This window comes from Scomber scombrus, chromosome 24 (genome assembly GCF_963691925.1).
Source record: "Scomber scombrus chromosome 24, fScoSco1.1, whole genome shotgun sequence".
NCBI classification, from domain to species: Eukaryota; Metazoa; Chordata; class Actinopteri; order Scombriformes; family Scombridae; genus Scomber; species Scomber scombrus.
This window is the reverse complement of record NC_084993.1, coordinates 15,428,048-15,572,226: the sequence shown is the minus strand read 5'-3', so window position 1 is coordinate 15,572,226 and position 144,179 is coordinate 15,428,048. Positions and strand designations below refer to the sequence as shown.

General features: G+C 39.1%; 1 protein-coding gene across 1 annotated transcript; it reads right to left on the bottom strand.

The window, feature by feature from the left end:
* Positions 1-36,506: 36,506 nt before the first annotated feature.
* Positions 36,507-84,559, bottom strand: prkx (protein kinase X-linked). The gene is made up of 8 exons (XM_062414660.1): positions 83,928-84,559; positions 69,113-69,281; positions 62,776-63,039; positions 55,743-55,862; positions 48,759-48,854; positions 43,673-43,730; positions 39,274-39,351; positions 36,507-38,302 (listed from the first exon to the last, which is right to left on the bottom strand). Exons 1-8 carry the CDS (start codon positions 84,073-84,075, stop codon positions 38,177-38,179), a joined length of 1,059 nt encoding a protein of 352 aa, XP_062270644.1. The 5' UTR covers positions 84,076-84,559; the 3' UTR covers positions 36,507-38,176.
* Between the last annotated feature and the right edge of the window lie 59,620 nt (positions 84,560-144,179).

Here is a 144,179-nt window from a genome sequence, read left to right as displayed (position 1 = left end):
ATCTATCTATCTATCTATCTATCTATCTATCTATCTATCTATCTATCTATCTATCTATCTGTCTGTCTGTCTGTCTGTCTGTCTGTCTGTCTGTCTGTCTGTCTGTCTGTCTGTCTGTCTGTCTGTCTGTCTGTCTGTCTAGCTACACATTACAGTCAGTTAATTCAAAAGCAGAGTATCCACATACATTCACTCTAAGCCACTTATGGCTTGTACAATCTTAATACTGTCTGCTAATAGAATATAATTAAATATTTTTATACATTTCATTTAATTCTTATTGAAAGTGAAAAGAAAATATTATAGTTAGTAAAGTAAGAAAAAAATATAATTGTATTGTTAGTAAAGCATCAAAAATGATGAAATCCTATAAAATGCTTTAAGGAACTGGATGTTAACTGAATGACAAACAACAATCACTAACAGACAGCAACAAAAGGCAAATTTAATTATATAAAATTCTTGATGATTTGTATGTTCGTTATGTCCCACCAGCTGACACGTTGTCAATCAGAGCCCTGCAGAGCGGTATTGTATTGAGTGTTTCTGTCAAACTGCATCATAGGCACAGTGGGAGGACTGTAAGAAGAGTGAATGTGTCAGTGTGAATTACAGCTGGACTGGCTTTTGACAATACTGGAGATGGATTTCCACTATAAATAAATGTAATTAAAACTAATTCTGGCCCATTGTTTCCTATGTGCAGTGATTAAATTTAGCACCTTTTGTTAGAGTCATTACATGATTTGATTTTTTTATATAAAAAAAAAAAAATCAAAACACGATTAGTAACACTTATTTCTTAGTGTTTGGAGCAAGGGTTTCCTTACTTGAAGCCCGGTCTGTGATGAGAGGCTCATGGACCACAGGCATTTGCTTCAATTGCAAAAAGTAGTTACAGCCTGAGACCAGATCTATAAAAACCCAGAGAAAAACACAGCAGTTGGAAAATTATGTCAACGGTGAATTTATTTCAGCAGAGGAAGTGTGGTCGCTTTAATGGAAGAAAATGAACCAGAACAGAGGGTTTTTTTTATACTGCTCAAAGTGGATCCTTTAATTTTTACGATGGAACCACATTCTCTAGTAATTAGTCTGTAATTACTATAACAATTTTCAATTCAGACAGTTTTGAATATATAAGACCATTATCTTCACATTAGAATAAACACTGTAATCGATCAATGTGTTTAAAACATTGACTTCCTGACTCTGTTATTGCACTTAATAGCAGCTCCAAATTCCAAAACATTCTCCCAGTGTGATGGTAATGTTTTAAAGCTCAACAGTGACCTGAGAATATTTTTAATTTGGATGGCACCGTTAAATAATAAGGGACTATACCTTTTATTGAATTTCCTATTGCTCTTCAGGTCTGTAGGTCTAGATGAGGCCACACTTAATTGATTCTACTCTTACCTTATAGAGAGAACTCAGACTGTTGTTGCTGATAGTGCTCAGTCAAGCCATCTTACCATCAGAAATGGGTTGATCCATTGCTGTTTATAATATGAAACAAATCTCCCTAATCAATACTTTTTGCAGACGATACTGTGTTTTATACTCCAGGCTTCACCCCAGCCCAGGCCCTGACTCGTCTTCAGTCTGCCTTTGATTGTCAATTATCACTCCTTATTCACAGTTTGAATAGCAGTATACACCACGTACATGGTATTCTTCACCTTCACCAGTGACTATTTACTACTTTAATTGGCACCCATATTACTCTTGCAGATGCATACAGATACTCAGGAAATTGGCTTTACAGCAGACTATTATTCAAGATTCATATTCAACATTTCAATCAGAAATTAAAAATCCAACTAGACAGCTTGTGCAGAATCAAAGGATGCCACCTTCATGTCTGTTCTCAACTGTGGAGACTTTCTGTACTGTCATGCTGCCACATCAACACTTCAGCAGTATAGTGCATTATGATCATTAATGACACATATCATACTCATCTACCTACCTCACATCTCTTCTCTCATTTAAATCTAGTACCTACAGTACAGTTCACCATCCGGTACCTATTTAACCTTAGATAGCCCTCAGGTATGCATTCATGGTGGCAGTGCTGGTTTCAGGTATTATGCACCTTTTAAATGGCATGAAAATATGAAACTTCCCCTAAAACTCGAGTCTTACATTCCTCTTGGAGATTTTAAAGCTTTATTATGTGATGTTTTTCTAATGATTAATAGTGTGGTTGTGTTGTTTCTGTCTGCTGAGTGTGTTCTTGTCTTATAAATATTTCTCGTCCTCAGATGTTTCTTAGTAAAAGAGATCGCAACTTCAATGAGACTACCTGATCAAATAAAGATTAAATAAATTAAAAAATCAAATATAACTCTAGGAATGAATATCAGTGCAATCCTAATACAAGCCTCACAGAGCTGTAGACTATTATCATTTATTCAAGACAAAGCAATTACACATGTTACAATTGTATAAGAAAAGCTTTCAAATAGGCATAATTTCAACTTGACATATCAAGCCTATTTTGTCACCCTAGAGTCTGTCATGAGTCATGTTTTCAAATCATGCATATTCAGCTGTAGAAGTAAATTAATAGTTGATGATAGTTCTTATAATTTGCTGGGTTTCATGGTTAAAAAGCCCCATTTCTTCATGTAAATGGTCTAAAATGTTGTGGAATTTATACAATGACAGTACAATGAAATGTAATTGTGTGTACTTATCTCGCCTGATTACAACTCTTCACAAGTTTATATACTACTAAATTGTTTTACCAATAATGTTGTGTTAGCAAATGTTATTGGTAAAAAAATAACCAAGCGTTTTTCAAATGAATGAAGACATTTATGTATCACACTAAAGTCAAGGGAGAAGGTTGGGGTGGATGGCAGGCATACAAACCGCAGGACTCTGAAGTTCACATCCTGGATCCCATGTGTGGTTAGGTTAGGCAACAACAGCTCTTTGGTTAAAGTAAGTTAAATGTTTTGTGGTTGTCCTCATTCCTAAACAACCTAATGTGCCCAAACTCTTCCGGCCTTTGTAAGTAGTGTAACCTTAATCACTGTACACATTACATTTTTTGGTTACTTCAATTAAGAGTTTACAATGTTAATTTACATTATTGGCTAAATTGGCCTATATTTTTTTTAATTCAACAATGATATTTTTTACTTTAGTGGAATTAAGTGCATTATTTTGTAAGACTGTTGCATCATAAATTATAACATGTATTATCTTATTCATATATTTAACATTTAAATGTGTTAATAATGTTCTTTTGCCTAAGTAATAAGTCATTTTAACTCCTTCCTGCTGTTGTTTACAGGAGATACTTGATGCTCAGATAGAGTGAAAGATCTGCTGTGAATCCCAGTGAGTGAAGGGTTGAAGAAGTCTTCCATAAAGAGACTGTAGTCCACTTATTACCCACAGCCCAGTGTGACAGGAGAATGCTCCCACAAAAAAACCAACTGATTCATTGTTGGTTTAGCTGTGGAGATTTGTTGACAATCAGAAAAACAGAAAATCACCGCCCACATCCTTTAACAAGCATGATCTGATCAGCATTTTGCTAATAATGGTTGTAATTGAACATATATGTGGGATATGAGGTTGACAAGATCCTACAGTTTTGTGCATAAGTCTTCAAAAGCCTCCCATAATTCCAGTGTTACAGTCTGTGTAGCATGAAGATGGCCTGTGGATGAGTAGACCTACTGTATCCAGCCAGCTACCGTGACACACCTGAAAATAAACAGAGTTTAAGAGTAAGCCAGAGAGTATAAATGTGTCTGAATGTGTGCCTGTGTGAGAGAGAGAGACACACACTGAATGAAAACAGCAATAAAAGAGGTAAAGAGGAGGAATCAGCAAAAGTATTTCTGCTTTTACTCACACTATAAATCTCTTTCAATCAGACATATGGCTCTCGTATGTGCTCTGGGTGACTCTTTGCAATCTAATGACTATTTGCTTGGAAGAAAGACTGCGGTGCTCAGCCCTGAGAGTGCTTGGATACAGTTTGGACATTACGTAAACACCAAGGGAAGCCTAATGCTTGGAAAGTTAGAAGGTGAAATCCTCAACATCTGCAGATGCATCCTGAGCTGCAGCATTCGAGGCTGACGAGGCAGCAGAAGGTAAAGGGATTAGTGCTTCATCCTTCTTCCCTCCGTGCTGTTTTTCGGTGAGGGGGGGGGGCAGTGCAAGGTGAAGGAGGATGCCTCAAGATTTATTCACACACTCCCCGACATTTCAGCCTCTGTGAGCCAGGGAAGAAATGAAAGGTAAAAAGGTACAGATATAAGTGCTTCACTGAACTTTAAGTCATTATGGTTAAAAGGCAGCTTTACAGTCTGAGCAGATGAGAGGAAAAAGTAAGTCACTGCCGAATGGAAAATCCTCCCTGACCTCGTCACCCTTGGACATATTTTGGAATTTAACATGTGTCAGCTTCTACAGAACAACCCAGACTGATTCTCTCCCCCCGTGTCCTCCTTTGCCGAGGCGGTTATGACCTCATGTAAGAGCCTGAACCACAGCAGATGACAGCAGGGGAGGTTGACACATGTCGCTCAAGCTCAAAGTGTGATTTGTTTTTTCTACCAGACGAGATTCTTTAAACAGGAGAGATGAATCACTGAGATGATTTTTGGATGTTTGCCTGATCATTTCTCATTTTCCTTATCAACCAGATGTTTGATGCTATTGTGCTTGCATAAAACTGCTCACTTTGTTTCATTCTTATTTACTAGAGCTAGAAAATGTACATTTGGCCAAAGGGGAAATGGGCCTTTTTTTTTAAAAGGTTCAGTTCACCCAAAACAATAACATACAGCATTTTTGACCTGTGATAGTGTCTGTCCAGCTGTCATGAAGATTTTTCTAATAAAACCAGCCACATTGAGGTCTATGGATAATGTAGATTGATAACAGCCATTTAATTTCACTTCATTCATTTGGCCTTGTTTGATGCACTAAGGTTAATGTTTTAGCAATAATCAAAGAAACTGTGATTTCAATGCTGAGATCTTAAACCAGGGGTGTCAAACGTGTTTTAGTTCAAGGGCCACATACAGCCCAGTTTGATCTCAAGTGGGCTGGATTAGTAAAACCATTCTATATTATTATATATTATATCCTTACTATAATAAACCATCTATTTACTGTGAAAAATGAGCAGTCCAGGTCTTTTTTTCAGATCATTTTGCACAAAAGCTGCTTGACAACATTCAGAGAGCAGAGAGAATATTTTTTAGCTCATCTTTGGAGAAAAAACAGCTACTATCACAAAATATCATGTCCTGTTTTACCTAAGACATGAAAATATAACATAATAATGATTGAAATGTATTTTATTGAAACTGAAATTACTAAAACTGTATGGAAACATAACAATCTTGTTAAAACTATTAACTATTAATTTAGACAAAAATGTGTAGCAGCTAGACAAAAGTATAACATTTTAAAATCTATCTTTGTGTATTTTGGGACACTTTAGGAAAAGTCATCAAATTGCATGGTAAAAAACATTTTGGGCTGTTTTTACAGCTGTCACACTATGCAAAGTTATCCAACAGGCCAGATTGGACCCTTTGGCAGGCCAGTTCTGGCCCTCGGGCCGTGTGTTTGACACCCTTGTCTTAAACATTGCTAAAAATGGGCCCAAAGTAGCAAGAAAAACAACCAGTAAGTATCAAAACTGAATCAGAATGTGATATATAAACTGTAATGGATGTTTACAGCAGACAGCTTGGGTAATAATTTCATCATCCTCCCTCGTGTTCCCTTCCAAATAAGTTGAACTAACCTGAGAGGATGTTTACAGCCTGTTGGAGTGTCTGAGTGTTTCTGCTTGTTGCCCTGAGCTATTTTTATCAAGAGCTCAGCCAATAACTGAGTAAATGTGATCATATCTGATAGAATCCAAAGCCTGAGCATCAGAATTAAAATCACTCTATTAGTTGACTCAAAGCTGCAACAATCTCATCATTCTTCTGACCATTTTTTTGTTGGAATTTGTCTTTGGTCACATGCTGATATCTCACAAGCTCAGAAGCACATAGACCTGATATCATTTGCTTGACACTGCTAGTGGTATTGGGGGATGGTTCTTTTGTATGACCTGACCCATTTTAAGGTGTACTTCACTGAAAATCAATCATCTCAGTGTCAGGTACTCAACATATCAGCGTGCTATCTTGTCTTCAAAGCTCCAAAGCTCTGCTGGATGGAGTGAATTTCTTGAGAAAGCAAAGAATGTTTTTAACATCTTTTCCATGGACATTTTAACAATTCCTATTGGTTTTCTCTCTGCATTTTAACAAACCCTATTTTCAAACAAGAATTTCAATAGTGCATATTTGATCATTCATGCAAACCACGGCTAACTTTCAGTCACAAGTTATGTTTGCGTATTCTGTCATTCTACTCTCTAAGATCTGTGCTGAGCTCCTCTGTCCTCCTCTACCTCTCCATCTGTATGTATCTTACTAACTTGGCATCTTCCCTGTAGTTTTGTGCTTTCTGGTCTCACACATGTGGACCTTTGGCTGTGGGCTGACTGCTGTCAGGGTTGGGTTCCCATTAAACGGGTGTTTTTTTCTTGCTGCTGATGCTAAATGCTTGCTCATGGGGGGGTCTCTGTAAACTAAACGGTACAGTCTGAACCTGCTCTATATGAAAAGTGCCCTGAGATAATAATCTGTTGTTAAGAACATTAAGAGGATGTTATATGATTTTTCTGTTTTTTATGATAGTGGATGTTAAAAATGGTCCAAAACTTGACATTAACATATGTAATGCTTCCTGTAAGTCAAAAGTCAGGGCTTCAATCTGGTTGGGTTGCTAAGGTTGTTGCTAAGGTTTTTCCATACGATGTTTGTATTGTCCACTCTCATATTTTGGACCAAATTCTGTCCTGAACGTGTAAGGAAGGATTTAAGAATTGGACATTTTGAGTAAAGAAGGAGAAAACATAGTGAAATCCTGCTATTAGAATTTGTTTCATGGTTTGTGGACATGACCTCCCAAGTGGCTGGAAGTCGGCTCATCAGGAGGGAGGCCTTGAAGAGACAGGAGCTAAAACACCTGTTTTAAAGAGAGGCTGAACTGAGGGGCTGCATAAAGGGCCAGTATAAGATAAATCATTTTTTTTTTAACTCTAAATCATTCAAAGATATTCCAGGGGAGCCCCAGATTAAAAATATAGAGCTGGAAATGTACATCATAGTACAAAGTTGTGACAGGAAACAAACTGTGGTCTCCTGGCATCCATCACCACCACACACCTCATTATGCCTCACTACATGTAAAAGGACACACTACTTCCTGTACAGGCACTGGACATAAATCATAAAGCACAAGTGTCCAATACAAAGCAAACTCTTGGAGACACTGGGCTAATTTGAACATGTCTGTCATCAGGACTGTGAATCTAAGATAACTACAGCTGCTGTTTTTACCTCCAGACTTGGGGATTTTCTCAGTCATGTCAACACTGTCACAGTTTTCCCCTTTCTCCTTAACCAGTAATATTACTTTAGCCCCAAGAGGAGCTACAAAAACTCCAATCTGCAAATGAAATCATTCTTTAAAATTTCAAAATCTACCATGCCGTCATCCACAATGTTCCATTAAAATGTCTAAAAGAGAATAACCAGGACTTTACACACAAACAGACAATGCCTTTTCATTGAATAATTGTCTGAAGGTATCCGCCAATCGTAAATCTCATTTCCTGCACTGCCTCTTGCCCCGGCTAGAAATCGCTGAAGTTTCCATGCTCTGTGATGTAGCGGGCCAGACCCTCTCCACCAGAAAACACACTCGCACACATACACACAGAGGGAACAGGACTAACATCTGTTCTTCTGTTCTTCAGATGCACCTAAACAAACAACACACTGTCAGAAACACACAGGACCAAACACAAGCACTCACATCCCAACATAAGCAAATATCCACTGCATTAATATGTCATAATAACAGTAGGTGTTTATTTTCAATAAAGAACAAAGCTAATGTATGCATGCTTTAATCTCATGGGTGTTTTAAAGCCCTGTATATGTATGTATGTATGTGTATGTGTATGTGTATGTGTATGTGTATGTGTATGTGTATGTGTATGTGTATGTGTATGTATATTTATATGTATATGTATGTAATTAACGGCCCCTTCCAAAGTATTTTGGTGGTTTTTGATCACAGAAAGATTAAACATACTTAAGTGAGACTTGATGAGTATGTGCTGCTTTCCATTCACTTTATGGCTTTTCCAGACCATTTATTTTTCCCTTAGTTAGGTTTACATTCAGTTACCAACAATTTTCCTAATTAAACAACCAACACAAGTTGTACTAATATCATGTTCTTTCATTTAAGTAACCGTGGTGCTGGGGAACTCTGGAATGTATATTTACACAGAGGAAGGTTGTGGAGTTCGTCCTCTGTAGTTAAGAGAGCGTTGTACAGTACTGAATTAAGACAGACTTGACAAAACCTGAACCCAACTTTTAAATATCTAAACCTGGGCACTGGACTGAATCAAGCTTCTGCTACAACAAGGAGGGATTGTGTAGTCTGCAGTTAATAAGAGTTAATTAAGAGTACAGACTAGACCTGCTGTATGTGTAAAGTGCCTTGAGATTACTTTTGTTGATTTGGTGCTATATAAATAAAGATTGATTGATTGATAATGTTTATTTTGCTTACATTTTGTATTGTTAATATGTACTTTTAACATACATGAATGTGTATATTGATCCAAGTGTCATTTACATGAGTGACATCATCTGAGTCAGGATGAGTAACGGTTCATTGGAGTCAAGATCCTATCTACTGGTGATGTCATTTTCTCCTCTGTCCTCCTGTTGATACCAGTTAGCTCATTTTATCAGACTTTATCATCATCTATATTATATATTGATTATCTCAATTTAAACTACAATTGATCACATATTTCAGTAACAGTTACTGTTAACTGTTACATTTGGTAGAAACTTTGATCATGTGCAACAAATGATATGTTTTTTTTTTTTTGTTTCTTTTGAAGATGAGGGACATTTTTCAGAGGATGTTGCTGTGATTTAGAGCATTTTGGAATGTTTTTATTATTTTCTAATAATGGATCTAAATGTGATGAAATGTAAAAAAAAAAAAAAAGAAAAAAAAAAAAGTTAATATGTATTTGGTGGAGATTTGGATGTACAGTAAAAACATTCTTAACATTATCTATGATGGTATAATAAAAATAAAATAAATCATTGGATAATAAATCATTTGAAAAACACTATTAAAAAATCAGTTCTGAGCCAAACCCCACCCACCCCTAAATGTTAGTAAGTATGTCTTATAAGCCATCGAGTCTGCTGTAATAAATGTTAATATGGTGTTAATAAACTCTCCATATTTTCCATAAGTCTTTTCAGAAATGGCCCATGATGAGATGAATAAAAGCTAAATTAAAAAAAACAATGATCTTCTATGAATAGCCTCTAACTGATCTACAAAGTTTTATTCAATGATTTAGAGGTTGGGAGGATTGTGCAACACTGGGACATGTGTGATCTCTGACTGCATTCATGTCACAGCTCTAATAAACAGAAAGGATGCTTTACTGTGGCAGCATATGATCAGTAAATGTCGATCAGTAGCCCGGGGGAAGCTCCTGGCAGCTATTCGCATCCTCGTGTTTCTGCAGTCGTGTCTGCTCAGTAACAGGTTTCTAGGTCAGTCCCTCAATCCAAAGCGAGCCTTTTTCACCGTTTTGTATTCTGCTGGCCTGCAGCCTCACTTCAGAGAATAAACAGCCTCCCCCTGCCTGCTGTGCTGCAGCTGTGCTCAGACTCTACAGATGCCTCATGTCGGCTGGCTGGTGGGCAGGATAAGAAAAAAGGAAACGGTCTGCCTGCCATCATAAAGCAGCCGCTAACACGCAGCGTCACCTGAGACAGAGGAGCAGCAGGTCAGACTGGAGCCCTGGAACTGGCTGCCAGGTGTTGGGGAGCCCAGCTCGCTGTCATTAAACATACACACTAATTACAGGAATGAGAAAAGGGTTCAGACACATTAAACGAACACATATGTGTGCCAACAGGCATGTAAAAGGATGCTGACACATACATTATCACATGTGGACAAGGGTGAGACATTCTGAGGCTGTTACTCCCCATGGTTGTAGTTCTAGAAGGATTTTAGTGCTTTTCAGGATAATTCCATTAAACGTAAACATGCTCTGTTATTTTAAATAATGATGACTGATGGAATGATAACCGTTTCTAAGGTCAGATCTGCCATCATAACTCAGAAAAGATGATATGGAGGAATATGTAAAATACAAAAAAATGTGTAAAATAAATTTTACTTTTATTTTGTGAACTTTTCTCTGACTTCTAACAGTGGTAAAATTCATCCATGGGGCTGATAATAAACCATTAAAAATTGCATTGGAAATCACTGACTTGACTCTATTGAATGGATTAGCAATACGTTTGGCTAATGTTATGTCTCAGATGAATTGTAGCCTACTAACTTCTCATCTTGCACCATAGCATCAACATGTAAAGTTCTCCAGTATTTTGGACAAAACGTGACGGCATTCCAATCAGCCTTTGTTTAGTGCTCATTCACAAATGTTAGCATGCGGCTAAATATCAGCATGTTAGCATTAGCTGCTTTGCATTCACCCGTTTTTATGGGCATAAAAAACTGTGAAAATGCCAAAAATGTAAAAATATTCAACATATCACATAAAAAGTTTGAATGCTTGGCTGAGATGGAAAAAGTGGCATACTGGAACAGAAAAATGCAGCAAAGTCCAATAAATCATGACTTATATGAAGCATGGGACTTAAACATCAGTGTGTGGAGCGATGATGATTCTTTTGATACATTTCTAGAATCTCTGTGCTACATTGGGATGTAAACCTAACTAATATCACTGTAAGCATTTTATTGTATTCTTTAATAAATTTGATTTATATGATTCATTTAATCAGGGAAAATGCTCACTGATCAACAAACAAAGTCAGGGGTTTAAGGCTCGTTTTCATTGGTTGACCCTGCCAGATGTTAATAAAAAAGCACCATAAAAATGGAATGAAACAATAAATCTAAAAGGATGCAGTATGCATACGATTTTATTGTATTCTTTAACCAGTAAATCACTGTCATCTTCAAGTAAAACAAACAATAATTACAAGAAAGTAAAGGTGATAAAAAGATGGCTGATCAGGCTACAAGGTGGCAGCAGAGAAAAAAAAAAACATGTTAGCATGTTGATGTTAGCATTTAGCTCAAAGCATGGGTCTGACATGGGTATTTAGAAAATAGTTCCACCATGGTGAAATACTGTTTTAGAAGTTTAAAAAAGCTTGCTAAACTCAATGATGCAAAATAGAATGTACCAATAGCTTCTATACAAACACAGTGATATCAGCTGGAGTCTAACACACATGTAGTGTAGATGGTTCCTTATGGGGAGGGCTTTGCACACCCAGGGGACCAACGCATCAGCTGTAAATTATTCCTTTGTCTGGCGTTTTCAGTACACAAAGATGAGGAAAGCAGCTGGATCATGAGAAAGCTATGCAGAAGAATAACGGTCTGCATGTTAGAGTTTCATGAGAGTGTCAAGACTGTTTGGTGGCCACCTGTTTCTGAGCGTGCATTCTGTAATGTTTGGTTGTCTTATTGCCGAAAGATCTCATCACGGTTGTCTTGACGACTTGACAACAAGGATTCACGGTTTGTCCTTTTGACCTGGACGCATCGACGCTGGAGTCACGCATTGAGTCCGATCACAGAGATAAAGCAGACTCTAGAATGATACCCCTGCTTCTGATGGTCCCCATGGAGCTACAGTATCAGTATCACAGAGCATTGTTTCAAATCTAAAGCACGTCCGCTCATTCGGAAAATCTCCTCTCTCTGGAGCGTCTTCCCGTCAGCAGCGTCCGCTCCCCTGGGCATGAGCCAGCCGCTATGTTTCCTCAGCTGGGTACGGGGAATTGAGCCAAGCCCATTTGTCTCCATCAGTGGTGGGATCTGTCTCTAGAGAATAATGCTCAGTGATCCAGAACAGCTCAGAGTTTGCAAAAAAACACATGTTGCAGAGCTGCTGAAGAGTGCGCTGAAAGCCTGTGTTTAGATCAATTATAGCTTGAGGAAAGGATTGAAGCTGCACTGAAAGGCAGCACTTGTTGTGGGCATGAAGCAGCGCTGTTACACTGATATGTCAGTTTGCCAGTATTGCTTTTCAATAAACATTGGACATCAGCCAGTGAGACGTTATGAAGGCAGTGATGGTGGAGCTTTTCGGGATGCAGGGAAAACACAGACTGACTGATGGTACCAATTTACCAGTGCTGCCTAAATGATGTGAAATCACTGATCCAGATTGAAGGTTTGAGAGTCCTGGTTTTATCAGTGGAGTGATGTAATGTCTGGACTGCTCTTAATGTCAAATGTGTCAAGAAAACTAGTCATTCTAATCAAGGAATGTGCAGGAGTATTTCCCTCAGCTCAAAAAGCTGCTGACTCATCAGCAGCAACATCATTAGTCACAATTTTGTATGTGTATCTAAAGTCTGATATATCTCATTCCTCTGTGCTGTAGACAACCATTGTTGTCCAAAAACTATTAAAATCATGTCAGTGATCCACACTGCTGCACTGTCCCTTCACTATCATGAACACACACATGGTAGGTTTTTTTTTCATCCCACACACACTGTCCTGCTGCCAGATATACTCACTAGAACACCAAATGTGGATTCATCCTCTGCTGCAAATAGTCCCCCACAAATGTCCTGTTTCCTCAGCCGGTGAAATGTCTCAGTCATCATCATTAACTGTTGCCAATTTGTGTCATGAAACCAACAATTGCATAATAGAGGCACAGCAAGGGACACCATCTATAATCTTCTTCACTGATTACCATGGTGATGCATTTTTCAGCAGGACTCAGTGTCTCATCCCTGAAATGCATGTAGATCTCCCAGTGAGATCACACATCCTCCTGCCACAGAGATCGCTGATGGATTTAATGGATGTAGTGAATCAAACTATACCACACTGCGTGTTTCAGTTGTAATCTTTAAGATTTTCGCCCCCTGCTTTTGGCGTTGTCTGTGGTTACCAAGGTAACAGAAAGTGTGGTTAAATACTACAGCATTCTTTTAGCAGCTAGTTTGTCAGAAACAGAACAGAGGAACAGCTGGTGTATCTGTTTACAGAGCAGCCAAACACATCCTGTTGATTTTTAAGGTTCCCCCTGTTGACTTTTCTTGCAAACACACTTTCTGTTTAAATTCTCTTTCCAAATTTCATTGCGTGTATTGTTGAGTACTAACAAATGAGATCTGTGCATTTCTTTCCTCATTAAAAAAAAATCTACATTATTAACGTATGTTTACTAGTTCGTGTGCTAATGTGCTCGTGTGTTTTTGCACATGAACAAAACAAAACATCGGCCTGAGTGTAAAGCGTGGCTCTGTGGTGTTAATGGTCAGAAAGTCCACAGGGTATCTTTAATGAAGAAGTGAGTCAAAAACCACCATCTGATTCCATGGGAGTAGTTTTCCACACAGCAGCAGCTCCAGCTTTCAATGTGAAGCAACAGCAGTAGAAGAGGTTGTGAGAATTAGCACTGATTAGGACATAAACAGTATTACACTAGATTATATGCTGCAGCTTACTTCATGCTCAGATAGGCAGACAGTCTGAATTCAGCACAGACATGGTGGACTCCAACACAACCAGTCAAAACTTCTTCATAATTACTCAGTGTGATTACTCAATGTAAACATATTAAATGAAAAATGTCCACCATAAATAGAAAAAATGGTTTAATTTCATGAAAAGAAACAACTGTACTGCTGAGTTCTCATACAATGGAGATTCATCACTACATTTAGTGATTTGGTTCTTATTATAATTGTATTGATTAGTGAAGCTTTAAGATGTATTGTCTCTTAAAAAACATGAATATAGATATTATATAGATATTAATGTATATTTTGTGATTTTATAATATCATATGATTATATTTTCTCTATTAGTCAGACATTATTTCAAATTAATGCTTCAATAAAAGACACAAAAGTTTAAAGTCTGCAATCCAAAATTATGTTTGTTTTTTTAGTTTAATGTTATTATTTTATTTATCTATATATGTGCAATATATTTATATATTATCACCTTAAACTTGTACAATAACAATCTCAACTCAGGTATATTATCACCAATATCAATATTACTTATTGTAATGGTACAGATGTGTACATAAAGCTAATGTGTTACATCTATGTAAATAGATTTTGTCGATTTAATTCAAAACTAGAGAATGCCATCTTAAAACCAAATACACATTTCTCCCTTTTCATTTTTTTTCCTTTTTTTCTCAAAGAAGAAAAGAGGAAAAGTGATTTATAGCGCATGTTGCTGTAGCAGACAGAAGACACTACTTTTTGGAATTTGGAAACAGACATGGCTGCAACAATAAATCAAATCAAAGCTTCAAATGACACTTCAGGAATATACAGGTGATGTCACATGCATGATTTTACACTACATGGTTCTTTAGCTTCTAATGTAAGGTTGCCTGAGGGAGGGAGAGGTGTGCAGACCATGTGTTAGACAGATTCTATCTATGTTGTTACAGTGTGTACCAGCTGCTAATAGAGGTCAATAGAAGTCTGAGTTTGCTTGATGCTCATTTAATGCTTTAACAAGCAAGTTGGTAATATCTGTGTGTACCTTATCCTCTGTCGCTTTCTCTGCTAATGGATCAACAGGACTGAGGGAGCCACACCTGAGCAGTAAAACTACCAGGAACTGATGGAAACCATCTGTCCACATGGCATTTTGATGCATAACTATCATTCCCAGGTTCCCCATTCAACAAGGGTGTGAACGGCAGGACCTCATTAGTAAAAGATGGAGGCCTTTGGGGGGTACAGAAACACAAAAAATCAACTTTTAAAAGAAAACAGGAGGACTGCCAATGAGATCCCAAAGCGGGGAAAAAGAAAGGAAAAGGGATGCTGTTCGGAATGAAAAGCTGTGAAGCTAAAATCAACCTGACTCTCTTTGGAGACTGTACAGGGAGAGAGAAGAGAGAATGAAATCATACTTAACTGGTTACAGCTGCTGGGAAGGTTCAGAGATCCAGTTATTGTAGGGGGAAATAAAACTGCTGATCAAAAACAGGATGTATAGACTGTCTGCACACATACACACACACTGAAAGTACATCAAAAATCTTGACACGACCTGGAAATGAACAAACTGCTTCTGCTATAGGTTCATAAAAAGAGAGAGAAACACACTCCAGTAAAACTCACTCACATCACTAACTGCACAATCAAGGGATACATGCTCAGCTCAGGCCAACTGTGAGACTGTCACTGACAATCCATGTGATGATAGCAGCCTGTTTGTGTTATCATGCTCCCGCGGGTAATGAAATGATAGTTATAATCACGCTGGGCTGAGATTGCTTTGCTCAGTGGAAGCAATGCAATTGGCCAAAATGGGAAAATGTGGTATATGGCACTGAAGGTAAAGAATTGCTTCCAACATGATACATTTCAATGATTGTGATAGCAATGTGATCTGCAGTAACTTACTTTACTTTAAAGTTGCATTTAAAAAGATTTTCACATTCAAAATTGATATGTGTGATATGACAGGGGTCGCTTATTGGGATGAACCCACAATGAACTATCACTGACTCTGCAGTTCCCCTCAGCTCAACTGGGCTTTTTTAGCCGTGTTTTACCTCATTATTTTGTTTTTTGGCCCACAGGTTTTACTGTTTTGTTTGACTGCTTTCACCAACCTTTGGATAGCAGCTGTTTGCAGTGAAACAACTTGGATAAAGCCACTGTCTCTCTGTGCTCTATCTACCCAGCACCAAACTGCTGACAGACACAGTTAAAGACTAGTTGATGAGTATAATGGAACACTTAAGCAGCTAAAGAGGCAGATTTTTTTTCCTCAGGAGTTAATGAAGACCACAGCAGAGCTAAAGGAGAGTGAATGTTGGATTTACATTCATCAGATGGACACAAACATGACTCTAAATGATTAATATTGTAGCTGATAACTGAATGAACTTTCTTTTACTAACAACTGTCATTCCTGAAGAACAATAGCACTATAGAGAACTTTTCAACAGTCCTTATAATTAAACAACAAAATAAGTAGTTTCTTTTTATGTCTTCCAAAAGGACTCATATGAATGTTTTCTGATCTGATGTCCCTATCAGGAAGACACTGTTACAGATGTTGTTAGTTCACTCAGAAGAATCTAGGCCTGCCCTTTGGTCCAAAGGCCCATTATTCTGAAACCTCAATAGTTTGAAAAATGTTAAGTTGGACTGAAAGCCCATAGTCTGACAGCCCTTCATCCCAAAAACAAAAGTCCACTTCTGTGACAAGCAGCAAAGGTCCCTTGCTGGAGTTGAACCAGGAACGTTGCAGTTATGTGGCATGCATGGTAACCACTCAGCTACTAAAGGGTTCCACCTTTGCATGAATCCCAAAGACTTTTCATTTCAGCTGATATTAAACTTCAACAGCTCTTCTGTGAACTAAGTTAAATAAACTGCCTGTCCATGTGATTTCATTTATTTCATCAACTTGATGCAGGAGTTATCAGAACTACGTGACACAAGACACATAAAGTCTTCAACTATTTCCTACTGTCAGTAAACCTCTGTTAACATACAGTATGCAACACATTTGTATTTATCAAATTGGAATTCTACTAAGTAAAACATGATGCTAAATTAAGCAGAAGACCTCAGTAACATATAAAAAGTATGTTTTGTAATACATATTGTCAGTGTCTGATAACCATTATTTATATTGAGGCGTTCCTCCCTCATCTTTCCCCCTTGATATCTTAGTGTATTTTAATGTGCTTGTTAAATAATGATGTCATATGGTGTGATAATGCTTAAAGTCTGGTTAGGTTGAGCACAATAAACACTTGGTGAGGGGTAGAAAAAAATCATGGTTTGGGTTAAAGTGATTACTTGTATGTCAAGGGCCCAGAGAGCAGTAGGCTTTTATTTTTAGGATAATGGGCTGTTGGACTATGGACTTTCAGTCCAATGGGAAGTTTTTTGAATAACTGCGGTTTCAGAATAATAGGCCATTGGCATGACATCACAAAAGAATCCTTGAAGTTGCATGAATATGAATATGTAATACATCTGTCTATGCTAATGTTACCAAAGAGTGCATGTGCTCCTAAATGAAATAAATAATAAACAATTAGGAGCACACAGATACATTTAGAAGCACAGTGAAAAGTGTTCAAGTCATTACTATGTCTGACTGTCTTTAACCTACTGTCAGGTCTGGACTCAAATTTAAATAGACTGAGGGAAGCCTGATGCAAGATCTTTATTTTGAGAGAACACCATTTCTCTAGGGGGAGTATCAATGACAGAACAGGAAGTGAACTATCATGTATCTATTGGCATCGGACCACATTCAAGAAGTGAATGCATTTATCAGGACCAATCCTCATTGTGTGCTTTAAACTAGATTTGCAAAGATTAGGCCATTTATCAATTAGACAATCAACAGTAAGTGGATTGATTCAGCTACTGTGGCCCCACCACTAGCCTCTGAACACACTGGCGATGGTCAGATTGTTGTAGGTGACAATGAATAACCCTTTCTATGTATTAAGTTGAAACTGAGTATACCACCAAGTATATGGTACCCATCATTCTTTATTTCACACTGAATATAACTGAAACTTTGCTTTTGATTTACAACGTATCATTTAACCTTCACATACTGTTCAAATTCAGACATATTCACTGTATCCATTTAAAATTAGTCTGTCAAATTATTAATGAAAGCCTCATCAGTCACAGTGTCTAATTCTTTAGGAAGCTTTCAGAGAGCAGAGATACTTTATTCTTTAGTTGTTATGCTTTTTGTTTATGGATCATCATTTACAATCAAGTTGAATGAATTATATTAAATGTGAAGAATGCAACAGTAAGTTTTGAATATTTTAAATTAAATATGGATCAAACACTCAACAAAAATGTATATCAGCTGCATACAACATATTTTAATTGTGTATATTGTAGGTCATATAAGGAGAAGTTGTCAAATTTAAGGCTAAAAGAAAACAGTATTTAGGGTGTTTTTACTTCTCTCAAATGTTAAAATGGGTCAAATGCAATAAAACAAATGGAATGGTCAAAAATATTGGTAGCCTTGACTTAATATTTTTTTTAGCACAGCCTTTTGAGGCTATTTCTGTAACTCCAAATAAGGTTTCTATCCTTCTACACTAGTAGTTTGGCCAACTCTTCTCTAGTAAACTGCTCCAGTTCTCTCAGGTTTGATGGATGCTGTCTCCCAACTGCAAGTTTCAGCTCTTTCCACAGATATTCTATGTGATTCAGATAAGAAGGCCACTTAAGAACGGTCCAATGTTTTCTTTTAATCCACTTGACTGCATTTTGGTGTATATTTGGGGTCATTATCCAGCTCAAAGACCAATGACCTGAACTAATACACAGTTTTCTGACACTCGGCTGTATGTTTTGCTAGTCTTCTGATTTCATTGTGCCCTGCACAGATTGAAGGCACCTGGTGCCTGATGCAGCAAAGTAACCCCAAAACACCACTGAGCCATGTCCTTGTTTCATAATATACATGGTGTTCTTTTTCTTTGAAGGCTTCATCTTTTTCTTCTATAAATATAAGGTTGTGTGGTTTACCAAAGAACTCAAATTTTGTTTCATCTGTTCAAAGTGCATTCTCCCAGAAGGACTGTGGCATGTCAACATGTATTTTGACAAAGTCCAGTCTGGCTTTTGTGTCTCCCTCTTAGAAGTGGGGTCTTCCTGGGTCATCTACCATGGAGCCCATTTTCATTCGGACAGTGACAGATGGTTCGACTTGAAACTATTGTACCTTGAACTTGAAGATCAGCTTGGATCTGTATTGAAGTTTTTCTTTGGTTCTTTTTCGACTATTCATGCAATCCTTCTGTTCAATCTCAGGCTAATGCTCCTTCTGTGACCACGTCCAGAGATGTTGGCTACAGCTCTAAGGGCCCTAAACCTCTTAATTTTATTGGCAACAGTGGTCACAGGATCATCAAACTCTTTGGAGATGGTCTTGTAACCTTTATGTTGACCATACTTGGCTATTACCTTCTTCTAATGTCTTCAGACCACTCTCTAGTTTTCCTTCTGTTTTCCATGTTCAATGTGACGCACACAGTGACACAAAACAGAGGAGTGAGTCATTTATTTTCTCCTTTTAAACTGGCTGCATGAGTGATTATGAGATTGAAAACACCTGTGATATCAATTCAAAAACAATAGTCTGCTTCAAGTATCACTACCAATCAATTATTTCTTCTAAAGGGTACCAATCATTTTGTCCAGGCTATTTTAGAATAGCCTGGACAACACCACTCGGGCAAATGGTGCGTTATGCAAAGGTACCAATCATTTTGACCACATCTGTACTTCTACTATCTGACTATTAAATACTAGTTTTTGAACAATTAGCAGCAGGGGTGGAGTTTATGGTAGGTTGGAATCTCTACTTGAGTTTAAGTGAATTTAAATATTCGCCCTGTAATATACGGTTCATAATGCTAGATCAGATCTTTGGCCTTTTGTTCACTGTGGAAATTTTCATGGTTTCAAGTTATGTCAAACCTGAACTATGCAACAATTAAATCCATGTGATCATTCCTACAAAGTCGGGGTTGATGGTAAAGGTTTAAGACTTAAATATGCCTTTAATATCAGTTTCCAGAACAGTTTTAATAGAAGGTTTACCTGTCTGGATGACCTCCTCCAGCACCGGCCCTTGCTAATAGACTCCAGCCAAACGAAACCTACAGTGTGTTAAGCTGTAAAGACATTTAAAACTCCTCACTCTATGATCATTTCATGCTTTGCAAACTGAGAAAAGAAAGAGCCAAAAACAAGTCACATTTGGAACAGAAGTAAATGTGATTTCGAACTCTCCTCCTCCCCAGGTGAAACATTAAAGATTACAGAGAACACACAATTACATAACCGCGAGTGAAAAACAGGTAGTGCATCATTAAAAAATATGGGATGCTTGCAAGGAGGCAGATGGGACATCAGGCCTCTGAGTGCTGGGAGTTAAGCGGATGCATTTTTGAAACAGAAACACATGGACGCCTTCTGAGCAGTGAAGCAGAGAAGGCTGGGTTGAGCATATGGAGAGGGGATTGCAGGGACAGACGCCAGACAGACACATGGAGACAGAAAGGAACAGGAAGAGAAGAAACAACTCGGCAGCACCTGCGTCAGGTAGAAAATGACACACATACAGATGAATTACAATCAGGAAATATGCCAAATTCTTCAATAACATTAGACATTTCGTTGTGGATTGGGTCCAAACAAGACTGAATAACCTTTTTAACATTTAACTAAAATCCCTATCTAAGTGTTTTAGTACCCCAAAGCAACTGGTGGCAACCATTATTAAGGTGTATTACAGCCGCCTCCCATCTCAGAGTCTGAACCAGAATGATCTTCCCCCACAAACAAACACAGTGCTACCTTCTCCCTGAACTTTCAGGAGTTTTTAATATCACCTTTATATCTCTGTTCAGTATGAAGCTACAGCCAGCAGGTTGGCTTAGGTTAACCCAGCACATCATGTTATGACTTGTTTGTTCGATATGTACACAAACCTAATTGTAAGATTGACAATTCACAATTCGTCAGTAGTTTACGTGCCGTTCTTGGCTTCCAGGAAGTATACTCTGTGTGGCCAAGAAATATTCAGACAAGTGCGGGCTGACACTTTTCCATTTCAGTGTTTGTACAGAGTAGAGTAATGAGACATATTGTGTTAAGTGATGAGCTTTAGAGTTGATGGTAGGAGGATTTTGTTACCTTTGGACTAAGTCAGGCTAGCCATCTCTCCCTGTCTCCAGTTGCTATGCTACGCTAAGCTAACCAACTCTGGACTGTAGCCTCGTATTTAACCCACAGCTATGAGAATGGTATCATCTAACTCCGTTATTCCTCCTACATTACTTGAACCATACTGTAGTTGCCATGCGCAAATATTGAAGAAATTGAAAGTTTCAAAAACATTGGAATTATTTTAATTCTAAAAGCTTTTGCAGAATTGTAAAATATGACTAATATTATTTTCAAAGTAGCTAATGTAGACAAAAAAGCATCTGCCTTCCACAGTAACATTACTCTCTAGCAGCATAAAAGAAAAAGTACTGTATATAGCTGTCCCTTCTTCAGATTTAATCAGCACTGATACACCATCTCCACACATTTCAAAGACTAAACAGAAAGATGGAATGAGAGACACATAAGTCATTTATACACAAACAGCCATTGGCCATGCCTGCACATCATCAGTTCATATCAGTATGCACTGACACACACAAGATTCACCCACTGACACACACACAGACACACACACAGAGCAGTCATAACTGCGTGACGGCGAGCAAAACATCAGACTTCAGTGTATCTGAGGAGAATCAGAGTAACCAGATTTCCATGATAACAAGTTAGTAATGTATCTGGATGCTTTCAGTGAGTTATTCATAATTCACAGTGGGCTAGAGTGGGGGTTGGCAGGGGCATGAATTTCTTTCCTGGACCTTTCACGAAGTAAATATCACAACATACTCCCTGGCAGTGTAGTAGCTATTCTTTGTGACCTGCATACTGAATCAGGCCAGCTGATATGTTAGATAGCGTGCTGATGCACACTACCCCACTGTGCATCATCACGCTATCTAACATAACTACAGATGTGCAGTTTTGAATAGAAGACACATTAATCGTAAGGAATTAGGATGATTCATTGATTTGTGGTTGGCCAAGTGAGCTAGAGCTGGATGTGTTGTTGGCCAACAGGATGATAAATCTCTGAATCTCCCTCACTTGTCTTACAGCCATCAGCCTGTGTTTAATGTTTCCTTTTTCCGGTGCCAAGAAGATGTCTCCAATAGCGCTGAATCCCACAATGTGCTCAGCAGCGAAGTGTCCACCAAGCGCCAGGGCACCAGCGAAACACTTACTCTCTGAGTCAAAAGGTCAAGAGGCTAAGTGGGCTTAATGTGCAAACAAGCATGGCCGAACAGCTAAGTAGCGTCTGAGGGAGGAGGGAAAGCTAACATGAAAATCCATCAATGAGATGAAATGTTTTCTGGGGGCAGCAGAGCTGGGAAGAAATGGCAGGCACAAATTCAAAACATATGCGAGGTATTTGAGGGAAGCCTGGATGATCGAGCTCCTACTGGTGCCTTGAAAATGGGATTTCTCCAAAAGTCTGGTTTGATGTGAGCGAGAGAGAGAGTTGGGAAGAGAGAGAGAGAGACAGCAAGACTAGACTGTGTGTGAAACTGTGTCTGAGTGTAAGTTTCAGTCTCCAGAGGACTTAGGGACGGAGCAGAGAAGCGCTCAATCACATCCAGCTGTTGAGCTGTTGTGGTGATGGATGGGAAGCACCAGGTATGTGTCCGTTTACTGAGAAAGGAGTTCCAGTGTGACATGCACACTAAGAGACAACCAGCACACAAACACAAGCTGGCTTTCCCTTCTTTATAACAGTTTGCCAAAGTCTAAGCTGTCATATGAGAAATACTTCCTGGAAATGGAAAGATCCAAAATGTCAGTCCAAGTCTCTAAAAAAGTGTAGATGTCATGACAGATGTATCCAGTGATGCTGACCAAATAATGAGTCATGTTTGCCATGATTAGGTACCTGAGTGATCCATTTTATGGACATTTTATTTAAAGTATAGCTCCATCTAACAATATTTTATTATGAAAGGGTTTCTTTACCTCTAGTGGTATCCTGCTTAAAAGTATTAGAGGGAAAATAAATCTGAGACTGTTTCATCATACTAGGCTACTATGAGAGAACAAATATATATATATTTAGATTAGACCAGGTAGATTAGATTACAGTCTATATTCCAAAAAAATAAGTATTTTCCAAAGGTCCAAATTAAATTGCATTTTTTTGTAAGCTACAGCATATGTGCTCTGTAAATCACCTGAAAACAGAAGAAACCTCATTTATAACAAATACTTTTTAGTTGCATTATGGTTCCAACATGTTTTGCATTCATTTGATGGAATACCGTTAGCTTTCTATCTGTGAATATGGAGGCATTGCTTCCATACAACCTGCACATCTGAACAACAACCAACATTCCTTCTAAAGTCTCCTTATCTAACTTACAGACATGAACACACACACACACATCTTAACTCGTTGAACAAACAGGCTACTTAGCTAATTAGCGTGTAAATGTAACTGTAACTGATCACTATGATTCATTTACAGTAGATGCTAGTTTGGTCATTGTTCTTCAGTACCACAGCTAACATGACTTGAACAGTTGGTTTACTTGGTCTTGTTCTCTCTTGTTAGAACACAAGTTTGATGTTGTGAATTTATTAGGACTACTGGCTGAGTTTTAGCCATTCGAGCATCATGGATCTATGTATGGCAAAGCAATGTAGGTCGGTTGGTCAAACACCTTGCTCCAGACTCAAATATTTTAGCAACTATAAGATGGATTACCATGAAATGTTGTACAGACATTCGTGTTCCGCAAAGAATAAACCTGAATGACTTTACTGATCCCATGACATTTCCTCTAGCGCCAAATCTTTCACTTATCCTGTGAAATATCACATACTAGCTGGTGTTGCACAAATCTGACATTCTTGGTACTCAGGCTTTGAATCCAAATGACTTTGGTGACCCCCTTACTTGTCCTGTAGTGTCACCATGAAGTTGACCTTAATGGGTTTGGGTGACTCAATGCCTCAGCAACTATTTCATGGCTTTTCGAGTAATCAATACATTTACGTTATACATGTTATGTGAATAATAACAAGTTTGATGAGCCTCTGACTTTTCGTGCCATCATCAAGTCAAAATATTAATTTGTCCAAGACTTTTCTGTACTTCCTAATTAATGCTAACTAGCTAATGTTTGTAAGCCAAGATGCTAAGCTAAGACAGTGAACAATGGTTAACATTACGCAGCTAAATATCAGTATGTTAGCATTGTCATTGTGAACATGTTAATAAATTGACACGCATTTAGATCAAAGTATTGCAGTAACAAACACTGAGACACTTTGGTACCATGCAGTTTAACTAATGGTGACCTCAGGGCGTGAACGACCAACGCCAGGCAGGTACATTTAAGTGCCTCTAAAATGAAAGCAAACCAAACTTCTAACACCTAGTCCCCTGTAATTAAAGTTATATTAATCAAACACTCCCGCAGTGTTTCTCCCTTGCTTACAGCTACTTATCCAAACGTATGCACTATCTGAGCTGTAGAATGGATGTCTCTGATTATTGTTATTATCAACATTGATTTGGGCTTTTGTGGGTAATATAATGATATATCCCTGATGCCTGTAGGGAAATTATAAGCTATAACTGAGCAACAAATTGTAATAGAACAGAACACATTAAAGAAAAAAAAAAAAACTTAAAGGAAATGGATTTAATTTCTGTTTCCTAGAGGTTAAAACATTTTTCTGCCAGGTCGTAAATTCCAGACTGTACCTCAGTGGGACAGATATAAAGGAGAGCATATATCCAGAGAGCATATATCCCACCCCCTGAGTGGGGGTGGGATGGTGTGTCGAGGCGTCACCTCTTTCCCAGCAGGGGTGTGGTGCATTCACAACTTGTACTGATGACAGGAATCCCAGATGACCACTGCTAATGTGACCTGAGACAGTGCAGGCTTGTTATTAGCATGATACCATAGGGCATGTAAACAAGTGCACCCTGTTGTTTAGCCCGGGTGGGGCTTCACAGGGCAAATGACACTAAAAAGACCTTGCTTGGTTTATACACATCCTTTTGTACAAAATACATTTAAAAGTAAAAGTGAAGCTTATATGAGTCTTCATCAGTCTGAGTTAGTCATATCAAGTGATATCTGACACATTTACAGTATTTTTAGCATCAAATTCCCTCTTAGTGTTTCCCTGTTGAGCTGTGGTGGAAGTATAGTAATAAAAAGACTTTGCTACTAAAAACACTGTAATGTTGAAACATAGAAGACTTGATTTGACTCATTTGGACGACTGAAGCCCATCACTTACCTTGTAAGTGCATTATGAAGGAATCTTCTAATGGTCAGTATGACCAGCAGGGGTGATTATGGAAAGAAAATCATGTTTCAGTGTTCATTTAGGCACCAGATTGCTGTTTTAGGAAAGACTGAAAATTGTAAAATTATAATTTCCTCCAGTAAATTCTAGCCTAAAGTCCTGTTTGACATCATCAGCAACATTGTCACTACTGCACCTCCTGATGTGCCTGTTTTTCAAATAAGGATTGTGGCAACTTCCTCTCTTTCTTTTGTGGATAAGATTAGAGATGTCAGGTCTGACATCATCTCCTCCTCTACTCCCTTTTCTCTTTATCCAACTCGGCCGTCAATTTTGGACTGCTTCTCTCCTATTTCCCTGCAAGACCTCATTGATCTACAGGTAGTATGAAACCTTCCTCCAGCCCTGCAGATATTTTACCAAAACCCATGGTCAGAACTGTATTTGGGTTTATTAGTCCATGTCTGATCTCTATTAGAAATAACTTCCTGCCTATTTTAAACATGTAGTTGTTCAGCCTCTTCTGAAAAAAACAAAAAAACATGACTTATCTCTTCCCAAAAACTACAGGCCTAAATCTGAGTTGCCTTTCATCTCTAAGGTTTTAGAGGAAGTTGTTGACAAACCGCTCACTGCTGTCTTGACTGCACACAACATTTTAGACAAATTCCAATCTGGTTTCTGTCAGGAACCAGATTGTAATTCTACTGAAACAGCTATTCTCAGAGTTTCCAATGACGTAATCATGTTGTCTGATGTGGGTGAATGTTCTGTTTTGGTGCGGCTGGTTCGTAGTGCAGTTTTTGGTGCTATAGATCACAGCATCCTGATGGAAAGCTGTAAGAAGTGGGTGTTTCTGGAGGCGCCCTAGACTGCTATTATATCTTTCAGATCGGAGTTTTTCTGTGTCGCTTGGTCTAAAGGTGCTGGTTTTTCTGAGGAGTCCCCCAGAGTTCTGTCCTTGGTCCTATACTATTTACTCTGTATATAATTCACTTAGGTCGTATTTATTTAACAGTATTTCTTATCACTGTTATATTGATGATATTTAGCAGTATGTTTCTTGTTAAATAAGCTTTACCTTCTCTCCTTTAAAGAGCTCTAACTCATCAATGGTTAGTCTGGCTTTCAAGTTTTACTTTCCCCCAATGCTTGAAATGCGTATTCAGAGGCAGCTTAAGAAAAAATGAAACCTTCTTACACTTTTGTACACCAAGACCAAGTGCCTTTATTTCATTTTTACCACTGAATCAAATGAGCACCATTTATTACAGACCTGAAGAATTGGTGAAACCTAGCAAGCCCACAGAACTGTGTTTGTAATTCTGGTAAATTCAGATTTGTCAAGTTGAGCTTTTTGAATATTTTACTTTAACTTTTCTTACTTTTATATTTATAAAACAATTGTACATTCATGGCAGAGCAGGGATACTCTCAGGGTTCTTCTTCTTTAGTATTATAATTGGAGTTCATTCTTCCCATGCCTCAGACAAAACTGTCTGAGTGGCCAGTTGTAAAACTCATTAGAACAGACAAATTAGTAGTTGTGAGCTATGCAAAACCACATTATTCATCTTTCTTGGGCTGCGTTGCCTGTTTATAAGAAAAAAGAGCTTGTTGGCTGTATGTTCTTGGATGTTTGCCCAGTTTAAGATCCACACCGGTTCACAGAAAAGTTGGCATAACTTACTGTGTATCAAACCTGCCACAAAAGCAATATGTTAGAGGGTGCAAATATTCTGCAATTCCAATGAGGTCCCTGAAAGAAACGCAATCAATGTAAGTACAATATGTGATGTGATATATAAAGCATATCATATGAAAAGACTTCGCTTGTCACACCTCAAAAATTTGCAATAACCATAAGAATAAATTCCCGAAAAACAAGGTTTGAATATAAAATTCAGACATGACATGTGGTCCACAAGAATAAGACAAAGACAAACTGAGAGTGTCTTATTAAAAAGAAAACCTTTCAGATTGAGTTTACTGGCCCCATTAAGTGTGTGACCTCACTGGCCGGAGCGAGTCACTCAGCCAAAGGATCAGTTGCCTGTGGCATTGCTTCTATTTGTCTCTGGCCTGTGGCCTCGCTGCAAGAGCACTAATTATGTCTTCACTATCGCAGCTTTACACACAGGGTTCAGCACAAGTTCATTTTATTTGACAGGACCTCATCTTTAATGGAGATTGCTGTTGTAGAAAATCCAAATGGACATTAATTATTATGTTGTTGCTGTTTTAGGCTTTAGGTGATTCGGTTGGGAGGGTCATGTGCGAGAGAGTGGAACCTTAGCCAAAACACAGGCTTAGTAATATAAATGGCAGAAATGGGATATAATATTCATAGGTATGTTTTACTGACATGTACAATCACTTGAAAATAAGAATAGTTGTGCTTTCATTGCCTTAGAATGAGCCTTTATATCTACATAGGGAGCAGGTCCTCTTCCACAGAGCACACCATGTTGCACCGACATGTTTCTACAGTAGCCCAGAACGGACAAACCAAACACTGGATCTAGAGAGTTCTAGATCCACTGTGGATTCTCCTAGGGGAGGGGAGTGGGAGGGGTATTTAGATGGTTGCAATTTGCAACTTCACTTTTAGATGTCATTAAATCCTACACACTGCTCGTTTGCTGGGTTGGTTCACAATCTTTAAAAAAAAATACCCACATGCCTGTATGTTGTTGATTGAAGGAGTTTGTGCTTGCTGTAATTGTTCCTCCTGTTCATATTGACAACAAGTGGGGCAGTGGTGGCCTAAAGGTTAGAGAAGTGAGCTTGTGACTGGAGGGTTGCTCGTTCAGTCCCCTGGACAGGCAGGATCAATCTGGGTGTGGAATGTGAAGAAACAGTAATTGCCCCTCCCTCCACCTGCTCCAGTGGAGCTGCTCAGTGGCCGGCAGATCAGACTGTGGTTGTACTGGGCAGCTTCCAGGTGTGAATATGTGTGACTGTGGGAATGTGATTAGGGCTCTCCTTCACAAAGGTGATTGAACCAGGTATCAGTGGAGTAGGCTGCTCTAAAGCCGGACTGAAATGTATAAGTTTGTGCTGAATCAGATATTCTTCAATCTAATCAAACACTACCCTCTCTAGTAACTTAGATATGTTTGGCAGGACTGATACTGGCGTGTAGTTTCCTACATCTGACCTGCTGTTCTCCTTTAACAAGGAGTCTGGTCATTCTCACATGACTTGGAACTTTTCCCTGCTTTAATGACATTTACATTGTGAGCAACAACAGCCATCAGGAATCTGTCTGGAATAAGATCCAGGCCAGTTGTTGTTTTTATTTAGAGTGAGGATAGCATTTTCATTACTTTTTCTACTGAGACAGGACCCGTCTCAAAGGTGTCAGGGATAACATTTTTACTTTGGTTGAAAGTGTTCAGAAATCTCCCAGAGCCATTTGGTGGTTTAGAAAAAAGACCAATAGTAATGGTTGTAAAAAAAATGTATTGAAATATTCAGAAATATTCTGTTTCTTGTACTTTCCACAATTTTTGGGCTGATGCACATTCTCTGCAACAACATCCATGTAATACTGGGACTTGGCTTTCTGTATATTTAACTAGCTTGATTTCGGCATTTGTACATATCCGTTATAGTCAGTATATAGATTTTACTTTTTAAATATCACCAAATAGCGATCTCTCTGTTTAATGAGGTCAAACATTTCTGTTGTCATCCATTCATCCACTTCTCTGTTGACCTCTTTCATTGGTGCAACTATGTCCAACACAGCCAAAAACCCTACCTCTAAACAAATTTCATGACTTTTCAACATGATTACTTTCAGAAACAACAGCCCAATCTTATCCAGCAAGTTTATGCTCAAAAACCTCTGTTTGTGTACTCTGTTTAGTTAAGATGTACTACAGAGTGGTGCTTGAGACCAATGTCCAAAACACATTTTTTAACTGGACAGCTCTTGCTAGGAGGCAACAAAACATTTATTAATATCACCTAAAGTCACCTCTCCATCATCACATTACTATCAACACAAGCCATCTCTAAAAGTTCATAAAAGTCACTTTGCTTCAGTGGTTTGTAGCAGACACCTACTACAAGAGGTTTAGCCTCTGCACCCTCCACAAAACATACCCCCTACCAACTGTAATCCGGCACATCGATGGCACACATTTCCTTAGCACAACAACCGTTACATACCAGTTTCATATTAGACCTATTCCTGACAGCCAGTTCAGAGGTGGTTCCGCATTTGATGTGAACAAATTCATTGTGAAAAAATTTCGTTCAAGGGACTTCTTTCTTAAATGGTTGTTTCCCCAAACACATGGCTCAACCTGGCTTAAAAAAATGCATGGCTCAACAAAGGAGGGCCAACTCCTCAGGTCAAGTTTATCCACACCTAAAAGATAAGGGACACTCTTTTGAGGACAACAGTGTGCATATTTTGCATAGGGAGGACAGATGGTTTTAACCCTCCTGTCGTCCTCCCGGGTCAAATTGACCCTCATCTCTTTTGACTGTTCCTTCTTTCCTTACCTCTTTCTTTGCTCCCTCCTCCTTCCATACTTCCTTCCTAACGTCCTTTCTCTTTTCCTCCCTCCTTTCCTTCCTTCCTTCCTTCTTTCTGACCTCCATTCCTCCCTCCTGTCCTTCTCTCCTCCCTTTCTTCTTTCCTCACTTCCTTCCTTCCTCCCTTCCTTCCCTCCTTACTTCCTTCCTCTTTTCCTCCCTGCCTCCATCCTTACTCCTTTCCTTCCTTCCTTCCTTCCTTCTGTCCTTCCTTCTGTCCTTCCTTCTTTCCTTCCTTGACCTGAGGACAACAGGAGGGTTAAATAGTGGAGGTTATCTAGAGACGAAGTAGAGACACCGTCCCTCAACAGGGGAGGAGGTCTATGACACCACTTTTTACCCACCTACAATGCTGTTCTTTCATCTCTTCCCAGGAGACTTAACATTCATTCACATTTAGCCTCTTGTGACAACTCCAATGACAGTGAGTTACACCTGGCCTCAAGTGACTCCAACAACTCTTAACCACTGTCGGTACAACAGTCTGCAGCACTGACGAACCGAGTGGCATCAGTGACCTTGATAACAACCCCACAGAGGTTAGTCAGCCAGTAAGAACTGAAGAAACCCCTTGGGTGAGAGGCAAAATGTTTTCAGGTATCTTACAACCAAGACCAGTTGCCCTCGATTCAACCATCGTTGGATAACTATGACCTGGGTGACTGAGAATCTTCGCAGATAGTTTAAGATTGAATTGTGCTTTATTATCTTCCAAGCAGCCATCGTTTCTCTCCATTACTGAATGAAAATTAACTTGTAGAAACTTGAAACCAGTTTGAATGAGGTCATTTATCAGTAAATATCATGTCAGCTTTTGTTGATGTCCAGATTAGGTCATTGTTATGGTTGTAGCTTGACGTGTGGATACATTGGACAAAGATGCACTGCATTACAAAGTAACCTTTACAAAAACAATAGCAGACATGACCGACGTTCATTCTGATCGATTAGCATCTTATCTGATCTCATCATCTGATTTCATTTTTTTCTCAAAAAACATTTTCCAGAGATTAGCAATGACAGTATGACAAGTTTGCATGGATAAGATTTATGCTTTATTACCCTAATCACAATACAGGCTGCAGATTTGATATACTGGGATGCAGATTCTTATGCAGCTGATACTACATGCAGGGGCTTTTTCATACCTCGTGATTGTGAGCCTTTACCGTCACCGAGTTCTTCCGAGAAGTCTCGCCCTGCACTCCCACAGCTTCTGCCGTCACTCCGCCAAATTCACCTTGAAAGCACTTCATAAGGCATTCATTAGCTGACTATTAGAGCTGTGCGGCAATACAGTTCTGACTGTCATCACTTACAGCGAGACTAGCAGGGAATCCAGACAAAACATGACTCACTTTTCCACTGTAAACATAATAACCCTCCATGAAACTCAGTGTTCAGCACATTAACACCAGTTTCTCAGTTATAGAGAGGAAATTAAAGTTAAAAGAACTTAACATAATCCATGGTAAAATACTGAATTTAATTGCGATTAGATTAGATTAGACCACCACTGCCAGTCAAAGCTCTGTCGGAAAACACATAATAGCTAAGAAATGCCAGGTCAGCATTTCCTCATCAGGCGGTTAACCAAAGAAAAAACATGAACACCTCACTACTGTCACAAAGCCTCATTATCATCAAGCATGCTCAGTATCAGCCATCTGATAATTGAGATAAAGACTGAAAACACAAAGCATCAAAAGGACAATTCCACTCTCTAGTGACCCTGAATGGCAGTGAGAGGAACTGCAGCACTCTGGAGGTTGACTCGAGGTGGTAAAATGGTCGTAATGTCTCACAGGACACGAACAATTCATGATTACTCACAATTTACCCATCGACCACATGTGGTCAAAACAATTCTGTGGTAATTCATTCAGTCATGAAGCATCTCCTTAGTCATAGAGAAGAAAGACAGTGACCTCCTGGAGGCTTAGACAGTCTAGAACACTCCCTTACAAGCTTTAGGGAAATTAATTGCAACACAGTTCATGAGTCATTCCATACAAGTACTTAAGGATATGCAAAATTAAAGCTGCTAAAACCATATTTTCTTATATCAACAAATAATAAAATGTCTTCTTCTTGTAGTGACAAACCTATCAAAACCTCTGCAGTTCCCATCAGCTCTACAGATATTATGTCTTAATGTATAATTATTTTTAATACAGAAATGTCACCCTTCTGAAAAGTATGTTCATGTAGCCCAAGCCCAAGTTGCTTCGATAGTGGCCTTCAGCTCGTCTGCATCGTTGGGTCTTGTGTCTCTCATCTTCCTCTAGACAATACCCCATAGATTTTCTATGGGGTTCAGGTCAGGCGAGTTTGCTGGCCAATCAAGCATAGTAATTCCATGTTCATTACACAGGTATTGGTACTTTTGGCAGTGTGGGCAGGTGCCAAATCCTGCTGGAAAAAGAAATCAGCATCCTCATAAAGCTTGTCAGGAGAAGGAACCATGAAGTGCTTTAAAACTTCCTGGTTGACGGCTGCATACACTCTGGACTTGATAAAACACAGTGGACCAACACCAGCAGATGACATGGCTCCCCAAATCATCACTGACTGTGGAAACTTCACACTGCACTTTAATCAACCTGGATTCTGTGCATCTCCTCTCTTACTCCAGACTCTGGGACCTTGATTTCCAAATGAAATGTCAAATTTACTTTCATCTGAAAAGAGGACTTTGTACCACTGGGCAACAGACCAGTTCTTTTTCTTCTTAGCCCAGGTAAGGCGCTTCTGACGTTGTCTCTGGTTCAGGACTGGCTTGACACGAGTGCAACAGTTGTAGCCCATGTCCTGGATATGTCTGTATGTGGTGGGTCTTAATGCACTGAGTCCATCCTCATTCCACTCCTTATGAAGTTCCCCCAAATGTTTGAATGGCTTTAGCTTGACAATCCTCTCAGGACTGCGGTTCTCTCTGTTGCTTGTGCACCTTTTCCTACCACACTTTTTCCTTCCAATCAACTTTTTCTATGAATATGTTTGGATACAGCACTGTGAACATCCAGCTTCTTTAGCAATGACTTTTTGAGGCTTATTCTCCTTGTGGAGGGTGTCAATGACAGTCTTCCCTATGATTGTGAAGTCCACTGAACCAGACTGAGAGACCATCTAAAGGCTCAGGAAACCTTTGCAGGTGTTTTGAGCTAATAAGCTGATTTGAATGTGACACTGTGAATCTACATTATTTAACTTTTTCACAATATTCTAATTTATTGAGATGCACCTGTATGTTTGGACGGTGATGAGAGGGATATTCAGTTGGTTCAATATGCAACCTCACTGCTAAATGCCACTAAAATTGGTGGAGCTTAAAACAGCTCTAAAAGTAGAGTGAATAGTAGACTTATGTTGTTCTGCCAATCCAAAAAAGTTCATTAGTGGTGTTTTATGTAATCTATTTTGTCATGTGTGGTCATTCAAGATGACCACAGGCCTTTTTCAAGTCAGTTTCAATATGAGACCTAGACATGATGACGTGTCACTGCTGATTTATTAATAACATGGATGCCATAAATAGCCACAGCCATGCATAACAACAGCTGTTCTGGCCGTGTACTGATGGGTGTAAAGACTGGTAGAGCAGGCAGTGTATTGATGATGTCTGGTTCAGGATGTCTTCATCCATTTATGGATAATTGTGGTAGTGGAGATAAGGCTGGTACAGATGCACCTAGTTACACAGGGACTGAGATTTATAAAACACAACTACACATACACACAGCTTTATAAATTTGAGCTGTATACATCTGGCACCTGGTGTGTGAGAAAATGATTTGAAGTCAAAGGTTGAATTGGAGCAGTACTGAGTGACTGATAATATTCACTAGAACAGATGTAGAATAAAACTGGTCACATAACGCAGTTCTCTCTCGCTTTGTGTGTTTTATTCCCCTTTTCAGTGTGATTTTGAACTTGTCATTTATTGGCTACTAGTGTGCCACTGCCTTCCTTAATGTTAATCACAGCTCTAATATGACTGGCAAAACACAAAGAACACCAGTACAGCTTTCTACTGAACAAATGCTCTATGAAGTAAATATGATTAATAACCACACATATGATGTCCTCTATGACTACTTTAAGCTCACACCATCAGAAATGCATTTTAGATTGCCTGGATGTAAAACAAGAGGGAAGTCAGACTTGTGAACAGCCACAGAAGAAGAAAATTTCAGTTTATATTTTGTATAGACTGATGAAATACTATTTTTTTTATATAAAGTGCCATTGTGATAAAAATATAGTGTGTTTAACTCTAATATTATCATACAATTGTATTTTTATTTGTGCAAATGAACTGTTCATGTGTAGTTCAGATTTGCTAGATATGTGCAGTGAAATGAATTTTGTATTATTAAGTATTATGATCTTGATGTAGTTAAAGTATTACTCATATTATACTAGTATTATATCATTAGATTATTAATAGTGAAGCATCAGTGTTAGAGCAGCATGTTACTGTTGTAGCTGCTGGAGGTGGAGCTAGTTTACACTACTTTATATACAGTTAGCTAGTTTAGTCCAGTGGTTCCCAACCTAGGGGTGGGGCCCCCTCCAAAGGGTCAGCAGATAAATGTGAGGGGTGCTGAGATGATTAATGGGAGAGGAAAGAAGAACAAACTAAGTTCTGATACACAAATGTGTTTTCAGTTTTTGGACTTTTTCTCTAATCTTTGATTTTTGCTGAAATATTGGATCATTTGAAGATTTATTGAAATGAAACCATGTGAGAAGTTTAGAGGGAAAAATCACTATTTGGTGGAGCTGTTAACAACTCATAGACATCTGAAATGTGAGCCTGACTACACACTGCTTTTTGTAAGACGTCAAAAGACAAAAAGGTTGGGAACCACTGGTTTCATCTTTAACAATGTGTTGTATTTTAAAAGCTTGTTATATTATCCATTGTGTCAAATCTTCATCTGAAAAGTAACTAAAGCTGTCAAATAAATGCAGTGGAGTAGAAAGTACAATATTTCCCTCTGAGATGTAGAAAGTAGCATCACATGGAAATACTCAAATAAAGTACAAGTACCTCAAAAGTGCACTTAAGTACAGAACTTGAGTAAATGTACTTTCCACCACTGTGTGCAGTCTGTACATAACAGCAACATTTTATCTGAAAAAGCAGGATGTATTTTTTTCCTCTTGGTGATTATATTGCTGTTGTTCTCTGTTGCCGTGGGCAGAGAGAATCTGTTCATTTTACCATGAAACCCTGAACTATAAAAGCTTTAAACATCTACGAAATGAAGAGTTCATTCGTCTAAATGTCATATTTCCATTTTGTAAATATAAAAGCTTTGCATGACTGCAAGCCGGCGTCTGACCTTCACAGTGTCTCTCTGCAGCAGCTGCTGAGTGACTGCAGGACGGAGACTGAGCGTGAGTGAGGAGACGTGAAAGGACCAGACAGGACAAGAGAAGAAGAGAAAAAAAGAGCATGTTTCCTTCTTGTTACTTCCAAACATTTCCAAAGACACTTTAGTCTTCATACAAACATGTGCCATAGCTTTAAGTTCCATAAATAAAGGTATAAAGGGATATTAAAAGGCATTGTAATGTACTGGATAGAAAATGACGTACGATTGCTCCAAAACAAACATTTTTAAAGGCAAAGGTTGAGCTATAAAACATATCGCTGGGACAGACATAATGGGGGGGGGGGGGGGCGGGGGGGGGGCTGGGGTCGGACATTACAGACGATACATGCATTGAAGGAGCACCATATCGAGAGCAAACCGGGTTCCTCTACTCAGCAGAAAAAAAAGCTTTAAATACAACATGGTGTTCCATCACAGAGTAGTCATGACTCTTTTCTACTTTATAAAAGCTACGTCTACACAGAGCTGCTACTGAATGTTGTGATACATACTAATGTCATGTACATGCCCATACTGTATATTATACTGTGTGACATACTGATGTGGATAATAACTGTGAAATTCAACTGCAGTGACCTTTTTTTTTTTTTTAAACTCATAAAATGGACTTGTACGTACTTGACAGTAGAATAAATATGTTTGAACTGAAGCTGTCAGACGTTGGTGTCATAGCTCAGATACATGTGATTTTAGATATGTTAGTAATAGTGGATATAAGTACAAGAACTTATAGTACAGAAATGACAAAGATATGTTAAAGGTCATTTAGAAAACTTGTTTACTGCTGCCCACACCACACACTACTGCACTGGATATTTACTGTCATGTGGTATATAGTTTAAGGGCTGTATTGACAAAGTATCATATTATACCACTAAGTTCCCCTAATGGCACCAGAATGACACCCATGAGATGGGAGTGTGGTAGCAGCAGCTGATGAAAATGAGTGAATGAGTAAAGGCATGGAGTGATGAGGAGATGCTGAAGATTTAGTCTTTAAAAAAAAATGGATTTCTGGGTTGTTGAGAGAAAACAAGTGTTTACTCCTGTACAGTCAAACAATACAGAGGTAACAGAAATACAAGCTGTGCATTATAACTACTGTATATTCAGGCTGAAAACGATGTTGGAGTATAAAACTGTGGGCTGAGCTTTGTTCAGACTGATGTCAGCACTGTGTTGGTGATGTGAGGAGGTTAATAACTCATCTTTCATATGTCAACACGTAAAAGATCCAACTGGTTAAATGCAGGCCCTGTTTACCAAGCTGTAGAACCATGTGGAGTTTTTATATAGAGACTTTTTGGTAAAAGTTTTAGCCTAGACCGGTGAGGAACCATATTTGGTAACTTCATTGACTTTGATTTGCAACATAATGAAACATTTTGAACAAAGTCACAAAAGCAAAAAAGTCATGTAATACCCCCAAATAACTCTAATTCCAGCTTCTTAAATAAGAATATTTTCTGGTTTGTTTAGTCCTCTGTGACAGTAAAGTGAATTAATGGAGAAATGAAAGGATAATGGAAATACTGGTTAGTTGCAGAACTAGAATAGTTGAACCCTGTATTAAACACTTTGAGTAATCTATCACTCACACTGCATTTCATCACCTGACATCCACACAGCAGATGTTCCAGCTGCTGATCTGATTCATTCGTCTCATTCAGGTCCAACACAGGCCACCAAAGAGCTACACCTGTAACCATGATACAGAAACATCTTTATATCCTTTTACTTCCATTTACAGTCAGTGTGCTGGCCTGTCTGAACACATCTGTTTTAACTCTGAAGGTATAACATAAATCATAAAATAACCACATTTAACCTTATTTCATCTCTAACCATCAAATCAAATCACTCACATTCACTTCCACCTACTTGTTCTTTTAACACAGTGCTGCTTTCAGTCTGAACACTTGATGATGAGATTCTTTTAGCTTGGTAGAAGCTCAGTGATGAAGGCTGAGGCACAAAAATGGCAGCAAATATTGAGTTTAAAGGCCAATATTGTGTGGAGATATCAGTTAATTGATATATTTACATATTATGGATTATGTGATGAAAGAATAGTGAGCGGGGTCCCAACACCTTTCACCACACAGGACAACAACGATGGTGATGATGATGATGATGATGATGATGATGATGAGTGAAGTGAGCTGGGTGTCATGGGAAACTCAGCTGTTCATTAGCAGACCAGATGGGACTGTATGATAATAACAAAGTACTTTGGCTGTGAATAAACCTGCTGAGGCAGGAAATGACAGAGCTGGAAGAAGAAAAAACTGTACAGCAGGAGACACGACGGCACATTCAGCAGCGTGGTCTCTACCTCACACGCACTGACAGTCCCATGATTCCACTTCCATTAGCACAGAGCGAGCGGCACGCTGACGGCTGAGAAAAAAAGCACAATTTCAAATGAACTTTGTATAATTTGCGACATCATGCCCATCAAACTGTGATGTAAGGCACCTTTTTACAAGTGCTACTGGTCACAAATGCTCAAATAAAGTGGCTGACTCACTCTCACTGTACATACAAGTCTAAATACCCCACACTCATGACAACTGACAGTTACAGCACCAGTCAGGATAAAGTCTACAGTCACATTTAAATATGACCACATGAACATTTAAAAAAGAGATAAAATATAAAACATGATATAAAAAAAAGACCTGATTAATTCTCTTTTTCAAACCTAGAAAGTAACAGTCTTTTGGTTTTAAAGGAACCACTTTTTTTTTTTTTGCATATGAGCAGGCTCAGAGAAAAAGCAGGGATGAAAATAAAAAAACAAAACAGCTAAACTTTAGTCAGATAAATAAAAAATATAAAAAGCAAATCATCTTTGTGGTTATGACACATGTCACAGCATCAATCATTTGGAGTTTGTCTTTGAAGAGGGGGGGGGGGGGGGGGGGCTGTTTTTAGAACTAAAATGTTAGATCCCTGCTTTGATAAATAGCTGTTTCCTTTATGATGGGTACCTGGAACAGTAGTGTCACTTTATTATATGTCTGTCAAATCTCAGGATATTAATGTTAATAAATAAGCCAGGCTGAGTGATCAGAAGTTCTTGAAGATCTCCAAGTCCTTCTGAGGCACGGGAGGATCTTTCTTCCAGTCGTCCTCTGGGTAAACATCAAAGTTGGAGGTGTCGCCCTCATGAGAGACTTTAGGAAGTATAGGTGGCTGTGGACACAAGGAACACAGTGTACAAGTTGAAATGCAGGTCGATGGTTAAGATAGAAATATCAATTGAAAGCAATATTTGTTAGAGATGACGCTCAGTCTGGATTTAACACATAAGCACAATACGCATCTTTGTAGATTATTTCTGTATTACAGGAATATTTATAACTTTTATCCCAAGTGCAAATCATATGTTAAAGACTCCCAAGTGATCAATAAGCACACAGGAACTGATATGCACTTATATTTTATACTTTTATGTATTTTAGGAATGATTTTATGGAGTTTATGGATCTTATGTAATTTCTGTCTGCTGTATGTCTGTTATTGGAGAGCCAAAGACAATGTTGTGCTTTCTCCAGTCTTAAGAAATAATATTCTCTGTTTCTCAGTTTGGAAACAAGGAGGGTCTAATACTGCAAGGAACTTGGAAAAAATAAATAAAAATTGACCTCCGACACAGAAAAGTATAACAGGACTGTCATTCAAATCTCAATTCCATGTGAGAAACTCAGGTAAGATTCATCTAAGCACAGTTCACAGCAACATGACCACACACACACACAAGCACACGCACACACACACACACACAGCTGAGGTAGAGGTAGACTGTGTGTTCCAGGCATTAGAACAGCAGTCACTGGGCATCAGGTATTTGAAACAGTTTGTTGTGTTTGCTTCCCTGCTGGGAGAGACTGACACATGCAGTAGAGACACAAGTGAGGGAGAGCAAGTGTTAATATGTGATGCTGCTGATTATCAGTAAGAGTGAACACAGTATACATGAGGTGGCCATCAAGTACACAAAGATTCAAGATAGAAAGCACCAAACTCCAGGTTTGTCAGTTAGTTCAAAGAATGTTATTAGATATTGAAAATGGAGTTTCAATCGTCAGCTACATGACATGTGACATTTAACATGAAGTGAAGACAGTGAAAGAAGTATTTGAGATCAAATATTGTTCCTTCACCTTCAGTTTCCTCACAGGAACTGCATCCCAGTCGATGGTCTTAAACCATCGGTGCTTTTTCACATCGTCTGCTCCATTCTGAAAACACAAAGCATGACTGTATACACATGTACTGTACTGTACACACACTCTCACTGAGCAGTCTCCTTTCAATGGAATCATCACACATCCTCTGAATAAAATAATATTGCTGTCATTTTTATTTCTGGCCTGTAACATCCATCAAGCTACATAACAAACTATACACAACGTCTGGTCAGTGTTCATTGTTAAAATAAAGATGAACTGTGATGACAGCAGAATGTGTTGTTTTGTTCTGTTAGACCTCACAGTGGAGACTCATGTCCCAAAATGGTTCAAAAATGTTTTCAGCTTTCAGTTTTTCCACAATAACAACAAACATGTGGGTAGCTTTTAAACTAAATGTCATCTTCTAGCATCTTCACTTTAAAACTTACCACAAAAATAACAATAAAAACTTAAATTTCAGGAAACTTTAACAAAAAAAGGGGAAAGAATGTGTATTGTACGGAGTCTAGGGTGTGCCAAAATCAGTCAACATGTTTAAAGACTTTTAAAAACAACTATATTTTGGTTCATATTAAATGATATCATTATAATATTAAAACACATTAAATGATGGATCAAAGTTCAAAAATAAAAATGACAAAATAAGAAAGTTTCCTTATCCGGTGTCTAAACGATGAATTGAACACATAAATCACTTCCAACCCACAGAGAAGCAGCAGGGCTCTTATTGGCCGGACCGATCATAAGCGCCTTCCAACAAATAACAGTTGGCCAATCAGAGCTCCTGCTGCTGCTCTGTGGGTTGAAATGTATTTGAATGTATTTGAATTGATGTGAGGAATCAGATAGTGTGTGTGCTTAGGAAAGGTGAACAGTCAGTTCCAGCTGTGTGCACATATCAGCCTGAAGTCTAATCAACACAAACACTGGCAGGAGAAGAAGAAGAGAGCATACTTATAAGTTATAATACTTAAGATTTGTATAAATTGCAAAATGTATGATGTAATGATATTTATTGTATTCTTGTATGCAACAGCCATTCAATAGATTTACATTCATTAATTACCTATAATTAATTCATTAATTGGCAGTTTTTATTGTTAATGATTTCTATAATAGTTTTTAATGATCACTGACTGACTTATTTATTAAATCAAAGCAATTTTACAACAGATAAATGTGTTTACAATTACTTTCAGCAATTTTTATATGGAATTAAAAAACAGTGTCGCTTAATTGTAAAAAATTCAAGTTCCAAAGAAAAATTCTGAGAATGTTTAAAAATATTTTTTACAGTTAAATCTTTAAAACTTTTTTTTCAAAATGAAATCCAACCTGACTCATACACTGCTTACACGTAAGCTGAAATTAAAGTGATCTTGAAATGTTTAAAGTTAAATATGACACAGAAATGGAATAACAAAAGAGAAACTTTCATTGTAACCACTGCTATCTCTTATCAATTTAGTGAAAGAAATCATCAAACTGAATTTATTAAAGCATCATTTACATGCAATTATCAATGGTTTATAGTGGCTTATTTAAACTTATGAATGTACTGCATCAAGTGGTTTTTAAAAAAACACTGTTCTACTCTATCATTATTCTGATGGCACTCTACAGACTCAGTACATCAGAACAGAACGTGTGTGTCATTGTTGTGTTAATGAATGATGGAACTGCTCTGCAGAGGAATATTGGCAGCCACAAATCAATATCATCTTGTCTGGGATTGTGTGGAGTTAATCACTGGGCTTAGAGAAGTATTTGTTTTGTTGAGAGCAGCTCTCAGTCTCCCACTCTTTTCACTAATGTTAATTGAAAAGCTCCAGGCTTCCAGTTTGAATGGGAATCTACACGGCTCCCATTGATGAGTGGTGAAGTGGCAGGCTCCCAGTAAAATGTAGACACTATTTTCCACTCTGTAATTCTTCCAACAGATTTTTATTCCTACTAGAGAACTAGAAATACCGCCTTGCAACAGCACGCCTCTGCCAACCAGTCAAGTTGCAGTTTAAATCCATATCTGTCCAGACTCATATAATATTTGTAGTGAAGACTTTGAAGGAATTTAAGTGTATTTTCCTTGTATGTGTTCTCATGCTGGGCCAATACAGCTGATTCTGATGGCAATGCTTCAGATATGGATGTTACTGCAAAGAAGCTACAAGTTGTAAAACACAGATGCTTCACACATCTTCAACCTAATGATGGCCACAAAGTGTTTTTTACAGAACGTTATGATGTGACAGTGAAGCTGACCTTTTGGATATAAAATGTCAACACTTCATCATTTTAATCCTTTTAGACCAGATTTGTGTGAAACTTTGTCACAATTACCGTATGAATTCTTGAGATATGGCCAAAAACATGTTTTGTGAGGTCAGGGTGACCTTTGACCTTTTTGTCCACCAAATTCTAATAAGTTCATCGTTTAGTCCAAGTGGACATAAGTGCCAAATTAGAAGAAATTCCCTCAAGGTGTCATTGTGTTAATGACAATGGGATGGATGGATGGACAACCTGAAGACATAATGTCTCCTGTCACAGCTGTCACTGCTGTGGAGGCATGAAAATGTCTTTCAGTGAAATGAGTCTTATTGCTTTTTTGCTATAATGTTGAGGTTGTGCAGTGTTGCTGCTGGGAAGATTTAACAAAAACTAAATGAAGAAGATTTATGTTTGTTTGAACCTCTGTGTTATAATCAGGAGCAAACTCAATATGATGTCAAGGACATTCCTTTACTCCAGATAAACAACTCAAATCACTTTATTGAGGAGCCTGTTGGAGCTGAAACAGTCAGTGTTAAATTGGGATTAAACTGGCTTCAGTTATAAGTGTTAAATTGTTTATGGCACGCAGGTGTTCCAGTGGTTAGAGCGCATGCCACATACGCAGCCGACCCCGGTTTGAATCCCTGCCGGAGGTCCTTTGCTGCATGTCACTTTATTTAATTATAACATTGAATTATTTTGAGTCATTCATATTTACATTGATAAAAAGTTCCCTGTCATTACTCTGAACAGGAAAGGAGAGGTTTGTAAGGACAGAACCAGATTTTTGGTTTAAATAATTATTTTACCAATTTTAGACTATTTTGACAAAATAATCAAAAACACAAGGTCCACTTACTATGTTCCATGGTCTGTGAATGGAGTTAGCTGAGTAGTCATTAGGACTTTTACTTTTAAAAGAACTGCCATTCATATGTGGGGGAAAACTGAAATGTAATGAATTTTAAATTGAGTGTAAAAGCAATAAACTAGGTTCTCTGCACTGATGCAAAATGCAGTAAACTAGTGATCTGTGACACCATGTAGTCTGGGTAAGGCAGATTTTTGGATTCCAAACCATAGAAAATGTTGGAAACAGGTCATTCTGCTTCTTAACTTTGTAAAATGTGACTGCCACAACAACAGATCTGAAATCAGCCGTCAGCTCATCACTCATAAGAGGAAAAAGAGGGGAACAATATTAACTCCACATGAGTTCAGGATAAAGGATGTTTTATTCCTCATTCTTCTAATATCAATTTCCTGAAAAAGTGACAGCCTAGTTGCCATGGAGATGATTCAGTTGCCATCACTTGACTTCCCTGTGGAATTTCTGCATGGTTATGGTAGAAAGCTCCAGAAAAGGTGAGAGGACAGTGAGCTAAGATAAACTTCACGTTAACCTAAAAGTTAGAGCTGTAGTAAATCCTCCCTTCTAATGTCTTTTGTTGGTTATCTGATTCATTAAGGCTCATTTTGGAGGCTGAAGATTCATAATAGTTTTATAATAAATAATAAACTGGCAACTTCATGTATATTTCAAAGTATTGAAAGTTTGCTCGTTCAAATGATTCTCGGCCCTCCTAACAGTCAAGATATAGACAATAGAAATCCAGGGGTCAGTTTTGAGGTTACTAGCACAACATTTTGATTATGGGTTCAAATATTTCCAAATCTTTCTGTTATTTGCTCTCAAATCCTTTGAGTGGTTGAATCATGAATTTGTTTCATTCTTACTTAATGACTGAGTCAAGAATGACCTTCCATAATGTTATGTTGCTGAGAGAAATAAGACTGTTGCAATACACTGGGGAATTGCAATATTTAGAAATACAAGTCAGACCTATTACAAATAGAGGTGGCCTCAGATAGATATCCATCCTGCTGGAAGAGAAACGCCTTCAAACTCCATACCAGCTCTGCAATTTCTCCTCATTTGTTACTAATTGGAAACATGTGGAGCTTCAGTCATACTGTGGGCCCTTTCTTGTCCTGTCCTGCTTCTCACACTGCTGACTGCAAACCACCCAGTGAACGTATGAAATATAGAGAGCCGCCATGTGGTTCAGGGAGACGGGAAGTCGTATCAGCTCACCTTCATGTTGCCTAGCCGCCTGGCTCGGTCAATGACCAGAAACTTCTTGATGAGGTCTCTGGGGGGGAAAGGAAACAGTGAGTGAATCCGGTGTTGTACAGTATGTATCTGAGAAGCAGTCTCTCTCTTTCTCACAAGACAAAAATTGCCAGAAGGTCCTTTCAGCGCTGTCAAAATGACAAATGCATCCTCGCCAAAGGAAGCCTGACAGCCCGTAAAAGGTGACGAGGGCTGGCTAAGTGAGTTGTGTCCTTTTGACAATCTTTTAATTGAAGAAAGTAAGAACTTTTTTTTTTTGCAGACGGGAACTTTCCGAAACTATAAACTTGTGCATGTAATGTAGACATCGGTGCGGAAGGAAGGGGGGGGGGATGATTCACCGGGATCTTAAAACGGCAGAGTGTACGCCTTTCTGATGAAATGCGATAGCTGCTGACGAACGGAGAGCTTTCCATAAAGGTGTTGTATCTCACATCCGACGAGCTGCTGACAGCCTCATAAATACAGCGGCTGGATGTTGACAAGTCAGCTATTTCTCATTTTTTGTCTAAATCCTTCCTATGCTTAAAGACAGGCCTTTGGAGTGATATGTCACCGGGAAATATTTTAATCAGCTCTGGGGGAAATTGTTTGTATTTATGCCTTTTTATGGATTTCTTGGAGGAGAGTTCATCTGGAAAAAAATGGAAAGAGAAAGTAGGGAGGAAAACCAAAACACATAAAGGACTACTCTGTATATTTTCCCTTTACGTTTGTTTAAACATGTTTACTTTTCTCTTTAAAGCTCCACTAATTACTATTCATATATCAACAATACAGAAACAGAAGCATCCTCTCCACTTGGCAGGATTTAAAGAAAAATGCAAATAAGTAAAACTCATGCAACACATTCAACTTGACTTCACTTACAGTATATGGAATAAAACAAAACATCAAAAAACACAAGCTCATAGAAAAAAAGCAGATGGTAATCATGTATTCAGAATGTTCCAACTGGAACTACCTGCAAGTTTCTCCTGGAAGTTTCTGTTTAGTTCTTCTTGACTTGGTTGTGTTTCTGCACTGAGCTGCTTTAGTGTTCACATTTCACTTGTCTCTGAATTTGTTCATTTATTTTTTTCTAAATGCAACATAGGTGCTGTCAGAGTCATGACAATGTGTTCATGTCCCTGTGTTTAGGTGTATATGTATGATTCTAAAGGTCTCAAAGTGTGTTTCCAGGTATGTGTAAAAAGGAAGTATACAGCAGGGTTTTTATAGTTTTTCAGTTTTTATTTGTATTTAGTTTTTCAGTTTGTTCTTTTCAGTTTAGTTTTAGTTAGTTTAACAAGTGATGAAGTTAGGAATTGACTAGTTTGAGTTTAGTTTTAGTTTTTCAGGTATTAGAAGGAAACTCTGATTCGTAGAAGTTGAAAAGGATGAAATAATGTCTGACAAACCACAAAGTAAGGTTTGTTGTGTTTGTGGTGCAGCTGTCTGACTGTGAGCTTATGTTAGCTGTCTCCTGCTTCTCTGTGAGAGCTTTGAAGGTGGACTCAAACATTAGTGGGATTTTTCCCTTTTAGCTGTATCCCACAAATGTTCCCATCACTCTTCAACACCAAACTTTTACTTTGATCTACTGCAGGGTCGGAGTCTAAATATTCCCATAGTGGGCTGTGACGTTTTCTGCCTGGAACTTCTTCTTCTTCTTTCTAGGAAATCATAAATTGCACGTCAAGCATCTTCTTCTGTGTGTTATGCGGCAGCCGGCATTTGCTATACTGCCACCTACTGGAAGCAGCCCGTTATATCAAGAAGTCAAACTGGACAGGATTAGGGTTAGGGGTTACGCAGAAAAAATGGAGGGAGAAAAAGGAAACGAAAACTAAGCTGATTTACCTGCAGTTTGGTTTTAGTTCGTTTTTCATTGTTCATTGTAGTTTTTATTTAGTTTTAGTTTTTTTAAACTAATATTTTTATTTTCATTTCAGTTAACTAAATTATTTTTTCACTGCTAGTTTTAGTTTTAGTTTTTTCAACTATAATAACCCTGGTTTAGCTCTGCTAACACCTTCTTCAACTCTAGGGGATAATATGTGGTATCTTTATCTTGTTCTACTGCCCCCAAGTGGACAAACAAATCAATACATGCAGCCTTAACTGTTATGTTGACCCTTTTCATTGTAATATCATTTTGTGCTTCTGAATGTTGAAGAACTTGAATTATGGCCTGATTACTGCTGATGGATTGTGTGTTTGGTCAGTTATTGTACTGTGTTATTTATCATGGCTGAGCTGCTTCCATACTGTTATACACATGTACAGCTGTTAGCCCTGCAGCAGCTCCACACAGCAGCAGCAGCTGGGGGTTTGGTGTGTTTTTGCCTCATGAGGACTGTGGCACCTCTGTGGAGGGGAGGAGATGACTGTTATTTTTCTCAGACGCTATTGGGAACCAAATGCATCACAAGGATTACACAACAAGCCTCCCCCACCATAGATGGAAAGCAGAGGAGGACATGGAGACGCAGTGCAGGGGTGTTATAGATCAGGTCAACACAATGTCAACATGTCCATAACAACTCCTTACTAGCAGCTCATTTTATGGCTTGTGCATTACAGCACTTTTAGGTGCAGGGTCACTCTGGGACACATCTCCAACATGTCTGATTGTCTATGCTGGCTAGCAGCTTGCTACAGGGGGGACACGCCACACTCTGCTCTCAGCCCTCTGCGAGGCCTTTCACTTCTTGATGGATGGGAGTGCGTGACGTGACGGAACTGCTGTGTAAGAGTGATATAAATCTGGTGCGAAATATTAAAATCCCTCTGTCTGCTGGCCCCAAGATAGAAAGCTCTGGGTTCACTGAATTATCAGGGGAAGCAGTGTGTGTCTGGCCTCTCCAGGGCCACCTGTGTCAGGACTGATTGAGTGAGTGAGTGAGTGTGTTCTCTCTCTCTCCTCTCTCTCTCTCTCTCTCTCTCTCTCTCTCCTCTCTCTCTCTCTCTCTCTCTCTCTCTCTCTCTCCTCTCTCTCTCTCTCTCTCTCATCTCTCTCTCCTCTCTCTCTCTCTCCTCTCTCTCTCTCTCTCTCTCTCTCTCCTCTCTCCTCTCTCTCTCTCATCTCTCTCTCTCCTCTCTCTCTCTCTCTCTCTCTCTCTCTCCTCTCTCCCTCTCCCCTCTCTAACTAACACACACACACCACACACACACACACACACACACACACACACACACACACACACACACACACACACACACACACACACACACACACACACACACACACACACACACACACACACAGAGTGTACTGAGTCTGTAATCTTGCACATTCCTGCACCCTCCAGCTGGTCTAATGGGCGGTGTGAGCGGTGGGGGGGCAAGTCCAAATCAGCTGGGTGTGTCATTAGTGACTTCAGGTCCACCTGAAGCCCCTCTTTAGCTCCAGGGAGCTCATTGACCCTGTGTTAAAGGGACGCTGCAGCACTTAAGCGAACACATCCACGGCCAATACAGCTACTACAATCATGTTGAGTATTACACTTAACAGGTCCTGCAGACCAGCTTCTGCTTTTAAATGAACACCAGCGGGGGTAAAGATTGGAATCATGGTAACAGGGCTGTAGCTTCTTCTTTTATTTTGAGCCTTTAGCAAGCTTGTGGAGAGTTTACATTCTTAAATGAACTTTTATAATAAATAAATAAATGACTCACTACTTCCTCATCAGGATGTAATTCCTGACAGTGTGGTGAAGACTTTGAAACAGAATTTATTCAGAGTTGTGTTGAAATGATGAATCATCATCGTCAGATGGTCAGATAGGTTGTAAACAAAGGTTAGTCACATAAGCATGAATCACTGGTAGATACTGTACCATGGATGCATTCAGAGACCATCACACTTCTTTTGACTTTAAAAAGCAGCTGAATGTCAGAGAGGTGCAGAGGTGTGTTCAGCTGGTTCAGAGTAGATCCAACATTCCTGCAGTTTCTCTATCATTAGGAATACAGCAGCTTTAATCTGTTGTTATTTGTATTTTAACAAAAGATTTAATGTTAATGCACTTTCTCTGTTCTTATTTTTGGTATTTATCAGGAGTTCAATAAATATAATAAATAAATGTGGAACTGAATTCTCATGATTTCTCATGGCCCAACAGCAGAAGACATTTCCTATTATTTCATTACAGATATATTAGATTTCACATGTTCATTATTCCTGGAGATTTAGTGACACAAATAAAAGGATAAGGATTCTTCTGAAAAGACTGTACAGTATAATATACAGTCAATCCATATCTCTGATTGGCTGTTCCTTCTCTGAGCATACATGCGATCAATAATGTGATCAGTTGAGAGCTTCACTTTAACGATTTTTACACTTGGCTATAAGTAGAAGTTGGTTCAGCATTGTTAGGCTGTGAGAACATGAACACTAGACTTCTTATCATTTCATGATGCTTTTCTAATGATTGTGTATGTGGAAGTGTTTGTGGGGCTACTATGCCAAGTTCACCTCACAGCCCGGTGCTGCTCTGTTCCTGGGGGGAAGGTTGCTGTATTTGTGTGCAGTGAGAAGTTATTAGCAACATTTCAGGTATTCACTTTCACATTAACCTCCAAATAAAAATTGCTTTCTGGATAAACTGTTGCTCTGGATAAACAGTTTTCCCCTCTAAGGAGAAAGTAGAGACTTCTGGTAGAAACTTCTAGCAGCAGTTTACCTAACATCTAATCATGCTGACAACATTTTTCTATTAACGACTTGTGACTTCTGTAAGCTGATTAACCCTGCACAACTACTTTCATCTGAGCTTTACTGTCACCATTTGTGTTTGAAGGACATTTTTACTCCGGCAATGAAAGATGATGTTCCCATCCTCACCTCACATGTCAAGCTCTGATTGGCTCTTATTGCTCTCCACCGTTACTAAGCCAGAAGATTTTGATCAAAACTGAAACTACAGAAATAAAAACTTAAGTAGTAAAAAATGAACACAAGTGTGGCTAAAGATGGGAGTGCTGGTAAATGCAGGGACACGCAGACTGAATGTACAGCTAACACACACACACAGATTCCTGGTGTGTTAGCAGAGCTTACTTGACATGGAAATCCAGATGGCGTGGGAATTCCAGTTTTCCAGCCAGGATCTTCTGGTAGATTCCAAACGGATTGTCATCAAAGAAAGGTGGGTACCTGTGGAGAGAGAGATACACGTCATGCCCCTCCGATGTGGCGCATCACATGGTGCAAACTCAACTTGGCGCTTTGCAAAAAACAGCATGATGCAAGGAGCAGGTAACACAGGTAAGAGCTTCCACCTGGATCAATGTGAACAAAGTGAGTGAGTTAACATGTGCAGAGGTTACGCTTCAGAGCGGGGGGCTGTGATAACTTTGTGCTTTAGATGTAGACAGAGACGTCTTTGTTCAGAGCTATTTCACTATTGTGTGAGTATGTAAGTGTGTGTTTGTGTGTGTGTGTGTGTGTGTGTGTGTGTTCGTATTTCTACCACCCACAGGCCTTCTGCCGCTACACTTCACTGAATGCTTACCCTGCTCTCCTGTTCTTCCCTCTGCTCGAGCCTGGACAAGTCATTACCCACAAATTACATAATGGGGCTGGCCCCTAAACGCATTACGCATGGAGCAGACAGGCGCATAATCGCACCAGTTTGTCACATGCCGCTTGCCTTTTTCAGAGAAAAGCTCCGGAGTCAGGAGACAGCAGCGTGGAGGCGTCTGGGAGCTGGCTGTGCACCGCAGACTCCACTCATGTGTTTTTTTTTTCCAAAACTGGTGCTGTCATAGCCGGGGAATCTGGGTCACTGTAGCAAAGAGGAGGGGAGGACGACATGATAGGACTGTTTTCTGACTTAAAGTGAAGGTTCAGCACAAGACAAAGCAATATGTGACAAATACATTAGACTAACACGGAAGAAGGATGCTTTGAGGTGGAAAATTGGAAAGATGAATCAAAACATTGCATTACACTCTGTTAGGGTGTGGAGGGCATATATACAGATATAAAAAATTAAAGTTCCCTCAACTCCGAAAAATTTGTTTTACTTCTTGTTCCTACAGTTGATGTTTGAGTTTCTCTGTGCAGAATGATGAATGTGCAGAGTTGGTTTTAACCTTTTATCTGCTAGTACTAGAACGTTTCTCTCAGCTCACTGAAAATTTGATTTTTAAGGGGAGGGTCTATGAGCAGGATTTGTGACATCACAACTAGTCTGGGGCCAATCCTGGTCCAAAGTTCAATTAAACAAGTGTGATGTAGAAACTTGAAGCCTCCAGTGCAAAAACACTGAGAATGAACTTTACAGCGGGCATGTCCAAACTATTCCTTAAAGGGTCGTGTGCCAACCAATCAACAACACACGATTTGACCAATCAACGGTCTGCACACTGAGATCAGTTGGCACAGATCAGCTGAGTCTGGTGTGCTCCTGCTTGGCTGGAATGAAAACCTGCAGCAACATGAACCTTTATAGAATAGTTTGGGAACCTCTGCTTTACAGTGAAGTAGGAAACATTTTGTGTCCAGTAGTGAAATACATTTGCATATTCAATGATTCTGGAATTTTTTAATTAGGGAGGAGTAGATGCCATTTCAGGAATTTCAACACAGTAATTATACTATTTTTTTGTGGAAGACACATTATTGTTCCAAACAAAGCATTTTTATATGTCTTAATATAAGCCTAGAGAGGATCCTTAAATGACCATAAAAATTAGATTTGTGGATAATTTATGAGTTCATGAAGATATTATTTATCACAGCTTTTAATCCTTTTTATTTGATTCATAGTTGTTATACTGCTTAATAATGTTTTATTGTTTGCAAAGAAAGGAGTGGGGCCAGCCAATCAGTGAAGTGGATTATGAATAATACTTACTAATAATAATACTTAATACAGCACTTTTCAGTAGAGGGGAATGTGGAGCACTGGAAAGCAAATGTCTTTTGGTGAAAGTGAACTCTTATTGACATGCAGCAGTCAAACCAATTCATCATAAAAAAAGGAGAACACCATCGATTAGTGTTTCAGGCCTTCTTAATACTGATGGATGAACACTGGAGTTGAGTGACACAGCAGTCTGCACACTTTTCATCCATAAAAAAAAGTCTTCACCTCAGTCACTTGTTTTTTTATTGACTTTGCATGCAATGACATCACCTTCAGTTCCAGCCAGCTGAAGGCTCTTTGGAAACGGTGTGTGTGTGTGTCATGGAAGAGTTTTCACTTCGACTGAGCTCCAGGACTGTGACACAGGCAGCTGGCTTACTCATGTGTTAGAGATATGTTGTAACTTTGATCTGTTTTTCTGACGGGCCGAAGTGAAAGACGATCACATTACCCATCCAATGATGTTTTACGATGATGTTGTCCACTGCAACATCATCGTAAAACATCATCATTCATGGTACCCCAAGGATGATTGGTCACTGCCTGAAGTTTCTTCCTGTTAAAAGGGAGTTTTTGTGCTTGCTCATGTGGGAATGTTGGGTCTCTTTAAAATTAAAACTGAAGAGCTCGGTTTAGAACCTGCTCTATGTGTAAAGTGCCTTGAGATAACTTTGTTGTGATTTGGCGCTGTACAAATAAAGATTGATTGATTGACTGCCTCACTGTAGTGCCACCATCGGTCCAAAATCTCCGGTTATAGTATAAGAAATATTAAATCTACTATTTTCTGCATCTAAAATGTTAGGCTCTGTGTCCCCAGAGGCACAACTAAAAGGGAGTACATCTGATTTCTGAGACTTTTAATAATAGTTGGACTTTTTGGGAAATCTTAAATTGAGTCTCTACTGGAAGCCGAGCATTTTATTTATGGACTTTTTTTGACCTGACTTACAGGTGTAGCCCCACTGTTGCAAAATAAGTGGTATGTTTTTCATGCGTTATTTTTTCCCCACCTGAATTCTGTGAAGACCCGCCCTACACTGCCTCTGATTGGCCGATGTTCAAGCATGCCTGAACATAACCAACCTCACCAATGAATACAAAGTCAGCCTATCAGAGGCAGAGTAGGGGTGAGTCTTCGCAGAATGTGGGTGGGAAAAATAAGCTGTTTTTGTTCCTTCCAGTGCTTTAACATCATTAAATGTAATGACCAGTTCAGCCACTAGAGATCGCTAGAGGGTCTTCCCTTTATTCTTTATTTCTGTCTTTGGTGTGATTTATGACAAAAGCTGCTACACATGATTGGTGAAAGAGTCCCCGCAGCACACTGGCTGTCCTAATTCAAAACTGCTCAAACTCAATGACACTTTGACTTTTTGGGTGACAGGCTGCTGTAATAGGACAGCCTTTCTCCTCCAGGATCTCCATCTCTAATCAGCGGACTGACGCTCCACTGAACTGAAGTGGACAAGGACTGGCCGGGTGAGCCAAGGAGAGGTGAGGAGACGGGGGGGGGGAGGGGAAGGGGAAGGGGTCTGTTTCATTTTTTATGCAGTCAATCCAGAAAATTGAGTCTGGGAGTAGACATGCGTTGATTAAAATTCCAAAGTGGGATTCATCTTTGCATTAAAATACTCTTTTTGATGCAACTTATTTCAATAATTAACATGAAAGTGAGCCTGAGTCAAACTCTCAGGCCACAGGGAGTTGGGTGATGCTGGAAATAACCTCAACTTTCCAGCATGTGGCCTATTTCCAAACTGAAGCAGATCTTTATGTGGAGGAATAAAACATATATACAGGAGGCAGATTTTCAGTGTGAGAGGAGTCAAACAAATACACACAGCAGCATCTGTAGAGCTCCATACACACACACTAGATGATTGGTTTCTATTAGGAGCAGAAATTTCACCCTGAAGGCAGGATTACAGACGGGAGAACCTATTCTTTTTCTTCTATACTCTCTCCTGACTTTCTCCCTCAGAGGCTGTGACCCTTCGCTGAATGTTTTTTCAACTTGTGCTTCACCCCAGAGGAGGATGATCCACCACGACTAACTTTTCAGAAGCAGCCTCTACATTCTTGGATCAGGACTTCTGACGGGCAGCTGCACAATACAGTATGATGAAGAGAGCTCTTTGTCTTTGAGGGGACGTCTTACAGTAGCGCCCCTCCCTGGACACGTCTGGTGATGTGCTGAGGGCAGCACACTGTCAAGCCTCTGCAACACTTCAAAGCCTGCCCTGATGAATGCTGGGAGAAGGTCACATTCATTCCACAGGTTTAAAAGCACATAGGTTTCATAGCGGGGCCTAAAAAAAGATGGATGGTAGGGGTGAAGGCAGGGCCGCTCTGCATATTCATGAGTTCATTTAAGAAGGTTCGACCATCATCTTAAACATCATAGATAGCTGATGTTCATGATGGTCAAAACAATCCCTTCATACTGCTTCAATATGCTGATGTTAAGCACATATTATGTTTAACCATGTTCACTGTCTCAGTTCATCAAAACTGAGAGGATCACTGCAGTTATTAGGATTCATCCTCTGGGGACCTGAGATGTTGGTAGAAAGTTTCAAAGTAATCCATCCTATATTTATTATCATTTATAACTCATAATCCTAAATGTGCTTATTTGAGTTTAGAATTTGGCTGCTTAAATGCCTTTTCTCATAATATTTGCAGTGACATTTGTGACTTTATTGTGTGTATGAAAGTAGGCGCATGGATTAGCTGACTTGGTGATTTGATCCCCCAGCTTAAGGAAAGAAAAAAGAAGAATTCCTGCTGTTCTTCTATTTACCACCATTGTCTTATCACTGACTAAATCAGCTGCTGGCTTCCACAGACCTGTCCGGCCTCTCAGTAGTCTTCATTTTGGCACTTTGTCTGCTCCAAAGCAATGAACCAACAAACTGGCATTACCATCCACAGAGCTACATAATATAACTAAACATTCTGTGCTTTTCAGTGTTGTAAACACTACAGCAGGCATGTCCAGACTATTGTTTCAACCAATCAAGAGAACATGATTCGACCAATCAACTGTCTGAACACTGAGATCAGTGCATTAAATGAGTGAAGCCTGGTGTGCTCCTGCTTGGTTGGAATGAAAACCTGCAGCCACATGAACCCTTTATGGAATAGTTTTGACACATCTGCACTGGAGGGAACAGATGTTTTATGTCATTTGGAAACCGGAGAATGTAAATTATAAATAAACCTTCCGCATACACAAGTATTCTAGGGTCAGCTAGAGAGAAAGCAGTGTCATGACAACAACAAATTGGAGGTATCGAGCACCGATACAAAGCCCTAGTGGCCCTACAGCTCTAATAAACTGTTTCAGAGCCCTCTATAGATAAAGGATCAAATAACAAATTGGAGGTTGGAGGTACCTCCAATTTGTCGTTGTGTCTGAGCATGTGAGTACCACATCTTCCAAGCAGACTCCAGAAAGTAGCATAACCAGAGCTACTCTCAGGAGTATTTGTGGCCTTTAAGGCTGGGTATCATTTAAAAAATGATGATACCAGTACCAATCCTAGTACCCTTAAAGTGATACTGATACCAGCTGAGTACTTCATTAGATACCCATTACACATTTAGGTCTCTGTCTTTTATCCGGTGTAACAGGCGTGTAGTGTAGACACACTTTAGAGCGTTTAGGTGGCATCTGCTGAACTGCTAAGCTCGCTAATTCAAATTCACCACAACTTCACCACCACAGACAGGTTGTAGCTGCTGTGGCAGTGGGCCAATCATATGTCACATTAATTGGCTGTGAGCAAGTCCATACAAATAGACATATTTTCTAACTCTAGGTGTAAAAAGGATCGATTGCAGGTATCGTTTGACGAGAGACGTTTCGACACTACTTATTTCGGTTGATAACTTAAAAGGTATGGAGTACTGATACCCAGCCCTAGTGGCCCTACAGCTCATAAACAATCAGAGCCTTCTATAGATAAATAAACAACATTTTAGAAAACTGTATTGAAACGTGCATTTTTATCCTTAATTTATGTATGAAAAGAGTCAAATGTATAAAAGAAAGCTACTGAATAGCAGACAATATCCAGGCAGAGGCATGTTATTAAGATGGTTTAATTAATGAACTGCTGGATTATAGCATAATACCTGGTGTGGCCCTGAAACAAAGTTTCAATCAATTTTAAAGTCAATCTCAATCTTCTGAGCTGCTCTCTCAGAATGTTAACGAGGCGGGGACATTGTTATTCACAGAGGACGAGCGGGAACATTAGAATGAACCCGAGTGCTTTCTAAAGGGGATCAACGTCATTGTTCTTCATCTACAACAATGATTCCCATTCACAGATTAATTTGTCGCAGCTCTGCAATATCCAATAAGCACACAATGAATAGATTCCCCACACTGAGACAATAACAGCAGTGGAATTAATTGAATAATTCCTCTGGTCCATGTACACAGGCTCCATCGTTCTGTTCTGTTTTTCTCTCTCAGGAACTACTATTTCTTGCAGGGCTGTTCTGTTGGATTGCATCATTATTATATAGGTGTTCACGTTATTGTGTCCACTCCAGCAGCTGTGTGTGTGTGTGTGCGCCTGATTGTTTTGGAAGATGATCACCGAGTTTATTCCGGTCACGTGGAGAAGTGCTCAAAACGTTTGCTGTCAGTGCTTTGCAGAGGGATTTTTTTCACCTGCGTGTGTGTGTGTATGCGTGTGTGTGTATGTGTGTCTGTGTGTGAATGTGTGTGTGTGTGTGTGTGTGTGTGTGTGTGTCTGTGTGTGAATGTGCGTGTGTGTGTGTTTGTATGGCTAGAAGATGAGAAATTCTTTCTGCAGACATTTCTCTGATCTCTCAGACAGGACTAACATCTCAGAGATGTTGTGCACAGCAGTAGATCCCACACACACACACACACACATACACACACACACACACACACACACAACATGTTTTTCTTTAGATAAATTGTTTCTTTGTATGTATCGACAAACAGTATGAACTCTAACTGCTCTTTAATAAAAGCAGGGTGTGTTTAGTACTGCTTTACCTCAGTTGCTCTGGTGGAGGAGAGTGCCCCCCGGTGTTTAAAATGGGTGGAGTACATATATATATATATATATAGAGAGAGAGAGAGAGAGAGAGAGAGAGAGAGTACACACTGCAGAGCTTACCCAGCCAGCATCTCAAAGACCAGGATGCCCAGAGCCCACCAGTCCACTGCTCGACCATGACCTTTGCTTTGGATGACTTCAGGAGCCAGGTACTCAGGAGTGCCGCACAGAGTCCAGGTCCTGCTCAGACAGAGAGGGAAAGACCACATCAAAACCTTCATCACACTATGAATATGTAAAGATCAAAGCACGTCTCGTCTCTATTGAATCATTTCAAAGTTATTTATGACTTCTTTCAGGCTCACTACAATTCACCTTCATCTGCTGCTGTTTTTTATAATAAATTACGTGTGATGTTATCTAAGTCGTAATATTAGTAAAACTAAAAAGTTACATGCTGTAACGAACAGTTATTTTCTTTATCAATAAACCTGCAGATTATTTTCAAGTTTTGATTAATTGTTCGGTGAAAAACATATGCATTAATGCATGATTTCTAGGTAATTTCTAGTCTTTTTTTTGTCCAACCAACAGTCCCAATCCAAATTGGAGCTTTGGAGACCAAAGTAAATGGTAAATGGTAAATGGACTGTACTTATATAGCACTTTTCTAGTCGTTATGATCACTCAAAGCACTTTTTACTAACCATTCATACACATTCATACACAGTTGGCGCAGCCAGCGGGAGCAATTTGGGGTTAAGTATCTTGCCCAAGGACACATGGACATGTGGACTGGAGGAGCTGGAAATCAAACCGCCAATCTTCCAATTGGTGGACGACAGCTCTACCGCTCACAGCCTCCCGCCCCCAAAGTGTCACAAATTTAACATCAAATTCTCACAGTAACCCTATATCTACAAACAAACCAATCAGAATACAACATGACGTAGAATACATTGACTTGTACAACATTTTGTAAGCACCATTTTTTTAGTACAGTTTGGGGGGAAACGTACGCACATGCACACACATAGACACACACACACAGCAAAAAAAGGGAGGTGAAACAAACATAAAGCCTGTAGGACTTTGGCAGAGCTCGTACGATGTGTCCTCCAGCTGCTGTCACAACAGGACACAGTTTAGCATTCTGAAAACATCAGAGCTGTGCAGATCTACTTTTGACTATTAACATGCTAGCGCTACACTTCACCATGCATCCATCACACAATCTGACAGTCTCCAGCTGATATCCTACAGTCTGACACAGACTTAGACCAAGCTTTTATGAGTGCAGTCTCACACAGTGTGACATGCGATAAACCAGAGCGATACACCTGCTCTACCACTGGAATTTAAACTGAAACACACACATGCAGCCAGCAGGAAGTGGAGATTCTGTGTGTACTTGCTGGACTGCAGTTACACGTAAAATGCTCTATTTTTCAACCTGTTCAACCTGTTTCCAATACTATCAGGTTTCAACAAGTAAGACTGAATTTTCATTATTGATTCATTTGTCCATTATTTTCTGTGTGAAATGTCAGAAAGCTGCACAATTCCCTATTTCCCAGAGCCTGAGGTCTTCAAATTGCTTGTTTTGTCCAACTAATAGCCCGATCCCTAAAAAAATTCAGTCTATTATAATTTAATACAAGGAAAAGCAGCAAATCCTCACATTCGAGGTAACTATATAAATATTCCACTAGTGAGTCAGACAGTGTGTGGGAGTTTAGTGCTTTCTGACTCACAGGTAACATATTCAGTTATGCAGAGAGTTTTTAATCAGTTTTGAGGTCACATTCGTGGAGTTGAAATAACAGAATGCTGAACGATTAATCAATTGAATTCATTTTGTATTAACTTATTTTTAATTGCTTCAATTATTTTAACCTCTTTTTATTGGATTTTGACCTATTTTTACAGCGTCTGGTGTCTGCAGTTGCAGTCTTTTTTTTTTTTATATATATGCAGCTGTAGCAGCACTTGTGCCCAAGACAAATTTCCTGTCAAGGACAATAAAGTTTATCTTATCTTATCTTACTTCTAAAAACTACACGTCTCCTCCTGCCTATGTGCAATCATAATTACCCTTCACAGTGTCAGTTACTGTTGTACTGCATGGTGAGCAGTCACTACAGTGTGACAGGTGATAAGTGATAGCCTCTGCTGCTCTGTGTACATCTCAACATTCTCCACTGTGTCAAAAAAAAAAGGGAGACTCCGGTTTCACAGGGAAGACAGCACCCGTAGGTAAAGTGATCCTGCTGTGCCATCTGACCTCACTGTGTCATGTGTTATGGTACTCTGATGATATGGGACCTCTTTGTGGATACAGGGGTAATGGATCAGAAGCCTCGGTGTTGTCTGTGCAACCACAGGATGGAAGCATAAAGAGAGAGAGTCCAGATACAAGTATTAGACAATGAGTGAACGATGTGTGGAGACCATGAACAATAACAGTAAGTCTAAAGCAGATTATTCGACTCTTTCTTTCTCTCTCCCTCTCTCTCTCTCTCTCCGTGCCTGGCAGAGCAGCTGATTGACACTCTGAGCATGTGTAACAAACATGCAGTGTTCTCTCTGAAAGCCACTTGTCCTCTCATGAAGAGCACTTGGCTTGGCGCCAGGCTTTCATCGTCTGTCACTGATATCACCTAGGTAATGACCTCTTTCGTCCAGTTGCCATGGCGACAGTAATTTGTATGGAAATGATGGTGGGTCTGGTGGAGGCTGATGAGGAGGGCTGCTGATGTTGAGGGGGAATAAGAGCGGAGGCATGGACGCAGTGGAAATAAGACACATGTGTTGTTGCTCTTCAGGGCGTCGTGTGTCATCACATTAGGGCTCCGTGCGTAAATGTGTTGGTGAGGGTATCTGCCAGCAGGGGGTGCTGTGGCAGCATGGGGGGAGGGCCGGGCACTGGTGATGACGCTCCATCACGGCGGACGTGGAAAGTAAGAGAGCTAGTGGCAATGAAGCAGTTGTCTTCTTATCCCAGGCAATTCTGCTGCCCTCCATTTATATAAGTGGGTCACTTGCACATCAGAGAGGTATCTGCTCTCCATCTGTTTTACTCTCCCAGTCTGGGGGAAAATGTAATCTTACTCCATTATGTTTACATGTCAGCGGGGGTCAACACAGCGCTCGCTGAAACGCTCGGGAGAAACACTGCAGTGCAGATATAAAGCCGTCTCTTCTCCTCTACAGTGCATCTTTTCAATTCTGCTAAGGTCGCCGGGAGGCCTCGCTCGCTGTGTATCTAATTCAGTCTAAATGACATCAGTTGGGGGAAGTTTGTCCTTTAGTGGCACCGCCATGGGTTTCTTGGAGTTTGGAGGATTTCCCTTAAACTCCCAGAGGAAGATATGAGCTTTTCATGGATATTAAACACACACACAGGACCTGAGCAGAACGACTTCTCCTCCTTCAGCAGAGCAATGTCATCGACCATAGAGAAAGTTAATCATGTCATGAAGTAATGGGCCAAACTAATGAAATACCACAGGGAGATTTCAGTACTGTTTCAAAGCTCTGGCTCTGCAGACGTTGACTGACCAGGTTAAAAGTCAGAAGTGCTTCCACCTGTTCTGACTATATCCCTGCTTACTGTCTCACCTCCAAACAACCTGGACAATTAAAAATACTAATTCTGCAATTACAGGATTATGGCTGCCTCTCTTACACGTGTAAGAATCATGGTTATAGTTCCTTGTTGATGTCTGGTTCTTGGTCTGTGTGACCAAATGTTGGGTGACAGTTTGGAGGACGTCAGGTGGTTGTCCTGTGTTTGCTGTAGCTCTGAATGTGATTTTGAAGCTTTCTTTCTTTACCAACCTGTCTAACAGCTGGTTGCTCTTATAGAGGGGAAATAATTCACAATCATGTTGTATTGACTAGAATTGTGATCATATGGTGATGAAATGATCATAGCATGTTACAATTTTACAGAACTGTTGACCAAATACATTTGAGCGAATTAGATGTTAGTTCCTGACATTTGACATACCTGACACATAATACTGGACTGCAGTTAACTGTATTTAGCATTCATTTGTTGATCATTTTATATGCTTTGATGTGATAATCAAATCATTTGTAGAGGTTAAATTATTCCATATTTCACAAGAAATAGGGTGACAGAAAATGTATTTATCAAAATACTACTGATGCTGGGTCATTGATTTCAAATCAGATGGTCCAGTCGTAGTTGTTCAACTGAAATATAAAATGTTTTCTTTAATTATTCGATCAGACTATTCCTGTAGATGAAATAAATGGTTTGAGTCTTTAAAGGAAGAGTTAAGAATTCTTCAAGTCTGTCATAAAGAAGTCAGGAGACTAAATGAGTACTTGTCCCCAAACTACTACATAGTAACCTGTAGTTGTTTCTTCCAGGTCTAACGAGGAGTTTCAGACTTCACACTGTAGCAGCTCAGGATGAATCTGAGTACAGTCTGCCAGACACAGCTGGTGAGGAAATATACAGTACAAGCACAGACATCAAGTACAGTGCAGACTGAATGCTGCTTTGTTATTCACTTTCTGCTGACAATCAATCAATCAAGTATCAAACACCAGCAGATAAGAGCAGCATATACCCAACTGTCATTCATCAGCAGCCACACACACTGCTGGAGGAATACCAAGAGACCACAATACCAGCAAAACCGAACAACGCTTGGTTTTATAAACAAACGTGTGTTTCATTATATTAATGTGCTGCTGATTTTACATTCTCATGTCTGAATAAATGCAACCACTAGGGATGCACAAGCCAGTGCATTCTTAGTGCCAGTCCCAAGCCCAGATAAATGAGGAGGGCAATGTCAAGAAGGACATCTGGGAGACAGAGAGAGAAGGATGAGGTGAATCAGGAGGGGCGTGAGGGCAGCTATGAAGAGTGGAAAGGCGGTTGGTCCAGATGACATACCCGTAGAGGCATGGAGATGTTTAGGAGCAGAGTTCTTAACTAGATTGTTTAACACAATATTGAAAAGTGAGAGGATGCCTGACGAGTGGAGAAGAAGTGTACTGGTACAGATTTTCGAGAATAAGGTGATGTGCAGAGCTGTAGTAACTCCAGAGGTATAAAGCTGATCAGACATAGCATGAAAATGATGGGAACGAGTCGTGGAAGCTCGGTTAAGAGAAGAGGTGCAGATGTGATATTTGCTTTGAGACTGTTGATGAAGTATAGAGACAATCTGAAGGAGTCACACTGTGTCTTAGTGGATCTACAGAAAGCATATGACAGGGTGCTGAGAGAGGAGTTGTGGTATAGTATGAGGAGGTTAGTACTGGTATAGTGTGATGGCAGTGTGACAGTAGTGACTATGTACTTGGAGTGACAGATGGGTTCAAAGTGGAGGTGGGATTACATCACAGATCAGCTCTGAGTCCTTTCTTGTTTGCAGTGGTGATGGACAGGTTGACAGATGAGATCAGGTGAGAGTCTCTGGGGACTATGATGTTCACTAGTGACATTGTGATCTATAGTGAGAGTAGGGAGCAGGTTGAGCAGAGCCTGGAGGGGTGGAGATATGCACTGGAGAGAAGAGGAGTAAAAATAGGAGCAAGACGGAATAGATGTGTATGATTGGGAGGAAGGACAGTAGAATGGTGAGGATGGATGGAGTAGAAGTGGCGACGATGAATGTGTTTAAATTTACATTGGAGTGGGTGATGTGGACAGAAGAGTACAAGCAAGAGTGAAAGGGAAGGTTTACAAAAGGGTGGTGAGACCAGCTATTGTGTTTGGTTTGAAGGTGGTGACACTGATGAAAAGACAGAAGGTGGAACAGTTGAAGATTCTAAGATTTGTGTTGGGAGTGATGAGGATGGACAGGATTAGAAATGAGAATATTAGAGGGACAGCTCAGGTTGGACGGTTTGGAGACAAAGTGAGAGAGGTGAGATTGAGAGATGCTGGTATATATGGGAGAAGGATAATGAAGATGGAGCTGCCAGGTAAGAGGAAAAGAGGAAGGCCAAAGAGGAGGTTTATGGATATGGACATGCAGGTTGTTGGTGGGAGAGAGGAAGATGCAGAGGACAGGAAGAGATGGAAATGGATCTGCTGTATTGACCCCTGACAGAAACAGCTGAATAAATAAGAAGTCAAAGGGATGAAACAACTACTTTTACTTAAATACTTTAAACTATATTTTGCTGCTAATACTGTACTGTGGTGTCCTTTTACTTAAGTGGAATTTTTCATGCAGGACTTTTGCTTGGAATGGAATATTATTACTCAACATTGTAACTGATACTTTCTTCAATACACCTTAACTACCATCATGATAAATGTATGTATGTTTTTGGACTTTTTCTCTAATCTTTGAGTAACAATGTGTTTTATTTTAAAAGCTTGTTATATTATCCATTGTGTCTAATCTTCATCTAAAAAAGTAAGATAAACAAAGAGTGTGTCCTGGTCATAGTTAAGCTTTAAATTCTTATCTCAGCACAGAGCTCTTCTCCTGCCTGGCTGCTGACAGCTGTGTCAGCTGGAGAGTCAGAAACAGTGGAGGAGGTTGTACCAGTGTCTGACTCAAAACTAGTTTGACTGACTTTACTAACATTTAGCAGCAGTGCAGAGAGCAGCAGCTATGCCCTCGGTTTCCATCATGGTTCGATGTGCAGTAAGGTCATTTTAAGACAAGACTGGGTTTGTTCGAGTTTACAGTGTGTCATGTTGTTATCCTGCATTGCTCTGTGTGTGTACAGTGATACTGCTAAAAAGAGTGCAGCGATACCACTTCTTCTTCTTGATCGATGATTATTATCATAGTAACCAGTCAAACCAATTACAATCCAAAACTCAAAGATAGTCAATGTAAAAAGATAAAATACAGAGAAAAATACATATTTGAAAGAATGTTCTGTCAATCAACTGATCAATTATTTAACAACTATTTAAGCTCTGGTCAGTCTACAAACTATTAAAATGTAGATTTTAAACAATTTATTGGCTGCTACAAAGTCTAGAATAATAAAATATTGGTTTTGACAGAACTTAAAATTTAATTTCTCTTAGACTTTGACTTCTATATCTCTTACTGTATTTATACTCCATTCACTTTCCATTAGATTGGTTTTGGTATTAATGAATTACTAAATCAACCCGCAGTTGTGTTTGTCAAAATACCTGTCAGAGAGCTTTTTAGCGAAGCCGAAGTCGGTCAGGCGGATGTGTCCTTCACTGTCCAGCAGGATGTTCTCTGGCTTCAGGTCACGGTAGACGATTTCTTTGGAGTGGAGGTACTCGATGGCACAAACGATCTCAGAGGTATAGAAGAGGCCGGTGTTGTTGCTGAAGCGGCCGCGGCTGCGCAGGTAGCTGAACAGCTCACCACCGGGCACGTAGTCCATCAGCATGTAGAGGAAGCGTTCGTCATGGTGGGTCCAAAACCTGAACAGCAACAAAGGGTCAAACAATATCCAGATCATTCCCTCTTTAAGTCTTTTAAAAATTGCTGAATGCTCATAGTAACTCGCACCGCATCAGTTTCCTTCAGTCCACAAAGATAAAAGTGTTAATCTACTGTGTGACGATGTGAGGAAATCAGATAAAATGAGACGCTGTATCAGTCTCGGTCTTTTATCCCCCAGTGTGGTTTGGAGCTGTGTGCAACAACTCTTTCAGCTAGAAGGGCACTTCAGAGGAATAAAAACAAGAGAGCACTGTCACTGATGAAGATGGAAGAGGCTCCAGTGTTTTCCATAAGTGCTGGCTGCTGGCCACCAAGACCATTACTGATTCTTTCCTGCACCGCTATTTTCTCTCCACACTTCCATGGGACTTTTTCTAGTTTTTTTTTAATTTATAGTTAGCTCAAAGTCTACAGTACATAAAAGTGTATGTACATGTAAAGCAAAGCTGTAACTACATGTATCTTACTCTTTCTTTATTAATAGGATAATCAATTGAACTGAAAATCACCAGGTGACTTGTTTTGTTAGACAGTTTCTCCTGTTCATATTGACCATTAGAAGATCCCTTCATAATGTACTTACAATGGAAGTGATGGAGGACTAATTCCACAGTCCTCCTTCTGTGTAAAAATGCATTTAAAAGTTGATCTTGAATATTGAAGCTGATATGAAGCTTCAGTCATCCAAATGAGTCAAATCAAGTCTTCTATGTTTCAACATTAGTTTTTTTAGTGCCAAAGTCTTTTTGTTACTATACTTCCACCTTGCCCTATAATAATTATATATGATGATACTAATAATAATAATAATAAAATGACAGAAAATAAACAGCTGGGAAGCTAAATATCCAGAAGCTAATGGCGAGGTCACCACCACAATAATGCCTGTTTATAAATTCTTTATTTAGAGTTTCCTGCAGCTTTGACTGTCCGGGAAATCTGTCTGTTAGATGAAAGCAAGAACAGCAACGTAAAAGTGAAATAAAATCCAAACTTCGGAAAAACCTTATTTCAAAAGCTACAAACACTACAAAAGCCTCACAGTGAGACTTTTTATTTGTTTAATTGAACATCTCAGCCTCCACTTGGGCCTTACCTAAAAAAAGCCTCAAATGTGTATGACCTTCTCGCAGTGTGGAGGCCTCCTTTGTGCTGAAGCCTTTACTTAATAAGTAGCATGTTGTTTAAAAGCTGTTGAACAATGCAGTGCTGTTTGGGCCCAGATTACTTGACCTGAGTCAGTCACCATACCTGTTCTTTTTTCTTTCTTTGTCACTTTCGCGATTGTTTACATTACACCTGATGCTACAACATGGCAGAAATATGACGTAATCAGCTCTGAGATAACGGATCTCCTGAACCAGAACCCAAACACATCTACAGCAATCACACAAACCCTGCAATCATTCTGCCCACTTTTAAGCTGTATGTGGATTGTAACACTGGCCATGTCTGATCATAACCTGGTACACCTATGACCCCTACACAAACCTGCTTCTGACAGGCTGCATTACATCATATATCAATTTCTGTGTGGATATTGTGATCCCTACTAAGACTATATGCTGTTTCCCCAACAACAAACCGTGGGTGACCAAGGATGTTGAGACCACACTAAACTAGAAGAAGAGAGTGTTTGGGAGTGGTGTTAGGGAGGAGCTGAGACTGGTACAGAGCTTAAAATCAAGCTTGCAGAGGGAAAATGACTGCTACTAGAATAGGCTGGATAGGAAGGTCCACCAAGGAAGTGTGGAATGGGATGAGGACTATCACAATGACACAGTGATGGAGGGGGATGTGAACAGGGCCAACAACCTGAACCTGTTTTTTAATAGCTTTGACACCTAAGCCCACCTTTCTCCTCCACAGGGACGGTGCTTTTCCACACCTGGCTCTCCGTCCTCCAAGCACTCCTCCATGTCCCCTTCACTCCTCCCACCTCCCTAACTGTGGATGCAGCTGCTGTAACCAAGTAAATTCCTGTGAAGGATCAATAAAGTGTGTGTCTGTGTGTGTGTCTGTCTGTCTGTCTGTCTGTCTGTCTGTCTGTCTGTCTGTCTGTCTGTCTGTCTGTCTGTCTGTCTGTCTGTCTGTCTGTCTGTCTGTCTGTCTGTCTGTCTGTCTGTCTGTCTGTCTGTCTGTCTGTCTGTCTGTCCGTCTGTGCATTTCCAGCCTTTGTCACCCTATCAACTACAGGCCAGTGGCTCTGACGTCACAGGTCATGAAGTCATGAGAAAGACTAATCTTCAACCAGCTGTGCATGCTGGGGGAACAACAGTTGGACTCACCACAATTTGCTTATCAGCCCTCCATCATTATGGAGGACGTAGTCACTGTGCGGGTTATTTTGTTGTCTTCTCCAGTGCTTTTAACACCATCCGACCATCATTTTTAGGGAATAATTGATATGCAGGTGGATGTATCATTGAAGGCCTGGATAACCAACTACCTCACAGGCCAACCAGTATGTCTGGCTGCAGTACTGGAGCACCACAGGGGACTGTCTTATCACCCTCTATACCTCTGACTTAAAGGTACAGATTAAAGTTGTGTCCACCAGACTCAGGTGGATGTGTCTGAGAGGAGGATGCTGCATAAACTTTTCGACATCAGGGACAATCCCACTCAAGTCCTGCATGCCTCCCTAGAGGGACATCAGAGGAGACTCATTTCCCCCTCAGTGCAGGACTGAACAGTACAGTACTGGAAATCCTTTCTGCTGGAGGTCATTGGACTATAACTAACTTTCAGTAAGGACAATAATGTAACATTTCATCATGTAACATTCTTCAGGGTTAAACTGAATATGTGCAATAAGTCATCTACTATCTACACTGAGTGCAGTACAGTATCTGTAGAGGCAGCAGTATCTTCACCTCATCTGTTTTTGCTCCTGCTATCAGTACTTTGGCCATCGTTCAACCACTTTATCTTCTCAATATTAATATAAAATGTCACTTTCAACCCATCACTGACAACTACATTTTTCTATTGTTTTACATTATTCTGTAATGTTATACATTGTTAGCCTGGGTATACCCATGCTCTCATACAAGCGATATTCTACTTCGCTCAGAAAGTTAGCATGGCCACCAAGACAAAATCTTCGCCTGAGATAGGGAACCAATCACAGAACGGGGAGGCGGGCTCAAGACGATGGCGACCATAGAGCGACTCTGTTTACATCCAGCATGGCGGCCACAGAGGTGCAGCAACCGTTCAAAGCAGCTGTAGATTGTGTGCTAAATAAACTGGAAGGCAAGTTCACTTTGAAAATAGAACAAAAACTTGCGCCACATGATTTTTCCTTCATAAAAAGGATGTGTTCCCGCTGATCCCTACCAGGCGGGGAGTTCCGTTTCAAGATGGCGCTGCCCAGATCCGCAACTATTGGCTTCCGAGCAGCAGTCCACCAACCACTGGGTGACGTCACGGATGTTGCGTCCATTTCTTATATACAGTCTATGCTCCCTACAGGCTCTGAATACGTCATCGTCTATCATTGATATGATTGGCTGTAAGTTTGTCCAGTAGCGTACAGAAGGAGTTGATCGACATTTGTTGATCCCGCCTCAAATACAAGGAAATGAGCGGCTCCTCACCAGACCCTACCTCAATCTCACATGAGATTGAGATGCGGTCTGGTGTTAGCCAGGCTAATACATGGTCACATCCATGTTTATAGCTAGAGTATTTAGATTTGATTGAGAAATGTCTTCATCTATCCTGTGTTTCCTTTGGGGTTAATGAACTTCTTTCTTCTCTCTTCTTCTTATTCTTTTTTTTCCATTGTCATGACCTAGACTATAATTTTAATCAGGCAGCACAAAACTATTTGAATCACAAATACTATGTTTTGTGTGAGTGGAAAGTGGAAATGTAAGATATATTCACTGCTACTTTTTTTTTTGCTATAATGAAAATGTGTTTTGACATCGACACTACAACAACATAAAAAAGGAAAAATTGTTATTCGTGAAAGGCAACCAGAGGAAATTTGCCCAGGGAGACATAAAACAGCTTCCCACTTATGTAAAGAATGTACTTGGGAGGTAGAGATGTGGTGTTTTATTACACCAAATAAAGCTCAGTGTGACTCCACTTCACATCCTGAATTGAGCAGAATATAATTATAGTAGATTTCTAACAGTGGGGACATTTAATGTGTCATGTTAATTCAATTAGAATTGACTAGAATTGTCTGGTGAGACTATGGACAAAAAGGATTTACTGACATTACATATACAAAAACAAAACAAACAAAAAGGTACTTGACAGAAATAGTTCAACACATCGCGATAATGTACGATGGATATCAGTCTCATGCCTGTGTTAGGTTAGGGTAGCCTATCTTAGGTTAGGGTAGCCTATCTTAGGTTAGGGTATCCTATCTTAGCATACAGATTGAAAGCAGGGGGAAACGGTTAACCTGGCTCTGCCCAAAGTTATAAAATACACTTACCAACACCTCAAAAGATCACTACAATGGCTTTATTACACTTTTCTTTATGTATGGCTGCTTCTGCTTGTACTACTCCTCTCTGCATTATTACTCTAACTCTCCATGTGTTGTAGTGTCCACCAGTTTTTAGCACCACTAACAGAGCTCTGCTAATTCATTTAGGAAGGCGTTTCACTTCTTATAGATTCGTCATAATAGAGATATCCTGTTGTTTAGTCATTTGAAAGCTTTTAATATGAAGCAGTGAAACAGGAAATGTTGGGTTTGCATCATATGGAGCCAGATTAGCTGTTCCCCCTGCTTCTAGTCCTTATGTTTATCTAACACTGAATCCAATATGTTGAACTGTTTATTTAAAATTAATTAAAAGGTAAATGCAAAAATACACTAAACTATGGAGAAATGTTATTTCACTGTTTAAAAGCAAAATGGGTCAATCAGTATAACTATTTAGGTTTAAATTCCGGTAATGAAATAAAATTATACAGTTACACTATATGAATTTAGTTACATATATGTACATATAGCCATATTTTTCATTTTTAAGTAGTGCACCATTACAACCATCATGAAATCAGTAAATAGCATCTTGAAGGGAACATTTGCAGATGTTAAAAATGCTCAAAGTTCAAAAGCTTGAGGTGAACATATGGATAATGCTCAGACAGACATAGCCCAGGTTTCAGCATTTTCTGCTTTTTACTGTTGTTTGTGCTGTCGGCTCTCAAATTCCAGATCTGATCAAGCTCCAATATGTACGGATGTATTTGAGAAGTTCACATTTCAAGTGTGAGGAAAAAGTACAGAAATCCTGCTATTATAGGTTCAGTTTTCAGAAGCTGGCCAATCAGAACACAGTGGGCTCATCAGGAGCTAAAACAGCCTGTTTCAGACAGAGGCTGAACTGAGGGGCTGCATATAAGCTAAATTAAGCTAATTTTTTTTTAAATGTGAATCATGCAAAGATATTTCAGTAGTGTGTGTAAATGTGCATAATATGTTTCCTTTAAAGTATCACATGATAATTGAGTCATTGTGATGAAATGCATCATTTCATCTCAGCTGCTACATCAGTGGAAGATGAGACTGTTTTGAATTTAAGTACAAAGGAGAATGTGTGCATCTGGTTACAACAATTCTTTTTTTTCTTAAAAAAAAAAAAAAGATTTTTACTGGCATAGACACCTTTATTTGACAGTAGAGAAACAGGAAAATTACGGGATAGAGAGGGGGTTGTGACATGCAGAAAAGGTCCGCCAGCCGGGAGTCGAACCGGGGTCCGCTGCGTATATGGCATGCGCTCTTAACCAGTCGACTAACCTGCGCGCCAGAACATATATTTCTCATGATATTTACCCGTAGTGAGAGACCGACTCAAACTCATGAATATTAATTACTTTAAGATTCAATGTTAAAGCCATCAGAATCAGTCAGTAGTATAGATCTGTATTTCTAATTGGAATCAATGTCTCAAAATGCACAAGCAGACAGTGACCTTTGAACTTCTTATTAGAAGTGTTCACCAGTGGTCCCTGACCCCTGCCCCCCCAATCTCTGTGTATGTGAGTAATGGTGGAGAGTGGACTCACAGTCGGATGAGGAATGGGTGGTTGACCTCTGTCAGCACCTCCTTCTCATTGTGGACGTGCTGTTCCTGCTTGAGTCGGATCACGTCGGGGATCTTCATCTGCTTCAGGGCGTAGAAGGCCCTGCTCTTCTTGTCCTTGACCAGGAAGACTCGGCCGAAAGTCCCTGTGCCTGAGGCAGGAGGGCAAAGGGGGAGGTGGGGGGACGGAGGGGAGGAGAGGATTAACCACCGTGACAGGAATCCGCAGCACACAGGGGAACTAGACCATGACAAATGACTGCTTATCCAACATTTAGCATGTATTGATTATGTGTGGGTGCTGGAACGTTCTGTACTGAGGCTCAGACATGTCATTTATAATTAATGCAGGCTAAAAGTGCTCTTAAAATACACTCATTGACAACTGATCAAAAAACAGGTGATGCACAAATAAATCAATATGCATAAATGGCTAGAACTTATGAAATAATCATTTGTTAACTTTACTTTTTGCTTATAAATCAATTATGAAAAGCATTAAAGTTATTTTATGTCAATCAATGAATTGCTTCAGCACTGCATACATCACTCAGACAGTGATGTATTATCTCCAACTCACTGTATATTTATACTATGTGTATACTATGTGTATACTATGTGTATATGCAGCTAAAGGAGAATGTTGGCTACAAATGAAACTGTTTTTTGAATGTTTATTTATTTTTTTAATAATCCATATTGTTTGTAATATTATATGTAGGGGTTGATCGGCAAACCTCAATACTGTCTTGGAACCATCCAACATGTGTATATTTTGAATATTGATTTTTTTTTTTTTTTTTAAATGTATCTGCCGATTATTTTTTTAATTAATCACGTTGTCTATAAAGTATCAGAAAACTGTGAAACATGCCTATTACAATCTCTTACAGCTCAATTTACTGTTAATGATAAGTCAGAGTGGGAATCACAGATGAAGTCACCATACGATACTATCACCATATTCTTCACACGATAATGATATATCACAATAAAGCCAATTCTGCGATTCAACTGTATCTGAGTTGCTGCTATATGTAGCAGAACACAGCACCATCAATCTGACGTGTAGTTATGTGGTTTCTAATCTTTTTGGCTGTTGATACCTTGAAACAAAGCAATGTATTGATTCTTCAGCACAGCTTATGGTCTATTATCCATAAATATGGACAGGTCCCCCCACATGCAGTGACACTCCCTTCTTGAATGGTTTAGGTATTTCCCCCAAATCATCTTGTGACCCTTCAGATTTATCCTGGTACTGCTAAAAAAGAGGCTGATCCCTGTTAAAGAGGATTAGAGGTTTTAAGAAGTGAGCACAGCTTTAATTTACACATAGACACGAAGCAAAGTAGGAGCTTTTACACCGTTTAAGAGTGAAGTTTAAGAACAGGAACCAATCAGTGATCAGTATTGGATTTGCTGTTTCTAATGGTATTAAACTGGTGATACAGGAGGTGACTATATCTGTGGAGGGAGGAGAGTTATTGCGCGTCTGTTGGGGCAAGACGGTTTAGGGAGGATTTAAACAGCTTCTATTTAGCTTCAACTGTAACAAACAGTTACAGCAGAACCACACCTGCTGAATTACACACACGCACACACACACACACACACACACACACACACACACACACACACACACACACACACACACACACACACACACACACACACACACACACACACACACACACGTAAAGGGTTTAACCACATGGTGCAGTCGGGTGTGTATTTATTTCTTAGCAGAGAAAGGACAGTAGGCCAGATTTGGTCCAGCAGGACTCGCAGTGACTGATGGCAGCTGAGTCATGATGTACAGTATCTGCCTGTAGGTGGCTTCTTCCTCACAGGCTGTTTCTGCTGCAGTAGTAAAACAACAGTTATATGAGCCTGTGCTGAAAGAGCCTGTGAGCAGAGTTATCGTCTTCTCTCACCAGCTGGAAGTTCTGTTGAGTGCTGCAGTGTTCGCAGGGTGTCCCACTCATTTCTCAGTGCCGAGCTCTCTCTGCTGCGTTGTGCTGTTACCCTCTGGGTGATGGTATATGAAGTATATACAAAAAGTTGCCCAAACACTTGTTTTCTATGAGGATGAACTAGTAGATGACACAGATTTAGGCGTGCTGTATACTCTCTGGGTGCTGCACATCCATCTTCTGCTTGCACAGCTGTCCAAAAAAATATTATGTTCCAATTTTGATCCTTGATATAAAAATACAAGATTCAGTATCTACAATCCAGGGAGTACATGTAATACAAATGTTGCTTTTTCTCGAGATGCCAACAGTGTGTGGTGTTATCAGGCTTCATAAATTGCCTTCAGCTTGGGTCCTCTTGAGAAGGTCAAGAAGGGTCAAGCTCAGCCTTATGGAACACCATGTTCAGTGCATCTCCCCCTTGAGCACACACTGCTGTAAATAGGCCAAATAAAGCTTCAAGTTAGCTCACGTCCAAGTTCATTTGATTTGGACGAGGTAACATCTGTCAGTGTAGCAACAGCACAGCAAGTGGCAGTAACCCATAGTGTTTCTGTGCCATAGTTTGTCCACCAGAGGGCACTGCTGTGTGTCTATACTAGGGTTAGGTATCATTAAAAAAATTACGATACCAATACCAATCAACGTACCCTTAAAGTGATACTTATACCAACTGAGTACTTCATTTGATACCCATCATGTGAATAGAAGCATAAAATGCCACCAGACAGGATGTAGCTGCTGTGGCAGTGGGCCAATCACATGTCGCATTAAATCAAAGAACCCTTGTGTTGATTGGCTGTGAGCAAGTCCATACAGTCAGTCATATTTTCTAGCTCTGTGTGCGAACAGGATTGATTGCAGGTATACTAGTTGGTTTGGATTTATTTTGGTCGATACCTTAAAGCTATCGAGTACTAATACCCAGCCCTAGTCAATACATACCCTCGCTGTGCTGTGTGCGTTTTGCGGCCGATCTACTAAGAATAACTGCGTAGATGAAAACAGGTGCAACAGGGTGGAGACAGCAGTATTTAAATGAGGGTTTTGTATCTTAATGGAAAGTTTGGACGAGCAGAAAGCTGCAAGCACAAAATGAAATGTGATCAGGTTTTAGTGGAAGAGGTTAACAAATATATTGAGTTATAACAAAAACAAATAGTACCAGAAAAACCGACATATGGGAGAGTATTAGTGACGAAGTCAATGCTCTCAGTAAGACCAAAAATCCGTCCTGTGTACTCTGTCATTGTGCCTCCGTCTCCTCCTCCCTGTATTTTGCACACTGGGGTTGAAACGCCTCATATTACGTATTCATTATGGCAAACGTACTAAATGGACAGTGCGTACTATCTTGCACAGCTAAAAAGACGCAAACCTCAGCGCGCTGCGTTAGTAGATCAGCTTGCACATTTGTTGCAGGTGATGTCAAGTAAGCTTTTTTATAGCAAACTATTTTTTAAACACGCAAAAGTAAATCAGGCCCATAGTGTACTATACAGAAGTGTACTAAGTATGTGATATGAGACACATACCTGCTTACTATTCTTTAATGACTTTAATAAAAACACTCAAATATCAAAATCAACATAGGCCTCAACTATCCATTATCAGTCCATTTGTGATGGAGTGAAGACAGGCTGTAACTTCCAGTAAACTGTAACCCTCCAGGCAACAGATGAAAGTTTACTTTCAGTTTCTGTCTTTGCAGAGTAGTTGTTGATTTGGTGAATAACTCTCTTTGTGTTCATGTCAGTGGTACTCAACAAGATCACCATCTTTAATCTGATATGATCTAAACATAATAACACTATCGCCGCTGCCAAGTCTGACACATCTATATTTTTGTCTGTTGCTAGGGGAAACCACAAACTATCAAAGAAACATGATGGATAACTTTTATGAGTTATTTTGACTTGAAAGATATTTAAAGCCTTGTAGACTATCTGTGCTGGTATTCAGAGCAGGATGGTGAGGCAGCAGCAGGGGGCAGTGATGGTGGCAAAAGCAGGTTGAGGACACACTTTCTGTGGCCTCATGTCGTCCTGATATCTGCTGCTTCTCTCCTCCAGAGCAGCAGTGTGAAGACAATAAGTGCGTGAAGACAATCTGTGATATAACAGCTGCTGTGAGTCAGACATGGAGCTGCTCTTACTTCCTAACGACATGCTGGCTGTCTCCTCCCTCTGCTTTACCTACAATGAACCTTTGTCTCAGGCCTATTGGTGTTGCTACGACAACACAGAAACAGCAATACACCGTTGCCGTCAGGTAAAAAACAAATATCCTGATAGTGTCAGACTTTCCAGGCATTATGAGAGCATCTTTTCCAACAGTATCACTAACACTGAGATCATTTAGAGGTCTTCATTGAGGGTTTTATAAAGAAACATCAGGGTCAGAGCTGTTTTAAGGTGAGGTGGATTTATCACAACACAACACAATGTTTTTGTTCACATTCACAGTCGAATTGGACATAATAACACTGCCTTTCTCTTCTTTTTCACTGCTGTTGAGTATGTGGCTGTCTTGTTTGGATAAACTTTATTGGAACTGCCAAAGGGCAAAATCTCCCTCCACAATTCTGTTCACTGCATGGCATTAACAGTATTAATCTAACCAGCCTCATTTTAGTCATATATATTTAATAAAATCATTCCTTCAAACTGTACAGGAATGTGCACCTGCAGTTTAAATCAATGCACTTAACTAAACATGTCCAGTGAACACAAAATGACTCAAGTGTTGGATAAATGCAGCTGAGGATGTGTGCAGAGAATGATGATTGGTCGGTAATACGAGCACTTTGTCTTCACTCAACATGATAAAAGCACATTTTTTACCTAATGTTCTGTTTCCCAAAGGATGCTCAGGCCTCAGCACAAAAGGGATCTTTATTGTCATTGCAAGTGTACAATGAAACTCCATTTGGGCAGTCCAACTGCAGCATAAAAATATAAAATATATACACATAACACTAGTACACTAGTGCAAACGCATGAACCCAAACACATCTCACCCATACCACTGACCACATACACATTCATACCCATAAAAACTTTAAAATATACATAAATACAGGGCGATGAGACACACTGGGTAGTGGGTATGCATTAGAGCCCAACTGATGCTGGATTTTCGGGGCTGAGGCCGATACCAATATTAGAAAATAGATGAATGGATGGAAATATTGGCCAATAATATTAAATACACAGAAAATATACATGAACACACGTTTTGCAATGATCCCTCGAATCAAACACTTGTGACTAGATATGTAATGGAGACATGATATTTTACAGTTTAACAATAAATGACATCAGACACTGAAACACTAAACTTCACACAAGGTATAAATAACTATAACTATAACTATAACTATATCAGCCCATAATATCAGCTGGCCAATATATCAGTCAGGCTGTAATATGCATTGCTAAAAAGCTGCTGTAATTCTCCTTGCAGTATTAATATGTCACTTTACTATGTTGTTATATCTTTTTCAGGTGACAAAACAACCATTTAAATTCTCAATATGAGCTTTATTCAAATAACCTTTATTTGGAATTTTGCTCAAACTTTTTGGAAGCTGTGAGACAAGCCAGTCAGCATAAAGCACGTCAACAGCATTTTTGTAATTACGCTCACTGCCAGAAGGGGGACACAACAGTTCCACACTGCAGATTTACAGTAGACTAATCGAACATGTCTGATGTTAAATGAAGGCTGCTGCAGGAAACAGTTTGGTGCTTATTACATACACCTATATTCCTACTGATGTATGGAATAGAAACCAATCATTGTAATTTCAAGCTGTTGAATTTAACAAATGGGGGAAACAGACACAAACATGCTTTCAGGATGTGTTCACATGGAAAGTGACAGAAGTAGTGTGTGTAGTGTTAGAACAAAAAAAATAAGTAGCTTGAAAGAAAAGTTGCAGCTGCTGAGGTTCAATCTTCTGCTGCTCATGTGGTGAATCACAGTGTAAAGTGGCTGTGATCAGCCTCCCTCACTATCCTGCATTTGAAAATTGGGTTTCAGATGCCGTCAGACCATCCGACGAGCACTTTGTCTGAAGCATAATGAGGACGCTTTTTGTTTCGACCAAAGTGTTGCAGAACTGTTCCCTCTAATCAGCTTCAAATACAAAATAATGCATGAAAATCACCTGAATCCTGCAGCCCCACAACAACAAAAACACGGGGGGGGGGCGAGCAGGGGGAGCTGTCAGTTATCTGTCCCGCTGTCTCTCTGCGTGACAATCTGCTGAACCCGTGTAACATTTCACCCCACTCCACTCTACCAGGCCTGCATTGTTTAAGTGTCTGAACACACACATGACGGAGGGAGACAAACACGACCGAGGTCTTCTCTCCACACACTCAGCAGGGTTATAAATCATACTGCTGCTTCTTTGGTATTTCCTCAGCTGGGGTTGTTATCAGGAAGCGAGCAGGGACAAAGGCGGCTGATAATGAGACTGAATGGAGAAATGGACGCCTGATTCCAGAGAGTAATGCACTGTAATTGATATTTACCCCTCTGAAAACTAGGTCACTCCTTATTCGTCTTCCACCTGCTCTGCACCTCCTGAAATTCCTGTTCTGGCTGGATGCGGCTTTTATGAGTAACGCATTCACACCGGCAACATTAACAATAGTCAAGTAGAGAACAGGAATGTTGCCCTTAGATTCACGTCCTCCGACAGGACGAAGGCCCAGCTATTCCAGCGACGTTCCCGGGGTCATATAGGCCCAGCGGCATGTGACGGCAGCAAATAAATCTAATGGCACAAGAGAGTCGCCTCATGATTTCAATGACAATTAAACAACAGTGGGCAGATAAAGAGCTTTAGCTGATTTGTTTTAGGCAGCAAATCCCTCTCATCAGACAAAATGGCTCGGCAAATTGGATTTTTATGCGGGCGCTCATAAGCTTCGGAGCTTCCTCCCAACAGCACACGATGGGTGCCGCACACCTCCCTTACACATATTAAGCTCAGGCTTTTGTTGGCTGCATGTGGCTTAATGCATATTATTGAGCTGGATGTCTTGTGTAAAGTATGCGACATGATATCATAAATCAGAAAGCATGTTAAATCTGCCTGTGAAATGAAACTATTACTATTAATGAAGAAAAAAAAAAAAAAAAAAGGTCAGAGGGATGCAGTGTCATCACTCTGTCTGTTCCACCACCATCTGGCCTTTTATGATCAGACTGCAGCACTGTTACACTGTCAACTGTACAACAGCAATGCTATTGGTGGACAAGGAGACTCAAGAGATGATTGGTGGTTCTATATTTGTCCCCAAACAACAACATGTATTTATTGTTTTAGTTACAAGCTGACTGAAAGATGCTCATGTTCCTGCTCTGACACATTTATTACTCATGTTTTTGTTCATCATGTAGAATGTTTCCATTAAAGGACATCTCACACATAAAGCATGACAGCTGACACTGAATAATAATGAATTATACTAGATCATTTTTTTGAGATGATTTTATATTTATAAGCAGCAGTTTTATATAGAATCAATGGTCTTCACTCCATGTTTCAAATCTAAAGGGGCATTTCCTTTTTCCCCGTGGACTATGGAAAGCTTGGTCCATCTGTTAAACCTGTCTGAACATCTATAGCTATTTGAAGTCATTAATGTATTATGTTTCTATGTTTATCTGAATGTAATTGTCTCTCTGTGTAAAGCACCTGTTGTTTTCAAATGTATAAAATCTATAAAATTGACGTTGTGTTTTCGTGTGTGTGTTTGTGTGTGTGTGGTGTGTGTGTGTGTGTGTGTGTGTGTGTGTGTCTTGGGCTTTAGGAAACATAACTGTATAAGTGCAGTAATCTTTGGTGCAATGTTGTACACAATGTAGTAGATATCACAATGAACAATACTACTGTGATCAATAGCATTAACAATAGTATGAATAATAATACAGATAATACTGAGTCATAATATTAAAATGACATCAGTCAGATAGGCTGGTGTAACATGCTGCTCTGTTACCACCCTGTTTAAACACAACTTAAGATTCAATCTGTGCAAGACAAACATTTCACAAGTGAAGCTCAATGACTCTGCTAGTGGAAAGGGCAACACCCCCCCACCCACACACACACACACACAAACACAGAGGGAACAGTCATCTACTGACTGCTGTGTCAAGCATCCCAAATCCCCCCAGGACAGCTACCATTCAAATCCAGCTGAGAGTCAGAAACAGACCTGCACACACACACACATGCACACACACAGAGAAGCTGAGTTTCATCCAATAAGTGCTGATGCAGGTGTAATGATACAGTTAACACATATAGACTCAGCCTTTTGAATCCGCTCAATTGAAGATCGATTGCCATGAAATGTTGACCAGTCATTAACTCTTTAATATCATCAGGATCAGGCTGTCTAGTTTCACAAGCATGCTGAGTTTAGATGGTAACAGATTGTTTATGGATGTTCCTCCATCTTTGTCTCATTCTGCATCACAGCACAGTTACTGTCATTATTTCGGTTTATTTTATCAGATGATGTCATGATGATATTTCATTCTCTACGATGTCTGACAACAGAAACTGAAAAAAAAATCTGCTATATTCAAACAGAGTATGTGATAATAAAGAGCAGCACAGAACACAGCTACATATTTTCCTTTGTACTGATTATTAGATCCAAATGTTGATTTGTCCAGTAATTTAGTTTATGACACATAAAATCCATGACACTCCCTTCAGACTCAGCTGTACTTTATCTTTTGAGCTAATTAACAAAAGCAAAAACCTCACTAAGATGCTAAACATTACACCAGCTTATCATGCATGTTTAGGGCCCTATGATTTCTGCGATCACGGAATCGCGGACAGAATCGCGGAATTGGACGATTAAAACGGAATTTATTTTTCTCTGTGCAACTTGGAAATAGGAGAAGCCGTGTCAGATACCTCTACTCTGCTTCTCTAGCAGAGCCTCACAGAGCTTCACAGAGTCTCACAGAGATTCACAGTCTCACAGAGCTTCACAGAGCCTCAGAGAGCTTCACAGAGCTTCACAGAGTCTCACAGAGCTTCACAGAGCCTCAGAAAGCTTCACAGAGCTTCACAGAGCGTCACAGAGTCTCACAGAGTCTCACAGAGCATCACAGAGTGTCACAGAGCGTCACAGAGTCTCACAGAGCTTCACAGAGCCTCACAGAGCTTCACAGATTCTCACAGAGCTTCACGGAGCCTCACACAGCTATGCAGAGCCTCACACAGCTTTAGAGCCTCACAGTCTCACAGAGCTTCACAGATTCTCACAGAGCTTCACAGAGCCTCACGCAGCTTCACAGAGCTTCACAGAGCCTCACACAGCTTCAGAGCTTCACAGAGCCTCACAGAGCTTCACAGAGCCTCACGGAGCCTCACACACCTTCACAGAGCTTCACAGAGCCTCACAGAGCTTCACATAGTCTCACACAGCTTCACAGAGCGTCACAGAGCCTCACGGAGCCTCACGGAGCCTCACACATCTTCACAGAGCTTCACAGAGCCTCACACAGCTTCACAGAGCGTCACAGAGTTTCACAGTGCTTCACAGAGTAACTACCAAATAAAGAATGAACAGATGAACAGAAGGATAAGGTTGCAGATGATGATTCTTTGTTTTGTTTTGTACAGACATAAAAGCTTGCTGAGTCATTTCTTGTGTAATCCTGTGATGTAGGTGTGACTCAAACTTTTAGCAGAGCTCCTCCCTACAGGGCAGGTTTCTGCCTGAACATGGATTCAACTTGACTAACCTTGAGAGGAAAACTCTCCTCATTCACTGACCAGTGTACACTCCTCTGACTGCAGGCAGCTTTTTTAACAGTCTCTTCCGGTGAATTTGCTAATAACAAACGTATCCAGCCCTGAGGTTCAGGTTATTCATGCTGACTGCACTCCTGCTGCAATCACTTCAAAACTGAGTGCTCATTATGACAACAGCACGAAACTGAATGTATACAAAACTGAGCACCGTGGGTTATTATGTGGTTCCTGATGAATGAGTAACTCCCAATGCTATGGTTGAACTTTCCAAACTGAACTTCAGTGCTGCAAAAAACATGAAAACTTGAACTTGTAGAGCCCTTCAGACATTAAACACTAACCATTCATATATGGATATGTGCTGAATTCAAAATGTCAACTAACAAGCTGAATTTAGTTTTTCCATAAAAAGTGTCCTCCAGCACCCTAACCCTAAAATGATTCTCAACAGTCTTACATTACTTATCAAAAGCAGATCACATAGACTAGTTTAGATGTGTGTGAGTTGGTTATAGAGATAGTTCAGAGTTACAGTAGTTTGGGGGGAATTTGAGTCTTTTTAACACTTTCTCAGAGTCTGAAACCAATAAATGTGAGCATTTATGGATTTGTTGTAGGCTGAAGTTTGTCAAACAGAAATATTATAGTTTATGGGATCAAATAACATCATCATGGTTCCACGGGCATCCTGGCACCCAAAACAACTGAGCAAGTAAAGTAAGGGAGGGTAAGGAGGAGGCCTTCTTCCATGTCTGGGTGACACATGCAGTGACAATGTCATGAGTCTATAAAACATTGTGAGTGTCTCATGTCTGTGATTTCAGCATACGAATACAAGAGTTGATCAAAAGATTAGATTAGGTAATCTAACGCGCGCGCGCGTGTGCGTGCGTGCGTGCGTGCGTGCGTGCGTGCGTGCGTGCGTGCGTGCGTGCGTGCGTGCGTGTGTGTGTGTGTGTGTGTGTGTGTGTGTGTTTATATCTTTGGGACTTTTGCTTTTTAGATTTCAGTGGAACAACCAGAGACAGCACTACATGTACTAAATGATTAAATGAAGAATCAAGTAGGTCAGCTGGAACAGTGTGCCTCATGATAAAGCACTTCTGACATGACAGGAGCTCTTATCTTGATAACAATACATTTAAAAAATGTTATTTGATACATCAGTGAAGTGTGCCGTCTTATTAAAGTCTGTGTAAAGTAAAAATAAATATGTGTTCTGAGTGTGACATACCACAGAAAATTATGTTGTTAACCACCCTGCCAAATTTGAATGATTAAAAAAATCGCCAAATATATGAAATTAGGCTTCAAAGTTGTGTAAAAATCAGCCTCTGTCTCTGCTCCCAAACGCTGTGGGCGTGTCCGCTGAATTTGCTAAAACCCCGCCCCCCTACCAAGTGTCACCTGTCAATCAAAATCACCACCGCTGCCTGAAACATGGATGCTCTGTCTGAGAGCTTTCTGCTGCTAACTCAGCTAACTGGCGAATTGTAGACTGTAGTAGTAATAGTGTTAGATGTAGTAACAATAACTGGCCACTAGGCAGGTTAACCACTGAGGAGAGTGGCCTCTCGGTCTTATATAGTAGGGGAGGGACCAAGGTCATGTGGGTATGCCACTACGTCATGGAGTAGCCGTTTTTTGCAGGCTCAGAAAATCAGGAAAAATTACAGGGTGAGAAACAGTTTAATGCTCCATCTCCACAATTCACTACTGCATATTTATCAGCCTTAGTTATCACATGTTTTCTGGAAGCATTTTCCAACATGTATAATGTGTTTAGAAGTAAATCAACGAATTGACTTTAAACAGACTTCAAAGTTTCAAGTCAAACTACCTGCAGTCACATGTTAGTTGTCAAATATTAAAATTGATGATTGATTCACTTTTAAAGAAAATAATCTCCAAATGCTGTTTTCAGTTTCTTAAATATGAATATTTGCTGTTATTTTAAGTCTTCAGTTGCAGTAAGCTGAATATCTTTGTGTGCTGTTGGACAAAATAAGACGAGGACGTCACTTTGGACAGCACTGCTACACATTTATTACTGTTTCCTGATATTTTATGGATAGGACTGGGTCAGTTTCTGATATTGCTGGTCTGGTGAATAAGCTTAAACCAGTTTGCCTTTATGTGATGTCTAGGTGTCTCACATGGATGCTCTGACTCTAACATTGCCGGCTGCTGCTGAAACTGGACTGACCCGGGCTAATAGTCTGACAGCAGCTTGTTAGGTCTGTCACAATAATGATCTACTTATCGTAAAATAACGGAAATATTTACATCATCATGTCTATATATGGACTTATCGTATGATACATGGACACCTTGATCTCAATATTGCCACACTTTGCATAATGATGCTATTGTATTATCATTATACCAGCAGTATAAAATGATCTTCAGATGACAAAAATATAGTTTATCGCGATTATTTCTGAGACAATATATCGTCCAATAATATTAGTTGTCATGACAGGTCTACAGCTTGTGTTTAGAAACAGCCTGCAGGTACAAAAGGATAAAACAGATCATTTGACCAGCCTACACGGTAGCTAGCAGCAAGTAGGGATGGGAATTGATAAGATTTTGTTGATATACATGCCATTACCGAGACTGCCTATTGATCAGATTCCTAATTGATTACCTTATCAATTTCTGATCAATTCTTTATGTGGAAAAAGTTGAGGTGAGACAGACAGTTATTTTCTTCAGCTCACAGTTGGTTTAAGTTGTTAAATGTTGCAGTGTGTGTTGATCAGCTGCTCTCGTTTGTTACTGCTGGAGTTAGCCGCGCCGCTCTGCTAACGTTAGCATGCTTACGGCCTAAAAAGTTCACAGTAAACTTCACGTTCATCTCACGAAAGGTAATTATTTTGTCATTTAATCAAAACAGGCTTGCACCTGCTGCTGTTTTTAAAGATGAACTACAAGATAGCTAAAGATAACTTAAGCGTGTCGCGCTGTAAACAGTCTGGAGGCTGCACTATCCTCACAGATGAGGTCCGCCTTTTCCATCCAGTCAACACACTGGGGCATGAATGAGAGGAACCAATAAGCTCAGAGGCATATGATCCTGATGGCTCGAACGGGTTGTAGATTCCCCTCCCTAGCAGCAAGTTAGCATGGCTAGCATTGTTAGCATAGCATAGCCGTGCTGTGCGTAGCAGCAGTGCTTCCAGAAAGACACGGCATACTCTGCCTCTGATTGGCTAGCAGTTATTGCCTTCATTGATTGGGTTAGTTAAGGTTAAGGTAAGACTATCACTCAGCTGTTCTGTCTGTGGCGCCAACACGCTCTCATTCATCAACTCTCATTATGTTCACATGCAACACCTAGTGGTGAAATTCAGTATTACAGTTCCAATCAGATTTGAGTTGATCATTTTTGACATCAGTCCAACTCCATTTATGCTTCTATTTATGGTACATTGGTTGCACCCAATATACTGCCAAACCAACCATGTGAGTTGTTCTGTCAAAACCACTAGTTCAGTCGACTGCTGAAGCCTCACATTAGCTCCAGGTGAACTTTGCAATACAGTTTTGATGACATTGAATACATTTTTGTGATCAACAGAGGCATTTAGACCTGCAATCATATTAGTTGATTAATCAATCCATCGCCAGAAAATGTATCTGCAACTATTCTCATAACCAAATAATCACCTTAGTTATTTTATTAAGAAAATACGACAATCGTTTCAGCTTCTCAGATGTCAGGATGTATTGCTTTCCTTTGTCATACATGACAGTAAACTGAATATCTTTGGATTTTGGACAGTTGGTCAACCTAAACGACAACATAACCTTTGATTCTGTGAGATTTGAACATACTTTTTTTTTTTATTATACAGAGAAGACGACTAATCTAGAGTGTCAACATTCATATGAACACTAGAGTGCTGTTCTAAGACTGACTTGAAAGACTGTGAACCTAGTCAGCACAATAATCAATTATTCATACAGTCTAATAATAGAGCTCTATGTGACCATAATCTGATACTCGATGCCACAAACACATTTCAGTTGTTATTTAAAAAGCATTTAGGTTACCCCGCCCTGTCATGTATGATCCTGTACTACGTTAACTATATTATTACATGAATGCTCTATTTCACGCTTCAATCTCTCACGTAGTTCGGAGACCATGTTGTGACAAAGTGAGACCAGTGGTAGAAGAATAACTCAGTACCTATACATAGTACCAATACAAGTACCAATACAGCAATGTAAAAGTACTCCATTACAAGTAACAGTCCTGCATGAAAAATCGTACTATAGTGAACGTACATAAGTAATATGAGTGATGTAGTATGCAGTATTACAGTAAAAGTAGTGGTTTGGTCCCTCTGACTGATATATTATTGTATATGACATCGTTAATAGTGAAGCATCAGTGTTAGAGCAGCATGTTACTGTTGTAGCTGCTGGAGGTGGAGCTAGTTTACACTACTTGATATACAGTTAGCTAGTTTAGTCCAGTGGTTCCCAAGCTAGGGGTGGGGCCCCTCCAAAGGGTCAGCAAATAAATGTGAGGGGTGGTGAGATGATTAATGGGAGAGGAAAGAAACAAAATGTGTTTTCAGTTTTTGGACTTTTTCTCTAATCTTTTTTCTTTGCTGAAATATTGGATCATTTGAACATTTATTGAAATGAAACCATGTGAGAAGTTTAGAGGGAAAAATCACTATTTGGTGGAGCTGTTAACAACTCATAGACATCTGAAATGTGAGCCCGACTACACACTGCTTTTTGTAAGACGTCAAAAGACAAAAAAAGGTTGGAAACCACTGGTTTCATCTTTAACAATGTGTTGTATTTTAAAAGCTTGTTATATTATCCATTGTGTCAAATCTTCATCTATAAGTAACTAAAGATGTCAAATAAAAGTAGCATCACGTGGAAATACTCAAATAAAGTACAAGTACCTCAAAATGTTACTTAAGTACAGAACTTGAGGAAATGCAGTGAGTTACTTTCCATCAGTCCAGCACTGAGTGAGGTGTAGTTGAACTCACCCACTGTAGCGATGGTCTCCAGCTCATCAAGGCAATATATCCGGTTATTTGGTGATGCTTCTCCAGCTGAACTGCCGGCGTTGCTTTTACTGTCTTTCAGGGAGTTGGTCTCATTGTTGACTCCAACCTTTGCTTTGGAGGACGCCATTGTGTAATTTAGAGACTACTTTACTGTTTGGGTTTAGAAATATCCAGTGGGACGCAAACACAACTCCTATCATACATTTCTAGACGCACAGAGTTGCTGTCAGTCCATCCTCTTTGTCTGGCTTTGTTTTCAGATACAGTAACAGCTTCCACGCTGGGGAAACTAACCGGTAAAAGTAGATAATGTTTATATGAACTAATAGATAATAGAAAAGTGAACCACTGATATGAAAGAGACAAAGCAGACCGTGACAGGTGCACTGTGGTGCTAGCGACTTCGGGTTAGCAGCTAGCGTTAACGTCCATAGGGATGCACCAAAACACTGCCGGTATGAACGGGAAGCGGCATCAGAGAAGCTCCGGGATGAACGGCTGTTAGCCCGGGACACGGGAGAGTTTTAAAGCTTCGCTAAGTCGACGAATCTCGTTGCTTTTCTGCCTCAAACTTACTGAGTTTCCCCATTATTTACTCAGCTCCAGCAGTAGACCTCACCCAGCAGCTCTCCCTCTGTCCACATCAACCAGGAAGCGATACAGCACCAGCGTCCAAGTCATTTCCGCTATGCACTTTCAAAATAGAAACGCTAACCTCACGTGACGTCTTTTAATCAGTAAAATAAAGTGCATGAGCGGCTTTGATGCTGTTGGTCAGGATAAATATGTTCTACACTATGACATTATTAGAACTGAACTCTAAAAAGTTACTCCACTCATAATTTTTAAAACAATTCCAACGTGTTGTGTTTAAAGCGGCACAGCTTCCGGTGCTTTCTACTTGACTGTGAGCACCTTGACACAGCTGGGAGACAGGCTGCAGTGTTGACATGAGGCAGCCAATGAAAATGCAGCTCTCCCGGCCGGGACATTAACCAGTAATGTGTTGGGAGGGGCGTGGTCATGTACACAGGTATGTTGCCCTCAAACAAGGCAGAAAACAAATCAAAGAATAGTCCACAGTCAGTAAACAACTGAATTTAAAGATTAAATAAAAAATGTGGTAAATGTGCTGAAATTTTCAAAATCAATAAAGAGCAATTTAATAGGAAAAAACAAACTTGACCACTAATGTGCCAAACTTAGTTGAGCCAGCCATGAAATGTGTGTCATGAAATATGTTATAAAATCAGCTATACAAGATTAACTTTAAACACAGTTGCAGTTCTAGGACAGGACAATGTGTCCCAGCACCCTGGACATCCTAAAGTGCATCTTATTTGATATATTTCTTTTTTTCAAATTGTGGGCACATGTTCCCCATTTATTATTGAATTTCCTCAAATGTGTGAAACAGTAGTTATAATATCTGTTAATTGTCAGCCAGTGTTTGGTCAAACATGATATAGAAGCCTAACTGACATCTACCATTAGGAAGAAAGGTGAGGTTACTTTACTTAATATGAAACCATTCACCTCCATGACAGAAGGAAGACATCAGGTAATGTGAATCAGATACACCTTCTCTCTCTGTCTCTTTTGTCACTGGTTTCTTTTCTGATGGTTAAATGTTTCTCTTCCAGTGTTGTGTGTATTTATCGTCCTACAAGAATGCAGTAAACAGATTATATAATGTGCTGTAGGTTTTCTGCCTGGACACTGAAGCTGTTGTTACAGTGTGTTGTCTAATGAGCTCAGTCACGGGGACAGATCCAATGACACACTGTCCTACTTTGCACATTATTTCTATAAAAGCAGTAATCTTATTTTCTGAGCCATTTCTGCTAAAAATGAGAGCTTAGTTTAGGAGTTAATTAAACTGCCCCCCTCTAAAACGACAGCTGGCCACTGTGGTTTAAAATGGAGCAGTACCACCACTGCTTAGACAGTGGTCCCTGTGATTTTGGTGACTTTTTAACCATTTGACACATCAAGTCAAAAATCCATCATGCTTCCCCAGAGAGGGACTCCTCCCTGTTTTAGAAGCTTAAGGGATAAGGCTGCTGATATATCCCATAAAAATACCCAAAACCAACAATATGTTAGTCTGACTTTCTTCTCTGTTTGCTATCAGCTCTAAGCCCTATTGTAATTTTTTTTCTCACAAATATATAGTTCTTTAATTTTTTTTAAAGACTCCTAAACAGCTGGTCACTCTAGTTTTTATCAGATGTTACTCAAACTGGAAGAAATAGTGCATTTGTTGGGGACTATTTTCAGCAGCGGATAAATACACATTTTAACATAGTATTTCTGGCAGCAAGATGGCGTGTGTGTGTGTGTGTGTGTGTGTGTGTGTGAGAGAGAGAGTGTGAGATTAGTTTTCCCATTTTATCTTGTTGTCAGATTTTATATGGTTTTATGCTTTTTACAGAGAGTCCATTCATTTAAACTATAATCTTTTACATGTGTTTTTTTAGTACGTCCTGTTTATTTCTGTTAGACATCAGAAGTGTGGATGGAAATTTGCCTTTTGGCTACACACTGATATTAATTAATGTGTGTTGTTCCTGATAAATAAATGAATAAAGTTCAGTAAAGTGTTCATGGTAATAAAGGAAAATGTCACCTAGTGCAACAGTGTAGCTCATTAATGACTTTATGAACCCTTTGGACAACAATGGAGCTCTACAGCACAGGGGAAATACTGTATATATCAGGCTTTAGATACACATACAATTCTTGTTAGCAGATTAAGAAAAACATAGCATATTAGCAGACTTATTATTATTGGCCTTTGCTTTAGCGCCACCCACAGGCCAAAATATCAACATTGCAACCAACCATTTCTTATTTGGTGTAATATTAGATTCAATTCCAAACTCAGTCAATGCAGCCCAGGTGTGACAGTGCCTTGAAAAGATGAAAGGTCATTTGAAATGGTGCCTCATTTCTAAATAGCATTTCAAACACTGAGGAAAGTACTGCATACAGAAACTGGTATATCTGGTTGTCTTTCACTTCATGAACTCAGTGTCTCTTTAAAGTAGCCCTCGGCTTTTTAAAGCTATATTTGGGTTGGAGGTTAAAGTTGTCAGGGCCCAAAAGAGGAAACTCAAGATATGCGTGCTGCCAACACACAGACTTAAAATACTCCATACTGAGTCAGCAGCTGCCCTCAGTCCACTTCACTTCCAGCAGCCTGGACGCTGTCACTTCTTGGGAGTGAGGTGTAGCAGCTCTGCTCGCTTTGAAGTCTTGTCTGTGCTACGGGCTATTTTCTATTTCACACTGACATAATTCTCCTTCAGTCTGGTATTAGCCTCCTTAGAATGAATATATCTGGGTAATTCACCACATAAAAAAGTATGAATGTTTAACAGGAGCGCATTCATTTTTATCAAACCTAATTGCTATTTTCCTGATTTGCACATTCAGTTATTTCATAGTTTGAAAGTTATCTGAGCGCATTTGCATTGCAAAGCAGAGCGCCTACTATTAGTATTCATGCAGCGGCCTGGTTTTTTTTTTTTTTTTTTCAGACTGTCTGCAGCATGAATGGAATAAAGATGCGTTTGATTTAGACAGAGGTGGCCTAACATTTGCACTCGTGTCCTCAAGCTGTGAAACTATTTGGCACTGCGCTATGATACGGCCGGAGCTGCTCTGAAGCTGTCTGTCAAGTGTAGAGAAAAGGAGAGAAGCTTTTAGGAGGATTTCAGCGGGATAGATAAGGTTCTCTGGAGGGTTTCTGATTTACCTGATGCGACTGAATGAGGTATCTTGATGAGTTAGACTTTATGTAATTATTTTAACAAAGAATGTGTTCACTGATATCAGCTAATGAGCTGCTATCATGGTCTAGGTTTATTAAAATGAATTAGTTTATCAGGAGCAAAGAAGGAATTTCAACTCTTAATTCTGGTACGACACTTTTTAACTTTTTAAAATATTAAATACCAACTTTATTTTTTAAATTGGCTTGAGGAAAAGACCAAAAGTAACCCACACACTACTGTATGTGTTAGAATTTAGATGATGAGCTCTTGACTAAAATATTCTCAGCCCATGTTCCATCTGGTCTTTTCCTCCTCTGAGACTCTGAATCTACACCCCTGAGAAATACTTCATCATTTGCAATGGTCACTTTGCCATAAAAAATGATCAGCTTCTGAAAAGAAGGCATACAAAACAGCACAGATGGGATTTGCACAAGACACGAAGATGGTTGTAGTGGGAAAAAAGAGCTGCACTGAAACTATTACAAATACAGATCTATATATATACATGGAACTAAAAAACAACTCTCACTTTTTGTGATATAATCTGTTACAAGTTATAGTTCGTATCAAGTGGAACTGAACTACAGCCAAAATAAATGTGAAATCAAGACCACCACTTTATACCATGTGGAATGATGTTTCTAATGTGATGAAGATGTGAAATGTGTTTCACAGGTAGCCTTAATGACAACTGTTGATTGTTCACATGTGATGTCTTACATTTCACGTCAAATATTTGAGAATCCAAAAGTGAATTTATTTGAAGTATCCAATATATATATATATACAGTATATATATGAAATGTTCAAATATACTGTTGCACTCTTATATTCATATATCTATATATTTATTTATCTGTAATATATAAACATGTTTCTTTTCATGTATGCTGCTGGGATGGGAATGCTAAACAAAGTTTTATTGTATCTTATATGCGATGACAATAAATTATCTATCTATAAAATGGTGTTTGACATGTGATGAACATGTGATAGACATGTGATGAACATGTGATGGACACGTGATAGACATGTGATCAACATGTGATGGACATGTGATCAACATGTGATCAACATGTGATCAACATGTGAAATGTGGGATACAACTGCTGAATATCTGAAAAAAAAACATTGCTTATATCATGATTTTTTTCATATTATGTGAAACACATGTGCCTTTATGTAACTTGTGAAGCACTACTTCACATGATACTGTATGCATAAACAAATAAATGTTAACATGTAACCATGGTTACGGTCCCAAACAAATATGGTGAGAGCTGTAGCCTCAAAATGCCAAGAAGGCCTAAATTTAAAAAAGTGAGACTGAAATATCTAGTTTTTGTTGACCAAAATAATGAAAAGAACAAAATACAATCAAAATGTGGAGCCAGAATGAACACACCAGGCTGTGATACAAGAGGAAATCTTGACCTGGCTGTAACGTGAGTGAAAAAGTCACAGTTTCACCAAGTTCATCAGAAATGATCCTCTGATGAACAAGAACACAGTGGTAATACTTCACTGTAGTCCCTCAGTAATGACTGTGTGCTTAGATACAGTGTCTATGCCTGAAGCATGAGCAGCAGTACATTTAAATGTGACTTTGATGTGTTCTTAACGTAAGTCATGTAATGCATGAGTTTGACGCCTCTCTGCGGGTGAGGCTGCTCAGACCATTATTGGTCTCATAAACGTCTCTTCCATCTGCTGAAGTCAGTCATAGTATAATACAGCTATCCGACTGTGTAATTTGCCTTTGCACAATATGCCCCCCCCCCCCCCCCCCCCTTCACATTCTCCATCCCATTTCATGTCTATCCCTCCTTCTCTTCAAGTTTTTCCTCCTTTTAATGTTGCCTCCTGGCTGGTGTTTCAGCTGCAGTGTTATCAGAATGATGATGGTGTTGGGGGTGTACAAAGGGGGGGGGGGGTGATTGGGGGGGTTGCTGATATTATAATGGTCTGTCTTCTCAGAAATCTGCCCAGTGGCCCTAATTCCTGTCAGCTCTTTTCAAAGATGTATTCTCTTTGTCCCTGCCCTAACATAACCTTTACTGTATTCATGGAGGACTCAAAGAGGAATCATACATCTTTTCTAGAGTGATGGGTATGACTGTGTGTCGCTTACAAAAAGGCACATCTGAAATTTGATTTTTTTTTTTTTTACATGAAAAATGTTTTCACCTGTGACTTCTTTACATGTTATTTGCAAAAGACCTTAAAATACAACTGATCAAAATGTGAAATGACATGAATAATTTCAACTTTTTTTAAAATTCATGTGATCATTTTAAAAAATTCATTACAAATCATTTGTGGCGTTTATCAAAACTACATTGGTTGTCTTACTGGGAATTACTCATGCACCTTTATTTTAGATTTGAACTTATTTCTGTCTTTCTTGTGAGGAATTGTAGTATCTCTTAAGGAAATGGGTAAAAAAAAAAACTTTGGAATTCTGGATCTTTTCGTAGGAAGGTATGCATCCTTATGGCTGGACAAGCTACCAACAGGAATGCCTTCAGTTGCCAACAGACAAGAAAAGGATGCAGGGCTTATTCACTTTCCATCTTCCCTGCACTCACAGTGTTGTTCATTGCATAACAACATAAACACAGGGCAATGCAAATAGATTAGAAAGTGACATTTAAGGTTACATATCTTCATACATAAGGATAGTGTATCCAGTAATCAGTAATTAAGTTTATCAAAACATTGGCATGATAAATGATCCTCACATATAGAATCAGTCAGTGTTGAGCCTGGTTGCTGGTTGGAAGCAGTTCACATTGACTTTAACATTCAGTCATTTCAGCTTAGTTTAGGCCTGTGCTTAAACTGGAATAAAAAGAGGTGCATGTACTTTAAACCAGCAACCTGCACATGAATCATGTGAAGGAATTTCTAATTTGAGAGTTTAATTTCCAGGATAGAAGATTTTATTAAAATTACAATTGCTTCAAATATGAGCATTTTGCACAGCCTAATATTGATCATTTAAAACATCACATTTGATTATAAATAAAGATTTATGATTATACCAATTGCAGGTTTTAAGCCTTAGCTTGGCGTTCTAACAATTCCCCTTCTGAATCCACATTTTAAAAAATCCACAGGGCTACTTGATACATTTTACTAATCTCCTTTCCCAAAATTATTAAAGATTCAAACAGTAAGAAATGAAAAGGAGAGAGGACAAAAAACCGTTAGGCTCCACTCTCCATATACTCCTCCTCCCCTAATCCTCCCTAAAGATACACAGTTACTAGAGAGAGAGCTATCGAGCTATCCACATATATTTTAAGTACAAAGAATCAATTAACCCTTTACATATATGCAAATATGAATTACAAATACATCAACTTGTAAATATTCCTTTTAAATTTGTTGGTGAAATGTAAAAGTCACTGATGTGTATAAATGATCAAAAGTTGTATCTCTGGGCTCTGCTGGGTTCTGTACAGGTGACTTTATCAAGCAGATGAAATAAAACCTGCTGTAGGTAAAAATAGACAAAACCAATGACAAATATAACAATGACTTTAAAGAACACATTTACACCTCAAAGAGCAGCTGCAACTTTCTTTCACTTTTTTGCAGCTGGTTAGAACAGGAAATGGGTCTATCTGGCTCAACAGTTCCACCTACATTCACTAGAGAGGGGTGCTACTGAACAAGGAGCAAGGCTTTTAAAATATAAAACATATCAAATGTTTGTCTGTTTTCCTCTCCTGTTGGGCGTTTAAGTATTCCACTGACTTGAGCAGTGTCACTGATCTGTACTATCAGGCTCCAGTGAATTCATTACATTAATAACTGCTTTTCGCTATAATTTTAATTTGATTATTTAATAATGACTGTATTTGGATCATCGCTAAGCACTAATGCTGAATTAGTTTTGATGAATGCTCGCTCACTCTTGTGCTTTCAGTAGATAATCACTGACTCATTTTGCATCCTTGCATGTCTTTACCGAGGAAGCACAAGACTAGTAATTCAACATGAAGTACTGGAGTGCTTCATTATTGTTCACTGATGCCTATTCATGTATGTAGACTGTAAGAGAGAATTACATCTTAATGTGTAACACCAGCAGTGCACCTACACATGCTGTACTGTAGAGGGTTTCTCCCAGAAATGAACCTGATCCTAGCTGGTCCCCTTGTTTTCTTATGTGTTTGAATAAGATTGTTTCCAGATGGTAATATCCCTACCCATGGTCACATGAGGACAAGTGAGATCACAATACATCCATTCATATACTCTTACAAATACAGTCATGTAACCTATTTTATAGGGTTACCAAATAACACCTATTGGCCTTTTTTAAAATTATTGCTTTCTAGAATAACAGCACCTGGCTACTATGGTATCATTACAGTAAAAGAAAGATTGTGGATAAGGCAATAAAGTATGGTTAAAGTATGGTTAGAATTAACAACTATACCATTGTTTAAAAGCAAATAAAAGTTCTGTTCCTCATCAAACACATATTTGGTGTCTAAACGATGTGTAGGACATATCGCCTTCTTCATAAAACATCAGTATCATTTATATGATGTTAAATCATGGTTCTTGATGTTTCAGTGCTGAAAGTTGACTCTGGTTATGAGGAGCAACATCGTCCAAGATGAACTTAATTGGCGAAGTTACAAAACCACAGAAAGGTTATCTAAAGATACTCTTGAGGTAATATCTCATAGTCTAATCTACAGTCACATTAATTATTGCTGTAAAGTGAGAGCCAATGCAGCTCAGAGAGGTGTGAGGAGACTGTAAATCATACTGAACAAGGCAAGAATAGTGTTAAGGTTTGAAAAAGGAACTACACATTATAATAGGATGGATAAGAGTAGTGGAACATGTAGAACAATATTCTATTGCAATCATTTCAATTCAATTCAAAAGATTAAAAAGCCTACCTAAAAAGTATGTGATAAACATCAAGTTAACATGAGAATAAGAAATAAACTTCATTATGTTATACTAAAAATAAAAACTGAAATGGGAACTGTTATGTTTGTATTTAGACCTCGAACTGCTTGAAGATTAACCAATGAGCTAAAATTGATCCAAATATTGAGAAATGAATCAAACTAAAAAAAACAAAATGATGATGACTAAAATGACTTAAATAAGAACAGAAAATGGATTTTTCTCTATGAGAATAATTCATTCATATAGTAATGTAAGTTATTTTCTGTAATTACTGCCATCCATTAAGCAGTTAATATAGCTGTTCATTAATATAGCTGTTTCTCTTTTTTTCTTTGTTTTCTTCAAATGTACATGCAAGACTCTATATAGACAATCTTTCCTCTCTTGCCCTAATTGGTCATTGCTGTTAGTTGGGTAACCTATTCAATATTTTACAATTAGGTAAGCTGAGCCGACAATGGGCTTTGACTGAAACCTACACTTTTTGTGACATAAAATGACCACTTCTACTTCAATCCTTTTTATAAAATGTAACTGGCATACAATGATCTGACGTCACATCTGGTTGATCAATGACACTCCACAGCAACGCAAATGACCTCTGAAAGCACCTGAAGTAACATTTACTATGCCCTCTCGACTTGTGTGCAAAATTTGCTTCCAGCAACTCGAGGTGATGGAGAACTCCTGATAATGGATACACAATACATTACAGCTTTAACCCTCCTGTTGCCCTCGAGTCAAGGAAGGAAGGGAGGAAGAGGGAAGGAAAGGAGGGAGGAAGGAAGGATGGAAGGGAGGAAGAGGGAAGGAAAGGAGGGAGGAAGGAAGGATGGAAGGGAGGAAGAGGGAAGGAAAGGAAGAAGGAAGGAAAGGAGGGAGGGAGGAAGGAAGGAAGGAAGGAAGGAAGGACGGACGAAAGAAGGAAGGAAGGAAGGAAGGAGGGAAGGGGGGAGGAAAGAAGGAAGGAGGGAGGGAGTGAGAAAGGAAAAGAGAAAGGGAGGAAAGAAGGAAGGGAGGAAGGAAGGAAGAAAGGAAAGAAGGGGGAGGAAGGAAGGAAGGGAGGAAAAAGATAGGAAGGAACTAAAGAGAGAAGGAGGGAGGGAGGAAGGACAGATGGATGCAAGGAAGGAAGGAAGGGAGGAAAGAAGGAACAGTCAAAACGGACGGGGTCAATTTGACCCGGGAGGACGACACAAAGGTTAAAATACTCATTTATCTCCAAATGATCACATATAAAATCAGTCAGTTTAGGGTATTAGAAAATGTCTTTGGCTTCACATACAGAACAAACAAGGAGTTAAAAGCAAGTTTTCTGACAGGATTCCCTTTGAGCTCCAATTCAGCTCCCATGGTAAAGCAGCCATGGTAATAACTTAACATTAAGGTAAAGCAGCAAGACAAATATTCACAATGGACTTTAAAGGTCTTTAGTTGAGGTTAATTAAACCATCGTTTACTGATGGACTTTGTGTTTGCATGAGATCCAGATGTTGACTTTATGGCCTCTGATAAAATGATGAGGCGTTGGCAGCTGTCCACTGGAGGTGTCAGGAAACTCCCATTCACTGTGCATTTAACTGCTCACACAACCATCTACTGAGAGACAAAGGGAGAAACATCAAAATGCTTTCATGTGTGGGTGGCAAGCTGCTCTGCACTAATTCATATACATAATTAATCTCATTTACATCAACAGAATGTGGTACACAAAGATTTGTAAGAGCAGCATCGCAAATAACTTTCCACCGAGAAGACTGAACTACAAATGAGACAGAGCAAGAGAGATTTCAGTGTCTTTCAGCAACATCTAAAGAACACATGCATGATGCCAACCGGTTGCCCTGAATTGACTTGAATTGGACAGACTGAGCTTGATCTCCAAAAAACTGATTTAATGTTTCCTCGCTCTCACATCTCCACCAGCAAACACAGCAGGACAGAGTTGTCAGGGCTGAGGAAGAAAAGACCAGACCTGACAACTGAGGGATCCAGACTGACAGAGCCTGAGGCAAGCAGCCATTCTCATTATCCATCTGCTTCAATTTGCCCCCAAAAACAACATTTCTGTTGCAATTGTTTTTTTTTTTTACAAGCAAGTAGACATAAAAGATGTAATCTAATAGAATCAAATTACTGCTTTCTCTAACATTTGGAAAGTCAAATCACTGTTTCAAACATTGGTTCCAGAAATAATATGCAAGTTTTTAACGTAGTAATAATAATAATCATCATAATTTGCTCCATTACCAGGCTCTCTCTGTGACTCTGTAGTGAGGCCTAGAGCGGCCGAGCTTTTGGATATAGAGTTGAGAAGTGGAGCGAGCTGCTTTGGGCGACCCTGGTTGCACAATTAAAAAGCCCATTCATTGTTCCCATATACAGTCTGACATGACTTGCAGTTTGAGCTCTCTTATTAGTTGAATCAGTATGAAACTCTCCCAGTTAAATGATCAGGATGAACTATCTATCTATCTATCTATCTATCTATCTATCTATCTATCTATCTATCTATCTATCTATCTATCTATCTATCTATCTATCTATCTATCTATCTATCTATCTATCTATCTATCTATCTATCTATCTATCTATCTATCTATCTATCTATCTATCTATCTATCTATCTATCTATCTATCTATCTATCTATCTAATAGTAATTTGCATGTGGGTCAATGACGTATAAGGATTTTCAACAACTCAATTTTAGAATAAAAAAACAAGCATATCTAATGCAGTAGTTCAAACATTCAGAATGTTGTGTACCTGACAATTCATATTACAATGTGAAAGTGATTTTAGTGGGTTTTTCAAGATTAATTGGCACTGGCCTTAAAAAAAAGTCATTTGGTGCGACCATGATTCATCTTGAAATATCTTATCTAAATAAAAGATCATCATTTACAAAAATTTAAAAAAAATTTGAATACTTTGTTTCCAAACACTTTATATTACTGAAAACTTGTAAAAAAAAAGATGTGAAGCGTGTTAAGTAAATTGATTTATTTCAAGATGAATCATGGTCGCACCACATGACTCTTTTTAAAGGCCAGTGCCAATTAATCTTGAAAAACCCACTAAAATCACTTAATTTCAAATGTATAATATGGAGCTTCAGGTACACAACATTCTGAATGTTTGAACTACTGCATTAGATATGCTTGTTTTTATTATTCTACAATTGAGTTGTTCTAAATCCTTATACGTCATTGACCCATGTATGTAATGGTTAATTTTTAGAACATTTTGTGGGAAGGTGGGGTAATTTGGTATAAATGATGAGAAGAAAAACATAAAGAAAGGCGTTGGTTTAGTTGGTTAGTGCCCACTCAATTTTATCAAGTTCTTGATTTGCAAACATTGTAAGAAAATAGATTCTTAAAACTATAACTGACAGAAAATACTTAAATTATAGTGTGTAATTGTGTGTGTTAAACTGCATATTAGGTTGTTTCTTAGGTTTAGCTGTACACTACCAAATTACATTACCCTTTCAAAGACATGCCCAAACAATTAACAGTTACACTGCAGCTACTTTTATTAAATTATTGGCAAAAACTAAGATGCTAATGTATTTTCCTTGACTGGGAGAATAAATATAGTGGCAAACCTTCTGTCAAGCCTTTCATAGTGTTAGCATGGTGTCCACTCAGCCTCTTGCATCAGTGGTGACACACTGCTATTCATCCTCTGATGAAGGATACAAGGACCAGATCTGCCAGAAGATATTTAAACCTTTTTTTTTAGTGTTGATGTACCAGCAGCAGGTTCTGTTGTAATTGCATTCAGGTGAACATTTGAAATGCTTTAAATGCTCCTACATGTCTTTATTTGTATAATCTTCCTTGTTCTTTATTTTACTATACACTATATTTTAACTTGTGTAGGCTTACATTAATTATTATTTTTTGTTGATATCTTTTATTTGATGAACTCTGTCTTAAACACATGAAAAGATGATCAATTCTGGTAATCTCAGACACAATGTGGACCTATAGTCAGGAAGCCAGCACTGAAGTAGATCCAGTGGTGGTGGGTTTTATAACCCACTCCCACTTAATGCTAATGGGTTTGGAATAGCACTTAATGTGGTGGACCCTCCACGTGAATGGGCAAACAGACAACTGAATTCAGCCAGATTCATTAATAATAAACTGATCATCAATACATTTTGCCTCATATATTATCCCCAGGAAGAAATAAAAGAAAAAACTAGACTAAATCTTCAACTTAGATTATTTTAGTTATCTTCACAGTTTTTCAGTGAATATTTCCAGATAAACAACAGCATTCTTAGTCTTATCCCTATGGTTATCTATACCTCTGTATACATTAGTGCCAGTGTCTGTACAGAGTGAGTCATCTCAGCAGTTGAGGATGAACTCTCACAGATTCATGGCATTGAGTATGTTTACATGTACATCAGCATGTACTGTAGCTCTGCTGCATATTTGAGCTCATTGTCACGCTGGGAAATGAATGCTTCTCTGTTCAACTTGGAGCCAGAAGGGAAGTCTCTGCAAAATTGAGTGGCACTTCTTCTTGTTCAGTGTGGAGCTGATACGGCGAGAGTCAGCATGTCCAGAAAAAGAAACATTAGCCACACCTGAATGTTTTCACTCTGCAATTTACTGCATAAAAAAGCTTCATGAATTATAAACATTGATTTATCCATGAAGGAAATTTAGGGAAATGCAATAAAACTGTGAAATTGTAGTCCTGTTAAACTTGCAGTTTGTCTCATGCTGGCTTTCAGACAGGTATGGTTGTTTTAAGTCTACCTTTGTTTTGCTCTGGATGAAAATGACTTGTCTGTGAACATGTACCCAGCATGTCTTCTACTGCCCCATTGGAAATTTTCAATTTACCTGCAATTTGGCGCTGGTAGTGTTTTCTACACTGGAGAAAAACAATTTGGCCCCAAACTGCTTCACGAAGCTCCTTTGACGCTGTTACAAACAACTGAAGAGAAGTAACAACTGTTCTCGGCGGTGAACTTTTTCTCCCACTGTGGATTACAAGTACAAATATGAGTTTGTGAATGACGTCCAGAGATAAGGTGAATCAAGATTAAATTGTTATTCCACAGAAATTCTCTTATCAAATCTTTACAGATAGCAAATAAAGAAAAACCAGATGAAGTTTAAAGCTATGAAAACAGCTTGGAGGTGGGCTGTCAAAAAGAGGCTGCAACTCAATATGAGCAAGGTATCATTTATATGCAGTGTTTTATACACTGTGTCGTTCTGTCTGATGTTCACACTGAGGTTCATTCATACAGAAACCCATCAGTCTCTGAAAAGAGCCCTGCTGAACGTTCTAGACTCAAACGCAGAAAAAAGAAAATTTGGTCAAAAACTGCAATTTTGGATGTAAATGTTACTTGAAGAATTCACAGTACAATAAATATCCTGATGATTGGAGGGCCCCTCATCTTCATCACTCCACTCTGCTCTGTTCTAACACCTGTCCATCATCCACAAGAAGTGACACTGATGTGATGACAGGTCATAAAAACATGAAATCACAGTGTAACCAAATCAATGAGACATGATACGATACAATATCACTTTACTGATTTCCCAAAGGGGACATTCATGATGTCACAGTAGCAAAGATAAAAGAGGTTACAAAAAACAAAAAATAACCTGAGTAAGTAGAGGAGTCTAGACTTGCAGTTGAGTTCTAAATGGGACACGACGGATCTTCAGAAGATATTATGTCCAATAATGACTGACAACAAAACATATCTCATAATACTGTTTAATAATAAACAGTAATAATAGAATCTCAGTCATTTTGGTCTGCACTCAAGTACAATTTTTATGTTCAGATCATCCCGAACAACTCGTACCAACCAGAGTCCCATTCAAGACTCTGTGAGAATGTACTTACACCTGAAAGTGTTGTCCACATTCAATTTTGACCTGATGATGGCGCTAGATAAAATACCACCAAACCAATTACAAATCATCCTGACATGAACAGGAATGTGTGTACCAATTTAAATAGCTGTCGAGATATTTCAGTAAAACCACAAAGATCAACTTGATGATGGTGATTGAGGAAAAGTCAGTCAGGGTCAGTTGGGGAAATTTCACGGCCTTCCATCCAGTAGTTGTTGAGATATTTCAGTCTGGACCAAAGTGGTGCACTGACATATTGCTATCTCTAGAGCCATGCCACTAGTGTTGCTAAAAATACCAAAGCAACTCAGTAAGAGCAGCAAAGAGCCCACGGTTACCTGTGTTTCACCACCGCTGTTTATTTGTTTTCAAAGATGTGTTCTCAGCATGAATGCACAGCTGCATTTTACCCTCAGTACTCTCAGCTTTAAACAATAAGTGCTTTCGATGTCATTTTAAGGGCAATTTGGGTTGGCATATTTCTGACAAGCACCACTTGGTCACTGTGCTGCAAAGCGGCCATTGTTTCAGTACCACAGTACCATCTGTCGCTGCAACAGAGCCAGCATCTGAGGCGACAACCCCCATGTTTAATGAATAAGGCTGCTTCTCTTGCAGAGCCTGAGCCATACTGAATACATCTCCTCTCTCCTGAACATTCAAACAGCCAGGATGGCTCTGGGGCCAGACGTGCTCTTCAGAGCGTACCCGTTATCCGACCACCTCTCGAGACGAGCGTCTCAGATAAGCCCCGAGTGTTTGATGGGAAAAACGGTCTCCCTTCCTTTATCAATCTCAAACAGAGAGCTTTTTTGCACCATTATTCTGTGCTCTAACTGATAAGGTGTGGAGAGCCCAGAGTGGCGTGAAAGACATATTGTGGAGGCCTGCGGTCTGCCTAGATAAAATGAGACTGAACCACAAAGGTCAAAGGCATCTGAGAACACGCTGAATGAGTCTGTCTTCTCAAAGGAACATCCAAGGATCATGTTTAATTCTAAAGCTTTATCAGTAAAGTGTCCCGTATTCAGACAAATGTTGTTAGTGCCTGATTACTATTTCACTTTCAATAATAGTGTTCTATTTAGGGAGCAAAAACAAATTCCTCCTTTAAACCGAGGATGTCAGTTTCCTTTCATGTGAATGATTGCAAAACCAAACAGCACTGATTTCTTTTGTTTATGTTGTCCTTAACTGTCCTTAATACTTTCAGTGAATAATGCAATGTATGAGGAATGACAGGAAAGTATTATGAAAGGACGGGTTCACAACCTTTCAGAACTTTGTCTTAAAACAACAGTCAGGAGCCCAAATGAACTGAAACCTGTTTTTTTCTTGCTGTAATCATTCCTACTTTTCATACTGACCACTAGAAGATCCCTTCATAATACACTTATAATGGAAGTGATGGAGGACTAAATCCACAGTTGTCCTTCTGTGTAAACATGTATTTAAAAGTTGATCTGAAGCTAATATGAAGCTTCAGATGAGTCAGTGTTTTTAGTACCAAAGTCCTTCTTTTTGTTACTATACTTCCACCACAGCTCAGCTTAACTAAAGACTGTGTGGACACACTGTGGATTTCGGCCTTCATCAATTTCATTGAAAGCACAATCGAAGGAGATCTTTTTATTGTCAGTATGAACAGAAATGCGGTGAGGACAGCTGAGAAAATGATTGGGACCATTCAGTACACGTCACATGAACACTGCTTGACCTCGGCCACCAACATTGCTGTGCACTCCACTCGTCCTTCTAATGGACTTTGCCCCTCCAGCCTCTGTGTCATTCAGTGCAGTAGCTGTAGCCCCATCAGGAATTACAGAAGCACCACTGTACCTCAGACCTAATCACTAGAAAAGCCCAGCAGTGACCGCTCATCATCAGTACCAGCTTCAATTCAGAAATGCAGAGTTAAAACAAAGTACAGTCTTACAACCATCTCCCATTCTCTGGTTGATCTGTTCCAGTAGTGTCAGCATTGCCAGAGCATCCTGCTATGCACCAGAACCACCTGTATGAGCTCACATTGCTCATAACAGTAGATAATACAGTATATTGACTTAGCAATCACATAACCACATCAAGAGGAAGCAGAAACTAGTAGAAATGAGACAGTTGGAGCAGAGCAGGTGTAAAGAAAGAGATGTGACAATCTAGATTAGCTCCTTTGGTGCCACTGTCACTGAAGATGCAACTTTTTGTGAAGCATGTCCTGCCTGTTGTTGTGTAGTTGTGTAGTTTCTGTTAGTCTTCCTGTTCCCAGTGTCCTCATCTTGATTGTTGTCCACTGCAGTCATCAGAAGGGTGTGTAGTACAGTAGGTATGATGCTTCAAATGAACTTTCTAATGCCATACTTCCTCTCTTTGGCTCACATATTCATGTATTTACAACAAAATGCATAGTCCCACAAATAAATCATTAAGCCACTAACAAGCCCCAGCAGGAAAAAAAAAGAAAGAGAAAAGTTGTCTATGCTGCTAAAGAGTCAGCAAGAAATGAAGAAGCATTCTGGCTTAACGTCAAGCATCAATCATTAGTGGCGGAAAAAGTCATTTCTATTTTGGAAAAGTATCTTTGCATGATTTACAGCTCATTTATAACTTTTGTATCAAACACTGTGTGACAAAGTGGGTGAAAGCGATCATTTGTCACCATTTTTACCACCAACACCAGCTATCTTATTCATTTGACTGTTTGATAATTGTTTGTTAAACCATTAGTTTGTCAGTAATGATATACAGATGCATACTATCTTGGGTTTACAGTGGTTTGGTTACAGTTCACATTCAGTAAACTTTTGGTTTAAGTAAAACAGAGCCAAGTATTGTTAAGGTGAATTATTGTTACTGGGTTTAGTCTTGAGTTTAGGCATTGTCTTTCTTTGTTACTTACCCACCATGTGCTCAACAAACCGTCCAATACACTGGTGATGGGGCCTATTTAAGGGGAGAGATGAAGGTTAGGGGAATTCAGAGGATGACGGTGTAGCTGTGTGGATGTTTTCATGCCTTAGTTTGTGTATCTTGAGTTAAGCCCGATCATTTTTGGTTGTATTCTTTTCATTTTTGGACACACGTTCTTTTTGTTGTACCTGGATCACAGGTACTCATACCTGGGTCACAGTGGCAGCAGACTCCAGTCCAGTATTCCCACACATCCTTCTCTCCCGTTACATCCAATCATCTCACCTGAATTAAACAAACCGGGGTCTGCTGTTGTAGCCAGGTCTGCGAGGGAAGCTCCCAGGTGAGTGCATGGTGACTGGGTCTGGACCTTTGGGGACTCAGCCTGAAAAGGAACCAACATGGGGGTTCAGCTATCACCATCCACTCGGTAAGCATTTGTGGCTGGGGGCATGGAACTTGGTAGGAGTGCAACTGATTAAACCTTAAAGCCAAGCTAAATGTGTATCACTGAGAGTATCAGTTCAGTCACCTGGAAAATATCACAGAGCAGCATCAGCTCCTGTAAGTATGTGAGGCTCTGACTGATGTGGATGTTGTCATAAGGCAGAGCGGCCGCACCGTGATTGGCTCGACTGCTAAACAAGCTTTACTCATTTACAGTTTCTACCCGGGAGAGCAGAGGAGCAGCCTGCCTGCATGACCTGAATCTGTGTCTGGTTGCCCCAGCTGCACTGTGAGGGAAACAGAATGTCAAAAATATTTGTCTTTTTCTTTTTTTTTCCTTTTTCCACTTTAAAGAGCTGTTATAAAATCAGCCTGCTGCTTCTTTCTGACAAGGGAAAAGATTCTCTGGTCAGAATCTTTCAGCTCAGAATCTCAGTTCAGGCCTTCATCTGGTTCACTGAGTGTCATCACAAATGATGTGATGGACACGACTCATCACATATTGACTCAAAATTGATTTAAACTGCTTTGTTTGCCTGTGGGACACCTCTAACCTGACACGACTCCAATGAGACATCTTGATCTGTATTCATAACTAAATGATAGCATTATTATTTATTAATACTGAAAGCTCAACCTAGCTTGTTATCCTGAGGTTCAGTAGAAGGTTTTAGTCTCCCATTATGAGTTTCTCAACCTCAGGGTTCACACACCACTGGTGGAAAAAAGTTCTGAGATCCTTTACTTTAGTAAAAAAAATACAGCAATGTACAGGTAAAACCCTCCATTACAAGTCCTGCATGGAAGTAAAAGTACTGCAGTATTATGAGTGATGTAGTATGCAGTATTACAGTAAAAGTTCTGCAGTATTATGAGTGATTTAGTATGCAGTATTACAGTAAAAGTACTGCAGTATTATGAGTGATGTAGTATGCAGTATTACAGTAAAAGTACTGCAGTATTATGAGCGATGTAGTATGCAGTATTACAGTAAAAGTACTGCAGTATTATGAGCGATGTAGTATGCAGTATTACAGTAAAAGTACTGCAGTATTATGAGCGATGTAGTATGCAGTATTACAGTAAAAGTACTGCAGTATTATGAGTGATGTAGTATGCAGTATTACAGTAAAAGTACTGCAGTATTATGAGCGATGTAGTATGCAGTATTACAGTAAAAGTACTGCAGTATTATGAGTGATGTAGTATGCAGTATTACAGTAAAAGTACTGCAGTATTATGAGTGATGTAGTATGCAGTATTACAGTAAAAGTACTGCAGTATTATAGTGATGTAGTATGCAGTATTACAGTAAAAGTACTGCAGTATTATGAGTGATGTGGTATGCAGTATTACAGTAAAAGTACTGCAGTATTATGAGTGATGTAGTATGCAGTATTACAGTAAAAGTAGTGGTTTGGTCCCTCTGACTGATATATTATTATTATGACATCATTAGATTATTAATAGTGAAGCATCAGTGTTAGAGCAGCATGTTACTGTTGTAGCTGCTGGAGGTGGAGCTAGTTTACACTACTTTATATACAGTTAGCTAGTTTAGTCCAGTGGTTCCCAACCTAGGGGTGGGGCCCCTCCAAAGGGTCAGCAGATAAATGTGAGGGGTGGTGAGATGATTAATGGGAGAGGAAAGAAGAAAAAACTAAGTTCTGATACACAAATGTGTTTTTCAGTTTTTAGACTTTTCTCTAATCTTTGATTTTTGGAAGATTTAAAAAGTTGATCTGATATGTTTCTTCCATTTCAAGTAAAACCAAAACAAAGTATCATACCAAATTAAACATATTTGTTGACTTTTTTTAAATATTTACATCTTGATTTTGCTCTTTTTGTGGGATTACATGGCAAAATTAAAATATTAATAATGAATTACAATAACATACATGTTTGTACCATTATCATAATTCAACATCATTGATAAAATGAATCATATTCATTATATAATTTCTTAACAATTTAAAAATTGTAAAACTTTTACACAAAAGAAAAATATAGAATAACAGCAGTGTATCCTTAAAAACATGATTCTAAGGGAAGGTATCTTTATTGATCCTCTAGGAAGAAATTCAAAATTGACACATCAGTAGTCATCAGTAGTAGTAATGGTGAAAGTAAATAAAATGAATAAATACAATAAAATAAAACATAAACAATCTTTATGAAAATAATCTGCAATATGCATACATTCCTGATATTATACACATGTGCAATGTTCCTGGGATTAAACAGTAAAGACAGCCTCAGTCTTATTAGTGGGAGTGGGAGGTACAGGGAGCTGTGGTGTTGTACAGTCTGATGGCTGACGGTATGAAAGAGCCCTCAAAGCGCTTAGAAGCACGTGGCTGGATGAGTCTGTGGATGAACGTGCTCCTGAGCTGTTACAAGCATCTTTGATTAAACAAAGTTTCAGGAACTTTAAGGTTCAAGCGGTACAACTCAGAACCTGAAAGTTCCATCAGATTTGTGTTTGTTATTCCACTGCATCTCAAGAACTGTGAAGATTAGGCAAATTAGACCAATGACAGATCAAACAGATTGCATGCTTTAGATGAAATTTCTTCAGTCGCTGAGACAACAACACAAAGTCATCATGATGTTTGTATAATTAACCGCTGTGCAACAGTGTGATGTTTGAATGGATGCTGGAGAGGAGACGTAGAGAGACTGAAAACACGAGAAAGGAAAGATGCTTTTCTTTTAAGGATCAATATGAGTGTTCTTTTTTTTCTCTACCTTAAGAAGAAATGTCCACAATAAACCCATGAGAAAAATATTCACAATATATGTATATGTTCTTGTTGTTCTTGTCTTCTAGATCATAAAAGTAGTAACATTTGAATATATTCAGTCTTAACATTCTGGAAGTAGTGAATACAATTCCTATCAAGTTGTAGATTGTGAAGTACTCTGAGGTTACTAAAAGAACCCAAAATCAGAGAAAACATTGTGATAACATAACTATGTACTCAATGTACTAGGGACTATTTCCTCTGAGGGGGCCATTTGTTTTATTCCTGCTCAAAGCACAGGTTAGAGTACAGTCCTTGAGTCTCTCTAAAGGTTACTGGGTTGTTGCAAAAGTTCCTGCAGTCAAAAAGCACTAAAGTGAATTCTCTTACTTTAAGCAGAGCTGCCCCCAAAACCTGTCCGACATCAATTTCAGGCAATAAAAGGCCACGGCGCAAATGAAAGCCACCTCAAGCAGATGTGTACTTTGGGTTTTTAGGCGTTTTGACGGCCCAATATCTCAGCCACCTGCAGACGAGTCCTGCTAATGATGCAAATATTTCCTTCCTGCACATTTTTCTTGCTGCCTCCGTACAATGTATCTCCCAAAGAAGAGACACAATAGAAGCACGGCCGGGGCTTCCCGTTGAGAGCGGCGAGATAAAGATATCCATGTGTTCTTTGGGAAAACAAACTAATCCACTGCAGTGCAGCTCGATACACGAAGCTGTCAAGAGTCCGCCGCAAATGATTAAGATAGGGAGCCGTTGTCCCGATGTGTTTTTTATCCACCTTTCTGCTGCTGCAACACAATAATAACATGATAAATGTGCAATGGTTTGGAGAGCAGTAATGTAATTTCTTATGGTATATTTGCTTGAATGTCTTTTTTGTTTCCACCTGTGTGGCTAAGCGTTGTCCATTGCAGTGCTATCCTGAACCTGAACCTCACTGTCTATTTCTGCAGGAGGCACCAAGGTCAGCTGTAGATGAGATATTACCCTTGTGGCTCCCCTCTGCATCTCTCATCTTATCTCCAGATTATATTCGTTATTCCTTTCATGAGGTTTAACAGGCCAAAATAACCACAGAGATAATTGTTGATCATAAATTGTAATGATGACCCCTCTACTTTCTAACAAAAAGCCTAAGAATGGACTTTGTCTAGTTTGCCTCTGCCTCAGGCTGTCTCAGGCTGCTGCTTTGTGTTGCTGCTCTTTGTTAAGCTGTGTTTTATGGCTCATGTTAACTACCCAGCTCATCCGCTCTTAATTAATTCAGAATCTCTGTAAATAAACAGGAAGGATGTCGGTTTCAGATCATTAAGAGCCAATACAGTCATTTCCACGACACTGGGTCAGTACTGTGTCATCTTTATAGTGGACAGACTTTTATATTACATTAAGAACTGTCTTTTAACCTTTATTAAACCAGATGAGTCTCACTGAGGTAAAGGATAGTACACCCTAATACTACAGTTATGTGTAGCACTGAAAGCAAAAAAATATTTTCTAACTGATTCCAGATCCAGATGAGACACTTTGGGACATAATTTGCAAGTTGCTGAAACAAAAAGGAAAACAAAAGAGAAATACTGACATTCTGTGGAAGTAAATAAAAAATGTAGTCACATGTTGACCATCTGAGGTTGTACTGGAGTGCAGTGAATGAGTCTGTTGACAAGAGATTTTGACACGATATGCTGCCATGTCTAAATACTGAGGAGACCAATGCCAAACCAACTAGTTTTCCTGTGTGAACAGGCCAAATCCAGCTTAGTTTGGTTTTTAACTGCTCAACTAAGAATCAATTTTCACAGCAAAGGCATCAAGACAAACAGGAAATCTGCACAACAACATGCAGTCCAACTATACAAAGGCAAAACTCCCAACCATGCTTCTTGCAAAATATGTTTATATTTGATTTGGTCAATTATTATGTGGAAATGTTATTTTGTTTTTTTTCATGGATGGGTGCAAGTACAAACCCCGGAACTTAAAAAACATTACAAACCCTTATAAGGCCATCAGGGTTTCTGACACGATGATCCATACAAATGAACCATTCATTCATCAATTCCTTCATTCATTAATCTGTCAGATTACACCTATTACACTGATGCACACCAAAGTGGAGTTTTACACATTGACATATAGGTTCACTTTAGGTCTTTCCTGTGTAGAGTTGTTCAGATATGTATGTATGTATGTATGTATGTATGTATGTATGGATGGATGGATGGATGGATGGATGGATGGATGGATGGATGGATGGATGGATGGATGGATGGATGGATGGATGGATGGATGGATGGATGGATGGATGGATGGATGGATGGATGGATGGATGGATGGATGGATGTATGTATGTATGTATGTATGTATGGATGGATGGATGGATGGATGGATGGATGGATGGATGGATGGATGGATGGATGGATGGATGGATGGATGGATGGATGGATGGATGGATGGATGGATGGATGGATGGATGTATGGATGGATGGATGGATGGATGGATGGATGGATGGATGGATGGATGGATGGATGGATGGATGGATGGATGGATGGATGGATGGATGGATGGATGGATGGATGGATGTATGTATGTATGGATGGATGGATGGATGGATGGATGGATGGATGGATGGATGGATGGATGGATGGATGGATGGATGGATGTATGGATGGATGGATGGATGGATGGATGGATGGATGGATGGATGGATGGATGGATGGATGGATGGATGTATACAGTACATAACATGTTTGTTGAACATAACAAAACACCTTTTATACTAATAATAGTTGGTGGATGTTTAAGTGTTAAACATGCACATGTGCTCTTATGCTGCACACACGCTCCACATATAGTCAGTTCCCATCCCAATAAGGAGATAGAGGAGTGTGAGGAGATGTTATTGTATGATGAAGACTAAAAGAATGTAATTTCAGTAAAGAGATCATTTTAATGGGGGAATTTAACATAAATTGAGAAGATCAATGCAATAGAAGAGCTCTTAAAGAAATCACAAAAACCTTTGACCTGGTACAGTTAATTAAAGGATCAAAGAGAAAAGAAACAGTTTTCGAAGAACACAGATAGACTAAATATTCAGTAATAAACCAAAGAGAATTGTCAAAGCATTTAATATGGATTATCTGATCATAACTATAACAATATTTAGGAAATTGTCCGAAAAGCGCCTTAATCCATGTGATGTAAGAAAGCCCAGTCAGCTCAGCATATCGAAGAGGGAATAAAATGACTTTGAAAATGCAATTAAAGGGATTAAATAGAATAATCTTCTGTATTACTCTGATGTTGACTCTGACTCTTTTTGTCCACAATCAAATGTAAACCAAACCTGGCTGGAGGGCAGAGAACAGAGGTTCATGGTAAATGGTGAGTCCCATGCTTGGTTGTGATATCTGTGTACCTCAGGGAGCAATTCTGGGGCCCCCATATTTTAGCCTTTCCATAAATGACGTCCCCACTGTTTGCAATGAGACTGAGATTCAAATTTAGGCAGATGATACTGTCATTTATATACATACAGTACAATGACCAAACACCAAGCTACAGTGATGTCTGATGTCACACAGTGGTTTAATAACTCCTGTCTTCACTTAAATCTGCCATATCAGAAAGTGTTTAACTATTAAGGCAGAAATCTTATCTCATCTTATCACATTTACAGCTCACACATGAATCAGCCTGCCAACACTTATCAGAGACTGTGACATATATTCTTTACATATTCTTGTCCTTGTTTTAAAGTATTTTATGTGCCTTTATGAAATGAGCTCAGCTATATGTACAGTATTGCTGTTCCTGTACATCCTGTTCTTATAATGTATTTTATGTATTTTGTAGCTGTCCAGGGTTTGTAGTTGGCTGTACTGGCTCATTTACAGAGATATTTATTAATGTGAATTATCCCTTTAACTTTAAACTCTGTGAATAAATAAAATGTAAATAATAAATATTAAATAAATCAAATTAACCAGGAAATCTGTTAGACTAACATTTTGCTAAAAAATTATGATGGGGGAAAAAAATGTTTTAGGCTTTACTCTCAATCAAGAAGACTTCTATCTGCTCAGAACACATTGAGTATGTGGCTGTTAAAACAGTACAATGTTTCTTTTTATTGATGTTTCTTAAAATCTCAATAGAGTATTAAGATTATGTTTATATCCTTTTTCCATGACGTTGTTCTTCATGGCCAGGTGTTAGGGTTAGGGTGAGGGTTATGTGCTGGTCTTTGACAAATAAACCTGACAGAACTGACTAAGTATAACTTTGGTTAAATATTGAAATAGTCAATGTATCCCATCTCTTCAAACTAGTCAAAATTGAGGGCTTCAACTTGCTCTGAATGCTTTGTTTGTGATGTTTTTTTTTCTATCTTTCTGATGAGCTGATGTCAGCTAGTCAAGCATGTACATAAATTGTTCCATAGTCTTAGTTGCTAAGGTTGTTGCTATATATTTGTTGTTGCTGTATATGGACGTACATGAGAAGTTAACATTTGGAGTAAAGAACGAGTAGTGAAATCTTATTACTATAGTTTGTTTCATGGTTTGTTGAGGTGGCCTCCTGAGCCGGCAGGAGCAGGTCATGATGCAGCTTCCAAGAGCTGGCCAACCAGAAGAGAATGGGCTTATCCGGAGGGGGGGCCTTAGAGAGACAGGAGCTGAAAAAGGCCTGTTTCAAACATAGGCTGAACTGAGGTGCTGTGTAAAGGTCAGTATGAGATACATCAGAGTTTTTTGAGCTATAAATCATGCAAAGATATTTCAGTAGAGACCCAGATTAAAAATATAGGCCTGGAAATGTGCAGAATATGTCCTCTTTAATCATGCTTAAGTGGGTATGAGTGGATGTTTCAGGGGGAAAAAATGAAAAATGTGGTCAGTAAACCTTTTGTAGATATGCTCACTATGACTGTATACCATATACATTGATCTGCTATGAGCTGTTCACAGAAACAAATAGAAGCATTATGGTGATTAAAACATAATCTGGCTGGCATTACATTTCCTTCAAAACCTGAAAACATGTGCCTGCTGCTGCTGCTGGAAACCAGGTTGATGAGAGCAGAGTTTGAAGGCCGTAAAACCAAAACATTGAGCTGAAAGAGACTAAAATAGAGCTGAGGGGGACTGCATATTTGACGAGAACTGGGTGCATTGATTTGATCCATTGGTATAAAAATAATGATTGGTACAGCTTTAAGCAAAGGCAATTTAACTGTGAGTCAGCTCTCACATTTAAGACTGTCAGTTAAATCTTGCTGAGAGAGACTAATGCAACACTAATGATGATGATGTCAGTGACAGAGGATGAAAGGAGCTTGAAATCAGTGTAAGGGGGTCCCATGTCAGCTTCAGCCTTCACTATGGAGGCTTCAGTATCTCTCTGCACAACAGGGATGTGCATGATCAGAAGAATGGGGGGGGGGGGGGAGTTAGGATTGGAGAGTACGTAATGACTACTTACATAACAGCTTCATGACTAAACATAGCAAAGCCCCTCTGGATATGGCTGAACTGCACCTGCTGCGCCTTACACCTCCTTAGCAACCAGGAGGCTTGTCTCCTCTCCATGTCTTGCCACGGGGTGGGAGGGGGACATCCCCTTTACGTCCATGTGGGGGCGCTGTGGAACTTTGCCTGCTGCAGGTGTGACACGCTCTTGTTGATTCCGCTCTGCACTGGAGGTTTAAATTAAACATTAAACACAGAGGGAAATGAGAAGAGAGGAATGGGAGGATGACAGAAATGGAGGGAGGGAAGGGGAGAAAGAGATTCTATTCATGAAATGTCTACTTTCTTTCTTTGCAAAATCTGACATAACACACTGGGTGGATGATTCATTGCTCATGAGGGACGATCTATTCCGGCAAAGGATGAATATTTGGGTGCCTTGAGACCTTTTACTAAAACCACTGTTATATTGTAAATAAATGAAGTCACCAGGGACTGATTTAAAAAACTGCCAGGTTACCAAATCAGATATTAAAGATGAATTACACCTATTTATACCGTGTCAATATAACATATGCAGTGCAGTGAGAGATCTCTGAAGGTTACGGTTAGAATGTAAGTCTGTGGTCAGATTTAGGGTTAGGGGTTTAATGAAGGGTTAGGGTTAGGTTTGTTGTGAAGGGTTAGGTTTGTTGTGAAGGGGTTAGGTTTGTTGTGAAGGGTTAGGTTTGTTGTGAAGGGTTAGGTTTTTTTGGGTTAGCATCAGGTATCTTAGTGTTCAGGATTTCGTGAAAGGCTAATTCAAAATGTTGCCGCAGATGACAACCGCAGCTACATTCATGCTTTCTTCCCCATTTGAGGGCCAGATGTGATGTAATCGAGTGGCTGAAATGTCAAAAGTGGGCGCAGGCAGACGGAGTGAGAGGATTAATGCGGTGGCTCCGAGCCATGCAGCTAGTTTTGACCTTGTCGACTAACTGCCAGTCAACTCAGACCTCCGAGGGGTTTCTGCTTCCTTAGCCGAGGCCGACGCCGTGTCTGTCACGCCAAAAAAATTTCTCACCGCCCCCCCCCCCCCCCCCCCCCCTCTCCTCTCCCCATGGAGACGCCACATGGCAGGTAGTCAGCAGTATGGAGAGTACTGTTTTTCTGTGAACTTGAAGGAGCACTCACCCTCAAGCACCCCCCCCCCACCCCCCCAACCCCACACACACCTCCCCAACCCCTCAACCCACACTGAAAGCAGAGAGAGATTAGAAACCCAGCTCAATCAACCTCGGCTAGAATTTTTGCTCTGAATTAAGAAACACTCACAAAAAAAAGTGATTCTCTCATTGTGTAGCCAGGGGTTTTTGTGTCTGGAAGAAAGTGAATAAATGAAATCACATTAGATAGCGCCTAAGTACTTGACACTGGTGCCCAATTAAGATCTGTAAGGCCTGGAGCACAGAGCACAGAAGGCGCCTATAGCTTTTTAAAGGCAAATATATGACAAAATGCTGTGCTTTCCACTTTGATAACCTTGTTTTAATTATGCAATTACATGGCCGTCTTCTAACCCTGCTCTCTTTGGTGCATTTAAAAGCAGCCTCCGCGGTCAGGGCCATTTGTTCAGCATAACGACAGCTTTGAACTTGCGGGAAATAATATGCAAAAATCTCTCCTTTGATGCCTTTGATGCAGAGCAAAGTGCGCTTATTAAACAATTAGCATAGTTATTCTGGTGGTAATCACCCAGAGAAACTGCAAATTGGCAAGAGAGTTTAAAAATAGTCTTGTTTGAGAGTTTCAGCGCATGGTGTTTAATACCTGACTGTGTGCCCTGGGGCAAAACATTGCAACCGTGTCTCCGTTGTAGCTGTGGAATGCAGATATATATTCACAAAGGCAACAATACGCTATACATCTTCATAGTAGTCATTGCTTTTGATGTTTTCCCATCTTCTATTCTGTCTGAAAAGCATATTAATGTTGTACAGATGCATGTTTCCAGCATTGTGAGTAGGAAAACATGACAGTAGCTCTCTCTGACATGCTTATAGATAAAATACTGATGAGACAGGAGCTTTTATTACCTCGAGATGCTTCACTGATGATCAGAGTGTTTTAGCCCACGTCACACATACGCAACATGTAAGTGCTTTAGTCCTTGAGATCACTGTTTCTTCTCTTCAGCGTGTCTCCATCTGTGGTGCTAAGCGCCCGTCGCTTTGTTGCTTCAGCGCCGCTCTTCTCAGAGATCAGCTGCCACTCAGGGCGGATTGTTCAATGCCAGAGGTGCAATCTCCAAATGGGTGAGAAAGCTGACAGGTTTGTTATTATTTTTTCAGTTAGGACAAGAAAATGCAATGATGTGCTGTGAGAAAGAAACATGTTCTCTACATGTCTATGCAATTAGAGTGTTATTCTCTCCTCTCTCTCTCTCTCTCTCTCTCTCTCTCTCTCTCTCTCTCTCTCTCTCTCTCTCTCTCTCTCTCTCTCTCCTCTCTCTCTCTCTCTCTCTCTCTCTCTCTCTCTCTCTCTCTCTCTCTCTCTCTCTCTCTCTCTCTCTCTCTCTCTCTCTCTCTCTCTCTCTCTCTCTCTCTCTCTCTCTCTCTCTCTAAATAAGGAATTGTACACTATTGACAAATGTACTCATTTTTTACTCAAGTTGTGGTCTAATGGTGCTTTTCACTATTCAGTTCTAGCACTACTCGACTCGGTTTGGTACCAGGAACGACCTTTTCCATTACTATAGTACCTAATCAACGCTAGATTCGGTTTCATAATGGAGGACAGAAAGCTTGAATATAATATAAATAACTTAGTTATACTTGCCAGATATTTTCTGCACAAATGTAAATTCTAAAAAACTACCCACACATTTCACCATTTTTTTTGAAAGAGCTGCACCTTTATTTTGATTCATTAAAACTTATGAAAACTAAGAAAGCCCTATTGCTATGTGAATGTTTATCAGCTCTTACTTTTGTTTGAGCCCCTGAAAGAATATGTAAACATTTATTTATTTTATTTTCCTATTGTTGTTCTGTTATATTTTATTTTTGAGTGTATCTTATACATGGAACACTATGCTCAGTTCTGAATGGATAATGGACATTGAGGCAGTGGTGTACTTGCTGCTGTATGTGGCTTTTTCTCACACATAAAGCAAGAGAAGAGAGCTGAATGGCTGTAACGCTGTTGCCAGTATTTAAAAATGCCGGGTCTGATTCTTATGTGGTACAGCTCATGACTCTTCCAGTGACGACACTCTGACCAATCAGTGGCCGGCAGTCTGTTGACGTCACCTCGGCAGAGCAGGTACCGGGTACTATCCCTGATGGAAACGTAAAAAAAAACGAGTAGAGTCAAGTCGAGCCGGGTAGTGCTAGAACTGTTTAGTGGAAAAGTGCCATAAGGCTTGTTTGAGTCCCTCACTCCCAGCTAGCATGTCCATCATGTGGGCCATATATGTGTGTGGTCCCACATTTTCAGTAACATGGGCCAGGCCCCACATGTGAGGGGGTGTAAGTGGGCTAAGCGGGCATGGGCATAAACAGGGCAAATTGTATGGATAAATGGGCTAATCAATCAACCAATCAAGAGCACACATGATTTGACCAATCAAATTCCATAGTTTTGGAATGATATGTTCAACAGTCATATAAGGGCTGGGCTGTTCAGGTGTGTACATCATTTTGTTATATAGTGTACTTTTCACTAGTAATGTCACTCCACTAGCAGATTTTGACACCTGGGAAAATATGTTTTGTAGTAAATAATAGAATAAAAAAAAAATTCCTGAGAGGTCACAGTGGAGTGATGTGGTGAAACTGAACTCTGGTGTATAGTGTAACACATCTGTCATACTACCTTAAAGTTCCCCTCCACTCAAAATATATTTTTCTTCTCGTTCCTACAGTTGGATGTGTGAGCTTCACTCTGCAGAATGATGTATATGCAGAGTTTTTTTTCTCATCTTTCATCTGCTGACAGTGGAAAGTTTCTCTGAGCTCACTTGAAAATATGGTTTTATGGGGCGGAGCTACAAGTATGATTTGTGACATCACAACTAGCTTTGCAGCCAATCCTGGCCAAAATGAATGAAGATGTTCACGTAGAAATGAATAATGTTGTAATAGAAAGAGTTTATGAAAACATTTGGGTGTTTTAATAGACCACATGTTCTGCTGGAAGTCCCACATTACTGTAAGTATCTGTGTTCTAAGATGGCAAAGAGCATTGGAGTGCTGAGTAAATGTAGAAACATCCTGAATCAAGCAACACCACGCTCTCTGTACTGTGCACTCATATTACCATACCTAATCTATTGTGTTGAAATCTGGGGTAAGAGTGCCTTACAAAAGATGTGCACATTGCAAAAAAGAGCAGTAAGGATAACACATCATGCTGGGTATCTTGATCATACCAATACTCTACTATTTTTTAAATTACAGACTTTGAAATTGATGGACTTAGTGAAAGTTAGAACAGCAATAATAATGTTTAAAGCAAGAAATAATGCACTGCCTGAAAACATACAAGAAATGTTTCAAGATAGAGAAGGTAAATATTATCTAAGAGGAACCGTGTGTACGTACTGCTCTTAAAAGCATGTGCATATCAGTGTGTGGGGTAACATTGTGGAATGGTCTTGATGAAGAAATAAGGGTATAAGGAATAGGGACCTCTATACAACTCTGTTTATTTTCTGTATGTATGTATGTATTTCTTCTATTGTATTTGTGGATCATTGAGAGCGTTGCTTTGGTGGTATGTGGGGAGTGACTGGGGAATTCGTTTTTTGAGTTTTGGATGTTCTAGGAGGCTAGTTTGAGGGGTTTTTTTGAGTGTTTTGTTGTGTTTATTTATTTATTTTAATTTTTTTCCTTGCTTTGTATTTTATTTTATTTTATTTGATGATGATGTGAAGAGGGGACAGGACTAGATAAGCTTTCTGCTTCCTCCTGTTCCCTCTCGAACATTATTATTTTGTGTTCTGATATTTTATTTTGACGGTGTTCGATGGATTTGTTATTTTTCGAGGTAAAACCCAACAATAAAACAACAATAAACAATAAAGTGTTGCAAAAGTAATGCAAAAGGAGTGTTAGGCAACACAATATGTATTGGGAGAAATAACCTTTCATATGTGCAATACTAAGGGAAATGGTGCAATAATGACATCAGAATGTGGAATGTCTGGCGTGTGTGTTTTATGTGTCTCACCTTCCTTTTAGCTTAGTACTAAATATTTATTTATTTATTCATTTTATATAATTATACTATCTTGTATAACCTTTTTTAACTTTAACTTATGGCACCAATAAGGATTCCTTTCAATGACAATAAAGACTATTCTACTAAAAGGCCACTTTTGCCTATAGCAGAACAAAATGTTACAGAAATACTTGTAAAATTGTTATTTTTGCACAGACAGAAAATGCATTGTTGACAGGTAAACACACGTTTTTAAAGGATTTCATGTTTCTGTAATTTACATAATGTAGATGAGAATTTGTATCATGTTAAAAAAAGCTGAAAATGAGTATAAAAAGACAGGAAGTGTAACATTAACATATATAATTGAGGTAATTCAGAGCAACTGGCTCTTGCTTTCTCACACATGCTTTACTCTGATATTCTTACTGCATTGGAGCTCATTTAATCCAGCTATACCTTCATTCCCCCTGTGAACTCATGAGGATCTTATTATGCCTGAGCTATCCACCTCGTTGTTTGTGTCATCATTTAGATTCTGTTCCTGCTGTGTGTGTTTCTCAGCCTGTCATCCTGATTTCCTTCGTTTTTAAACTGAAGATGTTCCTACTGGCCCATCCTTGTTTTTTCTAATTTCACTTGTTCAGATGATCAATTGCATCTTTCCTCTATCTTGCTTTTTACACCATCATATTTTATCAACTGTTTTTTTTTTTTTCATTGTCACTAAGCTGCTGTTTTATCACCGCACAAATGAACTCAAACTTGTTTTGTTTGTGCTGTTAATACACTTTCTGCAGTCACGTCTCAGGATAACCATCATTTCTTTGGCTTATTTTTCATAAAAATCACAATCCATTTGAGTCAGATGGAAAAAATTACCCAACTGTCACACAGAATAAATGACTAGAGGTCTAGATAGATACTGTGGACGAACGTTGATATGAAGAAACACACAAACACATACATATACATATATATGTGATGTGTGTTTGTGTTCGAGCGTGTGTGTATACATGTGTGTTTGTGTTTTTTTTCCTCACATGAAGAATTCAAAAAAAGTGTTCAAGGATTAATGTTTATTTGGATAATGTATGTCAGCCACATCCCTGAACCTGTCAATGAGAAGTGTAACTATTATGTATCTCCCATGATGTGGATGAGTCCCAAATAGACCCCTGGACATCCAATGAGAAATCACTGGAGTGCAGCTTTCATGCAGCTACTTTAGCTAAATTGTGCTACGAGGCCAGGTATTGTAATCAGGTGACATTCAACTTAATGAAATATTATGACAACAGTTCTGGAGCCGGGGAGAGCAGCAGGTGTGCCAGCTGTCAATCATAGCTGTCAATCAACACCCACACAGCAGACATCAAAGTCTTCAAATCTTATTAACGGATCTATCATTTCTAAAATGACCACTGGCACATTTATTAGAAGGCCTGAATTTAAGGATAAAGACTATAATGACTTGGCTCAGTATTCCTAGTATTCATTTGAGACTTTTTGAATGAAAATCAGCTGGAGCATCTAACTGCTGTCGGTGGCACTTTAAGGTCCTACTGCATTGGCTTCAACCTCAAGCCTGGTAGGTGCTGCGAGGTTCACATTCATTAATGTAAGTGACATGTATTTAGTTGTGGTTGAGGTCCGAAACTGCCACACATGCACAGATTCAATTGTGATTGAACAGTTAAATCATAAACATGGAAGATATGGCTGTGCTATTATTAAGTTACAATAAAGCCCTTCCAGTTTGGCTTGAATAGAAGCTTCTCCATGTATGCCAAACAAAGTTGAAACGTCTTAGTCTCTCTATTGACTCCCCTCCATGTTTATTTTTACTGCTGATGGCTGTGAGGTGCCGACACTGAATGATGACGACAGGAAGTATGAGCAGAGAAGTGAGATGTAAAAAAAAAAAAAAAACCAAATGAATTCTGATCTGAATGGTCTGACAGCAGTCATATCCAAAGATCAGTATCAATCAGATCTAAAACCACGTTGGGCACATATGGAATATCTACTTACAGCAGACAGTCATACAGGAGCAGGAGGGAAAGGTGTGTTCATCAGTGCAGAGCAGCAGACATACAGCAGGCGATAGCTCAGATCATCACATTCATCTTGACAAACAGCAGACGGCACCATGCAAACATTCAGCTCAAATATGACAAATATGACTATGTCACAGGCACTATATAAAGTAAATAATTAACATTCTGTGGAAACGGCGTTAATGTTTTCATGTAGTAAATTTACATTTTTAAAAGCACTTATAATGTATGTAAAACGACTGTGCTCATGTTACTCTGTTTAATAATTAAGGGGAATATGGAGGAGACTCTCAAGGGACCACTGCAAGGTGAGAGGTCAAGTGACAGCTGAGCTTGCACTTTGGCTATAGATCATAATAGATCTGCATATGACCACCTTGATATGTAGTTTTTATTGGAAAATGACAAAATGACTATACATTATTAAATACTTAAAATATCCTTATATTTGCCTATGACTTTATTGTTTACTGTAATGTTTGTATAGTGATTTAAAATGAGACTTCAAGTTGTATCCATCTGTCATATGACCCTCACCTTGCAGGTTGTGACGGTCCCTCGACCGACAAGTCTCCCTAAAAGTGGTGAAGGGTACATACTGTGATGATTTGTTTTGTTCTTGAATGTTGTTTTCTTTCAAATATTTGACTTTTTGTACACCAAAGTCATCTTCCGACAACTAGAAAAAAAATGTACAGGATAGTACACACCACCTTCACTGCACATTCAGCTGCTGCACCTGAGAGACTAAACTCAAAATAGGTAGATACCAACCTGTATAACATGCAGGTTTAACCAATCATGTCTCTTAGCTGTCTCTTCAATGTACTTTCTTATCAAATTTGGTTGTATTAGTTTTGGATTGACTGTTTTGGTTTATTCTGTGTCAATGTGATCAAATGTGTGTTATTATGATTATGCTGTGGCCTTTATTGTTTTCACTGTGGATTTTATGGTGTTTTTTATGTCTGGAGCACTGGAACCAACACATTTCCAAACATTCATCTGAGTCTGAGTCTGAATTGTTTCATGAGGTTTGGTCATATGAGTGTAAATCAGATTCAGCAGCATGCCTGTTGAACATCATGTGTATGTGAGGAAGTGAGCATCATCGAGATCTGATATCAGGTATAACTGACAACCTTAAAATAACATAAATTCTATATCAAATAGGCGACCCGTTCCGCTACATTTGTGGGTCAGTTTCATTCATAAAATTCTACCCAAAGAGTGAAAATGAAGAATTTCACACTGCAGAGCTTCACGTGTTCAGATGTATCAGTGCAGTAATGGTGGACAGCTGACAGCAGTGATGTGTCATCAGAGCTGCACGGTCACAGATATAAAAGGGAAATATACAGTCTGACATGAAGTTAGATACTGTAAAAAAAAACATCATCACCAAGGAAATGCTTCATGTCTAATATGAGAGGTTGTCATGTGACAGTCAAAGAGATATTAGAGGAGAGAATATATATACTATATAATATTGTTTTTATTGCTTTCATCTTTCTATTGTCTACTTCATCTATTTATTGTGTTTTATCTTGTTGTGCAGCACTTTGGAAACCTTGTGTTTGTTAAAATCGTGCTATATAAATAAAGTGGATTGGATTGGATATAATAGGTGATGTTAACATCTGAGGCAGCTGGAGGAGAGTCTTTCCTCTAAATACTGAAGTGTAAAAGCTGCTGCCACACATATATGCTAAAAAACATCATAAAATATAAAAATCTGTAAATTGGTAAGCCATGATGATGATGATGTGGTGAATAGAATATGTATGCATTAGGTTTTTCTTCATTTCCATATCAAATTTTAACTCAAAATTCCTTCACATGACATCTTTCTTATCTGAGTTTTTCTCTTGCAGAGAAAGGCAGAATATCTGTTCATGACCCGTTAGACAGGTCTGCTTTCATTTCTACATTTAAAATCTCTCAAATTTGAAGCACCAGAAAATTGCCTCTCTTAAATCACTCACATGTGCCACTTAGCAGAATCCACTTGTATGATGGGTTCTCACACATCTGTTATTTCCTATAATACATACTGTGGATGCATTATCCTAAACTGTGTAAGCTATGTAGCTCATATTCAAACATCAGTGCAGGTAACATCAGAGTTTCAAAACACATTTATTTCCCCTCTGTTTCATTCATCTTTATCTTATAGAAAAGTGATCCCAAGCTGAGAAGTAAGCTGCATTATTTTCTCTAAACTCAAATCAAAAGTAAGATGTAAATATCCATTCAAAATGAAATAAATGTATTTCCTTCTAAAGTCATAGAAGAAGGCAGAGCTTTAAAATTGCACCACCTCATTTTGACTATATAGTTTCACAGAGAACAGTTGGTGGTCATACTTTAGTAGAAAATACTTCTTTCTCAGGAACCTGTTCACATTGTGGTCTGTGGATAAGTTAGTTTTACTGGCTCCCGTCACGCACAGACATAAAATCCCATGCAAAACGCTTCACGCCTTACTCGTAGAGCATCATTTATTAAACACTGCTGAGGCAACACTTCAAAAGAGGTTTTCGCAATAACCTGTGAGGCATATATAAAAAGCTAGCAATTGTTTGATGTCATTTATGGCTTGGGAACTGTGAGAAATTGTATTGTACTGTAATCAAATAAATGTTAAGCTTATTGTAGAACAGTAGTCACTTAAAGAAATGGGAAATTATTTTACTAGTCAGACATTTGTAGACTGATTTTAGGGCTAACAGAGGTCAATTTCCCTCCACCCATAAGCCCTTGCATTTCCATGTCATCCCCATTGTTGGCAGGGATGGAACAAGTATTCAGATCCTTTACATCGTGAAAAGTACCAATACAGCAATGTACTAATATTCCATTATTAGTAAAAGTCCTGCATAACTAAAAGTAGATAACTATTATGACCTCGATGTAGTCAAAGTATTACAGTAAAAGTACTGCAGTATTATGAGTGATGTAGTATGCAGTATTACAGTAAAAGTACTGCAGTATTATGAGTGATGTAGTATGTAGTATTACAGTAAAAGTACTGCAGTATTATGAGTGATGTAGTATGCAGTATTACAGTAAAAGTACTGCAGTATTATGAGTGATGTAGTATGCAGTATTACAGTAAAAGTACTGCAGTATTATGAGCGATGTAGTATGCAGTATTACAGTAAAAGTAGTGCAGTATTATGAGTGATGTAGTATGCAGTATTACAGTAAAAGTACTGCAGTATTATGAGCGATGTAGTATGCAGTATTACAGTAAATGTACTGCAGTATTATGAGTGATGTAGTATGCAGTATTACAGTAAAGTACTGCAGTATTATGAGTGATGTAGTATGCAGTATTACAGTAAAAGTACTGCAGTATTATGAGTGATGTAGTATGCAGTATTACAGTAAAAGTAGTGGTTTGGTCCTCTGACTGATATATTATTATATATGACATCATTAGATTATTAATAGTGAAGCATCAGTGTTAGAGCAGCATGTTACTGTTGTAGCTGCTGGAGGTGGAGCTAGTTTACACTACTTTATATACAGTTGGATAGTTTAGTCCAGTGGTTCCCAAGAGGGTCACCAGGTAGTTCTAGTTTGGGTGTCCTTCGCATTTGGGGTGAAAAGTTTTTCGTGTTGGTGTGTGGGAAGCCAGTGATGGATCGTGTCCCTCTAGCTGAACTACAGGTTGGTAAGCACAGCTGAGTGGACAGTGATGGTTCTTGAGGAGGGGCAGCATGAACTCTTTAATATGTTTTTATTGTTCTCAGAGGGTTTAATTCCTTTGCTTATCAAGCTTTCCAGCAGGAGGGTTGAGGGGTGAGGAGGCTTGAACAAGAAAACATGGCGAGGTCTTTTATCAGGTAGACACACACCTCTTCATTGGAAATGTGATAGTTAGATTATATGATATAAAAGGCTTCTCCTCCCAATTGGGAAAGCCTTGGAAACCTCTGTAAAGTGTTCTTTGTTTGACCAACCAATGAAAGTGGACAAGGCAACACAAGACAAAAGGTACGGTTTAAAGCAGTACTTTTTATTTATAGAAATATATAAAAACTAATCAAGTCTATGGGGGAAGTAATTAAAAGAGTCTGGAAGGAGGTGGCTGAGAGTGTGGCTCCGTGTAGCCTGGTGAGTGGCCGGGCTTCACTCACACAGGCTGGCAGGCTGGCTGGATCTGCTGGTCAGTTGGTATACTGGTTCAGTGTCAAGGCTGTATCATCATTGCTGGCGCTGTGTGCTGTGCTGCTTACGACTGCTGCAGGCTGCTGCACTCCACTTCGTGGCTGTAAAGCGCTTCTGTTCAGCCCTTGAGGTTCCAACCTGACCCAGCGTCCAAAGTGACTCCAGCCTACGCCACACGCCACCTGTCACAGAGAAGATCAGAGGGAGACCGAAGGAGTGAGTGTGTGTGGGTAATTAAGCTGGTTGCCGACCTGTCCGGCACACCTGTTTCCAGTTAGCCCGTCACCATGCAATCACTGCAGCACACTCACTCTGTTAAAACCACACCCACAGCAAAATCCACCACAGTGTCACACAAAATACAAAGATTACTAGCCGATACAGCTTTACCCTGTTACACCCCTCCCTGCTGAAATTGTCCCAATGACCACTGTGCAACGGCACACTGGCTCTAACGGTCCTGGTAGCGCTGTGGGGGCATGCCTCTGGTCGCTCTGGTGGATCGTCTGGGCTCTGGAGTCCTGGACGCTGGTCTTGCCTCAGCATCTGTAGGAACCCAGAACCCAACCCACGGGGGCCCGACGGGACCCCTGTTTGAGGTCTGTGGCTGGGGGCTTATGGGCTGGATCACTCGATGATTCTGCCCATCGGACACCTGACCGGGTCTCTTGAATTAAAGACTGGGACAGTTCATTAAATTTATTTGACATTTGTGTGTTCATTTCATCCCTTAATTGGGTCTTGATTTGTTCCAAATCCTTTACATGAGGAGAATTAACTTGGTTGTGCCCCCTCATGGCAAGGCAGTGTGTTTGTTCAAATGTTTCCCCATATGCTTGTTCCCTTAAGGAGAGCTCTGCCTTGATGGTCTGAAACGTCAGACTATCATCCAATAGAATCTTGGCTCTGAATTCCCCCCTCGTTGCAGAGTCTCTCAGCCCCTCAATCAAATGATCTCGGAGCAACACATCGTCATCTCTGATGCCCCTTGAGTCTTTTTTCTTGAGCCTAAGAAAGTCTTCCTGCAGTCTCAATGCAAAAGAACTAATGTCCTCATGTGGCTCTTGGCGGGCATTAAAAAACTGAGAGCGCAGGACTGAGACAGTGGCTCCATCCCCATACAACTTATCTAATTCCCCAAAAATCAGCTCAGCTGTGTTGCGCTTCTCTGGAGGTAAAATTAAAATCTCTCTTAGCTTTTCCTTCCAGACAACATAGCGTTAATTCAGCTCTAAAATCATTTGGGACTCCTTGTAAAGCGAAGGTAGTTTTCAGATTACTCTTCCACTCTCCTAAACCAATGTCTGAATCTCTTCCTTTAAATTTAGATGTCATCAGATTAAACATAGGAACCATACCAACCGGTCTGGACATTGCACTAGGAGCTTGGTTTTCTCAACTAGGACCAGGTTGAGGCTCACTTTGATCTATCATGTTGGCCTTGCCCACCACTGGTTTCTTTTTTTGGTCAATCCTGCCGACAACGCCAGTTGTAAAGTGTTCTTCGTTTGACCAACCAGTGAAAGTGGACAAGGCAACACAAGACAAAAGGTACGGTTTAAAGGAGTACTTTTTATTTATAGAAATATATAAAAACTAATCAAGTCTATGGGGGAAGTAATTAAAAGAGTCTGGAAGGAGGTGGCTGAGAGTGTGGCTCCGTGTAGCCTGGTGAGTGGCCGGACTTCACTCACACAGGCTGGCTGGATCTGCTGGTCAGTTGGTATACTGGTTCAGTGTCAAGGCTGTATCATCATTGCTGGTGCTGTGTGCTGTGCTGCTTACGACTGCTGCAGGCTGCTGCACTCCACTTCGTGGCTGTAAAGCGCTTCTGTTCAGCCCTTGAGGTTCCAACCTGACCCAGCGTCCAAAGTGACTCCAGCCAAGCCACACGCCACCTGTCACAGAGAAGATCAGAGGGAGACCGAAGGAGAGAGTGTGTGTGGGTAATTAAGCTGGTTGCCGACCTGTCCGGCACACCTGTTTCCAGTTAGCCCGTCACCATGCAATCACTGCAGCACACTCACTCTGTTAAAACCACACCCACAGCAAAATCCACCACAGTGTCACACAAAATACAAAGATTACTAGCCGATACAGCTTTACCCTGTTACACCTCCACAATTAAGAATCCTGGTCAGATAACCAAAACACTTCAACTGAGCCCTGTGAAGGAGCTGCAGTACTACCCTGAGCTTCTTTTGGATTGTCTGAGGTCTAAAGAACTCAGCATGCTTAAAACAAAGTAGGTTCTGACATTATCTAACAGCGTAAGTGTTTATAATGGTTCCAAATGGCCACACTCAAAAGCGGGGTAAAAGGGTTGTCAGTATAAAGTGGGGTGAGAGGTGACAAATCATACAGAATGAGAGTAATGATAAATGCTGTCTCCTCAAAAGCATTTATGGTCTGCACTTTGTTGCTTACATGAAAAATGACAGAACAGTTGCAGGAAGAATGAAAAATGAGCTTCACGCTTAAGTTAAAAAACTCTACTTCCAGACCTCCACACATCTGGCCAATCATTGTAAAGTGAACATGACAGTCAGATTGTTGGTTTTGAAAAATTACAAAAACTATCAAACCCTGCCCAACCCCAATCCCTCAGATCCGATGGTTAGAAAGGTGTGGGGAGGACGGTGGTAACAGAAGACAGATTGTTGGATAATCATACAAGCACTTTGAAGAAATATTGAGGCTCAAAGAGTGAATCCATCCACCTCATGAAGGTGTAAAACAATCAGTTCGGAATTCACCAACCAATGTATAAAGAAACAAGCAAAAGGCAATAATGTTTATTTGATGAATGAATAAAAAGTGCCAAATCCAAGAGAGTTAGAGAAATTTGGATACGGGGGAATAGGATGTGTGTCTTCCTTGTGTGTGGCAAAGCCTAAACTGTCAGGTCAAGGACTGCTGAGTTGTTGCTGGTCACTGGTTAATGGCTTGTCAGCTGCTGCATCAATGTCAGTTGTATTTTCTGGGCACTCTGCTAAACAGCTGCTGCCCTCTAGACATCGACCAAGCTGTTTCATGCAGTTGTAAACCAGCAACAGGTCCAACACACATCCACACCGCACACAATGGCTGTGGCTCAGGAGGTATAGCGGTCGTCCACCAATCGGGGCAAGATACTTAACCCCAAATTGCTCCCAATGGCTGCCGTGTGTGAATGGTTAATCTCCCTCCTGATGAGCAGGTTGGTACCCTGTGTGGTAGCTCCTGCCATCAGTGTATGAATGTGTGTGATTGGATGAATGTGACATGTAGTGTAAAAGTGGTTTGAGTGATTAGAAAGACTAGAAAAGTGCTCTATAAGTACAGTACAGTCCATTTACAAAAGGGGACAAGCAAATGATTGACTCTAGTGTGTGTGTTGCTGGGTAAGTAACTGCAGACTGGAGGTCACACCCAAACACACCTGTATACCATCAGACAATCAGTATGCATTTCAGCCCACACCACATATCAAAACCTCACCCACAGGGCACACATTAGACTCTAACAATAGTTTTGATCACTGCACTCAAAATCAGGCTGATACAGGTCCGCCCTGTTATAAAGGAAACACATAGCAGCTTGTCCCTATGATCTCATTCTTTTGGACACCACCCCAACGCTCATTACCATACATGTCTTTTGGCTTTTGTTGAAAAATGATGTTAATCACACAATGCAATGAGTTCAATAAAACTTTGCCTCACTGTGGGGTTTGTTGCGCCTAGTAGTCCCACCGCTCTCTGTTTACTCTTTTTGTCCTCAACCCTGTACAGACCTAAGTTACTTGGAGGTTTTCAAAACAGCATGGGGAAATGTCAGATACTGTATGTTTCATGTGGGTCCTGCAAAGCATCATGTAAATAGTACGAATTATTTCCTCTGGTCCCATAACGTTTTCATCTTAAATAAAGGCAAGTGTGTTCATGTTCCACTCATCTTGTCTCTGGATGTCTTTTGCCTCAGAAGCTACAGCAACACCACATCACTGCTATAAAATACAGAAAACCTGGAAAATACTGCACACCAGCTCTGGCATGTGAATCCACACATTTTCTCTCTGACTTTGTATATAGCAGATAGCACACAATGCAGCAGCAGTGGAGTCATGTTGTGTGCCTCTGGGCCAGGACTTTCACATTGACAGAGAGACATTGGTTATTGATTACAGCCATTACCAAACCTCAATTGGGTTATTTCTGAAATCAACATGGGATAAACAGGCTCCATAGGAACGGCTGCCTGCGCTTTCCAAGGCTCTGCTCTGCATCTGGAGCCCCAGGATGCAGCCAACACCTGTCTGCTGATGGATTAGCACCTTTAAACAACAACAATCTGCTTTAAATAACCAGATTGTGATGTTGCTCTCTCATGATGCCTATGTGTTGTTTCAATGTCAAATGTATTAGTTTTTTCTGTTTTGTTGCATGATTTGGGCTCCTATCTTAACCCTTACATACTGTTCAGATCAAATTTGCCATTTTGCCATTTGACAGCTGTAAAAACACCACAACTGTCTTTTACTCTGAAATTTGATTGGTTTTCCTAAAGTGGCCCAAAATGCACAAAAATGAAAATATTCTAAATGTTATACTTTTGTATAGGTGCTACAAATGTTTGTCCATTGAAGCTGAGTGGTGTAAAAGCTAAAAAATATACTCTCTCTGCTCTCTGAAACATTAATCAAGGTTAAATCACACATTTATTGATCAGTATGGACACTTTTTAAAAGGGGATTCTTAGACCAGGTCAAAACCCAAAACATACTGTGAGGGTGTAGAATATGAACAGTGTGTAAGAGTGAATGACACAAGTGCAACAAATCTTAACATAAAGGGTACTTTTAGCTGCATCTCAGGGTCTTCATGTGGATAGAGTTTGGATGGTCTTGTGGTAACTGGTGGTCCTACATGGGGGGAGGGGGTAACCCCTGTTTCTTTGTGATAAAGTGGATGAGAACACAATATTTGTCCCATTAACACACACGTATTTCTTGCCATACTTTTCATTCCAGCTTCCCTACACTCGCTACCTGTTATTTTTAGAACTGATTTTAATATTTTATTGATTACTTACAAAGCCTTGCCCCAAGCTGTCAGATTATTTTACCCTTACTCTATGTCCCTTCCTGCTCCTTGAGACCATCTGAGTCGTCGGTTTTTGTTTCAAAGTCTGGATTGATACATGAAGGTGAGGCTTTACAGTCAGGGCTCTTAGACTTTGGACTGACTTGCCTTTTAAATCACTGTTAAACCCCCACTTGTAGCTTTTTTAGTGATTTCATTATATTTGCTTATTCGTTATATTTAAAGTACTGTTCAGACTGCTGTGACCGAACCTCATTCTTGATATAATCTCCTTTCTATTTCCATTGCTCCTTCTATTTCTCCTATTCTTATTTGAATGCTGCAGTAGTATTGACCCTTATTTCCTCAGCCCCATTCTTCCTGCCATTTCTTTTCACATTTGATTATAGCTTTATGTATATTTTACAACCATCTGCCAGCTCATCCAAACCAATATGTGCAGGAATCTTTTTAATTCTGAATATTGTTTGAGTTTAGTCAGCTATGTCTTGGCCTGTATTTGACTGCATGTATTTAATACTTGTCAGTGCATCAGTGAATCAGAACCTATGAAATCTTTGTTGGTTTGACTTATTCTATCCAGTGTAGAGTAGAATAGTTAACATTTCCCCTGTATATCCTACAATGTTATCACTTACCCTTTAATTTGACATTACATTTAATTCTGGAATGATAACACTGTTCTATTTTCCAGTTTTTAGATGCTTCTGTTTATGGGTCAATGAGTTTTTTTTGTGTCCATGTGGTTTAGTCAAATTTAAAGGGGTTAAAATGTGAAAATAAACGTATCAATACCTCCATTCTTTTTTTGTGGACCCAGCATAACATTTCTGATTTTAATCCATTGTGAGAGAATATATTATATTAGAGGATTATCATTTACATACTTTTAATGAAGTAATTATTTGTATAAATCAACTTAAATACATTCTTTGTGGTTACACCATTTGACATTTTCAGGAGCATTCAGTCTTACTTTTGGTACAATAGTGCAAATGACATTTCAAATGACATAAAACCAACAAATATACAAAACGTACATTTTTAACAAACCTCATGCTGATTTTAAAACAATTTTTAAGATATTTTTGAATTAGTCATCTTGCCAACCCTTATTTGTCAATGACACATATACGTCTACACATTGTAATTAATTACCTTCAATGTATTTACTGAACTTCATTTTTGCCTTTTTGCCTTTTTCCTTCTTTAACAGTAAACCGGTTAAAGAAGGAAAAGGAACTCTTCTAGAATCCATGGCAGGACAATAGAAAGCTTCACAGTGGGTCTTAACATTTTATCAGCTGTGTCTATCTCATTGACCTTATACTCCATTGTCCAACTAAAACTCTTTGTCTGTCCCTTTTAATTCTCCTGACATGGTTTTAATGTACTTTGAGCCGGATGATTCTTGTTATGCCCTCTTAAGTTTGCCCAGTATGTTAATGCTAGCTGTCTTCTTCTTATTTCCAAAGCCTTTTAAACCATTTCAACCTGTAAAGCAGGTACTGGAGTAGTCTTTATGGCCCCACAGCACAGTCTAAAAACGTGTAACTGGACTGTATCCAAATTTTTTAATAATGTCTTTGATGCTGATTCATAGATACAGCCATACTCAAGAACTTGACCTGATTACACCAGTTTTCAAAGCAGATATATTTGCTCTCCAATCTCTGCCCCTCAAATATCTAATAACATTCTGTATCTTTTTTTATTTTCCTTTTGATGTGTTTTCCAAGCGATCTTCTTGTCAAACCATTTCACCAAATACTTGAAACAATCTGCTCTTTGTACATATTTTTCCATATAGATTAAACGTTTGAAAAAAACTATCTTTGTTACATCTGAAACTCTAAAACCCCATCCCAGTGCCCATGCCTCCACCATTGCTATTGCTTATAACTTCTTAATTATGATTGCATCCCCTTTCCCACATAACCACATCATCTGCAAATAATGAGATCTACCTATCTACATTCCTAAATATTTCATTTATCATAATGTAAAAAATATATTAGACCTTTATATTACCTTGAGGGGTTCCATTTTCTACTAATTCTACTAAAACCCCCCAAAAAACTAACATGTTTAATCAATTGACACGTTTCCTCTTATTAATCCCTTTTTCCACATCGTGTCATATCCCTTTCCAACATTGAAAAATACACTCTGTTAACATAAGCTTTCGTAGTTTCATGTTCTAAACACAGAGCAGGATCAACAGTGGTTCAACCCTTCCTAAATCCATGATAAGATTTTAATTCTCCTTGGATTTCTAAATAATAAACTAAGCTTTCATTTATCATTTTTCTTACATCATTTTGATGAGAGCTATCAGTCTTTAACTCCAAGCTTGGATCTTTACCTTGTTTACACATAGGAACAATTATGGATTCTTCCCATTGAGTGGGCAAATATCCCACTTGTACAACGTCAATAGCACTTCTTTAACCCTACCACTAACATTATTTAACATAAAATAGCCTACTGATTTTTCCCTGGAGCTGTCATTTCAGATTTCTTTGACACATGATTCTATCATGTCACTAAAAGCATCATATAAATGATATGTCCATGTTATTTTTCATCCTGCAGTGCTTCCATGTTGCTTGATATTGCTCAATCTTAATTTTCTATATTATGTATTTATGTATGTAAAATGATCTATTATCATATTTCCATCATTTCATTATTGTGTAACCATATTATTTTCTATTACCAGACAGTTTTTTAAATCATACCCCATACACTCTCTAATGGTGTGTGTCTACCTAATGAATCACAATATTTCCTCTGATACTGTATTTTAGTCCTCTTATAATATTCCTCACTGCTGCCTGCTTGTTCTTATAATTAATCACATTTTTCAATGTTTTGTTTTTTTTTGGTCGTTGAAAGCTTTATTTTGCCTTTCTATTGCTTTAGAGCGTTATAACTCTTTTGCTGCTGCTAAAATAATTTGACTGATTTCAGAATTCAAGTGATTATTTGACTGGTTTACATTTAAAACTTTCAATTTCTCCTCATTTGACATTTAAAACTTGCTCCAGTCTGCTTTCTCATACATCTCCCTTCCCTCTCATCCTGTTCTACATCACCTTCTATCCCTACATTAACAGATACTGGATAGTGATTACTACCTACACTGCTTCCTTTTATTATCTTCTAACTACTTATTACAGTCAAAGATTGTGGTGTCAATGTGAGATCAGGGGCTCATTCTGTACTCCTCATCCAATTCACCCCTGTGCCTGAACGCATCATTTAAACACACCAACTCCTTTTCATCCATTATCTCTTCTATAATTTCTCCATTTGAATGTTCTTGGATCTCCCATACTGTATGCATTGAAGTCACCACACCAGATCATTTCCCCTCCTTCTCCTTTGCTCCATAATTGATTCTAATTTTTCTCTCTCTAATTGTTTGCATGGGTACTTCGACAACTATTAATTCTACTGTCGTTAGTTGTCTATATTTGACTTCTTGTCTAATTAATATTGCACGCCCTCCACCGGCTCCACTGGCTCTATCATTGCATATGCTAGAGTATCTTTTAATAATACAACCTACATCTGGTTTGAGCCATTTCCTATATGCATATAACATCCTTTAAACTATATTTGCAATTAGACTTCCAGCATTCCACTGAAGTACAAACATTAGGGTATCATTTGTGGACTTCACTCTAAAGTCACTTCTCCTTAACTAAGATCTGCATGTATTTTTTCCCAAGATAACTAATTCATGTTCAGGAACTTTGCTGGATTTTTTCTGCTGTAGTCTTTGCTTGCTCTGAGCAGTTGATAACATCAGCTAGAATCAGTCCAGTGTGGTTCCTGTTTGGTATGTGTGCTTGCTTTCTTTCTTTGGATCGTATACTCTCATTTCTTTTTCTATTATCCTGATCCTCACCACCTCTGCATACGTAACTCTCTGTTCTGTTGTTACTTGCTGAATTCCAACCATCTGTTTTCTCATTATGCATCCTATATAGACTGCTGTGTGATTTCCTCTGCACTTACAGCTTTTCACTATACGGTTACTCTCAAACTCTCCATAAGCGTGTTCTCCTCTCTGCTTTCCTGTGCACACACTAGCAGTGTAGCCAAATCTCTGACATTTATTTAGAGCAGAGGTGTCAAACATATGGCCCGTGGGCCAGAACCGGCCTGCAAAGGGGTCCAATCCGTCCCACTGGGTAACTTTGTAAAGTATGAAAATTGTAGGAAAGCAATTCCAAATATTCTGCTGCTTCAGAGATTTTTGTTTTTTCACTCTGAAAAAAACACAGTTTAAAACATTCATATATAAAAAAATCAATCAGCTGCAAAATAATCCGAAAGAAACTGAGACATAATATTGTTGAATTTTTACTATTCTTTCTCAAGACATCTCAGGCTGTTTGATAAATAGGTGGTTTATTATAGTAAATATTACATATAGTATATATAAGTTATTATGCAATGGTTTTATTGGTCCGGCCAACTTTTAATCAAATTGGGCTGAATGTAGACCCTGAACTAAAATGAGTTTCACACCCTTGATTTAGAGGAACATACTTTTATATTAAAGCTCATAAATCCAACCATCACCTTCCAGAAAGAACTTCATCTTTGAATTCCAGCAATACTGATGGACCGTCAACTTTATTTTTTACCATTCTTGAATGCCTGCAGCTGTCTAATTCTATAATAAGATTTTTTTTCAGTTCTTCCAAGTTTTCTCCTAGGGGAGTTCCCGATTTCACTCCCCTAACTCTGCTTCACTCACCAACTGTTCTTCTTTCTGCTTTTTCTTCCTTACATTCTGTTTGCAGTTTAAGTACCTTATTTCTCTGTTCAGCAATTTTGCACTTCACCATCAAACTTCCATCTCTCAACACCTTAGCTATTTCAATATCCAGAAGTACTTTCCTCAGTGCTTTTTTAATGCAAAAGGACTTAGAGACATGTCCTGCTTTAAATTTAAGAATGATCTTAAACTCTACCACCCTTAGTATTTTTAACTACATCCTGTCTTTCCTCAGAATCTTCAAGAGCCCATTTGCTTGACAGTGTCATTGTGTTACTGTTCTTTGTCTCCCTTCCACTTACTTTTCTTTTACTCACAGTTCTTGCCCATTTAAGATCTATATCTTCATCGTCAGACATCCCACAACTACTTGCTATTCTGATTGCAATCCAGATTATGCCAATATTGCTCAATCAACTTCATATCAATCCATCCATCCATGACCTGCTGTTTTGGAGATGTTCTGACCCAGTCTGCTAGATATCACAATTCGGCCCTTGTCCATGTCACTCAGATTCTTACGCTTGCCCATTTTTCCTGTTTCCAACACATCCATTTCAAGGACTGATTGTTAACTTGCTGCCTAATATATCTCAACTCTTGACAGGTGCCATTTTAACAAAATAATCAATGTTATTCACTTTGCCTGTCAGTGCTTTTAATGTTTTGGCAGATGGGTGTATGGCGGAGAATTGTAAACTAAATGTGTGTGCTTCATTTATTAAATAGTGCAGTGCTGAAGTTGCCAGTGAACAAATCTTAAATCAAACAAACTGTTATGGTGCTGCTCACGCTACACAGCTGGTGGCCAAAGAGTAAGACCCAATTTTCAACAAATATACTAACAACTTTCTTTTTCTATCTTGGCCTTCCTTCTACCTTTGTACTGTGTACATTGCCCTAGGCAAAAAACATACAAAAGATTCACCACACACACAGGCAAAAATAATTGAATGATCTGGAAAACACTGAACTGTAGGAGCATTACACTTGTGCCACCATGATAGTAAAACCCTCACTTTAAGTCTGATTATCTTTCTATATGATGAGTATGTTTAGCACCTTTTGTTTCTTAATCTATTATAAAATGGAATTATCATATATATGCTGTTTAAACATCATCTGCTCAGTGACTTTCCCAATTATCCAACAAACACTTCAATTAACATACTTCTGCCTGAAACAGTATGTGTTGGCCTTTGTGAGTTCAATGTGTGTTTTAAATGATTGCACTTAAACCTCACATTAAAGTGCTTTTTTAAAATAGCTTAGGCTGATCGTTCTGAGGAAGAAATGTGGAAATTTATATTTCACACACATGGACACACACACACATGCGCATGCACGGACACACACACACACACACACACACACACACACACACACACACACACATGCACACCCCACATTGCCTCAGAAGGACTCAGAGGATCGAGAACAGAAAGTTGATTAAATAAAATGCAAATCAATATGAGATTTTACACTTGACTTTTAATGTTACTCTGAGACAGTGGGATGCAAATGCTTCATATTAGTATTCAGCTGAGCACAGGCTTGTGATTATAATGTTCCATACCGCATGACTACAGATAAAGCTGGAAAATCATTTCTCAGCACGCCTACACATGAGGGAATGCTACTCAGTGACAAGTCTGTACAGGGCGTTCAGCTTTTCTACATCATTATTTACAGTCCACCACTGTTACGTGCTAATATTTAGAATCGTCACACTGATTCATTTGTTCCCAAAGACACGTCCATTAGCGAATCATCAGCCAGCAGGGGCGCCATTATTCTGGACAGATGGCAGGATTAGAGAATAGTTCAGCAAGCCTGCTCCTGACAGGCTGAAGGAACTGACCCATAAGCCAAGGTACACACATATACATGTAGTGAAGGATCTCAATTATACAGGCATAGGATTGTCCTGTTGACTTAAACACAGCATTGCCACAACATTAGATGATGCCTTTTCTAATTTCAGTCAGTGTTCTGTGCAGCGTTGTAAGAAAAAAAAATTCTATTATTTCTCAACAAAAAACTGGTATTGAAATAATGGCTCAAATGGTACTCAAATAGCCAGCGGGCATGAACAAATACAGGCTCATCCCTAATTAAAGCTGCAGTATGTGCACATTTGTCTCCCCCTTCTGGCAGTGAGAGTAATTACAAAACTCTCAGCACACGCTTATGCTGCGTTCCATTTACCTCGGAAATCGGAACTCGGAGCTGGGAATGACGTCACACCCGGGTTTGTGTCGTTCCACTTTACAAGTCAGAAAACCAATTTTAGCCAGGTTTGCCATTGTTAGCAATACCCGATAATAAAACACATTTCACTGTATTTTGGTCATACCACTGCAGCAACACGGCCATCATGGATTTTGAGGTTGGGGCTGGTGAGGTTCATCTGACTTTCCGAGTCGGAGATCCGACATCAGGGTGTGTTCCAGTTGAAATTTCCGACGAGGAATTCGGAAATATCAACTTCCAAGTACAAATGGAAAGCACCATTACATCATAGGTTCCACCATAGCCTACTCTGTCGCTACTGTTATGGCTGTAAAGTGGTGGATAAATTGTTTTGAGTGTCCCACAACACCTGCGAAATGACTTGTTTCACTGACAGAATTTGATTGGTCCAATAACATTTGGAAAGTCTAAAAGAGTCAAACAATTAAATTATGTTATCCCCTAGCTAGACATTGGTCAACTCAGCTGGTGGGAGTCTGTAGTGAGCACACTAATGAGCATGCACAGTATGCATTTATCCAGCCAGCGTGAGGATGCAAGGCCCAACACCACATTAAAAACCTCCAGTAGACTGTGAAATACATAGAGTTTTGCCTGGTTGTGATAGGTTTAATCAGCATTGTGTGAACACATTGGCATGTGCTTGAATGTAATGGACATTAATGTATAAGTAAAAGCTCTGCACTGCAGGTTTAAGGCTGGTTAAAAAAAACACACAGGTTTAAAATGACCTGTAGTCCACTCACCTCTCTAATGTCTGCTCTGTGAACAGAAATTATGTTTTAATTGTCTTATTAATTTCAATAACTTTAGTGTTCACTACCTTGCTCTTCTGGTTAATGTTGTTGCCAAGTTTCTTCCATGTGTTGTTTGTGTTGTCTAATCTCATATTTCCAATCAGATTTCGGCTCTAACATGTACGGATGTATTTGAGAAGTTGACATTTCGTGTAAAGAACAAGAAAAAGTAGTGAAATCCTTTCGTCTCAGGAGGCAACATGTCTGTAAAAGAGAGAGGAGCTAAAACAGCCTGTTTCAAAGGGTTAAACTGAGGGGCTGAATGAAGGGTCAGTATAAGATCAATAAAACTTTTTTTTTGTATTGTTAACCATGCAAAGACATTCTAGTAGAGCCGCAGATTTAAAACATAGACCAAGAAATGTGCACAAAATGTGTTGTTTTTGTTCTATTTTCCTCATGCATGGATATTTCACATTAAAAGCATTGAAGCAGCTGGCGTGCAGGTGGTCAAGTGGTTAGAGTGCATGCCATGTTTGCAGCCGACCCCGGTTCGAATCCCGGCTGGAGGTCCTTTGCTGCATGTAACCCCCCCCCTCCCATATTTCCTGTTTATCTACTGCTAAATAAAGGCGTCTATGCCGAAAAAAATAAATTAAATACAAAAAGCATTGAATCAGCTAATATTACAACATATATCCTGTTACTGTTAGGTTTTTAATTTGAAACATCTGCAGGATGTATTTTATTGAGCAGCTGAACAGTGACTAGAAAACTTCAACGTGGAAGCAACTGGAATTAATGAGTGATTTGAAATAGCATTTATGTTTAAAGAGCAGCAGAGTGGTGATTGTGACATAGCTGCTGATGACAGTGCTGTGGAACTATACATTATAAAGAATTTATCAAGACAACTGGTAAACATGGAGGAAGTGTTAAGTTTTCATTAGCGGCAAATGAAAGCAGAAGAAGGTCAGAATAAAATAGTGTGCTTACTAAAACATGATAAAAGCCTATTCCTTTATAGAGCACTCACTGAAATTCTTGGAAATTCAACATTTCAAACCTAGAGAGTAATTGGAGTAATTGATGACTTTTTTGCATTTGTGATTTTTTTTCTAAATCTTTCATTTTTATGTTGCAAATCAAGGTCAATAAAGTTACCATATATGGTTCCTCGCCTGTCTAGGGTGAAACATTTTCCAAAAAGTCCATATATAAAAACTCCACATGGTTCTACAACCTCAAAATGAGGCATGGGGAGGCTATTTTGGATGTTTACGGAAGTTACCAAATATAGTTATACCATATACCAAAAGGCTTCTGGATAAGTTGAGCACTAACTTAAAGTGGGCTAGAATAAAGGTTGAGGCAGAGAAATCAAGGAACTTCTGATATAACTAGTGCCAATTTGTAAAACTAGAGGAACAAAACACGTGTCAGTGGGCTGGTAAGATGAAACTGGCTATTAAGCTAGTGGGGCCAGCCAATGTAGTTTAGCGTAAGCAAATACAATGTAGATAAAAGGTTGGGTCAAGTGGCTTGGGTGAGGGTTGGGTTCAAAGGCATGGGGCCCAGGAGATATATGATGGCACAGACTGATACCCATGATAGGTCAGAACATCATTTAACATGAATACTGGAAATCATACACTGTTGCCCATAAAGTTGGAATAAAATATGTTTTACTTCTTCTCATGAAATGATTGTCTTGATAGATAAAGTGTAAATATTCTCAAAATTGTATTGATCAATCTCATTGCACCTGGTCAAAGGTGAAGGTGTATAAATAGAAAAATAAAAAGAGGAATGTGTCTGAAAACAAAATTATTCCAACTTTATGGGCAAAAGTGTATATGTCACAAATATACTCTGCATTACTAAACTGTCAAACTCAAGCTATTAAGTTTTAAATTGACTGAAACTCACATGGACTTTACATTTTGGGGCTATACCTACCAAAATGAACAGAAAGTCACAGCAGACCTATTTAGCATACTAAATGATGGATGACTTCATGCACCCTGGGTATTTTGAGTTGTTTAAATGACAGACATTGGTGCATACAAGTCAAGAATTGAAATGCTTGCAATGTAACTTTAAAGCCCATAACTGTGAGGTTAAATTGCTAAATTTCTACTGTGTCTCAAGTGATACAGTGCTGTGAGCAGCAGTATGGGTTAGAATGAAGTTTAGGCTTGGGGATAGGGCTAGATTTAGTAAATAATGAGGTGTTTTTTTAAAACCTGCATTGGGACTTGAGCACTGCCCAGGTGCTCAGTCTCTGTTTACCATAATGTACCTGTGTTCAGAAATTATGTCTATTTTCAGATGCGACCACAGTAGATTGGACCACACCAGTTGAGGGGTCTCCTGGGCGACATGGTCCCATCTGCTTGGGTACAAAGCATTTATCATTCAGCCAAGTGCTACAGCTGTTTGCATAGTTTATGCTAAAGTGCCTCGTATGACAGAGATATATACAGGATGTGTGAATGGAAAGTTAAGTGCTTTAAAGATAATCTGCAATAATGACATTATTCAACATCTATGAAACAAATGATATGCAGAAAAATAACAAGAAGTTCTAGTTCAAAAAGACTTTGGTAAAGGATCCGATGCAATGAGTTTATAGAACTAAATATATTAGCAGTGAGTTAGCATTGCAGGACCATAAAGAAGAAAGTTTTTTGAAAATGCCATACCTCCAGTTTGTAAAGAACAGAACCCATGGTCACAATGGTAAATGTCTTTGAACTAATACTTGTTACCACGCTATTATCCCAATATCACCTTTCCCCCCATATATTAGCCCCTTATTACATTATTATCAAACTATAATGCAAAGTGCTGTCTAGAGCTTTACTTTCAGCTTATTCTTACATTTAACCATCAATTATACTATTAGGAAATTAATTCACAAATCTATGGCTCAGATTGATTGTTCTGCTAAACAGTTGAGTTGACCAACAGGCTTATCTCCCTGAACTTCACTGTAGTGTATTTATTGAGTGTTTTGATCCTCTGTGAATCTGGAGCCCCTTGGTGATGGTGGTATTTTGAGGCTATTGTCAAATCTTCCATAATAGATTCGCCGTTCTTTCAGAGCTTTGGCCTGTTGCTTTCCCCTTCTGAAGTGAGCACTGTGTTTGCACTCTCCTCAGCCCACTCTTTCAGTAATGACCCAGCATCCTGGAAGAAGAAAAGGCTAAACCCTTAGAGTGTCTGCAACCTGAGGCGCTCTTGTTCCGCTGTTTTCACATCACTAAATGATTGATATCTTGATTCGGAAATCTAGAAGACCCTTCAGCTCAGTCACACACTACTCCCATGGAGGCAGTGACCAGAAATTAGCGGCAATAGAGGCTACCAACCATATGTCACCAACCATAAGATGCAACTCTCGGCTAACCTGCAATCAAGCTTTACAGTTTTTTAACCGTAACTGATCTATCTCTACTCCTAACCAAGTATTGTAAGAAGAAGACAACAATTTCACAAGAATTTTAAAATTGTTGTCACTGAATGCAAAAAAAAGAACATTGGCATACATAGAAACAGTCAAAATATCGTTTACATAGTTTACTCAGTGGAATGAATGTTAAAATTGGAAGTTATTTATTTGTAACTTCTAGTGATTGTGACTTTGTAGCCTGTAATTCTTTTCAAGTGGGAGATATTATAGATGTTAGAATTTCCTGTTATCTCTAAGTTGATTTTTTTTTTTTCATAATTTGGCTGCTGCAAAACATTGAGCATAAACGGTCATGTAATTCTTTCAAAAGCTCAAAAGCTTGCAATTTGTTTCACAATAACTTTTGTAATAGAAAATAATAATAAGTATCAAACAGTATTACTTGAGATAATACAGCAGATTGGAAGGTCACAGCAAACTAGCACACTAGAAAAATAGTGTTTTATCCATATTGTTGGTCTGTCTCAAATATATGACCAGCTTACAAAGCAAGAGTCCTGATTTTGAATTTATGCACCCGAGCAGTGGGTTTGTGTTTGAAGATCAACAGCGTGAGTCAGAGTGTTGACAGTGTTGCATGGAGTACAACACATTTTGGCCATGAAGAGGTGTTTGAAGAATAACAGTAATACACAATCTACAGACAGACCAGGTTCCTTCAAATGTGAGACATGTAAATATTCAAAACATTTTGAAGTCAACAGAGGTGAGACCGATGTTGCACTTCACCTCCTGTTTTCAGTCTTTTACTGCAGATCAGAGGCAAGCACTCTCGTGGGTATAATAACAGGAATGTCTCGGTGCGGTCTATTTCAAAAAACACCACAGAAAGCCGAGTTGAACCAACACCTCTCAACTGAAAAGCAATCTCATATTTGGTGCAGGAGTATGTATTGGTTTTGTATAAGGAATAAAAATAGGTTGCTGTTATTTTGTATCTCACCACACATTGTCTACATACAGTAGCTGATGAAATGAGTAATGACATGACTGTTTGATTTCCATTACTTTACTGTTCTTTTGTCTAATTTATTAAAGAGTAATGAATGAATTATCATTGAGAAATGTAGAAATTATGGAAGTCCAATACTGCCAGCAAAATAAAAAAATAAATGTAAAGTTAGTTCAATTTAAATGACTTAATATTATTGATATATAATTAAATTGATGACTTTGTGTGTCATTGTCATTGTTATTTGGAAATTGCATTCCATACTCATAGTATCTGTTTATAATGTAAGCTCTTTCCTCACATTAACACAATGATTCATTTTTCATTATTTTTGATGTACTTCATTTATACATCACAGACATTTTAGAAATAGCCAATGGGAGTGACTAAATTAATTATTTTTATTATTATTAGTAGTAGTAGTAGTAGTAGCAGTCGTATGGGATTTGTGTTATATATGTCACATTTGTTTTTGTAAAGAACTTATATCTCTGGAACACAGACACTGTCAATTCATACACAGATATTTGTTGTGGGTATACAATCTGTGGATATATGTTTAAAAAAAAGGAAAAAATGTTAAAAAATTAAATATATAACACCTAAAAAGAAAAATTGAAAACAATCTGTCCCAGAGTATGTATCAACAACATCACTAACTTGCCAAATGAAGACATTTCTGAGTAGCCTGCCTCATTACCCATAAGCTTATAAAGAAACTATTAAAAGATTATAAAATATAAACCACCCGATACTACATCATGAGTTTATATTTGTTACATGGTTTGGTGCTATATAAAAAAATAAAAGGAACTGGAATTGAATTCTGAGACTGAAACATCTTACATGTATGACTGAAGTATTAACTATAATATATTTAGTTTTGTTATATTATTGTTATATGAAGTCCCTTTTAAGTTTACTATGTCTGAATTATAAAAATATAGAAGATGATTTATATTTTTATCCTCACTTGTTTTATTTACATTTTCTGGGAATAAATGGTCTTCCATACTTGCTCCTTGCAGATTGAAATCAACCAAACCAGTAAAGTAGAATCAAGTGCAACCCTGTGTTGATGGTTTTTACAGCCACAAAATGGACTTGAGGCTTCCTCCCGTAATGCTTCCAGGACAGTAGTGGTGAAGCAGCCGCTCTCTAATGAAGGCTGTTGGAGAGGCTATTGTGGTTAAATGCGTTTTTCTTTCCTGAACTGAACATGGAGTCATTTCTCTGATCCGTTACCCTTCACTCCCCTGTGTCTCCTTGGACTTGACGTCTGGCAGCTTGCTCTTAATCTGTTGGATGTGAAACATTAACTCACACACTACCCCCCCCCCCCACCCCCTAGGGTGTTTCTGATTCGCTCACCCCTGACCAGGAAACACAAGTAAACGGCTGAACTGATACTCCCTAACACTCCATCAGCCCGAGGCATTCTATGATTGTATATGTGTGTTCATATGAAGCGTAGGAGAAGCTGGTGCACCACGATGACTGCTGCCAGTATATACCACACAATTCAGTTTGTGTGTGTGTGTGTGTGTTCGTTTTGAAGTAGTGTGTAGAAAACTATTTTATTCATCATTTATGTCAGGCCTGCAACACAAATCTAAATATAGAAAATACTTGTGACTGTTGTCTGACATTGACCAATCAGGTAAGGAGGTTATACAGATTGATAAATAAGATATCTGCTTACTGTTGAGGCAGTTTTTGAAGAAATTAGCTGAAATGAATTAGCTGACTGTGATGCTTCTGCCTCTGCCATCAAACCAACCCACTCGCCAGAATAAAAACATTGGCATTGTACAATTCTGCAAACCGTGGATACATTCTTGATTGCATTTTAAGCTTTTTGCATGTAATTTAACACCAAATTAAATGGCTGTTATCAGTTGAATAATGATGTGTTATGGTGTGACATCGCTGGCTAGGTTTAGGCACAGAACTCACTTGGACAGGGTTAGATAAATATCATGGTTTGGGTATTCGGTTTTGTTGCCAGAAAAATAGAATTAAGCAGTGTCTGCAGAGCTATTATTCACCTGAAACATCTGGAAATCACCAAACACCTGAACAGCACAGTATCCAAACACAGGGTTGTCTTATAATTAGACTAGTTTAGTCTCATGCCAGCACACCACACAGTTTGTTCATTCTGTAAGGGCACGTATTCTCAGGTGTGAAGGATTTGTAATTTATAATGACACACCTACCACCTCCAGCTGTCTTACTCCTGCCTGAGGCTCCCTGTGTCAGTTAAAGAAGAGAGAGAGAGAGGAAGGGAGAGAGAGAAAGGGAGAAAGGGAGAAAGGGAGAGGAGAAAGTAGACGGTTGACCTTTCACTAATGTGTGGTTTTGAGCTGGGTTTAAAAACCAAGTGAGACAGAAGCACAGAGAAATCGACAGGGCTCCCAGAGGACGAGGCAGCTCTCACTCAGGTGAAGCAGCCTTTTCCCAGGACTGAGAGATTTTGTATAATGTTCTATAACATCTCTCCCAACCCTACATTTACAGCAATATCAGCTTAGAATGGCACTCAGGACTGTTTCCTCTCTTAACTCTTAATTCAATTTATTTTTGTCAGAAGAACTTTTATATTTACAAATGTTCTCTGATCTTTTTCCTCTATGTTCCTTATTTAGACAAATGTATTTTAATTCAGCTATTACTATGATTAATACTTGTTTAAAAGTGTACAATAGAGGAGTGGAGTTCATCTTTCATTGCTGCTGCAGAAGATGAAGATGTATACCTAAGTGGTCTAAAGGAAAAATAATAGCCGCCCTCACACTCAGCCAAACTTGAACATTTTCAGAATAAGCATGGACATTGTATACTAGGAGTATTCAATTAAAAATCACTGCGGTCCCATTAGTGAAAATGTCCTCAAGTGAAGGTCCAGAACATCATAATGTCTGTGTTATTTTTCAGTAGCTTGAAGTAGCATTGTAGTTCCATCAGCATCTGTGTCTAGTGGCTGGATTGTAGACTGTCAAATAAATACAGTAGAATTCATTTATTAGTATTTACACTCAACTTGTGGGATTTAAAGCAATAATAAACTAAGAATTTAAAAAATAATAAAATAAATGCTAAATAGCTTCCTCTTATCTGCCACCTCTCTGTCTCTCCTCTTTTCTCTGTGTGTATCTCACTGTCGCTTCACTTTTACCGTAATAGCTGGAAAAGCTGCGAACGTTAAAAAAAAAACGCTTAGACAATGTTTAACAATCCTCAATATTTCATCAGTTACAGGTCCGGGTCCGGATAGGACGATGTCTGGCTCCGGATCTGGACAGTGGTCCACCTATTAGTGACCTCTGACCTCACAGTGGAACCTATGATGTAAGTATGTTAACAGTGTTTTTGTAATTACTCTCATTGCCAGGAGGGGGAGACAAAAATCACGCACTTCAGCTTTAACTCCATATTCTGATAGAATGACAGTAGAATCAATACAGATATTGATATGATCTGGACACAGCACTTTCCTGCCATGGATACCACATGTATAGCACTTCATGGATCGTAACAAATGAAGTGAGGCATGTTGGTAGAATCATGTGATGTGTTAAAACCAGAAGTGTGATGTGTGTGCAAAACGAAGCATCAGTCAGGTTGGAAAATTCAGATTCAATACTCTGAGTGTCCAGTTGTGGAACATTTTCTCCACTTTTTATTCCTCCTATGTTGATTGCAGCTTCACTGTGTACAACGTTTTTATTCATAAGTCATTTTTTTAGTAATGTCAGGATGAGTGCAAATTCACTGCCGGCATGAGCAGAGTTCACCTCACCACCATCATTACAGTCGCTTCCTGGTGAAGAATGCTCCCCCAAAACCATGACAGCGTCAGTTTATGTTCAAGTGAAAAAGCACTGTAGCAGCTGTATAAAAAAATAAGTCTTGTCCATTGGGAGCAAAGAAGAAAATCAAAGTGTTAAGTCTGCAGATGGAGGAGGTGGGGGCTGATGAATAGGTTAACAAAACGTTGGCCTTCATCTCAATGTTGTTCTTGGTTCCCTAGAGTCTACCCTCAGTCAACATTGGTTTCTCTTTACAAAGTGTTTTACAGGGAATTCTGTGTCTTTTTATGAGAGAGAAAAAGAAACAGAACAGTCCCATAAATTGGCTTTTTATTCAGTTTTAAAGCACATTTTTGTGATTCACTTTTTATACTATGCTTGTCTTTAACTGTATCCTTTAACTGGATGGAGGATTGCTTTAAGCTTTAAGAGATACAAACTGAGTAAATGTTTGTGTCAGTGGCAGAGAATGAGCAAACGTAGATTTTTAAACAAGGAACTTTTTTATGGTTTTAATCACTGACTTTGTTAGTTTTGGAATAGACAGACAATTCAGCTGCAGGTAGTGATCAGAATAAAAAGACAGAGGACTCACAACTCAGCAACACGAGGAGAGATTCAAAAATCCTTCAATAGCAATGATCAGAAACACAGGAAGACAGTCAGAGGTATCACGGGGGGAGAGGCAGGGTCAAAATAAAATAAAACAGGAAATAACGTAAACCAAAAATTGAAGATGAGACAGGATAGCAGTGGTGTAGTATATCTTATCCTGGTCATGTATGTACACTTGACTGTACAATACACTCAAGTGTACTTACTTTTAAATAGTTTACTTTAGTAAATACATTTCTTCACAGCTGTTGCTTTTAACAGTTTCAAATTAGTCTTAGTCTTGTTTTCTACCAAAAATATTTCTTTCACATTGACTGTTCTCCATTTGCACCCTCTTGTTAATGGCAAGTAGTCATTTCAATTAGTCACTTTCAATGCAACAATTACCCCGTTCATTTATTAAATGAATGCAAGTAACGAATGACAAACTTTGCAGTTTGACTGTCTAATAGCTCTCCAGTAGCTGTTAAGGTCTTGATTACACAAGTTTTGGCTCGATTTCCTGTTGAAAAATGTCCTTCACCATGATTTTCCTCTTCAGCTAAAGCAAAGATTACAATGAAGAGGTGTTGGGGGGGGGTTGGGGGAGCCGCTGGATAAAATCAGCACTGTTACAGCCACTAATCTAACTTGTTTATATCTATTAAACAAAGGTATCATAATGAATTTGAACATGGTTAATTGATGTTTTAAAATGCAACAGGTAGCACTTTTTAACATTCAGCAGCCTGTCATTTCTGTATTTAATGCTGGGGGAAAAAAATCTGCTTTTGAAAACAATTTTGTCGCTACACTTGGCAGCTTCTCAGACCTTTTAATGACGTGATTTCCATAAAGAGCCTGCAGCCA

Coding starts and splice junctions, on each gene's coding strand:
- prkx (XM_062414660.1), bottom strand. CDS start 84,075: ATGGCGTCCTCCAAAGCAAAGGTTGGAGTCAACAATGAGACCAACTCC. Junction 69,282..83,927: donor GGAGACCATCGCTACAGTGG/GTGAGTTCAACT, acceptor CTCCTGCCTCAG/GCACAGGGACTTTCGGCCGA. Junction 39,352..43,672: donor GGCGGCTAGGCAACATGAAG/GTGAGCTGATAC, acceptor TTGTGTTTTCAG/AATGGAGCAGACGATGTGAA.